Below are 121,896 nucleotides of genomic sequence, written 5' to 3' on the forward strand. Positions count from 1 at the left end.
AATCATCTTGTACGCTGTACAACGTAATTCCGCTGTAATCAGGCCACAACAAACAAAGTATAGCTCTGTAAAAATGTTATGTCAAAATCAAAATGGTCAAACGTATCACAGTTTTCGTAAACAAATGTTTGATAGTTCCTTCGTGGAAACATTTGAGTTCTGCGTTGATCAAAGATAGCCTGTCAAGAAATATGAAGTAATCGTCCATGTGTTATATCACACTAAACATTTCTGACAAAGAGTACTAGAAATTAATTAAAGGAATAAACTATTAATTTACAAGAATTTTTTTCTGCGTAGTAAGAGTAATGATAAGTGTCTGTTTAATGCTAGAAAGTGTTTCGTAATAATGCTTGAATTCGTTCACTAACACACACACACACACACACACACACACACACACACACACACATATATATATATATGGGCGGCGGTTACCGCCAAAATTAGTAAATATACAATCCATTCATAAACAAGTCAGTCAGTGCACTGCATTTCAACGCCGTCTAGTCTAAAACTCCATCCCGTCCAATATATTTGCATTCAACGCATTGTATTTTGAAACCATTTAATACAAAACTTCATTCCATCCATTTAAACATGGAACGATGCATTGAAAAACTTGTTGCGATGCACCGTACTATGAAATTATCCAACAAAACATGATACCATGCAGCTCAATGTGAAGCCGTTTAACCCAACATGAGTACGTGCAGTGTAAAATGAAATGGTTTATTACAACTTGACGCCGTCTAATGCATATTGAAACCGCTTTCCATGTTTAAATGGATGGAATGAAGTTTTGTATTAAATGGTTTTAAAATACAATGCGTTGAATCCAAATGGATTGGACGGGGTGGAGTTTTAGACTAGACGACGTTGAAATGCACTGACTGACTTGTTTATGAATGGATTGTATATTTACTAATTTTGGCGGTTACCGCCGCCCATACTAATATATATACATACTATATATATATATATATATAGTATGTAGTCAATTGTTTTGAATTTAGTTATCTCCCTTATTGCAAAATATCCTAATGCAGTGTATCATTGAGATCCAGTTAACCATTGGAGAGAGAAAATACAACAGCTTCTCTGGTCTCAATCAATTAAAAAGAGTAAAATGTCACTGCCGACTTTTGGGACATTATAAGAAAGATTTGAGTGTATATGCAATTGTTGAACCAGTACGAATGTGTAGTACAATTTGGGTATGTACATAAAACAGCATCGAAACTAATATTATTGGATTAGTGGACTTGTTTTGTAATGTGCGCGCTCGTTTTTACTGCTGGGCGCTTTGTTGTTATTGATCTGGTATATCGTGGTGGTGATCAGTTCGAATAGATTCATGCATTAGAATATGTTAAAATCAACGCATAAATGTTTTAATGTGATATATCTTGTTGAATGCTATGGCGTAGGATACAGTATTGGTGCTAACCATTTTATTCAATGCAATGCTTCTTTGCAATAAAGTGGCACATACAGTAATAAAGACTGAAAAAACACTTATTTTAATAGATATTAAGAGGTTTGAAATGAGAGACATTTCACAGATGTTATGGTAGTCGAAATGCAAAAATAAAATATACCTTTATATGAGTTTAGATTTAAGACATCCAATACGGTTGGTGACAACACATTAGCGAGATACTTCTTCTGAACAGGTGCAGGTGTTCAAATTTGGAGAAGGGGTAAGATGTTCTTTTTATTACAACATTTTTATTATTATTTACTGTTTCAATGTTGCTTCAGAAACTGATTTCTCCAGAGAAGAAATCTATATGTTTTGTTCATGATACACAACTACTTATTAACCAAGCCATTAGACTACTATCAAAAGAAAAAAAGAAGACTTTCGTAAATCCTATTTTCTTATTACATTGAACAAACGTTTCATATTTAAATCGGTTTACATTTTACATCGAAGTTAAACAGTTTGGCTGCACAGTAGTCTAGCTATAGTGAAGTTAAATGTTTACCAATTACTTCAAAATCTTGAAAGTAATACCGTCATCATAGTGCATATTATGACTGTTTTCATCCTGTGTTATAGCGTGTACGACGTGAGTTATATCAATGCTCAAATATCTTTATGCCTTTAGATGTTCAGATGTTATTTTTTATTGCATATTTTGAAAATATATTGTATTCACTATAATCTTAGTGCATATAAACAATCGTACACTCTTTTATAAAAAGAAGGTATCCCATCAGAGAAAATGCGAAAATGGCATAACGATTCTTTAGCAGAATCATACAATACCGTCATACAAAATCATTCCCCGAAAGCTCGCGCTATTACCGGCAATGCCTTCAAACATGTCAACACCGATAGTCAAAACATATTTCAGAGAAGTACATTCATCGAGACTAAATATACATTTTAACATACTTTATTTCACCTGATACATGTATTTATATAATTACAGCAAAAGTATACATTGATACTAAATCAATGTTCTCCTAACATTAGTTAAAGATCATTCCCTTGAAATGTTAACCACCTGTATAAAAAAATATTAAATAAATATGTTGACATGTATTACAAAAGATAAAAAGGTAAGGGCAGATTTTCAGGAAGCACAGAACACCACAAACACAACCATAGAGCCATACAATGCAAAGTAAGCTCACAACAAAAAGAAGCTTTAACTGAAAAATATTGTAGACGGGTTGCTTCAAAAATCCAACTACAAGTACATTTAGTCATATGTTAAATAAAAAATGAAAGAAATGAACCAAAGCGTGACGCAAAAGAGCGGTTGTTAAGCTCAACCCGTGGGGTCACGACCACGCCTTCTCATATGACACTAGTACTTGTTTTTCCAGGAATCGGCCTCGAGAGCGGTTCAAGTAAGTTTTAAGCTTTTATCACAGTCGAGCTAAGATAAATTAGTATAAAATAAACTGGAAAAAAAAAACACCGTAAGGACAGAACAGCTAGTTCAATGCTGATGCATTATGCTGATATTGCTATCTATTCGTTCCCTAGAAATTAAGTCAAAGGCAGGGTTCATCCTTTATTATCCAGTATAGAAAAATGAAATTTCTTATCAATGTAGAATAAAAATGAAGGAACGTTTAAAGAAAGAAAAAATACTGCTACGCTCGCAAAACATTAGATTTCATAAAAACTACGGTTAAAGTGAAAAATAAATAAAAAATATAACATTTCTGACGACATTGACTTGTTTTATATCGTTCAGAATACATGTACGTTACATTTTACTATAAAGGCAACTTCTGTTCAGTTTACGTTTCCTGTAATAAGGTTTGTTAAATTCAGTAACTTGGGGTACTAACATGTCCTAGCATTTACTGTTGGCTTTATTGAGCGGGGGATCGTTTTAAACTTCGTTGTTCTCTCACTTAGGTTTGCGAATGAAAAGTATTCAGTAAACTATGTATACAAAACGCGTACTGAATGGTAGTTTTCAGCTGCAGATGACAATTGTTTTCACGCGTATGTTCTTCTGTGATATATACACGAAGCATGTTGACCTCAGCTGGTATCAAATTCACTACTGTTGTTATCTTAGTGTCTGCAAGGTTCTTCATTTAATTTACTAGATAAGTTTATAACTTAATTAAAACAATTGTTATATTTCACAATGAATATGTTGCATAACAATATGAAATACATTTGTTTTTAAATATAAATGGAAAAGTTAATGTATTTTTTGTTTTATTGAATAAGCATACATGTACCATATCTTTCACGCTTAAAGAGAAACTGTAATACTCGTACTTCAAAACAAAATTTGCAGCATGGTGTGTTTTAGATAAATGGGCGTGCTGACATATTGGAGGGAAAGCCTAAAGTTTCTGGAAAGTGTATTTCACTACACAAAATTTACACGGAAACATGTTTTTGACATCAAATAAAAAAACAGCTTATTTCTGTTGCATGTTGAAATATCAAAGCAGTGGGATTTCACAAAAAATATGTTACGCCAAGAAATAAAAAAATAGTGTTCTGTCTACGAGCCTTTTGGGAATCATTAGTTTTTCAGCGCTTGCTTGAATCATTACTGGTGAACAATTGCCATAACTCGGATGTTTTATGTTTGTATTGCATTTTTATTTGCTAACGATGTGCTGCTACGAATCTAAATTGTTTGATCCCAAACGCTTAACTAATTTATCGTTTAAAGAAAGAAATTAATTCTGCGAGAGTCGGGAATTGACCGTAGTACATATTTTGATACATATATTAGTGCACTTCAGAGCATGCGCTTGGGAACATTTTAGCAAGTTTATTCACATACCGATAGAACACAGTCGTATACATATCGTCGTTTTAAAACTTTAATGCTTAATATAATGATTTTAACATAATTTCAATAGAACAAATAACAGTCTTGTGAAGTCTTTATTTACCTAATTTAACTTAAGCAGGGTAATTCCATGCATACTTTTCTCATCTCACAAGTTGTACATTGTCGGGAATATTAGAGAAAATACCTGTTGCAGATATCCTAAAAGGCTGAAAAAAATCGAATGTAATACGAACAATTAAAAAGCAAGATGTCTGTTCCTGTTTTGATTTCGAAATCAGACATGTTGCATGGCACGTTGCTTTTGTAACAATTTAAATTTAAAAATCCATCGTTTTATTTAATATATTGCTGTCATATGCAGAAAAGATATAATGTGAATAAACTTTTACTATATTTCAAAATATATGTTGTAGCCTGTATTAAATATGCTACATGTAATCAAATAAGAAACAAAGTAGTTATTCATAACTAAAAAGAAGACAAAATTCCTGTATCAAATAAAATTAATCACAATGTCACAAGGAACCATATTTCATGTTCACATTTCCTACATAGTTTGCTAAAATCAAACTACATTCGCCTGTATGGATAGCTACTCCAAATAAACTGTTTTAGCCCGAAACGTGTATATGTCTACTTCCGTTTTGCAAGTTTTGCTTCGTACATTGATTGCCAGGTATTCTTACTAAGATATTTCTTTAGTTAGAAGAACTGTCGGCAAACTTTGTTTCTAAATATTAAAATTTAGAAAAAAAAAGTATCTAATATATAATGCTGCATATCCGCACACTACGGAATCCTGTTGGGGCAATTTATAATGTCGCCGTCGCGTTTGTGGGGTCGACACACGAAAACGCGAAGTGTCATAGCGACATTACGAAGTGACACCCGACAATCGCAAACGACGGCGACAATCCCAAATGACAATGTCGCGATATCCACTTTGAAATGTCGCCTTACAAAAGCACGATATTTCGCGATGTCACTTCGCGTTGTCGAGCGTCATATCGCATTGTCGCTATGTCACTTCGTAATGTCGCGATGTCACTTCGCGTTCTCGTGTGTCGACCCTGCAAACGCGACGGCGACATTATCAAACGACATGCGAAAATCACAAACGACGCTCGACAACGCGAAGAGACATTTTCCAAATGTCGTATCGTATGTCGCGTGTCGCGGGTTTGGGTCAGGGTCGACGCGCGACAATTCCAAACGATACACGACACGCGAAGTGACACTAGACAATACGAAGCGACATTTTTATAATGTCGTATCGCATTGTCATGCGTCGACCGGTGTTCACTTGAATAAATACCGGCTAATCTTGGTCGCATTTTTTCGAAAAATTCATCAATTTCATTTTATTATTAAAAGCGTTAAAAGTAAGGTATCAAAGTGAAATCTCATTTAATAAGTAGTATTGCCTAATCGAATATTAAAAACAATGTTCTTCCCCGACGGGCACGCCGTCGGGAACATTTGCTGAACTTTGTCATTTTTGGCTTAAAATATTAGCAGTAAAATAAGGAAAAAGTGCTTATAAAATATTTATTTTGGGTAAATAACTGCAAATAAAAACTTGATTTGATAGAAAATGACAAACTCTGAATGTTTGTGACAGAAAAGACAACATCTGTTCGTCCGTCTGTACGTAATTAAAGATAAAAGCTGTATTTCCGTACTTTTCCGTACGGAAAATGTCCGTGTTTTTCATTAATTTCAAATAATTGTAGAATGTTCCAAACACAAGATATTTTAATGAAATAACTTTTGTAAATTAAATTCAAACATTGTCTAAACGGATATGTAACTAGTATAATTTTCCCGCCGTCGGTTTCGTCGGAGGACCGTCTCAAAATGTATCAGTTTTCGTGAAAATATGCATACTATGTACATATATTAAATAGAGGGGTGGTCCTTGTCTGAGAAGCCATATCTTCATAACCTGATGTCCGATTTTAATAAATGATACCTTGTTGCAAAGGACAAGTCAGTACCTAGAGAAAAGAGGCCACGTCAGGTTCGAACCCGGTCGGCTAGGGGTCAAGGTCATAGGTCAAATTCCGGTAATATTCTCAAAATATGAACTTGTCAGAGCAGTCAAGACGGTCCTGAAAATCCAAGCACTACCTTCGCTGAGTCCAATGACACCATTGGAGCAATTCTCACGGCTCCCCGGGTCGGGTCAGCTTAGTCTTAGCCAGCACCCTACCGCATATAACAAGTTTGATAATTTTCTGATACCTGTCCTATTTTTTAAATTATTATTATTGTAATCTATACTGAATTTCAGTTGATGATGACACTTTGTTAGATTTTGACCCTTGTTCGAGTCTCTACACATCAGGTACCTACATATACTATATACATATGAATATGTTCGTAGATGACTTGGCTTTACATTTAAGCTACTTACAAGTCCATATGATGCCATCAGAGCTCAGGACAGGTATCAGAAAATGATTTAACTTGTTATATGCGGTAGGGTGCTGGCCAAGACTAAGCTGACTCGACCCGGGGAACTGTGAGAATTGCTCCAATGGTGTCATTGGACTCAGTGAAGGTAGTGCTTGGGTTTTCAGGACCGTCTTGACTGCTCTGACAAGTTCAAATTTTGAGAATATTACCGGAATTTGACCTATGACATCGCGATATATCGTGCTTTTGAAAGGCGACATTTCAAAGTAGATATCGCGACATTGTCGTTTGGGATTGTCGCCGTCGATTGCGATTGTCGGGTGTCACTTCGTAATGTCGCTCTGTCACTTCGTGTTATCGTGTGTCGACCCCACAAACGCGACGACGACATTATAAATGGCCCCAACAGGATTCCGTAGTACACCCTAAAGTAGCAATCATGATAATACATGTTCCTGCCTTGAATAAACACATAAGTTTGTTAATGATACTCAAACACGTCTGTTTAGTACGGAATCCTGTTGGGACAATTCCAAACGATACACGACATGCGAAGTGAAATTCGACAATACGAAGCGACATTTTCATAATGTCGTATCGCATGTCGCCCGTCTACCGGTGAAAGTGTAAGATTTAGCCACTTCACCGTGTAACGGTGCAACCAACTATTTCAATTTTCTTACCCGCAGGCGACGCCATGCTATAGATCTACGTAAATTACGTCAGCGGTGAAGTGGCTAAATTTTACCTTTTCACTGGTAGAGGGGCGACATGCGATACGACATTATAAAAATGTCGCTTCGTATTGTCGAGTGTCACTTCGCGTGTCGTGTATCGTTTGGAATTGTCGCGCGTCGACCCTCACCCAAACCTGCGACACGCGACATACGAAACGACATTTGGAAAATGATGATTCGCGTTGTCGAGCGTCGTTTGTGATTATCGCATGTCGTTTGATAATGTCGCCGCCGCGTTTGCAGGGTCGACACACGAGAACGCGAAGTGACATAGCGACAATGCGATATGACGCTCGACAACGCGAAGTGACATCGCGATATATCGTGCTTTTGAAAGGCGTCATTTCAAAGTGGATATCGCGACATTGTCGTTTGTTTTGGATTGTCGCCGTCGTTTGCGATTGTCGGATGTCACTTCATAAATGTCGCAATGTCACTTCGCGTTGTCGTGTGTCGACCCCACAAACGCGACGGCGACATTATAAATGGCCCCAACAGGATTCCGTAGTTTAGAGTTACTTGCATCATACCTGAACCAACATTTATTATCCCGAAAACATTTGTGGTAAAACATAAACAATAAAACGAGTAAACAACTGTTTATACAACATGTCAAACATAGATCCCATCAATTCTTTATCATGTCGTATTTTTATTACCTACATTGATATGTACCGTGCTAAATAATACCCCAATGTGACAGCCATATGATTAAGGTATTGGGTAACAGAAATGATTTCTTTCAAAGAGTACTGAATATAGAAAGAATTACCATGACAAACAAGACTAAAAGGTCCATACTTTCATTGAAATAAGTAACGTATGTTACAGACTTCAGCTGTGTAATCGTTTATAAAAAATATGTTAACAATGTTAGATATACTGTGACATATGGCACATGTAACAAATTCACATCAGAAATAATGTTCAATATCGAACAAACAAGGTCTTTACTTGGATTTTCATCTGATTTACCACAGTTCCGAGTTTAGATGCAAAGAAATTAACTATTCAAAGATCCGAACTATAAATCATAGTTAAAAAGTCAATATACTACAAGAATGTCACTAGTTTTATTCTACAATGCTTGTCATTATAATTATGCTGAACTACATTCTGCGGCATCTTAATGTATAATTTACAGGTCCGCGCTCGTCAAACCGCTTACTTACAAACAAGTCTAGTAGTTTTATAATAACTGCAGCCTGATGGACATATATATACATATATCCATCCGCTATGTTTTATAGTGGAACAGGAGTAAATCATTAAGTAAAGACTTCGCATTTCCGGTATTTACCGTCTACTGATAATTCGGCCCGCCCACTTAGCTCAATAGGAAGAGCGCATACCTACGGATCGAGTGGTTGTGAATTCGATCCCCGAGCAAGCGTATGTTTTCCGTGACGATTTGATAATAGGCATTGTATCTGAAATCATTTGTCCTCCTTCTCTGATCCATATGAATTAGTTTTCAGATACTTGTAATAAATAAGTTGGGTTTTACGGCGAATCGACACAAAAAAAGGTCATATATCGCCGAATCAGATACTTGTGTATAACAGATAAGCACTGGTATAGAATCCAGGAACACTGGTTGGGTAAACGGCCCGTCGTTACATAACTGAAATACTGTTGAAAAACGGCGCTAACGCCAACACATCTGCTTACAATATGAGCATATTATTGAAAATCCACAAGAATCATACGTTTATCTACGATTCCTATAATTGAACTACATGATAGCGCTAAATTTGGACTCGTAACTGCAAAGACCTCGTCATTTTAAACAAGCAATGTTTTTCCAAATTTCTAGCCTTACTCTAACGACATTCCCATATTAAAATATGAATGCTGTCAAAGTTAAGTTGGCTGGCCAGAACCATTTCAAAGCCGCCCCTGATGGAAGGGTAAACAGTCGTATTCCATAGGATGATGGTGACAGGAAAAAACTGTTCTGATAGAGTGTTTACTTGCATGAATCTAGCATATTTGCATGAATCTAGCAGTAGCTTCTGATGGTCTTGGCCCCTGGAAGTGATGGTTCAATGGTTACGTCAAAACTGGTGCTCCTTAATGCTGAATAACATGGTTGTCCTTAAGGTGTTTGGATATGCTTGTAGGGTATTATAGTGTATCCCACTTAGTTCGCGCAGCATATTGGTAACACTGCTGGTCCTGGCTGGCAAGATTGATCTTCGCGAATCGGGCAGCTTTCCGTTGGACCACCTCAACTTGGATGATGTAGCTTTTTTAAAGTAAGAGGACCAGTCGAAGAAAACACGCTCTACAAAAGGACGGATGTTAAATTAATTATGAATGATGCTTTCTTTTGTACGATCGGATCATACATGTATTTTCGAGAGTAATAAATACCAGTTCTCTCTTTCAATGAATTTGCATAAAAACAGATTGCGTTGATAAAAAAAAAAATGTCTTGAAGTAGACTATATTTTGGGAAACACATTCGGATCTAGCTGTTATTTATCCAAATAAGTAAATAAGTCTATAAAAGTGATGTCTTATTGACTTTACGTTCCCGAGTAGAACCATTATTTCGGATTAAACATTGACTTTCCGCATACAAAATGACGTTTGAAAGCTAAATCATTAAATTTTGAGGTATACCACTACCAGGTTTACAACAGAAAGTAATGTCAGATGTGATTTAACTCTTTATGTACCTCTACAATAGATTCTTTATCGACGACATTGCATTATATTTAACAAATATAAATGCAGCAAAATCTCTTTATCTTTGTAAAAATCATGACATAACTTTTAATTTATTGATATACGGATGTATTTTGTCTTCAAGTATCCCAAAAGGAAATGATTTTTCTTGTTGGGGAAACAGTTAAGCGCAGATAGTTTTCCATGTCTTATTATCAAAATTTATCTGACAATATAATCATTCATAAAAGAAATTTATTTGTTATAAATACGCACAATTAGATTCTAATGAACTAAAATATGTTTAGAACGATGCGCAGTTCTGTGATTCTTCTATATGGATAAACAGTCTTCATATAAATCTTAGAATAATTAGATCCATAATTCAGCAAAAGTTGATTCGTTTTTACAAAATGTACCTTTACATTGTACGATCTATTTATTGCATCATGTTGCTGTGCTTCTGTTATGGACGTATTTAAGACAAAAAGGGGTGCATGAATTAAACAAATAAAAAGAAAAAGTCTGAAGTGGTTTGATTTGAACTAAGAACTTAAATTTCCAGTTACAGACACAGTTCAGTCATCAGTTGGTGGTGTTCCTGGGTCGTACGGTGACAGGAAAAGTATGAACATTTTATGCCCTCGATGAAAGCACAAGACTAAGTCGTCTTGTAAAAGTAATACACATGTTAATAATTAATATGGAGGCGATTATTACAACAGATGGATGTAAAAGTTTACACACAGGGTCTCATTGAACTCCTGGAATACGAAAATTATCAGCCAAGTCTGAACCCAGTAAATAAAGTATCATGCAACATAACAGATGTATTTTGCTCGCCAGTTATTACAACGGACATAGATATATTAAAAGCATACAGTCCCGTCAGCACTAGCCCAATTTACACGGAACGGCTTTTAAAACGTTAACCTAAACTAACTCTGAATAACTCCAGTTTGAAGAAGACATTTTATTAACATTCTTTTAAGGACGTAGCACTTTAAGACACACAATTACCTAAATTTCACAAAGCAGAAACGCATAAGCATGTGTTTGCATTCGGTAGGAGAACCCCACCGTGAAGATAAAATTCACATAATGAAAAAAATCGTTAAGATGAGTCTATGACCTGATACGCGGAGAATATTATAAAAATCGTATTCTCAAAATAGTTTCTTACAACGGTTGATGCCTATTAAACAGTTTTAAAATCGATACAGCATATATTGAAGCCTATCAAAGTTTATCACAAAGTTCTCAAACCTGTTTCGTTATCAGTTTTGAGAATGAGACTAAAATGACAGGAATTAAAAAAAAAATTACAAAATATATAGTTTCGTTAAATAAATTGCTCTGTTAAATTATAAATATTGTTTCATTTCATTACCTTTCATAGACAGACTTGAACAAACCGAGTCCACTGTTTTTGTATAGTTGCGTTCCGTGCTTTCAAAGGATCTTTACACATATTTTATATGCTATTGTGTGCCGGCTGTAAATCGTCTCCACGTACTTGGACGCGGTGTTATTATATTGTTGACACTTTGGGATCATAGACAACATTCAATTTTAACATATGATTTCACTTAAGCGGTTGCTGGGAGCGGAGGTGTCGAGGAGTGTTGCACATTTGAATACCTCATGAACAGACTCATTCAAACCACGATAAAGTTTGCTTGATTGTGTTCAAAAGATCTCCTTACATATGATATATACATATAATAAATGTGTACAAAAGCTAGGAGACAAATAACTCATTCGTCTCATAGACACAATCACCCATTTGAATGATGTATTCGATATGTCTATGTGTGTTGTTAAATCTCACGGTTCGTGAGTCTTGATTTTGAAAATTGCCGCCATTACGAGGGTCCTGCAAAAAGTTCTGTCATTGGGTTCTGATTTCTTAAGTGCAACGTTATAACAAAATTATTTTATTACTAACCTTCAAAGTATTCCCCCTTTACCGAAACACATTTTTGTAACCTTTTTACCCAATTGCGAAAAGCAGATAGTCATTTTTTGGTATATATTTCCTCAAACAGATAAATGGCGCTGCCAAAGGAACTTCTGGACTTTTATATATTTCCAGAAAGCATTTTCTTAAGCCTGACCATCATTTGCTTGGACGTTTCTTAATGTAAAGCTTTTTCACTTTCTTCGGTAAAGATTTCTTGAAGAATCGTTCAGTGACTGTCAGGAGTCCATCTTATACACGACAACGCCTCCTCTCACAAGTGCGATGTTGGTAAGTCTTTTTAGCTTCTGAAAAGGTGGAAATTGTAAACAATTGTAAACCATTCGCCTTATTCACCTGACCTACGTCCCTGTGACTTTTTATATTTCCAAGGTTTAAGAAAATGCCTTCTGGAATGAATAGAAGTTGAGAAGTTTTCTTGGTAGCGCCATTTATCCGTGTCTCAAACAAATACCAAACGAATACTATTTATCTGCTTTGCGCGACTGGATACGAAGCGGAATACCTTGAAGGTTAGTAATAAAAATAATTTTGATGAAACGTAGCTCTTATGAAATCAGAACCAAATGACAGAACTTTTTGCATGAACCTCGTACACATAATAACTTTTTAAAGGATTGTTATCCCCATAACTACAATTCAATTGTCAAAAAGTAGAAGAAAATTGGGATGTAAAAATATATGTGCCATTCGATTTTTTGTCGTATCGGGCATCCTGTGGAATTGCCACTTTTTCTACCTCGTTATCACAGCAGCCAGCGCGTTGTTTGTGTCGCGTGGCGGCCGTAAAATGTCATCCAGTACATTAAATCAAAGATGTTATATTTCGCACTTTTCAGATCGTCCAGCACGACTTTTATGTTGTAGTATAGGTAATGTTTAGTTTTGCAGCTTTTGAAAATTTGGTGGTTCCAATACTTTTCTTTAATATGCTGGCTCCATAACCTCGTGTATTCTTTCTTCGTTTAGTTTCTCGTTTACGGCAAGCCATTTTTTACCGTGAACAATACGCCGCTTCTCATGCAATAACACACCAATGTATCATTTAAGGTTCCATGTCCCTCACCGTACGAACACATCTGGGGATGTCTCTAAATTGTTTTTGTTACTTGTGACATGCGTAAATGTTGAGTTTTGCTCCACTTGTGGCTAGAAGGCGTGGATGGTATCATGCATTTCTACTACAGTCAATGAACAGGCTCAACCAAACCGAGCCTGCAAAATTTTCATTTTTTCCTGTTGAGCGACCTGTGGAGTTTCCACTTTTTCCATTTAATGGTGTTAGAACTTTCTTTGAATAAGACTGTGGACTTTATTCAAGAAATGTAAAGGTATTTGCGTGTTTTGAAAGGTCTTAAATGTAGTTTGACTCCTACAAAAAATGACGGAGATAGTGAAATATTTCTTGCACTTTGCATAGTCGAGTACTTAAAAGTTAAGCTCTTGGTGCTCTGACTTCAGACAAAATGTTGGGTACATCGATGTCATTATACTTTAGATTGACCTTTTCATGCTTTACTTTATACGATCTGGTATTTTGTCACTTATGTTAGAGCCTTTTTCAGCGGGGAGTGATTTTATTTACACTTGAAAATAGGGTTAGTGCGAGGTTGACATGCCGTAAACGCGTATAAATCCCTAGTTTATTTCATAAACGTTACTGACCGTTCCAGTGCGGTGTCCCTATTTTCAACCTGTTTACTTCCGTCTCGTATTTTGTATTGCATATGTTGTCTTACTTGTTGTTAGCGTTCTTGTTGTTAGCGTTTCTTTCCTCTTTCTCCTCAATACACCATCGCCCCCTCCCGACCCTTCCCCTTGCATATGCGCTCTCTTGAATTGCACCCGCTCTCCTTTTACTATGAGTAAGTTAGCGTGTCCATCATAATTTTGGCCGCCGGTCGTTCTTAGGCGGTGTCGGACTGGTGTTATTTTCCTGCTGATGTGTGTGAGTGGTTTTATGTGTCTGGGTGTGTGTGTGTTTCTTGGGTGGTGCCCCACAGTGTTGTTTTTTCTTACTTGTCTGTTTGTTTATAAGTGATGTTAGTTTGTATGTGTTTTTGTCTTTAGTAAGTCTGCGCTGCTGTGTTTTACAGTGTAGCGAGACTGTGTTTAAGGAACCTGGCTTTCTCCACACTTCGGTTCATTTCTTTAACTTTTTTTTTGTATTTTGCAAATAATTAAAATGTATTTTTGAAACAACAAGTCTAAAATATTTTCCCGATACTACATCTTTTTGTTGGGCCTACATTGCGATGCATGGCTCTATATATGTCTGTGTTTGGGGTGCTTTGTGCTTTCGGAAAATCTGCCTTTACCATTCAAAGGTCTTTAATGCAGGGCAGACAGAGAGATAGAATTATTTGTTAATTTGGTGCCAAATATTTCTGCGCATCGATTAGAAATCATAATTATACCAGTAGAAACATTATCATGAACACCGTACTGATACAGGAAAACATTTATATTGCAAAGACAATAATTATGAAAACAGCACATTAACTTGAATACGTTTCGTAGCGACCTTAGTAGAAACAAGCACGATTAATAAATAGAAATATAAACGTGCTGCCTAAACATAGTCACAACTTTTCATTTTACTCGTTGAACCTTTATATGTGTTTTTCTTTAAGATGATGAGTGCCACTTTAGAGAAAAAAATTATAAAAATATACGAGCACTATCCACATGAAGTGAACGTTTCAGTTATTTACTCGAAAGTCCCATGAATAATATAATATATAAGCATACAAATAAAAGTTCTAATATGTACACATGCATTTCTAGGGATAATGTCTCGTCACTTATTGCTGCTGACCTGTTTGTTTGCTGGGAGTTGTTATGCTGGTAACAGTACATCGGCTTTGTCACGTATACCGGATACACTACAGAAGTTGTGTCCTGGCATTAACATTTGCCATGAGAACCAGACATATCCAGCACCAGAATTCACATTTTTTACAGGATATAGGTCTTGCTGTTCTGGTAAGTTAGCAAAGATACAGATCTTGCTTTATCTTTGTAATCATACCGTTTGAACATTGAACAATTTATTCACAAGTACGTGTTGGCGCAATGTTGTTTAATGTTTATTTTATTATGTTTATATTTCATACAACGATGTAAATTTAATAACATATAGTTAGGGCAATTATTTGGTTTGGTAACCGATTTACAATACCCTTGCTACTTTCATTCTGAATCTGTCCATTTCATTACATCTTCCTTTCTCATTATCTGTCCTGCCAGGTATCTGACCATGTCATTCGGCCTTCCTGTCAAAATATCTGACCATTCCAAATGGTCTTCCTTTCTCGATTCTGTTCATTTATTTTGCATTCCTGTCTCGGTGTCTGACCATTCAAAGTTGTTTTTCGTTCTGGTATCCAAGCAGTTCATTTGCCTTCATGTTTCTGTATCTGACCACTCCATGTAATCTTACTTTCTAGGTTCCTTTCTCGCTTTTCATTCCATCTTACATTCTTTTCTGGATATGTTGACGATTTAATTTTGCATTTCTTTCTCGGTATTTAACCATTCGATGTCCCTTCCTTTCTCGGTACCTGGCCGTGTCATGTTACTTTACTTTCTCGGACCATTTCATGTTGTTTCGTTTCTGGTTATCTGAAAGTTCCATGCAACATTCATTCCCGTTATCTGGACATTCGATGTTGCATTCCTTTCTCGGTATCTGGCCATTCCGTGTAGCTTTCCTTTCTCGGGATCTTATCATTACATTTTGCACATCTTTCTCCGTATCTTAACAATTCATTTTTCTCTTTCGTCTCAATATATGAATATTACATGTTGCTTTCCCCAGCTGCTATCTGACCTTTCCATTCTCCCTCTCTACCTAGCTGACCATTCCATTTTCGCATCTTTTCCAAGTTTCTGACGTTCCATGTTGCCTTCTTTTCTAGGAATATGTTTACTTCATGTTGCCTCCCTGTCATTCCACATCCCACCTTTTGAGTATCAGACCGTTCTATGGTGCCTTCCTTTCTCGGTGTGTAACCATGTAATATTGTAGGTGGGGACCATAAACGTTTACCATGCACACGGTTGCCATGGAAACAGTGAAATCATATATAGTTCAAAAGAGCTTTTATATGGGAACATTTCTTTTTTGAAAGAGTTGGTCCTAGTCTATGAACAAAAGTCTAGGGGCTAGGGATGCTTGATAGACGTTTCTGGTCCCTATACTTATTCCCGGAATCTGACCGTTTATTGCTGTCATTCAATATTTACTTTCGATACCGGTATATGACCATTTAATGCTGTCATTCAATATTTACTTTCTTTACCGGTATATGACCATTTAATGCCATTCAATATTTTCATTTTATCCCGGTATCTGATCATTTAATGCTGTCATTTCATATTACCATCGTTTCTAGGTATCCCATCGTTTCTAGGTATCTGATCATTTTCTGTTGCCATTTAATATTAACATTCATTTCCCAGTTTACCATGTATTTTTCTTTACATGGTATGGTATCGGACAATTCGCTGTTGTAGTTTTTTCTTAGTATGTGACCATTTCATTTTGCCATCGTTTCTCGGTATCTGACCATTCTAGTTGCCTTCTTCTCTTGAAATCTGACCATGTCATATTGCCTTCCTTTATTGTTATCTGACTATTCCATGCTGTTGTGCTTTCTAGGTATCTTATCAATACATATTGCCTTCCATTCTCGGTATCAGGCCCTTCCAAATTTCTTTTTTTCTCGGTACCCGTAAATATTATTTTGCCTTCCTTTCTCCGGATATGACCACTCCATTTCACCTTCCATTCTTGGTACCCAGCCAATTCATGTTACCTTCATTTCTCGATATCTTATTATAACATGTTGCTTTCCCTCCTCGCTCTCTGACCATTCAGAAGAGTCCCTATTGTAAACATTCATTCCCTTCGATACACGCTGTGTGGTAATATATGCAATAGGGCACCGCCTAAATCGGAAAAGAGTCTGACTTCAATTTTCCCGAATCACAAACAAACGTACCTTTATGAACAATGTCCTTTTCTTCTACAAGTGTACACATCAATGAAAGATACTATTTGTTTGTTTTACGATGCACATATTCCCATATATTTTAGTGGTTAGGTTGTTTGACATGACATAAAAGCAACTCGTCGGTCCTTCCTTTGTTTATGATTTGCGAAACGTTGCGTTTCGACAAGTTGTGTAAACGCTTACTGACACAAGGAATAACGTCTTCTTCCAAAACAAATCAGAAGCTAAACGCTCAGTGCACGTGCCGGAAGGACACATTTTTATTTGATAGTATAATTTCATTGGGTGTCTCGTGTGTTACCGTAACGAGATCGGTCCCTTTTTTCGTCGCAAATCGATTAGATTGATTCTCTAAATCTTGTTTTCTCCCAATATCTAGAGCTGGACCTGGAGTCCGGCGACTATTGGAATATGGTAAAGATTTCTCATATGGCATATCGAAGTAGATTTGGGAGAAGATATGTCCTTGCAAATATCAGAAACATATCACATACATAAAATGTTTGTTTGGAAAAAAAACTGTAAATTACATAATAAGTTTTTCTTAAATACAGCCATTTGAAGTGAAAGAATATCATTATTCAAACAGATTGGTGACAATGTAAAACATCTTCTCTCTCCTCACACATATACACGCACGCACAAACTTACACACAAGGGCACAAGTCCGTCACAGGTAAGGTATAATGTCCAGAAACGAAGCCTTATCATATTTGTCTGTTTGGAATACGGTAAAGATGCTTCAAATGATCTGACGTAATTTGATGTGGGATGTACATCAGGAAAGTATTAAATATGGCTAAATGGAAAATTACTGCATACAGAACACTGAAGGGAGACTGAATCCTTCTCTTAATTGTATCTTGTTTTTATAAGACAGGAATCATTTTTCTTAAATATATGCAAGCTCAATAATATAACAAAATAGATCAATAGCTGCTGGAGCAAATGGTGTTGTTGCCGAAATAGAAAAACTGGAAATTCCACAGCTCGCGCAACACGACAAAAATGAAAATGTTGCAGGCTCGGTTTGATTTAGCCTGTTAACGGAGGGTAGTGGAATGCATACTGCCGTCCACGCCCTCTAGCCACGGGTTGAGCAGAGCTCAACATTTACACATGCTACAAGTACAAAAACAATTTAGAGACATCTTTAGATGTGTTCATATGGTGGTGCACATGGGACCTTCAATGATACACTTGCGTGTAATTCCATGAAATGCAGCATATGGTCCAAAGTTAAAATAATTGGGTTGTCCGTAACAAAAAAAAAAAAAAAAAAAAATGGGCAGAACTAAACAAACTGGGATTTAGAAAGGGGATCTGAGGTTATGAAGCCTGCATATCTGTCAGAATAATTTGTATATCTAATATATTGATAACGTAACACATAAGCACAGATAGTGCTTGACTCCCTTTTCATGTTGTCATTGCTATAATTATTGTTGAATTGCTGTAATTAATAGAATTTGGGACATTTGTCGCTGATTTGGGTTCATTATATAGATAGCTGGATCCCAGCATCACACAATATGTCATATACAAAAGTTAATGGGAACCAGATATTTGACAGAGCAAGTACTCGTTGTAAAACGTTATGTTTAAATTTGGACCAATCAGAAACAAGTTCTAAAAATAGCACGTCTGCTGGGGTATAAATAGGTAGATGAATGATAGAGAGCTCATTCGGTATCCAGCGGTTGAAGAAGACACATCGAGGATTCAACTAATAATTTATCCCAGTACCTTGATAAGGAAGTTATTGCAACTACACTGTCAGGGCGGATAAATTATTAAAAGGAAAAAAATAGAAGTTCGTAGACTAAAGAAGAGTAGCAGAATTTCGATAAGGTTTCGAGCTATAGGGCCAGCGCATAGGAATTTTACCTTAAAGGTAATTGAATGCTATAGACGATAGCATATATAGGCTGAGCATCGAGAAGCTGAGACAGAGACCCAGAGTTTGGAAATCTACTGAGATAGTAGGAGAGTTCCAGCTTATAGACGGTTCAGCATTATTGGCGAAGTACAGCCAAGGCATCGGGGATAATACCTATATGGTAGTTGAATGCTACATATGATAGCATATAGGCGCTGAGCATCCAGGAGTCAGGGCAATTATATAGAGTTTGAGAGGACAGAGGCCGAGCATCTATGCAATAGGACTCGTATGTTGTTGATTCAAAGACATTGTCTGACGGGAACTTCAACAAAAAGACTAGTCAAGTATAGAGTCTCCAGCCTATAGGAGTTTGAGCTAATCATTTTTAATTAAAGATTGTTAGTTTGAAACATTTAGTGATTTGCCTGATCCCTGAAATTGTCTAGCTCATAATAAGAAATCATTTACGAATCATTGGTACACGAATCATTTAGGCAAGGTAGCCAGAGGAAAATTCTATATATGAGATATTTGGTCTCACCAGCTCTACGTTTTAACAAAGGACAATCTACATCGTTTGTCAGCTAGTCTAAGACATAGTCACCTTAGCGATTGGACCCAAACCATTGTTCAAGATACTAAAGGCGTAGGCACTTCCCTGGGTCATATAACCAGTATCCTGACAATTTGGGGGCTCGTCCGGGATCTACATCCAAGGAGGTACAGAGACTAGTGGGTTTAACGTTCTTTTGGTGTACCAAAAACAGCTGTGACTGAGGGTAGCCTGAGCTATATATATTTTAGTTCCAGCATTAGTTCAAACGTAAGATTTTAAGATGGACTACGATAGATGGGTGGCGATGGGAGAACGATTGGGCTTTTCTGGTTCCGAGCTTAGTGATTATGTGGATAGAAAAGAAAAGGAGTATACTGAACGTGAGGAACGTATGTTGAGACGGGAAGACGAGAGACACAGACGAGATGAAGAAAGGCGGCATCATGAGGATGAACAACGGAGGTTTGAGGCTCAAGAAGCTGAGAAGAAACGATTGTTTGAGATTGAACGTTTGAGGGAAGAACGAGCTTTGAAGGAACAGGAGTTGGAAATGCTTAAAATAAAGTCTGATGCCGGAGCTCTGGGAGATGATAAAGGTGCTGAACACCATAATAGTAAGACACTGCGGCCGAGACTCCCAAAGTTCGAAGAAAGTAAAGATGATATGGATGCATACCTCGAGCGATTTGAACGGTTTGCAAAAAGCCAGGGATGGAAAGAAGAGACATGGGCTGTGAGCCTCAGCTCATTACTTACAGGAAAAGGCCTGGACGTATACACAAGCATGCCTCCAGACCATGCCAATGACTACCCAGCATTGAAGAAAGCAGTGCTGAAACGTTATCAGTTGACAGAGGAAGGTTTTAGATTGAAGTTCAGGGAATGCAAGCCAGAGCGTGGAGAAACTGTTTTTCAGTTTATGGCAAGGCTGGACAGGTATTTCAGTCGATGGACAGAAATGGCAGAAGTTGACAATACGTTTGAAATGCTGAAAGACCTTATGATCAGAGAACAGTTCATCCAAACATGTTCCACAGACCTTGCTTTGTTCTTAAAGGAAAGAGTTGCAAAATCGAGAGCTGAGATCACGCAGTTAGCAGAACAGTACATTGAAGCGCATGGTGGTACTATAACCTCAAACAGGGTTTTGAAAAATAATTCCTCATCCAATAGGCCACCACAACGTCTAAGTATGACACCTCATCTCAGCCCCAACAAAGAGAAAGGCCAGCTTTAAAAAACCTGTATGTTTTGTATGCCACAAGGAAGGTCATATAGCTAGAGAATGCAGAGACCTATCCAAGAGAAAAATAAGCGGTGCTGCTTTAGCTAATAGGGGATCCTATGAGGAAAGACAGAGAAATAGGCATGGAACGCAATATTCTACACCTATAGATTGGAGAAAGGAAGGCCAAGGCCAGAAAGACAGACAGTATGAAGACAGGAAAGTGTCAGCTTCATGCATAGCTGTGTCATTAGATGACAGAAAGGTAAAAGACAACATAGAAGATGGATGGCTTAAGTTAGGAGATGGACAATCTGTTTCGGTCATAGCAAGCACCTGTACCATTGATTCAACAACCGGTGAAAGAAACTTGGTGTTGAAGACAGGATATATAGGGGATAAAGAAGTTCAAGTTTTGAGAGATACAGGTTGTGAGTTGGCAGCTGTTAGGAAAGATTTCGTATCAGAGAATCAAATGTTAGATAAGAAGTATCTTATGGTTGCAATTGATGGACGAACAAGGATAGTTCCTTCAGCAAAGATACAAGTTGACACACCATATTATACAGGAGAAGTTGAAGTCATGGTTTTGACAACTTTGATCTGCGATTTAGTTATTGGAAATATCAAAGGGGCTTCTGATAGACCAGACATTAACTGGATTAGTAGGGATGGAAAGCAGTCTCCATCAAAAGAAAATATTGTTGCAGCTGTGGTAACGAGAGCACAGGCTGAGAAAGAAAAACAGTCAATAAAACCTTTGAAGGTCACAGAACCTAAACAGGATGAACTTAATGTCGAACGTTTAAAAAAAGCTCAGAAGGAGGACAATAACTTAGGAAAGCTGTGGACGTATGCCTCTGATAAGAAGAAAATGAAGACAAAGAGTGGTTATACATTTATGTACGAAGTCAAGAAGGATGTATTGTATAGAACCTTCGAAGAAAAGAGAGGCAGTATTATCAAAAAGATAAAGCAAATTGTAGTTCCAACTCATTTCAGAAAGAGAGTTATGTCTTTAGCTCATGAATCAATAGTTGGAGGACACCTATCAATAAGAAAGACAGTTGATAGGATACAAACAAGTTTTTACTGGCCCGGGTTAACTAGTGATGTCACAAGGTTTTGTAGGTCGTGTGATATATGTCAGAAAATGATTCCAAAAGGAAAAGTTAGAAAGGTTCCATTGGGAGATATGCCAATAATGGAGACACCATTTCATCGGGTGGCTGTGGATTTAATAGGACCTATTGCTCCTGTTTCAGAAAAAGGAAATCGGTATATTCTTACCGTGGTCGACTATGCCACAAGATATCCTGAGGCAGTTGCATTACCTAGGATTGAGACAGAACGGGTAGCTGAGGCTCTGCTAGATATATTTTCTAGAGTAGGATTTCCATCCGAAATTTGAGTGACAGAGGAAGTCAGTTTACCTCACAGCTGATGGAAGAAGTTTGTAGGCTGATCAGTCTGAAACAAATGTTCACAACTCCGTATAACCCAAAGTGCAATGGCTTTTGTGAGCGTATGAATGGTATTTTAAAGAGTATGTTGAAAAAGATGTGTCAAGAAAAACCAAAAGACTGGGATAGATATTTGTCAGCCGTATTGTTTGCATATCGAGAGGTTCCACAGGCAAGTACAGGATTCTCACCATTTGAACTTCTCTATGGCAGGACAGTCAGAGGACCTATGCAAGTACTTAAAGAACTTTGGACTGAAGCTGAAACACCAGAAACGAGAAACACATATGAGTATGTATTAGACTTACGGAATAGGCTGGAGGAAACATGTAAGATAGCTAGAGAAAGTCTTCATTCAGCACAAGAAACGTACAAACACCATTACGACAAGAGTGCCAGAAACAGAAATTTAAAAGTCGGGGATAAAGTGCTGTTACTTTTACCAACTAACCACAATAAGTTGATGCTTCAGTGGAAAGGACCTTATGAAGTAGTTGATGCGGTCAACAAAATGGATTTTAAAGTAAAAGTCGGTGACAAGATAGGACTTTACCATATCAATTTACTCAAAAAGTACGAAGAAAGACAAGATATTTTTGCAGGAAGTGTCGCCGTGATCGAGGCCGATGTTAGCACAGAGACTGGAGTAGTTGATGACGAAAATTTGCTCGACCTGGTCAGAATAGGAGGGTCAGAAACATATGAAAATGTACAAATTAATCCTCATTTGTCTGAAAGCCAAATTACTGAAATTAAGTCGCTTATAAAACAATATCAAGACATTTTTACAGAAAGTCCTGGAACGACGAATCTTGTAGAACATAAGGTCGAACTCACAACCACAGAACCTGTTAGAGTCAAACAATACCCCATACCATATGCGAAACGTAATGAGGTTAACCAAGAGGTTCAACACATGTTAAACGCTGGAATTATTGAACCTGCCACCTCTGCATACAACTCCCCTATCGTTATGGTGAAAAAGAAAGATAATACAAACAGATTTTGTATTGATTTTAGGCGGCTGAATTCTATAACTAAATTTGATACGGAGCCTATGGGAAATGATGAAGATATTCGGTCAAAACTTCATGGAGATAAATTTTTCACAAAATTAGACCTCAGCAAAGGTTACTGGCAGATTCCTGTCGAGAAGCAATCTAGGCACTTGACAGCCTTCACAACATCTGAGGGAAGTTTCCAGTTCCGAAAAATGCCATTTGGTATGATAAATTCTGGTGCTACATTTAATAAAATGATGCGAAAATTATTGATAGGATGCAAACATGCTGACAATTACGTGGACGATATTTTAGGTCACACCATAACGTGGGACACACATGTCTCAATGTTACAAAATATTTTTAAGAGGGTTAGAGATGCAAAGCTTACACTAGAACCATCAAAGTGTTTCATAGGATATGATAATATTTCATTCACTGGGCATAAGGTCGGAAATGATCAGCTAGAGATGGAAGATGATAAATTAGAGCGTATAAAGAATGCAGAAGAACCTAAGACTAAGAGACAAGTACGGAGTTTCCTTGGCCTAACTGGTTATTATAGAAAATTTATAGCATCATACTCCGAAGTTGCAGCACCACTGACTGACTTAATCAAGAAAGGGAAACCTAATACTGTAGTATGGGAAGAACAACATGCCAAAGCTTTTCTTACGTTGAAAACCTTGCTTACACAAGCACCTATTTTACGGTTACCAGACTTTTCACGACCTTTTATATTACAGTGTGATGCTTCAGATACTGGGGTTGGAGCAGCACTTCTTCAGAGGTATGAAGATGGACAATTTCCCATAGCATATGCCAGTAAGAAATTGCTCCAAAGAGAAAGGAACTATTCGGTAATTGAAAGGGAATGTTTGTCAATAGTTTTTGGTGTTAAGAAATTTCAGAAGTATTTGTACGGCAGTGAGTTCATCCTACAGACTGATCATGCCCCATTGAGTTACATACAGAAATGTAAAGTAGAAAGCTCAAGAATTATGAGATGGGCATTGTTTTTGCAGTGTTACAGATTCAAGATAGAATCTATCAAAGGAACAGAAAATGTATGTGCTGATTATTTAAGCAGACAATAATGGGTTATATACGTTAGGTGTAACAGATCTTTAAAAAAAAAAAAAACAATCAAGAAATAGTAAAAAGAAAAAGAGATGTGTTTACAAATTATTCTTCATGTTTATGAAAAACTGGAAGTATTTTCTTGAGAAGGGGGCTATTTGTCAGAATAATTTGTATATCTAATATATTGATAACGTAACACATAAGCACAGATAGTGCTTGACTCCCTTTTCATGTTGTCATTGCTATAATTATTGTTGAATTGCTGTAATTAATAGAATTTGGGACATTTGTCGCTGATTTGGGTTCATTATATAGATAGCTGGATCCCAGCATCACACAATATGTCATATACAAAAGTTAATGGGAACCAGATATTTGACAGAGCAAGTACTCGTTGTAAAACGTTATGTTTAAATTTGGACCAATCAGAAACAAGTTCTAAAAATAGCACGTCTGCTGGGGTATAAATAGGTAGATGAATGATAGAGAGCTCATTCGGTATCCAGCGGTTGAAGAAGACACATCGAGGATTCAACTAATAATTTATCCCAGTACCTTGATAAGGAAGTTATTGCAACTACACTGTCAGGGCGGATAAATTATTAAAAGGAAAAAAATAGAAGTTCGTAGACTAAAGAAGAGTAGCAGAATTTCGATAAGGTTTCGAGCTATAGGGCCAGCGCATAGGAATTTTACCTTAAAGGTAATTGAATGCTATAGACGATAGCATATATAGGCTGAGCATCGAGAAGCTGAGACAGAGACCCAGAGTTTGGAAATCTACTGAGATAGTAGGAGAGTTCCAGCTTATAGACGGTTCAGCATTATTGGCGAAGTACAGCCAAGGCATCGGGGATAATACCTATATGGTAGTTGAATGCTACATATGATAGCATATAGGCGCTGAGCATCCAGGAGTCAGGGCAATTATATAGAGTTTGAGAGGACAGAGGCCGAGCATCTATGCGATAGGACTCGTATGTTGTTGATTCCAAGACATGGTCTGACGGGAACTTCAACAAAAAGACTAGTCAAGTATAGAGTCTCCAGCCTATAGGAGTTTGAGCTAATCATTTTTAATTAAAGATTGTTAGTTTGAAACATTTAGTGATTTGCCTGATCCCTGAAATTGTCTAGCTCATAATAAGAAATCATTTACGAATCATTGGTACACGAATCATTTAGGCAAGGTAGCCAGAGGAAAATTCTATATATGAGATATTTGGTCTCACCAGCTCTACGTTTTAACAAAGGACAATCTACATCGTTTGTCAGCTAGTCTAAGACATAGTCACCTTAGCGATTGGACCCAAACCATTGTTCAAGATACTAAAGGCGTAGGCACTTCCCTGGGTCATATAACCAGTATCCTGACAATATCACAGAAACTGCCAAAAGCAGGCACGATATCTAAGGGGTAATTGTACAATATGAAAACGGGAGTATTGGAACCACCCAGGCCGAAATGCAAAGCTAAACGGTACCAATAAAACTACATTAGTGCTGAACGATCTAAAAAGATCGAAATATAAAAATCTGCTATATATACCCTTTGACTGAGCTAAAATTCATTTCCTTAGTAAAAGCGATGCTGATAATCAGTGATTCACTTCCTGTAAGCTCAGAATCAGCTATATTTCTGTTGTCTATAAATAAGTTAGCATTAAAGTCTAAACATATCCAATACAATTTTAAGAACAACTGTTCTAAGGGCGTCTGTGAAGCAGTGGTTAGCAGGTTGGACTACAATGTCAGCTGTCCGGGTTCGATTCCTGCTCGCAGCTGATATAACGACAGGTGTTCAGTGCTGGGTGATTAACTTAAATTTGTACTGGTATTTCCAGCAGTATCGGCCTAGACTGGATGCTGGGGAGGTAAATATGACACCTGTCGTGGGCTGTCCACAATAAATAAGAAACTACCCGTTTTCGGTAATGTTTTGGGATATTACAAACAGGGTATTTTCTCATGTACAATGACTTTAGTTGCTCTATCGTCATTTCTTTTATTTGGCAGCTCAAATATTGGACAAACTTTTCACGTAGATATATTTATTTACTACAGATTCGCACTGGTTTAAATATGCATATATACTCTGCTATCATGTCTCACAAAAAAGCAGTGACATTTTAGTATGTTTAACTGATTCGGACCAGAGAAGCTATATATTTTCCCTCTGAATGTTAACTGGATCTCGTGGATACAGTTATTCTTATTGAGAGAGTGTGCATTAAGGGATATAATTAAATTCAGAACATACGTGAGATCCGCGAGGATACAAGTTCGCATTATGAATTATTATAAGTAGAGAGAATTTATACAACTAATCACTACCACAATCTATTACGAGCAAGCCCGTTATTTGTTGGCACAACACTTCAATTGCTCCAGCAGCCAGTTCAAAAAGGACTGGACTTGTGTCTTGCGCAAAACAATAGGTTTCATTGAGGCAAATATTTCTGCCAAATGTAATATGACTGCTTCATGCATGTCGAAGTTACCACTTGGACTAAATCTGACATGAGCATTGATCCCAAAGCGTAATCTAGACTTTGAGATAGGGATAGAGATTTTTTCGCGCGATACTTATACTCGTATTGAAGCAACTATTTCTGCCAGCTATACAAAATTACTCTTTGAATGTCAAAAGTATTATCCGGACAAAATCGAATGACGCGTGCACTAACGTATGTGTTTTGACAACCATTTCGGGCTAAATGCAAGCGGGCTAAACGAAAACTACTGTGACATTGTTTTATTAATTGGTATGTTTCAGTACATATTAAGTTAAAACGTAATCACCTATAAGTACTATTTTCTCAATGAAACATGGTCTTTTATTTCTATTTATATAGAATGTTCGTGCAGTTCTGATTGCAACGAAAATGAAAATTGTTGCTTTCCGCACAAACCAAAAGATGGCGGACGACTAAAAGTTTCGCAGATAAAATACACTTGTCTTTATCCTGTAACACCTCAACCGCCGGATCGAGATAGACAACTTTACCAGTCTTACAGTATGATATCGTCCATTCCAGAAAAGGATCACGGAGAAAGCACATTCGTACCCAATATATCTTGTGGTGAAGAAAATATAGCTCCTTGGGGCAGTCTGTATCCTGTTTATTCTGCGGAATACAAACTACTATACAAGAATATGGCATGTGCAGCAGCAAATGGTGTGACTGATGGCATGCTTTGGGATGTTGTTCTTAACTGTGACGACTACTTTCACGGAATTACATTAGATGTTAGCAACTTTGTTCTGGGACTAGACTCCAACTTTATTCCCGACGAATGTGAAGTTGATTTCGTATACCAGGGTAACATTGAAGACATTAAATCTCTGAAATGCTATACAGATCTCGTTACAACATGTCTCGACACCCGCTTTAAGATCCCTGAGGAAGTTTATGCTTCAGAAGAGGACATAGTCGAGATGTGTACAAGTGGGCTTGTGTCGCCATTTAAAGGTGCTATGGAAACATTTGCCAACGTGTTTTGCTATATATGTAACAGTCATTATTTTCGGAAAGAGATGGCTTGTCTAAACATTGACTATGACGCGGAAAGAGGACTTAAAAGCCGTGGTTTCCTCGCGCTCCTTGATAGGAATTTTATAAGTAAAGGTCGAAAGGAAACCATCAGAGAGGCAGGAGAACTTCCAGTAGCATGCAGCATCAATGATGTATGTTTATCATTAAATCTATACATCAATCTTCTTAAGTTGATAATAAATAAATTTGATAATAAATAAAAAGCACATAGTACAATATCAGTTTTCATCAGCACCTTAAGTATGAAATCAGGACTCTTGACTTTAAAACTTGCTCTAATCTTGCATTCACATATTTTCTGTCACTCACAGAAAATTTTAGCGGTAGAAAAACACTGAAAATACGGTAACTTGAATTTTAAAACATTAAAAGTTGATACTGATGAATCCGGACCATAGAGACCGAGACTAGACTAACACTTATCATGCCGGACATGATTGAGTCTGCTTTTGCGACCAGTGTAGATCATGATCAGGCTGCACGTCCATGCAGTCTGATCAGGATCTGTGCTGTACGCCATTCAGTCAGTATCTTTTTGGTAAGCACAGTCAAATGAACTGTCCAAATTGAAAAAATGAACAAGTTCATTAGAGAAATTTAGCAGGGTAAGGGCTAACGACATCAACGTCTGACTGGCTATCAAGAGGATGACTATTGACAAGTTAGTAGTCTTAGACTAGGACTTGACTCCAAACGCAATATATACACCTGAAGAATAGTGTTCTGTCAAAGACAGAGACGACCCTTCATGTTTTGTCGGGATGAGCATGTTTTTGTTGGTCAAACTTATAATAAATTCAAATATCAACGTCAAATTCTGGATATGTTTCAAAGCTTTATTACATTAATTGAGTGTTCTGTGCTTACAGTGCTCATACATTCCAATAAGGAAATATATATTGTGGCTCTAAGACAGTGAAATTGTCATCAGATCTGCACAAGAAATCTCCAAATCACCAGCAAGATTCAATTTAATTTTGTCCCCAGTACCAGTGTCAGTAGTAATAGCAGTCACACCATTATAATTTTGTGTAGTTCCGAAGTAAACATAATCTTCCCTAGAAGATACATATTCAGTTTCAATTGTATTACCTTTACAAAACGAAGCAATTATTTGCAGTTTGAAATTGGTCTGAATGTATATGAGAAAACATAGTGCATATGGTAAACTATATGGAATATACAGGAAATAGGATATATAAAGAATATGTAGACGAATTTACATCGCTATTGGTTGCCCTGATGTTTGACCAGATGTTTTGATTTTAATGCGCATGCGCTCTTAACGTGTGGCAACAAGGTCGCTCTACAATAAGTTAATCAACATAAAATCATCATCTTACCAATTGTTTTCCCGCAATAAGGAACATTTTGATCACATTTGTTTGTACAAAATGCATTGATTAAAGATGGAAATGTTATTAATCATATCTTACCCGAGAAGTCGACTTCGTTTTCGTCAGAAAAGAACAAGCATTAGCAAGTCTAGATCCACTCACAAAACAAAAATAAAACATGTTCCTTACATTTGAAAATGTCGTTTTTTTTCTTTCAAAGGGGGTTTTCTTCACACTTCAAATAGCTGTTATATATATTTTTCTCCTACATCTACTATAAATTGTCAGCGTCTTTAAGTAATATACGGGAAATTTTTATGTAAATATTATGCAGTTGGCATGATTGAACTTAGGTCTCCTTTCTGATCATGACCATAACATTGGACTTGTTTGTAAATTCGAGGATGTCAACTAATTAGGCTGGATCATAAAAGTTACTAAAGCATAACAGATGTCTTTTATATGACATACTTTCATACACTTCGGTCATCAATACGGAATTAGTACGGTCATCAATACCGAATTAGTACGCACTCGGATTAATATATCAAGCGGTGGAGCTGTTTTGTAAATACAAAATAGGCTTATCACACGATATCAAAAAAAAAATATCTAAACAAATATCCTTTCTTTTTAATCAAGGATGTAATCTAGGACTAAAACTACAGTAAGAATTTACTTACATATTTAAGGAAAATATTTACCTTTGTCCTGCAGTAAAATACTAACTCATATTGATCAAATAGATTGAAATGTGATATAACCTTAACGTAGTTTTTATTATGCGGCCATGTATTTTGCCCTACGTAGAGTACGCATGCGCGAAATGTAATTTTCGTTGCTAAGGATCTCGCAAAGTATAAATCTATCTATAGGGAGGATTTTTTATTATTTTCGAAATGACCCATTATCAAATACATCCAACATAAATAGTTATAAAACAGTAAAGGCGGCATATTACTATACAAGCTGTCTCTCGAGCTTTGTTCATACCAGATTTATTATTCCAATTCTTGTTAAAGTGATTATTTCATTATTATCACAGGATACACTCTTAACTTCCAAATATTAAAAGATGATAACACTTGAAATGTTATAACATAAACCTAAATTACTCTGGTTTAGATGTCATACTGCTTTCTTTAATTTGTATTAAAATCAGTTTAGCAAAACGAACGCCTTCCCGTTTAAAGTTGGTGTGAGTTCCTATCACTAGTTTTCTCTTTGATTAAATTATAGAAAACGACAAACAATTCGTTAATCTAATTTTGATACAGAATATCAACAATACACTTATTTCATGCGTTACAATCTGGCAAAAAGAACCCGGACCGCGTTACAGCTCTCAACTTTTGAACTTGAACTGAAATACAGTCTTTTGGCCTCCACAGTGGTCCAAGCACAAAAAGTATATACTAGCCTATATTATTTCAAATTTCAAAATGCGATACGTCTGTCAGGATACGAGTTATATGACCAGGGAAATGCCTATGTTATCAGTATCTTGAACAATGAAATTGGTCCAATCGCTAAGCTGAGTCGAATATAGAATGTCCTTTGTTAAAACGTATAACTGGTGAGATCAAATATCTCATACATAAAATTTCCTCTGGCTACCTTGCTTAAATGATTCGTGTACCAATGATTCGTAAGTGATTTCAGTTATGAGCTAAATAATATCAGGGATCAGGCAAATCACTAAATGTTTCAGACTAACAATCTTCAATTAATAATAGCTCAAACTCCTATAGGCTGGAGACTCTATACTTGACTGGTCTTTTTGTTGAAGTTCCCGTCAGACCATGTCTTTAAATCAACAACATACGACTCCTCGGGCATAGATGCTCGGCCTCTGTCCTCTTAATTGAAGTTGCATCTCTATATGATTGCCCTATTCCTGGATGCTCAGCGCCTATATGCTATCACATGTAGCATTCAACTACCATTTAGGTATATCCCCAATGCATTGGCTGTACTTCGCCAATAACGCTGGACCGTCTATAAGCTTGAACTCTCCTACTGTCTCAGTAGATTAGCAAACTCTGAGTCTCTGTCTCAGCATTCCGATGCTTAGCCTATATTTGCTACCATCTATAGCATTCAGCTACCATTAAGGTAAAACTCCTATGCAATGGCCCTATAGCTCGGAACTTTCTTGAAATTCTGCAGCTCTTCTTTAGTCTTTTTAATAATTTATCCGCCCTGATAGGGTAGTTGCAATAACTTCCTTATCAAGGTACTGGGTTAAATTAATAGTAGAATCCTCGATGTGTCTTCTTCTATCGCTGGATATAGAATGATCTCTCTGTCATCCATCTACCTATTTATACCTTACCAGACGTGATTGGTGCTATAGAACTTGTTTCTGATTGGTCCAAATATATACATATTATTTTATAACGAGTACTTGCTGTAACAAATATCTGGTTCACTTTAACTATTGTAAATGACATAATGTGTGATGCTTGGATCCAGCTATCGACATAATGAACCCAAATCAGCCAGAAATAACCCAAATCGTATTATAAACTGCAATTCAACAATAATTGTAGCAATGATAACATAAAAAAGGAAGCAATCACTATCTATGCTTATGTATTACGTTATCAATATATGAGAATAACTTTTACAAAGTTGTATATATAATTTTCCAACCAATGTTATCAAATTTCTACCATTGAATACGCTTTAGGGAAGGACCTACCAGCAAATCGGTTTATATAAACAATAATCGCACATGTCTCGACGGCAACTTTGTTGGCCATCTAATACATGTTTGTCTGTAAAACAATATTTTAACTATAACATATAACTGAATATGTCTCGTTCTAATGTCAAATGGATGGTAAATAATTACTTGCTAAGTCCCTAAAGATTTTTGCATATATTTTTTACATGATAAAGACGTCGCATAAAAATAACGCCACTGCATAAACTTGGTATTACAACTAGACTAGACTATGTGTAATGAAGCTTTGACATTGACGCCCTTTTAAATACAGATTATCGAATCGACTTGATTTATAATAGGTAAAGAAAGAAGAATTTTGACAGTTTAGCAGGAAAAGCTAACATGTGGTATAAAGAATATATCATCCGTGGCTCTTTATATTGAATTTATAAAAAGACCGTTGACTAAAATTAATTTTGTTCAACTCGATTAATTTGTTCAATATGTAATAGCCTCTGTACAGAATGCATAAAGAACAGGATTTTATAGAATATGTAAGGAACAGGATTTAGTTCCTTTATATATATCTTATATGCTGATCAGGAAAAAATGGAGAACTTTAAAAAGAGATCTATATATTGTGAGAAGTATTTATTTCTATTTTAGAAGGAAAATTGTAGACCAGTCCATTGTCCTTCAGGTCAGCAACGTGCTCGATCCGGCGAGTGTACATATCCGCACAAACTTTGGTATGACCAAGACTACACAGTATGCATCAACCTCACAACGGACACGGCCATCAATGTAACAGATGTTTTTAAGATACAACCAGGTTCCAAGAACGAGTACTTGCCTCCTATCATATCGCCGTGGCCTAAGAACTGGTTTATTTTTGCAATATTTACTCATTACGACGTATGGAACAAAGGTTACAAATGTGCATCTTTCCAATTCATACTTAAGAGAAAATTATCAGCATCAGTACAGCCGAAACATCTCGTGCAAACTGTTAAGAAGATGGCCGCTCGAGACTGGTCCATGCAACATGGAAATTCATCAATAGTTTTCAAGTCACACATTTCACATTTGTCGTACTCAGCCTTAGAATTTGTAGAACGTGATGCAGATAGTAAGTTCTTCTTTGGAAATAATTCAAAAACAATAAGTAGAATGGTATACATTAGAGGTCGATATGCAGAGAACAAATATTACATCACAAAACTTTACTTCTGTAAACAAGTCCAACTGAATCCGCATGAAGTTATTCTAAGTTCGTACAAGAGAATGCTTTTTAACAGAATTACGAAACGCCACCTATCTGACGGTGAATTTGCACTCATATGGAGTAATTTGTACGAAGACGTATGTGCACGAATATGTATTGAAGACTCAGAAATGTACGAGATGGTCAACCACTCTGGTACAGATAGTTTTACTGAAATCTATTGTGTTCGACTCTTTGCTGTAGCCTTACTTTCGTTTGTTGTGTAATTAACGGACATAAACATATGCCATGGACACCTGCAAGGCAGGTACCACATTTGCAGGTCTTGTAATGTAATTTCTTGCATAAACTAAAGTAAAGTTAATCTACGATTAAAATGATACCTCATATTTTTATACTTACTGATACCATGCGTTTAAAACGGCTAAGATAAGTACCTAACAAATTAGCGTAATATGCTATGTAAACCAGGTTCTAGCCGTTCCTTGACCTATAATGCGGTATATAACGCTTACTTGCCTAGCAGAGAAAGAGTATATCTTATATTACTTTGTAAAGTTACTTAAGTAAAGTTTTCGACATGTAGGTGCCCGCAAAGTCCGATACTACTCTTGCCTTATAGAGCAGATATTTAATTGTACCTATATAATTAGTGATTTCAACAAAGTTAGGGTGTTCGATTCGGTCTTGTAATCTTCGTCTAAGTATGAATAACAATGGACAACTGAAGTGAGGTCTTGCACGGAAGGAGATGACAAATATAGATTTTTTCTACTCATACTGAATAAGAGAAAGATACTGACTTCGAATACAAAAACTCTCAAACAGAAAAGATGGTAAAGCAAGTATGATACATTTGTCATTTTTAGCCTTCGATTTAGCGTAACCGGGACGTGATATTAAACTATTTTATTGGAAGAACAATAAAGCAGTATATAGAAGCATAAGATATAGTATTTAGTTGTCAACAAACACTACATCTGTGATCAGTTTGAACCATACTACATTTGTGGCCAGTTTGAACCACACTACATCTGTGACGAGTTTGAACCACACTTATTATGTGACCAAATTGAACCATACTACTCATTCGACTAGTTTGAAACTTACTACGTCTGTGACAAATTTGAACAACATCATATAAGTTTCTTATTTTATGTCACACTACGTATGTGACCAAGTTGAAACACCTTAAATTTGTTGGCAATTTGAAACACACTACATCTGTGACCAATTTGAACGACACTGAGGCTGTGACAAATTTGAACTACACTCGTTGTGTAAACAATTTGAAACCACACTAAATTTATGACGAATTTTAACAACACTCCTTTTTTAAAACAATTTAAACCACACTAAATCTATGACCAATTTGAACACACTCATTTTCTGACCAATTTGAACCTTACTAAATATATGACCAATTTGAACAACGATCATTTTCTGACCAATCCGAACCACACTAAATTTATGACCAGTTTAAACTACACTCATTTTCTGACCAGTTCGAACCTCTCTGAATCTATGACTGATTTAAACCATACTTAATCTATATTCCGTTTGAACCACACTAAATCTATGACCAATTTGAACCACACTTATTTTCTGACCAATTTGAACCAGTAAATTTCTCTTGGCTTCACTTTCGGAAGATGGTTATGTGTAAGTGCAAACATTTTTACTTCATTTCATGTACACACTTCAGGTCGAACATTCAAATGACCTTTTTCCAAATACTAAAATACTGAAAAATAATTTAATGTCTCTTTGTAGCGACTAAATATGTTACAAAATAGTAGTGTTGTAAAAGAACCACTTGTATTTGAATTATTTTGTATCTTTAAAGCTGTACATTGTTATTGTTCTTTGTATAGGCTTAAATAAAGAAATAAACTAAACAAGGCCGAATATTCATTTAACGGTTTGAAAGGATAAGTGGATATCATTGATGAATCACTTTATGTTAAGGACCGACTTTGACATTTGAGATGCAATATACTATAATTAAAAAATGGTTTATGACAAGTAAAGAGCGAATCATTACACCTAAATGGTGAATCTTGACATCTTCAGGCTGATCCACGAAAACCGAAGGAAGAACATTACAACGATAAACCGAAAGCTTAAGGATACATCGTGACTATTAAAATACAAATTCCTGATTTAAGGTTTAGATGTATATCACAAAACCACAGACATTGTTGGTAAACGAACAACATCTTTACAAACAATCTTCATGTCCAATGCATGTTTCTGCACTGTCCTGCGGCGTTGGATAGTTAAAATATTCTCACAAAGTTGTCCCCTTTAAAAAGAATGCCATTTGTATCGAAATTAAAGTAAACAATCGTTTAAAACGATGTTTAACCTAGTTTTGCGAAGTTTAAGTACTTTGAAATCATTGCAAATGCATCAAAACGAACAACTGTAACAGTTTTTTAAACATGGTTTGTTTTTAAAGACGTTGAACTGTCCATAAATTTGACCCCTTCTTGCAGTCCCTTTCCGGAATTAGATAGATATATGAGCATATTGACAATCGTTTTGTTGAATCATTTACATGTTCAACTTTCACGTAAAACAACCCTTACTTTCTATGATTTGGTGATGTTTGAATTTTTTTCAAAACCTGGAACTAAACGTTAAGAACGATTCGCGACAAATACAAATTACACAGTGGTTTGCAGGTTGAAACAAAAAGTTTGTGATCTGGTTTCCCGGTCGCGGTTGATATCCCGAATAATCAAGATTGGTATTATTTACTTAAATTGCTATTCAGAGCATTATCTGCCTAGAATGGATGCCAGGGAGATAACTATGACATATTTATGGACTCTTCTTGAAAAAGATGCCCCTTCTATTCCAGGTGTGAACGAAAAGAACACAAAGGTAGATGATGATGGTGTAAATATATCCAATATACAAATAGAACTTAATCAAAGTAATTAGAAACTTCCGAATGTAATGACGAAAGATGATGGATTTTTAAGAACTCTGATCAAAGACATGATCCAGCAATTGGAAACTGAGCTTCTCAAATCTATAGATAACAAAATAGAAATCATAGAAAGTAACTTATTGGATAAAGAACAAGAGAACGACAAACTAAGAACTAACAATGGACATCTTGATAAAACAATAGAGCGTCAAAAGGAAGATAACGAAGGCTTTTGTCATACCATTGAAAGAAATAATGACAAGGTATGGAATTTCGTCGTCTAACCGTGCTTATTTTTTAATCATGACTATACAATGACCAATCATGACAACTAAAGCATTACACATGACCAATATGGGAAAATTCATAATTATTAAAGGATGAAAAATGAAGGACATCACGGGCAAATACTTTCATTTAAACAAATCATGACATTTAAAGACATTTATAGGTTGAATCATAACTATTTAAATCCGAATCGTGACAAATTAATGACAATTTGATGCTTTAAGGACTGATCATGACAATTTACGATCGAACGAATGAAAGCATTTTAAGGATTAATCAAGATACTTATAGCACAATTCATGATCATTCATTGACATATAAATAAAAAAAGCCGAGAAAGATGAAGACTGTTAAATGCCTCTGTTTAGTTGTATAACGGCGGGTGGTTAAGGTTCATTCTATCGGGAAAAGAGTGGGTCTAAATGAATTAGATTTGTAGTTTTGTTGCTAAACAAAACACATAAAAAAGTACATGTATATACCTATGGATTTGCCTTCTAATGAAGTATACGAACAGATACTCAAACTACGACTACGACTACGACTCTTTTATAAGTCGTACGATGACGAGTTTGATAACAAAATTGGTCATGTTTTTTTAAAGTGCATGCGTAGTCCATTTAAAATGTACTAATATACTGACAGGACATTATCTAGTTCCTGCCACCCTTTAAATTACACCACTGATTTTTTTAAAGGCTGACAATTTACGTTTAAAAATATACTTTAGAATTCTTCAAACGATTTGTTTTCACCGTCCTTCGTTGACATGACGGAATACATTTTAGTTGTTAAATATAACATTGCAGAATAAATTGTGTCCAATTCCCGCCAAATATTATAAAAGATAGTTCTTACTACCGTTTACTTTAAGGGAGAGTTCTTTGTCTCGAAGATCATTCTCGACAGATGTTATAGATAGAGCCAATAGCACTATTCCAATGATACAGTCAAAAAGTATTTCAAGAATATTTAACAGCTTTTTTTGCAAAGTATTCTACTACCTCAAATGAAATCTAAATCATGTGCTTCATTGAAATATCTTACTTTTTTCAAACGGTCTAATTAGTTTAATAAAAGCGTTATCGTTCAAAACTTCGTAAAAATTTCTTACTTCCAAGAATATAACGTCTTTTGACTACCAGGCTAGTCATTGGCAACCTTCAGTGAGGCAGAACTGATAATTACTGCACAAAATAAATATCGCAGCCATTTCAACAATTCAAACCTGATGGAGCTCTATTACATCAAATGAATGTTATCATTCCAATAACGGCCTTCATTTAGGGGTGTTAGCATGCCTTCAACTTAAGCTTGACTACAGACCAACAGCAAATGGTACATTTTATATCTGCTGAAGTCGTTGATAAACTTAAATGTTGTACAACTTGGCTAGACTCCTCGACCAAGTTATATGATGAAGTGCCTTTCTGCACATATTGCGCACAATTTAGTACACCTTACGATTTCCTAGAGTCAGTTGGACAGCTTCTTCACATGAAATATATTCTACATCGTAAATAGCGTTACGGATACGCGTGGTTAAATGAAGCAATTTGGGCACTCGACAGCGACCTAAAAGGCCATAAAAATTAAAGGACATGCCCGGCTCCAGAAATAGTTGATGGGTGGAGGCACCAGCGAGACACATAGCTCCGAGCGTGAGTTAGTACAGGAGGGGTTCCCTACGTTCATGTTAGCGGAGGGTGGCCTCTCCTGCATTTTTAAGTAACAGTTTAAAGATACGGGAGGGGGTATTCCCATCATTTAAGGAGGGTGTTTCCCCTGGAAAGTTTTGAAATATCGATATGAAATAGTGGCTTGTGGTGCATTTTTAGGAAAAACTTAGAGGTACAGGAGGGATTACTCCACTCATTTTAGGAGGTCAGGGTTCCCCTACTGGAAAATTTTGAAATATAGGTATGAAATGGTGACTTCTGGCGCATTTTTGTCTGAAGTATGAGGTACGGGAGGCGGTACTCCAGTCATAATTTAATTTTGTCTTTTGACAGTTCCTGTGATACGGAGGCTCCATAACCTCAGATCCCCTTCCTAAAATCCAGTTCGTTTAGTTCTGCCCATTGTTTTCTCGTTTGGGGCAAACCCATTATTTTATCTGGGGACCAAACGCCGCTCTTCATGGAATTACACGCCTCAACACGTGTATCATTGAAGGTTCCATGTTCACCGCCGTTTTAATACATCTGCGGATGTCTCTAAATTGCTTTTTGTACTTTTAGCATGTGTAAATGTTGACTTCTGCTTAAACCGGGGACTAGAGGGCGTGGACGCATTTCCACTACCGTCCATGAACAGGCTCAATCAAACCGAGCCTGCAACCTTTTCGTTTCTGTCGTGTTGAGCGACCTGTGAAATTTCCACTTTTCTCTATTTTATTTGAAATATAGAGACATGTAGGAAACTACAATGTAATTGTCATAGTCGTTAAAGAAGGTCCATAACTCCTGAAAAAATAATCGATCATAAAATTCCGAAGAACATGCACTTGTCCACTTCATGTTGTTGATGTATACCAAGTCAATTCAGTTGGATGGAAATTGTAGGACTTGAGTTCACGATGTGGTGAATAATTCTGAGGTCCAAAAGGACAAAAACTCCAGAAAATATAATTTGAAATAACAGTTCCGATACAATGCCCATTTCCCGTCCATGTTGATAATGTAAACAGAGTTTTATATCAATTTGATGGCAAATGTATGGGTTAAGTTCTTCGGCACCGGGGACATAAAAGGAGATTTTTATATATCAACACCATCCAATTTCAAATGTTTTCATAACCTAGTAAGCTGGTTTCACTAATCTAGTTTAAAGGGAGCTTCTGTACATAACACTTTTCTTTGAGCTAGAAGTCCGAGTCATACATTTTACATTTCATCTTGTTCTGATGAATATTTGTGCCACGTTATGTGAGCTGCAATACATTCATAAAATGTTACAGACAGAAAACGTTTAATTTTTGACTTCTTATTGTGACCTTGACCTTCGCATCAAAAGTACATGATAAAAGCAATAACACATTTTATGAACACATCATTAAAATGTTTCTGTAAAACAAGTACGAAAGACTTATACTGTATAAACGTAAATATGGAAGAAGTTACTCAGATACAGAGTGTTACAAACTTTCTAATATACGATTCTTGTATTTCTTAGTCTATATACAACTTTATGTCTGGCACAACAAAGACTGATCACATTCTCTAAAATAGGTTTTCAACAAGACTAGATTATTAAGTTATAATTTGTATGTAGATGCTCAGAGAATTGACAAGAAAAATATTTTATTGTGCCAGCAGATAATTAATCAAAATGCACGCTTCTAAACTTCCATATGCATTATGTCATTAACAATTGTGATAATTCTAAGTAGTTTGCAAATTAATTTAAAGCAGGTTCTTCATGTATTGACAAATAATTCCTTTTCCTAATTTTTGATATTTCTTCTCTGATTCTCCCAATTTGTGTCTGGAAATATAATTGCATATTTTGTATTTCCCATGTTGTCTTGTTAAATTTTTATGAAGAATTATGCTTAAACTAAGAAAATTGAAAAATAAATATTTTGTTATTGCAGTATTTACTGGACACATATTTTCCAGAAGAGTACATCTTTCTTAACTTTCATATGCATTATGCCATTAACGATTGTGAGACTGCAATGTATAATAAGCATAATGCATATACAGGTTCTTCATGCATGATGCATATTCTTTCTCCCTTATCCTTGATATGTATTTTCTCTGATTGTACATTCTGTATGATCCATCAAACAGTTCAGCTTTTGCTGATCAGTGCTTCAAATATTTGTGACCCTTTGGATGAGCATCTGAAAGGAGAAATTTAAGTCATTTTACACTAATATAAATTTTACAGATTCGTTTGTTCATTAAAACCACAAAGTTTAAAATACAAGCAATATGATACCAAGCAAATGCCATTTTTTAAACATTACTATTAGGGGTCCAATACCTTAAGTGGTAAAACAGTACCCCACACAAGTAACAAAGACTAAGACCTATGAATTTTAACAGATGATATATATTTGTCTACGTGTCTTCATACTTCTTCATTTTCAACTAACACTATGCACATAATCACTTTATGCTATGCTGATGATGTATATTAACTTTCGTTTGAATTGTTTGAAACGTACAAGTTTATTTGTGATATTTTAAAGTAAAGGGAATAACGCAAGAAAAAGTAGCCTGAAATGGAAGTCTTGCAATATGTACATGCCTACTTCATGTTGATAATTTTATATCGACTTACATTTCCATTGTTACACTTTATGAAAACTGCTGGAGGAGAGGAGTACATTAGAGGTACAAATATAATTGTTATATTTTAAAAAGGGGCATAACACCCCTAAAATAGCTAAAGACCCCGACATTGATGGTAATGATTATAAATTATCCTGTACCTTTTTAAAGTTTACTGTTCAAGGTCTAGCCATAGCTCCATAAGGGTGCATTGTGGGCTTTTATTCACCTTATCAACTGAAATAAAAGACCAAAATGCAAGTTTATAAATACATGTACATAAACCTTACTTTCACAATAATCTGTATTTACTTTTTAAAATTCAATTGCTGACACGGTATATTAAAAGCAATTTTGAGAAATACATAAATTTAAAATGAATTATTATAGTTTGTTTAATAAATGATAGATGCCACATTTATTTTCAAAACACTGACAAGTATCTTTATAGAAATATGTATACATATGGTAAAGTAAGTCTTCTTCTTGGTAATTATAGCTTTCATGCTCCTATTATTTCCTTGGATCAATTTACATCTTCATCTGTAATACGTACAGTATAAAAAACTATGAGTATAAAGACATTTTCTCTATGAAATCTTGACAAAACGGAATGTATTTATTTTAAAACTACTCATGTCGCTTCATTTCTTCAATTAAACAAGTTTAATCTGTAGGTCTGCAACACATGGATCAGCTGATCAAGGTACAAATGAAGTTAAAAAATTCATGCCAGCCATGAAAAATAATCATTATACCTTTTATTGAATAAATCTGGTGATATATATGTTATTGTCATTCAACTTCTATTTCTTGATATTTCAGTGCATGACCATGCTTCATTCAGACCCTTCAGCTATGCAGAGGTATCCTTTCTTTGGCTTACTAACAGACATAGTTTCTTTTCCATACAGAAATATTGTATATAAAATATTGACATTTACCTTTCCGTACTATTGGTCGCCATCAAGCATTCCTTGCTGAATAAGAAATATGCGCACAGGTTCCAACAGTTTACAAATCTAAACCATTATCTTCATGGTGCATGTTTTCGTTTATCTGAAACAAACGCAAAAAAAACAAAGACAAATATCAAACAGGGAATGCCGCGTACCAAAATCGCAGCCTCCCCAAAACGAAACCTACAGCACGCAGACGTGCACACCACAAACACACAGTAATGTAATACCATTCTGTGAAAAGTGGCGTTCGGGTAGAACAGTCATCAGTTTCAATTCGTTAAGTGAAATTGTTAAGCGACAGTTAAACATAACCTAGTAAAACAGCGCTGGAGGTCACAGAATACAATAGGACGGGATAACTAGCATGGACCCGAATGTCAGTGAACACAGAACCTTCAACGCGGTATAAAATACTGCTCATCTTGACAGAGGCTGAGAGTTTAGAACGAATAACAATCCCTGAAGGATGAAAATATAACAACATTGATTGAATGTACGGGGAGACTTTTTACGGCCGCCACACGGCACAAACAACACAGTTGTGCGCATAAAAACAAAGAAGACGAATAAAATACACGATAATTAACGTTACTTAAGCACTCTTAATGGCTTCTTTTTATAAATAGCTGACCAGCTGATTCAGCCTCACGGCCAATCATGCATGTTTTATGCAAAGGATTTCTGGCCCTCTTCTTCCTTAGAAAAGAGATTTACTGCTTTTTCAAATTATGTCTGTTTGAATGAATAAATTGTATATTTCCTTAACAAAAAAAGTACATCAACGATGTTTTGCTATGACAATGACCCATTTTGATCTATTTACTATCTATGAAACAATGCGTCAATTCTGCATCTAATGATAAACTCTGGTGACAGTGATACACGCATATGTTCTTCACCCAGGACATACGTTTAAATGGTTATGACTGGGTAAATCGTTTCCAAGTCTTGAAATACAGACCACTGATATTAACCTTCTTTTGAACTCGTTGCAAAATAATTCATGTATATATTCTTTCACTTATCGTCGTTCTTACCAGAGCAACTCGACCTGTAAAAATATGTCAACAAATGGGAGGCCTTTTGAGGGTCATTTATTTCAAACCTAGATAAAAATTGTAATTGAAGGGACAGAGATAAACGAAACTGAGATTGTAGCAGTTAAAACATTAAATTATATGAAATATAATAAAATTGCTGCTGTTTAACAAAGGACTTCGGACACTATCATATGTTTCTAGCCTACATTTTGAATGCAAAATTCTCATTAAGTATTTAAACAATATCCAAATCGTTTCGAATCACATATAAACAAATGTCTTAATAAACATATTTTATCAGAAACTGGTTTGTATCCGTTCTTATCAAGATGTTTGCTTTATTTAATCTAGGCCAGAGTATATATTTTTTTTAAATAAAATGTTTAGTTTCCGGTAAAATATGATGTCATCACTTTACGGAAGTTTCAAATATATGAATTCCAATTGAAAAAAGTGACAAATCTGTTTACTGAAGGAAAGAACGACATTTTTGCAAACAACCTGCACTTGATTTAAACTTACTTTAATTTTTTTATCTGTACACTGTTCATAATGTAAAGTTATTGATGCATTACATGTGTAAATAGGAATGCTACAGATATACATGTATAAGTGACCGGTCAGTTTTATTACATTGGGCACTTGGTTATTCAAGTACATGTACATTTCTGTATAGCTCTGTTATAAGTGATGGCAGATATTTTTGTTTGTTTGTTGTTTTTTTTTCAACAGTATTTCAATTATGTAATGGCGGGGAATTAACATAACCAGTGTTTCTTGATTCTGTACCAGTACAAACCTGTTCTCCGCAAGTAACTGCCAACTTTCCCACAAGAATCAGAGGTGGAGGACGAATGATTTCAGACACAATGTCTTTTATCAAATTGTTACGGAGAACATTTGCCTCGCCCAGGGCTCGAACTCACGACCCCGTAGATCTGTACTCTCCCTATCGAGCTAAGCGGGCGGGTTGATGGCAGATATGTGTGTGCTGTATAACTTTAATACTAAGAAAAGACAGTCTTGTTATCAAGGCGTAAGGTTCTCGCGGTGGAACAGACAATATTTGGCTAAAACATGTATTAAAAATGTATCCGAAATTATAGTTCTTTGACGAGCTTGCCTAAGGAAGCTGTATCGAAAAAAGTGGACGCAGCATGAGTCTGACTGTAACCCCACTAAAGATAATGTAGTGCAAATCAGGGCTGAAGTTGTAGGCAACACGATTTTGTAGGGCTAAAGTAGAAGCAGGCCGTTTCCACCTGAAGCTCGGCTGGACCTTTTAGTTCGTTTTCGAGTCTAGCCGTATTTGTATATGCCATTTGCATGGAAAGCGACTTTACACATCACTTTCATGGCATCACACTGAATGTGAAACAGTCACTGATATGACCCTACCAAGAAGCTACTGTTCTTGACCTATACATTACAGGCATATCAATAGCAAGCGTTTTTTTCTGTTGGATAGACTATAGTCAGGATCAGATTAACTGCTGTACACATATTGCCTCTTTGTTGTGGTGTTTAGGCCTAGTCCGCAACATGGAACAATCAACAGTTCAGTTTTCACAAAATGAATGCACGTGACATTTAGTATGTGTCTAAAAGAAATAAATATAAACGCACAGAAAAAGATACAAAACATAAAGAAATGAAAAATATATAAAAAAATAAAAAAGAAATAAAAAAAAGAACTAATAAAATAACTTGAAAACATATAACTTCCTCATCGCTAGTGGCATGCGCGTCGCGAAGAAGTCATGCAAGATTGTCCGGTGTGTTGCTATTATTGTACTGCACACACTTGCCAATCTACTGCAAAAAACAACCAGGATAAGTCAAATTCAATGAAAATTCAACCCAACTAATAATAATGATTTCACAGTATTTGCTTTTCTCACTACCATACATGTATGCATAACTTATCTATTTACACGCTTTGAAAACATTTGTATGTTATTTAAGTTAGAAACAGATGTAAACATATGTGACTATCAAATTATTCAAAATGAATATAAAAAGTATTGGTTAGTTTACATTTGGGAACACCCTGTAGTTTTATATTTTTTTTAAAAGTACTGTCCTCGCCCCCCGCACCCCCCCCCCCGCCCACCCCCGCCCAACCTTGCATCAACACATGAGTTACAGAAAATGTGTATAATTGATATCTACATATGCTGGCCAAGTATGGTTTTGATGCACGGGTGGAACAATGTTGTATAAAGAAAAATAGCTTTTAAAAATATGTATTTAACAGGGTACGTAATTCTATTTAGAGCATACATCACCGTTCTACGAAACAAATATAAAAAGAATCTCCATACTTGGATTCAGTGTTGTTATATTTTCTGGTCCTTTGGAATCAGGGAGTCGTTCAACATATGTGTAATAGAGTTCCGTTTAAGCCGATGCTAGGGGGCGTGAGAAGTGTTGCACATTTCATTACCTGTCATGAACAGACTCAAATCAAATCGAGTCTGCTATTATTAGTCTTGGTTGCATTCTTTGCTTCCAAAGGCTATTTTTACAGATTTTATTAGTTTAATTCATTGAAGAAAATGTCTACATACGCGTAATTGTTTAACATTCATTTTCATGGGAGCATTTTTAGAGGGTGTTGTTTTTTCGAACAGATTATGTTTACTATATATATAAATAACATCTCAATATTTTTTTCTATTTTTGGTAAGAAGATACGTTATACTAACTGGTTATATATGGTTATCATATCATTAAAATGCTCTGCTAAAGTACTGAAAAATGAGGTCTGCAGGCTTATTTAAAGAAGGAACTGAATTAATATAATGTAACCTAAATAGTATTGGTCAAGAACGCAGGAAACTATTTATTGCTGCGGCGGCCCGGTGTAACGGTCAGTTTTTTCCCCAGTCCCCCCAACCCCCCAACCTAGTCAATCCCCCCTCCCCCACCCCCAATTGCAACTGGTTACTCTTGATCATTCTTATTGGGGGGAAAACTAACTTGTCAATTCTTTCCCATCTCGTCATTTTTCTTAGCTAGTCAATTATTTCCCCTGTTAGTGAATTGGAACTGGTTATTCTTGGTTATTCTTAACTAGCCTGGTTTTTATTTCCGACAGTCGGTTTTCATTTAAATTTCATATAAAATAAGAAATTTTTTCATATTTTACGTAAATTAAAGAAATGACTTTAAATGAACTTATTTTAATTTCTGTTATATTTTTTTAATTGATGGCCTTTTTCCTGTTTCCATTTCTTCTAAGGTAAGGAAATTACTGCTGGTCAGTTCTTTTCCCACCTAGCCAGTACTTGACCGGTAAGGTGGGGGAAGAAATTGACCAGTCAGTTCCTTCCCCTCTAGCCAGTACTTGACCTGTCGGGTGGGGAGAATAAATTGACCGGTAAGTTCTTTCCCACCCTAGCCAGTACTTGACCTGTCGGGTGGGAATGAATTTGACCAGTCAGTTCTTTCCCCCCTAGCCGGTACTTGACCTATAAGGAGGGAGAAAAAATTGACCAGTCAGTTCTTTCCCCCCTAGCCAGTACTTGACCTGTCAGGTGGCGGAAGAAATTAACCGGTCAGTTCTTTCCCCCCAGCCAGTACTTGTTCTGTTAGGTGGGCGAAGAAATTCACTGGTCAGTTCTTTCCCCCCTAGCTAGTACTTGACCTATAAGGAGGGAGAAAAAATTGACAAGTCAGTTCTTTCCCCCTAGCCAGTACTTGACCTTTAGGGTGGGGAAATGAAATTGACCAGTCAGTTCTTTCCCCCTAGCCAGTACTTGCTCTGTTAGGTGGGGGGAAGAAATTTACCAGTCAGTTCTTCCCACCCCCAGCCAGAACGTGACCTATAAGGAGGGAGAAAAAATTGACCAGTCAGTTCTTTCCCCCCTAGCCAGTACTTGACCTGTCAGGTAGGGGAAGAAATTGACCGGTCAGTTCTTTCTCCCTAGCCAGTACTTGACCTGTCGGGTGGGGAAATCAAATTGACCAGTCAGTTCTTCGCCTTAGCCAGTACTTGCTCCGTTAGGTGGGGTGGGGGGTGAAGAAATTGACCAGTCAGTTATTTCCCCCCTAACCAGTACTTGCTCTGTTAGGTGAGGGAAGAAATTGACCAGTCAGTTCTTTCCCCCCCTAGCCAGTACTTGACTTGTCGGATGGGGAAATGAATTTGACCAAACAGTTCTTTCCCCCTAGCCTGTACTTGCTCTGTTAGGTGGGGAAAACATTGACCAGTCAGTTCTTTCCCCCCTAGCCAGTACTTCATCTGTCGGGTGGGGAGAAGAAATTGACTGATCAGTTATTTCCCCCTATCATATACTTGAACTGTCAGTTAGGGGAAGAAATTGACAAATTAGTCCTTTCCCCTCCTAAGCCGGTACTTGCTCTGTTAGGTGGGGGAAGAAATTGACTGGTCAGTTCTTTCCCCCTAGCTCGTACTTGACCTGTTTGCGGGGGGGGGGGGGGGAGAAGAAATTGACAGCTCAGTTCTTTCCCCCCTAGCGAGTACTTGATCTGTCGGATGGGGTAATGAAATTGACCATTCAGTTCTTTCCCCCTTAGCCAGTACTTGACCTGTCAGGTTGGGAAATGAAATTGACCAGTCAGTTCTTTCCCCCTAGCCAGTACTTGCTCTGTTAGGTGGGGGGAAGAAATTGACCAGTCAGTTCTTTCCCCCCAGCCAGTACGTGACCTATAAGGAGGGAGAAAAAATTGACCAGTCAGTTCTTTCCCCCCTAGCCAGTACTTGACCTGTCAGGTAGGGGAAGAAATTGACCGGTCAGTTCTTTCTCCCTTGCCAGTACTTGACCTGTCGGTTGGGGAAATGAAATTGACCAGTCAGTTCTTCGCCTTAGCCAGTACTTGCTCCGTTAGTTGAGGGGGTGAAGAAATTGACCAGTCAGTTATTTCCCCCCTAGCCAGTACATGCTCTGTTAGGTGGGGGAAGAAATTGACCGGTCAGTTCTTTCCCCCCTAGCCAGTATTTGACTTGTTGGATGGGGAAATTCATTACCCCAACCGACAGGTCAAGTACTGGCTAGGGGCAAAGAACTGACCGGTTAATATCTTCCCCCACCTGACAGGTCAAGTACTGGCTGGGGGTGGGGGGGGGAGAACTGACCAGTCAATTTCTTCCTCCACCTAACAGAGCAAGAACTGGCTAGGGGGGAAAGAACTGACACCTAACAGAGCAAGCAAGTACTGGCTAGGGAGAAGGAACTGACCAGTCAATTTCTTCGCCCACATAACAGAGCAAGTACAGGCTAGAAGGGAAAGGACTGGCTTGTCAATTTCTTCCCCCACCTAACAGAGCAAGTACCGTCTTAATAGGGGAAAGGACTAATTTGTCAATTTCTTCCCCTACCTGACAGGTCAGTATTTGATAGGGGGAAAGAACTGACCGGTCAATTTCTTCTTCCCACCCGACAGGTGAAGTACTGGCTAGGGAGGAAAGAACTGACTGGTCAATGTCTTCCCCCACCTAACAGAGCAAGTACTGGCTAGGGGCAAAGGACTGTTTGGTCAAATTCATTTCCCCATCCGACAAGTCCCTTCTAGCCTGTACTTGCTCTGTTAGGTGGGTGAAGAAATTGACTGGTCAGTTCTTTCTCCCTAGCCAGTACTTGCTCTGTTGGGGGGGGGGGGGGGAGAAGAAATTGACTGGTCAGTTCTTTCTCCCCTAGCCAGTACTTGCTCTGTTAAGTGGAGGAAGAAATTGACTGGTCAGTTCTCTCCCCCCGCAGCCAGTACTTGACCTGTCAGGTGGGGGAAGATATTAACTGGTCAGTTCTTTCCCCCTAGCCAGTTTGACCGGTCGGTTGGGGAAATGAATTTGACCAGTCAGTTCTTTCACAACCCCCACCCCCCAAACCACTACTTGACCTGTCAGGTTGGGGAAGAAACTGACCAGTCAGTTCTTTCCCCCTAGCCAGTACTTGCTTTGTCAGGTGGGGGAAGAAATTAACCGGTCAGTTCTTTCCCCCTAGCCAGTACTTGACCTATCAGGAGGGGGAAGAAATTAGCCGGTCCGTTCTTTCTCCCCTAGCCAGTACTTGACCTGTCAGGTGTGGGAAGTTCAAGTACTGGCTAGGGGGAAAGAACTGAATGGTCAATTTCTTCCCCCACATGGCAGATCAAGTACTGGCTATGGGGGAAAGAACTGACCAGTCAATTTCTTCCCCCACCTTACAGGTCAAGTATATGCTAGGGGGGAAAGAACTGACCAGTCAATTTCTTCTCCCCACCGACAGGTCAAGTACTGGCTAGGGGGGAAAAGCAGACCAGTCAATTTCTTTTCCTACCTAACATACCAAGTAATGGCTATGAGGCAAAGAACTGACCAGTCAATTTCTTCGCCAATCTAACAGAGCAAGTACTGGCTAGGTGGGAAAGAACTGACTGGTCAATTTCATTTTCCCACCCGACAGGTCAAATACTGGCTAGAAGGAAAAGAACTGACTGGTCAATTTCATTTCCCCACCCGACAGATCAAGTACTCGCTAGGGGGAAAAGAACTGACCAGTCAATTTCTTCCCCACCTGACAAGTGAATTACTGGCTAGGGGGAAAGAACTGACTGGTCAATTTCATTTCCCCACCCGACAGATCAAGTACTCACTAGGGGGGAAAGAACTGAGCGGTCAATTCCTTCTCCTCACCCCACAGGTCAAGTACGAGCTAGGGGGAAAAGAACTGACCAGTCAATGTCTTCACCCACCTGACAGGTCAAGTACTGGCTACGGGGGAAAGAACTGACTAGTCCATTTCTTCCCCCAACTGACAGGTCAAGTATATGCTAGGGGGGAAAGAACTGACTTGTCAATTTCTTCTCTCCTAAAATAGTACGTTTATCAAGACAAGAACGTGAAACAACAGCTTTCTGCTGCATAAATTGTTCTGCCCTGTCTACGTGTCACTTAGCAAGGTAATGGTTTCTTTGTTTTATTGAATTTCTTCCCGATGTCAAATATCCCACCCGTTTTTTTTATTCCCTTTTGTTAATGACATGCATTTCTGCCTGTAAAAAAGCAACACGTCGAAATCAATTGTAAGGAACCTTTTATTAGATCACAATTAAGAAACATTCCGTACATTGAGAAAAGCCTTAACACATACTTGCTATATACAAAGCGGGACAGCGAGATAGAAATAAGGCGGTGACAAACACTTCAAATAATCGTCTAGAAAGCATGTTGGTATGAACACCTGGTGCCAGTAGAAATATTATCAGAAGCGCCATATTGATAAAACGGCAAAACATTCGTATTGAAAGAACAGTAAGAAAAACAGTACATAAACCAGAAAATTGAAAAATAATTGTTGTTGCAGTTCCTACTAGACACATAATTTCTAGAAGAGTACAACTTTTATACGCATTATGTCATTAATAATTGTGAAATTTCAATGTATTTTTCAAATCAATCTAAGGCGGGTTCTTCATAAATGATGCATATTTTTCTTTCTCCCTAATCCTTGATATTTCTTTTTCTCTGGTTCTCTAAATTTGTGTCTGTAAATTTGATTGTACATTCTGTATGATCTATCAAACTATTCAGTTTTTTACCAATGCTTCAAACACTTGTTGCTGTTTGGATAAGCATCTGAAAGGAGAAAATTTAGTCATTTTTATATTAGTATAAATCTTACAGGTTTCGTTGTTCATTAAAACCACAAATTTTTGAATAAAAAAGGTAAAATGTTATATCTTAGAATTATAACAATACCAGTCTGGGTTTTTATTAACCATATCTTATTGTAACTGAATAAAAGACCAACATACACATTTATATATACATAAATCTTTCTCTTACAATTAGCTGTATTTTCTCTTTAAAATCCAATTGCTGACACGGTATATTAGAAACAAACTTGAGAATAACATAAATCTAAAATTAATTATTATTGTTTGTTCATTAATGCTAAATGTCACATTAATTTTCAAAACACTGACATCTACCTTCATAAAAATGATGTATACATATGCCAAAGTACGTCTTCTTCTTGGTAATTATAGCAATTATGGTCCCATTATTTCCTTGGATCAATTTACATCTTCATCTGAAATAATAACAGTACCTATCTTTTAAGATATAAATATATATAAAAAAAGTTGTTTAATTTCAGATTTTATATCCGTAAATGTATTCCTATTTTATACTACAGTTTGACAAATTTTTGTCTCATACCATATTGATAAACAAAGAAACTGCAAGCAGAACATGTAAGATAGATTATTTACTTTGTTACCGTTGAAATTATAATATATATAGGGAGAGAGTTTCTAAAAACGCTATTAGCTTCCTATTCAATCTTCTATGTTGATATATGTAACATTGTAACAACTGCAATTATGATGAATACATATTGTTTAAACTAAGTACAGTACATACAACTATGAGTATAAGGAAATTAACTTTACCTTAGGAATTTCTATGGAATCTTGACAAATCTGAATATATGTATTTAAAATTAAAATTACTCATGTCGCTTCACTTCTTTAATTAAACAAGTTTGTTCTGTAGGTCTACAGCACCTGGATAAGTTGATGTACAAATGTAGTTGAAAAATTCGTGTATGCCATGAAAACAAAAAGAATTATACCATTTATGAAATAAATCTTGTGTAATATATGTTATTATCATTCAACTTTTAATTGTTGATATTTTAGTGTATGACCATGCTTCATTCAGCTATGCAGAGGTATCCTTTCTTTGGCTTACTAACAGACATCGTTTATTTTTCATACAGAAATATTGTATATAAAATATTGCCATTTACCTTTCTGTACTGTTGGTCGCCATCATGCATTCCTTGCTGAATAAGAAATGGGCGCGCCGAGCACAGGTTCCAACAGTTTAGAAATCTAAACCGTTATTTCCATGGTGCAGATTTTCATTCATCTGAAACAACCACAAGACGAATAAAATACACTGTAGTTAACGTTACTTAAGCAATGGCTTTTTTATTCATAGCTGACCAGCCGATTCAGCGTCACGACTAATCATATATAATTTATGCAGAGGTTTTCCGGCCCTCTTCTTCCTTAGAAAAGAGATTAACTGCTTTTCAAATTCATTGTCAGTTTGAATGAATAAACTATGCATGTCCTAAACAAAAAGTACATCGAATATTTTGCTATGACAATGACCCATTCTGATCGATTTACAATCTATGAAACAATGCGTCAACTCTGCATCTAATGATAAATTCTGGTGACAGTGATACACGCATATGTTCTCCACGCAGGACATACTTTTAAATGGTTATGACTGGGTAAATCGTTTACAAGTGACGTTTTATTAAAAGAGGTTACTGTTTTGAGACATACCGCATGTTTAGTGTTCAACCCGTTTACAGTTGGACACTACGCTTTCCTCTTTGATTGTTTCTGACGGAAGAGGGGGAGGACTCTAAGATAAGCAATTTTTAAATCCTACCCGGACAGAACTGTTTTGATATCTGTCTTCTGGCCTGTTTCGTCGGGCCCTTAAGAGTGTTTCTCTTGTTGCTCTGTTTTCTGAAAAGGCATTGAGTACATACGTTTTTGGTTCTAAAGGTTAGCTTTTTATGTATTTATACACGAGCATTTTTTGTGTTTTACATGCCAAGCCTTTTTGTTTTCATTACGTGTGTTAGACATTCACCTGGAGGGGATTACTTTTATTTACACTGTCCCGTGTCTTTGGAACATGGTGGGGGGTAAGAGTGAGGTTTGGTGCGCACCATAAACCGGTTTAAGCTCCCCAGTGATGTTTTTGCCACTGACCGTTCCAAGGCGGTGCCCCACTGTGTTCCTTTGTTTGTTCGTTTTGTCCTTATGTGTTGGCTTTGTGTGTGCGCGTGTAGGTGTGTGTGTGTTTGTGGTGTATTGGCCTTGTGTGTGTGTGTGTGTGTGTGTGTGTATGTGTGTATGTGTGTGTGTGCGGGTGGTGTGCACGTCTGCGTGCTGTAGGTTTCGTTTTGGGGAGGCTGCGTTTTTGGTACGTGGCATTCCCTGTTTGATATTTGTCTTTGTTTTTTTTAAAAAACAGACGACTGATTATCAACCTTGCTTTGAACTCGTTGCAAAATATTTGATTTATATATTGTAGCGTGCACGGCCTAGCTCAGTATATAAAATATAGTATAAATTTTCTTATGGGCTTCCTTGCCGACTGATTGAAACAAATGATTTTTAAAATGATTGATAATGTGTAAAATAATTAATGTCAATTTAACTGATGACGAGCACACAAAATTCGTAGATAGGATCTTGCAGTATGGCGATTCACAACAAACAATGCCTGAGGTGAATACCATACATTAAGATTTTACCTAAATACCACCAGATGTCGAGTTCCTGTCGTCATGGAACTTAAACAAAACGCAATATTTTGAGTAAGAACTCAGACTATGATAGGAGGTCAAGAAGCTAATAGTATTTGGTAATGTATTATATTATTTATTTTTTAGCGATGTTATTCAGTCGGTAGCTTGGCAGATTCTGATCATTTCGTGACGCCAAATTTTGTAGCGTGCACAGCCTAGCTCAGTATATAAAATATAGTATAAATTTTGCTATGGGCTTCCTTGCCGACTGATTGAAACAAATGATTTTTAAAATGATTGGTAATGTGTAAAATAATTATTGTGAATCAATCTAGCTCAATTTAACTGATTACGAGCACTCAGAATTCGTGGATGGGATTTTGCAGTATGGCGATTACAAACAATGCCTGAGGTGAATACCATACATTAAGATTTTACCTAAATACCACCAGATGTCGAGTTCCTATCGTCATGGAACTTAAACAAAACGCAATGTTTTGAGTAAGAACTCAGACTATGACAAGAGGTCAAGAACCTAATAGTATTTGGTAATATATTATATTATTTATTTTTCAGCGATGTTATTCAGTTGGAAGCTTGGCAGATTCTGATCACTTCGTGACGCTGCCCTGGTACTTATAAGCTTTTACCCAACTGTAATTAATGAGCGCTCAATGATTATGACAAAATCATGCTCCTTAGTACAATGATCATCAAAGTGCGTAATTTGACATTTCTTTGTATTTTTTCCATAATTAACGCCTTAATATGTTGGATTTATCGTAGTAGTAGATAGAACTTTCTCTCTTCTATGTATTCATGAAAGATTAATGTTTACTTTATTAAGGCTGCTGAATTATGACGGCTCATCGGTAGATCGAAAACGTGGTGCGAATATTTTAGGTACGAATCTTAAGGTATGTGACAACTAAATCAAATCAACATAGGTATCTCGCCACAATATAAACTTCGCTACCAGAGCAACTCGACCTGTCAAAAAATGTCAACAAATGGGAGGCCTTTTGACAGCACAGTCAGGTAAACATCCGAAGAAAATAGTCCAAATTTGTTCCACTTACTTCCATATTCGAAACTGCCGTGAATCATATTCATATGCATAATGTATCGCAAGTAGTTTAAGCATACATTTCACCTGCTTTAACTGTTTTTAGCAAGGATCTCGCCAGAGACACTTGCTTAAGTTAGGCTAAATCCGAAGACACTCGATAAAAGCCTTTAGATTTGAACGGCCAAATTCCAATGAAGGAAGTAGTCCTTGGTTAACAAAAAGAAAGAACCTGTAAGCATTTGCGATATCAGATGGAAAATGGATTTGAAGTGATATTACTTATACAATAGAAATCACCCAAGAGAAATTCGCCGTTAAAATTTTGCTATTACAGATTTTAAAAAAAATGTCTTCCTACGCGAAAGCGACCTTCAACGAATGAAATCATGCTTATCACGCGTGAACTGTATGGGACAATGCTTATCGATTAATCAAATGGAATTAGACGCTTCCACTTGAATTATCTGCGCTTATCAGTTGTGTATTGTTTAAACCTTCATAGTTGTAGGTTTAACCTGTTATGTTTGTTAATTGACAACATGCAAGTCGAATTCATTGCTTAAGAGGATTAGGACAATTATTTTCTATGAGCATTCAATACCAACGTTTATATTGTGCTACATTTCTCTTATGGAAAGCCTGCCTATTTTTAGATCAGCATTCGCGCAGCGGATCATGGTATTGATACAGAAATCTGTTAGACTGTGTTACTTCCCTTGTCTTACGGACTTAATTTATTTACGGCTGAAATAGGAGTCTAAGAAATATGTATGCATGTAATTGGTTTGTCAATTGGCAGGGGCCAGTTTCGCATTTGACCCGGGTTTTTGTTAATAAAATAGGTAGATGTACTTTAAAGGCCTTTATATTCAACTGGTTATTAATGGTGTTTATAGAACTAAGGATTCCTGCGTACATGTAATTATTTTGTAAAACACATGAATAAATGCTTGAAGCGAATTTCCTAGCTCCGTGTAGGCGGCCGGGTTACCTGAGGTAACTGAAGTCAGAAAAATAGAAACAGTCATCCATCCATCCGGATTCAGCTCAAATATGCGGAAAAGTAAACGGGTATGAGACACTTTTCTTCCAACCATTATTTTTGGCGGATCACATGCTTTAAATATATATATATATGATTTAGGTCAGTCATTTGCCGATTATGCGGTACAGGTCGCTCAAGGTGTGTATTTTTGGTTATTTTTGCCTCAAAGTTTAGTGTCCTGAAACCGGAGTTTTACTCGTTTTTGTCATAGAAACAACAGAATCGGCAGGCTGAAAATATCACATGATGAAGTGTTAATATGTACAAAACATCCGTTCAACACTTTCCGGGAATTTCTCAAAATTGTAATTTTAATGATTTTTTTCGCACTGGTATCAACCATAGAGCTATAAAAATAGAAAAAAATATTTTATACTTCTTTGTATCAACGCAGATTCATGGAATTTTGAAATTTACTGTCCTTTGGCCCAATAACATAAGGCAGATCAGTGGAACAGACTACAAATGGAATAAATTGCAATTCCGACAAAAACATTTATAATCTTGCCCCTAGTGATAGAATAAATACCAAAGTAGAGTTATTGTTTTGAAATGATTATACAATTAGCCAATATTAATGATATATATATATATATATATATATATATATATATATATATATATATATATATATAGACATCATGGACTAAGGTGAGATATTGATATCTCATTCAGCTGCACTTGGCTCTGCGGAGCCCATCTCTGTTACTCACTCTGATGACGTACACTTGGCCATTGACCTGTTTATGTGAGAAAGTTGTCACGAGTCGTGACTCATACTCTACTTGTTCATACTGAAATTCTGTTAAAATCTGGCATGAAACCAACAAAACAAAGAGTGTTTTTGAATGTATCTGACTTTAATGGTGGTACTTAATAGGCTGGTATTACTGAGTGTACACATTTGTCCAACTTCAATGAGCCCTTTGCCGTCAGCACTTTCAGTGTTTTGATTTAAGTGAAGTGCCGAAGTTATGTACTCCATAGGGCCATGTGCTTAGGCCTGATCACATTACTACGCAAACACACATTTTATTTTGTCAATTACTTTGTGACAGCAACTGTTTCTAAAAAAAAAAAAAGGATTGACACATCTGACTTTTATGTGTATTGCCCTGATAATGAGATTATGGATTTTTGTCGTAAATACACATGTTTATGCCCAATCAATAATAGCATGAAAACGTCTGTATGACAAAAGGAGAAAATGAAATTTTATTTGAAATGCTCGACACTAACAAGCCTTTTCATCAAATTTATTTAAAAATTGATTGCTCGCAGGAAGTAGATATTTTATTCGGGTAAGTTTTGGTCACAATTTTAGACAGAATACTGCTTGCGTGTAGTAGCTGTCGATCTTGAAAAAACAAAACCTCATGAAAAAGTTTTTTTTTTTGTGTCTTTTATCCGGATTTTCAGGTAAAAGTTGACATTTATTTCTTCAAGATATATACTTCAAAAGAGAGCTTAATCATTTTCAAGGGGCCTTTCATTCATCAAAAAGTGTAACTCTTCTGGATATTTCGCAAATGGTTGTAAAGACAAGCACTAAAATGTCTATTGGCTATAGAATGTACCTTAAGTACTTTAAGAAATATAATAAACCCTTTAATTTGGCACAATTAACAATTATTTCTTACATACATGGAGAATAGCCATAATACATACTTGATACAAAGTAGGACACAGAGGAAGAAATGTTGCAAGAAATAACACTTCGAAGCATCTCCAAGAAAGCATATTAGTAAGAATATGTAATGCAGTAGCAACATAATCGTAAACGGCGTATTGATAACTTGACATAACAAAGTCAGTATGAAAAAACAATCAGCAAACGTTCAGCAACTACACCAGTCCTGCAGGTTATCAAATATTCAACGATAAATCTATTTTATATATCAATACGACACTAGTAGTATTACATAATTATTATATACCACTTTGTTGTTGTTGTTGTTTTGCCTTTCCAAGAGCTACATGATATCAGAAGTTACCTATATGCTGTAGATTTGAAGTCAGCGAACTTAACAATGAAGCCAATGATGTCCCTGGGATTATTTCTTACTTAATTACAAGTGTGATTAGAGGCAAGCCATACCCACGTGGATTGACAAATAATAATTTCTAATAACTTGATTCTAGCCATTAGTTTCATTTCAGTGCTGAGAAGTAAAGGTAACATGTTGATTGCTTGTTATGAAACTTCCGATTATTGATGACCCTGTCAAATCATTAATTATATCAAATCATTGTTTTATTTATCAAAATAAGTACTTTGAGCAGAATGAATGTGAGTATTGCATCATTATTATTATACCCGTTAGAATTAAACAGAAGTATAAAAGTATGTATTTTCATTGTATTTAATGTTTTTTAGGGAAGCATTATTTCATTTAAATTCCTGAGCGTAAGAAGCAATTCAGTTCAAAAGCATATAAATAATGCAAATAAATTTTGAATGTGAACGATTTATGAGTTATTTCTGGTTTTTCAGATGTTACACCTTCTTCGACTGATACTGTATTTGAAATAAATGAAAATCAGCTTATATGCTGTATAACGTAATTCTGCTGCAATCAAGCCACAATAAACAAAGTATTTTCCTGTAAAAATGTTATATCAAAATTAAAACGGTGAAACATATCACAGCTTTCGTAAACACATTTTTGATATTTCCTTCGTGTAAACATTTGAGTTCGGCGTTGATCAAAGATAGCTTGTCAAGAAATATTAAAGTGGAATTATGCGCAATTTTCAAGTAAAATTTCAGCTGAAATAGATGTGTGTGTAAAAAGGGCGGAGGAAATTATAGTTTTTAACCCAGTATACTAAACTCTTCCTGTTATCAGTACGAAATAATAAATTTCCAAATTTTCATATTTTGACTGGGGCTGTCTATATAAGAGAAGTCAAACTGCACGCAGGAGTTGCTTCCATTCAACTTCAGAAATCTCTACCTATATGTAAGGGAGGTCACTGCACAGAAGATTGAAGAAAATAACTATTGTTTCATTAGTCGGATTTATTTATTTCTAAAGCTTCAACTTCAAACACTTATGCGTCGTTATCGTTAATTTAATACATTTAAATGTACAGTGAGCAAATATTGCTTTTATAAAACATTCACCAAAACACACTATGTGCAGTTAGATGCGCATAAAAAATTATCCATGTGTTACAAGAATTTCTTCTACTTGGTTAGAGGTATGATAAGTGTCTGTTTAATGCTAGAACGTGCCTCGTAATGATGCCCTAACACACATTTGCTATTTTCTTGTTGTGAACTTGTGTATGTATTTACATATATATATTTATGGGCCGTTCCATGAGAAAACCTTTATAAGTGGCATGCTATAGTTATTGCATAATAAATAGTCCAAAGTACAGGAAAATCATTGTTTTTCTTTATGAATATGTTTTCATCTTAATTTTGATTTTTTGCCACTAATTCAGATTTTTTCATTGAACGGCCCATATCAGGGTTTCAGAAATCCCATGTCCGGAGCCCGGGGGCTACCAGAAAATTCTGTCGGGCTATTAAATGTTTTCAGAGCGTGCCCGCCGGGCTACCTTGAAACTCCATATCGCGTCGTCCGGAAATCAATAATTTAGTCTTCAAACATAAATTTAATAGTTGTCTTTAATCCCCTTGTTTATCGAGTGATACACGCTCGAGGCTTTAATTTTCTTACCACCTACTATCACAATTTGCAACTAATTAACCTTTAATCGTACCCGCAGGCAAATGTTTACACATACATGTGCACGCGAGATTTTAGACTGATCCAATAACGTCAAAGTCGCTGATCGGTATTGTTCACAACAATATGCAAACCAATCTTAAAATTACGTCATTTTACCGCCACCTGCCAAAGTGTACTTTCGATTTCGCTGACCTCAATATTTATTGAGTGATCAGAAAGAAGACATTTGATTTTGAGGCAGTTTAGTGCTTAAAGAGTGATTTGGGTATATAATATTTGCCATATATATAATAATATATATTAAATATAATATCTCATGTATGGGAAAGTCAACTGTTCTGAATTTTATGTAGGGATAATACACTTATAATATATACTTATTGATAACACACCTGCAGAAGCCCGCGGGAATGTTTGCGACCGAGACCGAAGGTCGAGGCCACGAACATATCCCAAGGGCTTCTGCAGACGTTACTACACAAAACAAATGTGTATTGCTAATCTTGCATAAAAAATATTATACGACGACATTTTTAATTACCATTCTGTTGTTCTTGGAAACAGTAAACATGTTTTAAATATCCATAACTAGGGCCCAGAAATCAACAACACTACCAAAAACACGTACTGATCGATGGTTTTAAAACGATTTTTACCTCTCGTTGTTACAAACATGACAATGATTGTTCATATAACTTAAAAATTGGTAAATCGGAGCACACTTTCAATAATAATAACTTTACATTAGAATTATTTTGAGTACGAACACATCTCGATGATTACGAACGTAGTGACAAGCTTTCAAACTTTTATGCTACAAGAAGACTTTTTATGAGAGAAACAAGACGCAGATACCAGATGTCAGTCTTCGCAAAAATACATATACGTCCCTAGGAAAGCATTTCAAAAATAAAAATCATGTTTTAACTGCACGTGAGTTGCCTTGTTTACACATGATTTTTCTCCCGTTAATATATGGGCGGCTCATTTAAAAAGTAGTTTTTATGCAAGAATGAGAAAACAGCTTCTCTTGTCCTAATCAGTTAAAAAGTCTAAGATGACACTGCAGCTTTGTGAGACATGAAAAGAGAGATTTGGGTATATAAGCAATTGTTAAACCAGTACGAATGTATAGTACAATTCGGGTATGTATATAAAACAGCATCAAAACTAATATACTTGTTTTGTAACGTCTACGCTCCTTTGTACTTCTAGGCGCTTTGCCATTATTGGTCTGGTATATGTGGTGGTGATCAGTTCGTATGGATTCTCTACATAAATATACATACGTATGTATATACTTATATATATATAGGCAATACAGTATGGTAAAATTAACGCATTAATGTTTTAATGTGAAATATCTTGTTGAATTCTATGACGTAGGACACTGTATTGGTGCTAACCATTTTATTCAATGTAATGTTATTTTGCAATAGAGTGTCATATACAGTAATAAAGACTGAAAAAAAACATTTATTTTAATAGATATTAAAACGTTTGAAATTAGAGATATTTCACAAATATTATGGTAGTCGAAATTCAAAAATAAGCAACATTTATATTAAGTTAGATTAAAAGCAGCCAAAACTGTTGGTGTTATAAAAAGGAGAACACATTCGTCATTTTATTTCGATAGCGGGATTCCACTTCTGAAAACCGTTAAAGGAGCAGGTATGCAAATTATGAGAAGGGTTAAGATGTTTTTATTACAATATTCTTATTATTATTTAGTGTTTAAATGCTGCTTCAGAAACTGATTTCTCCAGAGGAAAAATCTAATTTTGTTTTGTTTTACTGTTCATGATACACAACAACATTGTCACCTAGCAATATGATTAGAATACTATCAGAAGAAAAACCTGAAGGCTTTCGTAAATCTTATATTCTTAAAAGATTGAACAAACTTTTCATATTTAAATGAGTTTGAATCTTATACATCGAAGTTAAACAGTTTCGCTGCACAGTATCCTAGCTACAGTGGAGTTAAATGTTTACCAATTACTTCAAAAGGTTGAAAGTAATACCGAAATCATTTTACGGCTGTTTTCCGTGATCTTAGAACCCTGTTTTAAACGCTATATAGCTTCTATGGCGTGATTTATATCAATGCTCAAATATGTTTATGCCTTTAGATGTTCAGATATGATATTTGTATGGTATATGGTTATTGTGAAAATATGTTGCATTTACTAGCATCTTAATGAATTTAAACAATAGTACTCTCTTTTCTACAAAGGAGGAATCCCATCAAAAATGCAAAAATGGCTTAGCAATTCTTTGTCAGAAAAAATCATACAATACTATCATATAAAATCATTCCTCAAAAGTTTGAGCTATTACCAGCAATGTCTGTAAATATGACAACTCCCGCAATCAAAAATATTTCGAATAAGTAAACTCATCGAGACTAAATATACATTAACTGAAACACTCTTCATTCACAAACTTAATTGAGAGAACTACTAGCATAAGAAGTCTTACCTGTGCAAAGTTCGTTCAATGCATTTGAATCTAATTTTATAAATTGTTTGCCTATTTTGATATCATAACTTTATCTAAACATACATTAATAAAATACAAATGTACCTTGAAATCAGTTTCAAATAATTTTAGTATTTAAATCATAAGTATTATAGTTTTATTCATATTTATGCTGTTTTATTCTGTTATGCAATGTAGAAATCTACAAAAATCGCTGGTAAAAGTTAATTTGAATTCTAAATGTTTGATTTAATATTAGCGAAAACAGATTCGTTTGGATGGCGTATATCACTCAAGGAAATTACAGTCTATAAATCTCTCAAGGTTTTCTACGAGTAGTACATGTATTTATTTTTAATATCTATAAAGTTTATAAACTCACAGGGGTTTTGGAAGGTATTATTAATTTGAAAACAGACCAGCAAGACTGATCATGGAGCTTTTACTACAAAAGGGTACAAAAAGCCTTACCCTTCAGCAATTTCCAACAAGGGTCACAGCTAAGATAGCCCTTATAGCAAAATGCGCGGCTGCAATTTTACACTATTCCCTGCTTGAAAGGAATGTCTCAAGGAAATTAAAAAAAAATTGTTTAAATTTTATAACCATTTTGAACGGCTAAGTATATATAACCATCTGTCACAATAGATATTATTCACCTGAAACAGATGCTTGTGGAGACAGTAAGGGCTTTTTCACTTAACATCACTTCCCGTGAAGTGACGCAAGGATCCTAGTCAAAACTAATTTTGCATAGTTCAATAATATGTTTCAAAAAATTGTTAGTTAGCATTTTTTATAGTGAAAATATCAAATGTTTGTCTTGTAACAAGCTTGAAAACTAAAATTGATACATTAGTACTCCTTTAATTGTTTAGATTTAAACATAATAAAAAATTACTATACAGTAGAAGCTCCCTAATCCGAACCTCTCTAATCCGAAAACCTTTCTAAACTGAACGAATTATTTGGTCCCATTTTTTTTTTATTCATTCTCTATTGTAAAAATACCCTTGTAATCCGAAACCTCTCTACTATGAAAACCGAACAAACTTTTGCGATTTTTATATCTAATTACATTAAAATCCACCTTTCTAATCCGAACCTTAGTCAATGTATCTGATGTAAATCTTGCTCACTTTTGACATTTTTCAGTCTGTTTACAATTTTAGATGTAACAATTTATAAAGATGTCAACATCAATAGGCCCAAACACTGGTAATCAAAAGTCATGTCATTGTAAGAGTTTTGCTTTGTGGATCCATGAAATAAGCACAGATGTGACAGAAGCAAGTTCAGATAGTTTGTTTGAACAGAAATTTGTAAGAATAGACATACGTGCAATAAGTACTGTCAACGTATAGATCCTTATTAATCTGTACTTTCCTCAAAATCTTTTGTGCGATTTGTTCATTTAAACACTGAAAGTGGTACTAAGTTACATTTTCTGGGAATGTAGGAGTGGTGAAAAATTTACAAGTGATATTGAGAAGTTGAATTAAGATGAAATCTACATTACACTAATTTAAAGCAATCTACATGCTGCTTATAATTAATTTTGATAATTTTTATTAGTCTGTACACAAAAAGATAAATTAACACTTCATGTGTGACAAAGAGTATAATGTTTCATTCTAAAATAGAAACCTTTCTAATCCGAAAACACCTCTAATCCGAACGTTTTTTCTGGTCCGAGCATGTTCGGATTAGACAGGTTCCACTGTAATATATATCACTATATTTTTGTTTATATAGGTTTATAACTTTATTAGAAACAATTGTTATATTTCACAATGAATATGTTGCGCAACAATATGAAATGCATTTTTAAAATATAATAGGGTTATTATTATAGTAGCTCGATCTGGGATGCTGTATTCGGCTCGAGTGGATTTTTGCCAGATCGGATCTCACGAGGCGCGCGAGCGCCGAGTGTGATCAGACCTTGCAAAATCCGCGACAGCCGAATACAAAGTCCCCTCATGGGTGGTAAACACGCAATCCAATTCCCGCTTGGAATACGCTTAAAATGGGTTGCGCGACGTCCAGTGCTGGAGTTGCGCATCAAAATATACACTATGGAGGTAGGTAGGGTTTTGTTTTTGTAAATAATGACACATTTAAGATGTGTGAATTTCCTGCTTAATAATTTAAGAATCAGTTCTGTTATCACGAAAACTCTGCTGGATCGAACTGTCAAAAAAGTATGGAATCATGAAATATACCAATTTTCTAACTCTTGTGTCTTCTTTCTGGAAATGTGACGCTTCTAATGATCAAACACGTGTAAAACAGTCACGAAATATTACATGTACTTGAATAAAATGTTGTTTTGGGGGAAAAGATTGGCAAAAAATAACCGGGAGTGGGGTTGCGCCCCGGGAATGCAGTTGCTCGTATACATTATATAATCAAATAATTCTTTTTACATCTCAAGTTTTTTACAATGTCCTTGTTTCCTTCTTATATTATTTTTATTTTTTTAGTTTTTGGCAAAAAACTCCTTTGTAGCCAGTGTCCTTATAACAGCAGTTTACGGTCAACTACACATAAAGATAATCCATTTGAATGTTTTTGCAAAAATATACTATCAACGCAGACACTAAGTATTTGCTATTGAGGTTAAAACAATGTAACATTTGCCTCAAGGAATTTTACTTCAAAAGGTCTTAATCGACATTAGAGCAGGAAACCTGATGTTGACTTTTTGGGGTTAGCGTAGTTTTCAACTGTGTTTCGATTATGTTTGGGTGGGCAGTTAACCTAGTCAGAGATTCAGTATCCGTAGTAACCTGTTTTCCGTATGTGCCAACTTCTCCACATGAACCAGAGTTAAAGGACAAATGATTTCAGAGTCAGTGTCTTTTATCATAGCAGAGACCATAAGCCTCACCCGAGGATCGAACTCATAACCATGCTCTCCCTGTTTTTTAGCTATTTTGTATACGTGCGACCTCTGTACAACAGATTCTTTTTCGACGAAAATGCATTATATTGAAGCGAAATCTCTTTTATGTCATAACTTTTAATTTATTAATATACGGATGTATTTTTGACTTTAGTTATCCAAACACTATTTGATTTTTCTTGGAGGAAATGGTTAAGAGCAGATAGTTTTCCTTGTCTCATTATCAGAGTTTATCTATGTAATCATTTATAATAGAATTTTATCTTTTATGAATATGCACATCTAGATTCTAATGAACTAAAATAAATTGAGAAAGTGAGTGCAGTTCTTAGGTTTTTCTATAAGGATAAACAGCCTTCATATAAATCTTAGAATTATTTTAAAAATCCATAATTCAGTAAAAGTGGATTCGTATTTACAAATTCGTACATTTACATTTTTCAGTTCTAGCATCCTGTGGCTTTGCATCTATATGGACGTATTTAAGGCTAGAAGAGAGTGGATGAATTAAAGAATAAAAATCTAAACCGGTTTGATTTGTTGTTACATTGTTGCTATATTTTCTGGTCCTTTTGGATCATGGAGTCCATTCAACATATGTGTAACAGAGTTCCGCTTAAGCCGGTGAAAGGGGGCTTGAGAGTTGTTGTTGCACATTTTATTACCTCTCATGAACAGACTCAATTAAACCAAGTCTGCTATTATTCTTCTTGGTTGCATTCTGTGCTTCTAAAGGATCTTTTTACAGATTTCTTTTGTCTTAAAACACATTTCAGGTCTAATACCCCTTTTTGCCTAATGGATGCATCACATGGCTGACTTGTTCTGTATGGCGGCTGTAAAACGTCTTCACATACCTGGACTCAGTGTTATTATATTTCTTACCCTTTGCGATCATAGACAACATTCAATTTCAACGTAATATGATTCTACTTAAGCGGGTGCCGGGAGTGGGGGTGTTGGGGGGGGGGGGGGGGGGGTGGTAGGTTGTGGAAAGTCGAGGTGTGTTGCATATTTGAATACCTCTCATGAACAGACTCAATCAAACCGCGCGTGTTGTAAAATCACGGCTCGTGAGTCTTTATTTTGAAAAATGTCGCCATTAAAGATCTTTATCTCTGAATTGAATAGTACTTTTCCGGTCCGGCAGATGTAAGGAGAGAGATTTTCATCATTTCTATCCTCACATATCGCATTAATGCATCGCTGATAGTAAAACATGATCTTCTTGCTATATCATCTGGTTTATGTTGACGCTTGAATGATTTGAAAATTAAACGAAATTGGTCTAAAAATCAAGGATAAATATCAAACAGGGAATGCCATGTTCCAAAAACGCAGCCTCCCCAAAACGAAACTCACAGCACGCAGATGTGTACACTACCACTCGCATACAAAGCAAGCACACGAGGACAAAACGAACAAATAAAGGAACACAATGGAAAACGCTCTTGATATGAAACATTTGGCACAACCTCAAAATCTGTGTTTTGGTGTAGTATCTATAAATTTTCCTAGTTCAAAAGTGAAATTCTCGACCCTATCTGTCAGCCTAGTGTGAAAATAAATACTTATTCAAGCCAAATTTCGACTGACCACTTGGCATCAGCATCCCCGCGACTGTCCGTGTAGTGATGTACTTATTAAACTACGATAAAATTGTTACGAAAGAGGATTCAGATCCGGAAGACAATGCATGTGTTAACAGCTCAGTCAGTCCGAGACCACTTGAGTTTTAAACAGATACATTTTATAACGTCGGTGTATAATTTTACTTATACAGAGAAGTGCTGTTACTCATTTTCTGATTGGTCGAGTGAGGCAGAAGTGGCAACGTGCCCTGCCCTAAGACACACCACAGTGGAATTTGATGATTTTGTGTCATTTCTGAGCATCGGTTAGAAAAGATAAAAGATTAGGGTAGATTTCCCGGAAGCATATAACATCCTAAACATAATTATGCCAGTAGAAACATTATCATGAACACAGTATTAATACAACTGCAAAACATTTGTATTGCCATTAACCTGAATACAGTAGAAGTTCAGCAATAACATTCGCAAATATTCCTATGTATAAATATAAATGTATTTTATATAGCACTATTATACCACCAAGAACGTAGTTCATATGCATATATACTTTAGAAAGAATTTTTAAAAATTGCGATTGTTTAATATTTTTATTTGAGAAACAAACATGTACATTTAATGTTTGTTATATACACTGGACCATATTGTAAACACAACAAGTAATATATATATAGTTATTAACCTAGTGTAGTACAAAGAGTACCATTTGATTCTTATGAACTGACTCTCATTATAATTTTTTAAAGATTGAATGAAATGTACCCCCTAATAACTGGTAGCTTATCCTATTTATAAAGTGTTTAGTTGCGACCTCAGTAGATTAATTACGATTAAAAAATAAACATAGAAACGTGCTGCCTAGACATAGGCACAACTCTTCTAAACTTTTCGTTTTGTTAATCGAACCTTTTAAATGTCTTAAAGATAATGAATGCCATTGTACAGAAACGGAATATTGGAAATTATTTCATCATATTCACGTAAAATTCTTGCAGTAGTTGGTGGTAAGGTTTAGACCCTTATTTTCGTAGTTGTTTGTCAACTGTCGTTTAAGATTTAATTAGTCAATTGAAATTTATTTCAACCATAACAAAATATAATACCTAATGGATTACTCTGTACATGTAGGAAAGTGAGTAAGTAAATGAGTGAAGAAAAAACTTGCTAAAAGTATATGATTGGTAAATAAGAGATAATGTGTACACAATAATATGTTTTTATCCATTTTTCCATTAGTTTATTTTACATAAAGAACTATACATTTGATATCAATCTCGCTTTACGTTTCACTATTGCTCACAGTTTATGGGCAATTTATTACTATGATGACCTTTCCTTGCCCTTTAAAACATGTTTTCATAAATAGCAAATAAAAGGGACAACAAGTTTGGATTATTTATTATTACATAAATTTAACAATGGACATTTACAAAGTTACGGCGACCATATTCCAGGTCATCTTGACACTTTTAACCCGCTATGCCATTCTAAGAAAATGACTTTCTCAAAGAACATATTTTGGAGTTATGTTTCTTAATTTATTCACCTCTACTCAATTTTGAAGTTTCAAAATACACATGATTTGTTAGTATGTTTAGGATACAGACGTGTATAAAAGGGAGCTATCTAAAAGTGGCAGGGTGAAGTTATTTTGTTGTAACTGTCCTCCCCACTAGTAATACATATATCATACGTGAGTGACAAGTGTTTCAGAGGAATTGCTTTCTGTAAATATTCACGGATAGTAAACATATCACAATTGGATCTAACTCGCTACTTTGAAATTGCAAGTATTTTGTTCCTCTTTCTAAGCTTTTAAATTTCTGTAACATTGTATATTACTTTAGATATCTCTATGTTTTTATTCAGCACCTTCTATGATATTTTGCCCTTAATACTTTACACAACTTCATTAAATGCTATTAAAATAAACTTTTTATAAAAACGAACAGTTTTCTGAAGCATTCACTTGACTAACGGAAAATAAATCATACCTGTGTCTTTTTTTTCGGCGACGCCGTCTAAATTCGTTTTCGTTACCTATGCCACGTGACTTCAGTTAGCAAATCAAACTACTTGATAACGCATTATAGATAATTTATCAAAATGGAAGATTTATGCAACACTCTGCCTGATTGGACGAGAGTGTCAATTTCTTTCACTCTGTTGATTGTGCTACGCTGAGTGAAATGTAGACAAAGCGTTTACCCTAAACGACGCTGTTCACAGTTTTAAAGCTAACTTTGGCTCAGTATATTTAGCAAGAATATTGATATATCTCAAAATGATAAGTAAGTTTAATAAATATGATAAAACCTGTTCAAATACCAACATATATCAAATTAAAGAAAGAGCTGAATACGGTCTGCGTATCACATGAATAAGGGTGTGATAAGAGTCTATTATGTAGAGAAGTGCTTTTTGAAAGATTTTCCTTGTTACAATTGTCGTCTGTATATGAAAAGGTTTCTTGCTTTTGTGACTTATTCAGATTGCATATTAAAATGAGTACTTGTTTGCTTTGATATATTTGTTATAAATTATTTAACTGATTTATTATATATGAATATCTGTCTTTAGTATGGTATGCAAATATAGAACTCAGTTGAAATCTGTTTTATTATATATATGCTATATAATGACTGAATCTCATTACACTGAAATGAAGGTACGCTGCATACAGTTTATCTATGTGATATAACTACGGTCAAACTTTGCTTATGAAACAGAAATATTGAAATAATTACAATTGTATGTTTTGCTTGACCTTCACTTTTTTATAGGTGTGACGTCATTCTCCAAAGATTCATGAATAGCGAATATGCATTTGTTAAAGTGGGATCAGTTGGCCTATTTTAGAAATAAATAAAAGTAATAAATAAAAAAATCCTTTAATTGTTTTTTTCTCATGTATTCTAATCAAGCTTGATTTGTAGCATCTTTATTAGACCCGCAGCCAACTTTGTTCAGCTGGGACATTTAACCCCTTTTAGGGGCTGCTAGAGCTAAAACTAGAAATGCCTTTATACAGCGTCTCATGAACAGCTTGGTGGATCTTTGTCATACTTGGTCTGGAGCATCATTATAAGGTCATCTTCCAAATTTATTTATATAGGAACTTGGGCCCTATTAGGGACCACTATAGCTAAAAGTAGGTATGCCTTTCTTCGCATTAACCACTAAAATGTAATGGATTTTTATCAAACTCGATGTGTAACAATATCGTAAGGTCTCTTGCTGTTTTGTTACAAATGGGGATAGGGACCAATTTAGCTAAAAATATAAACACGTTTAATGACCTCTTCTCATGAACCGCTTCATGAATCTTCATCAAACTACTGCTGTAATTATTCGTCTAAGGATAAACGAAACAAAATTGCAACCCTACGAAACCTTTGCGAAAAATTAAAAGAGAACCATTTAAATTGTTAAAGTGCGGTGTTTAGTTTTGCAAAATGTTAGATGAAAGATGAATATTAGATGAAAAATTCATAAACTTCTTTCCTTATTACAATTCGCCGACCATCATTTTTAAAGATATTTCTTGTTCGCACTACATCAGTTATATTCTGTCGTTCAAGCATATGGTTTTAACATACTGTTTAAGTAACTTACGTTTCAACGCTAATGAAAATGTACACAGAGTTATTATGTTATTCTAGTAAATAGAATGAAAATAAAATGGTTGTTTTGTTGTGCAATTTGAAATAGTTTTGTCACAAAAGAAGACCTGTTATGCCAGAAAGTCAATGCAAATGCTCTTTCTATGAGATTTTCAGTGCTAGTATGAATTATTATCATACTTAATGTGTTTATGTTTGTGCTATCGACATTCCTCTCCGATTCTAAAAACTCGTTAAGATGCATGATTTCAAATGCTATTTTAATTAACCCGTTCTGAAATTGTAACTGACAAGAAATGAATTCCGAAAGACCCATTGATTGGCCGCAATACAATTAGATATAAATAAATTAGTAAAAGAAAAGATGAAAATTGCAGCGTAAAATTGCCAAACACATTCAGAGCATGCACCAGACAACATTTTGATGTACATAATCAAAAACGCACTGTTGATAATATGACAAAAAACGTGTATCTTATGACTGAAACAAATAATAGTGTAATAATGTAATTTCCCCAGAACTTTAATTATGCATAATTTATTTAAAGACGTTCGCTACAGTTTCTGTATATGAGATGGTTGACATATCTACCAACAACAGAATGTCTTCAAACTTTGGATATTGAAGGACAATCATCTAAGAAAGAAAGACATGCAGTCAAAGTCATAGGTCACCAGTGTTGAAAAAGAGTTATCTGCCCTTGAAAACGACGAATTAATAAAAACATATAAATGACATGTAAATCTTAAAATAACTCAAAGTTTTCTTGTAGTTTTTGATGAAATTAAAATCCATGGTATAGGTGAAGTAGTACGAACACATTTTTATTTACTTCAAAAATAAATGGTTCTACACCATCAAACACGCCGCATCATTTACATGTACAAACAGTTCCGTATTCATCATTCCTACTTAGGTAAATATTAGACGACAAGTAGACAGTTTGGGGAACGATATTCTACGTGACTAACTGAACCAGGAATTGTTACATAAACTAGATTCATGCTACATATCCTTACGCGCTGCAGGATATTACTGTAGTCATAGATGACGCGTTTTTCTATTTTGAATAAACACATAAACTTGTTTATAACATTGAAATAAATTTCTGTCTAGCTTTGCCTGTGTTTGTCATCCAGCGATAATTTTATCACACCTGAACCAAAGTTTTTGTCCCATAGATATTTGTTGTAACAAATAAACTATAAAACAAGTAAATAATTGTTTATATAAAACGTAAAATATAGTGTTCAGGCTTCTCCATGGTGTCGTAGCTTTCTTGAGCCTCTTTATTACGCGTTTCTGTCCTGATACAATATTTATCAATATCACATAATTTTTGTGTAATTTTAGAATTTTGCAAAATAATGACACAGGCAAAGATGTGATTGAAATGATTTCTGTCAAAGAAAGCTGTACATTTCTAAACGGTTCGCATTGATAATTCAACTATTTCATTTGCAAAATATTTAAATAAAACAAAACATACACTTCTTTTACATATTGTCGAATGCAGTTTGCTGATTATTTATGCAAAGCGTATCTGGGACAGACTTTGAACATCAGTTGTATTGTATAAGTAAATGTATATTTACGCCAAGTATCTCCTGTCAGTTCTTGTACTTACTGTCATAGAAAACAAATGTAAAACAATATTATATCGTAAATATGTCACATGTCGGGTCAGAAAGTAAAGTAATTTTAAGTAGCGTTGAGATATTCTTCACATTTTATTGTAAGCATTGTTCTGTATCCTTAGTATGACAGTCCATAACAGAAACTGAACTTACATAAATCAAGATAAATGTATTTTGTAACAATCCCCATTTCTTGATTTTCTACACAAGTTAAAAAGTAGGAAATCCTACGCCTTACTCAAACGGCAATATTCCACTGTAACTCTTGTCAGTAAAAGAAAACAAAAAATAAGAATTACATGTACCGTGAAAGCTGGCGAATATAAGTAAAAAAGAAAGGTCATCTGCAGTGTGCATTCGATTTTCTGTAAATGTGATTCTCTTCTTATTCATTTCAGATGTTAAAAGATTTGAAGTGTCATTTTTTATCAATTTTGAACAATCCGCCGGAAATTTACGTCCGCAAAGAGAAATGACGCCACGGTGTTTTCAAAGAGAACAACAATAGATAGTTCAGTTTCAGTTTTATTTGTAGCGTTTTGGTACGTACACACTTGATGACATCCGCCAAATATGTGCATGTTTTTTGTGGGTTCCTTTATAGCGCGATGCTATGACGTTTCACGCTATGACGTAATAATTGTGAATCGTTGCATAATAACATTCAATTTTCAGTCTTCCATGCTTAATAGGAAGAACAAACCGGCTCGTGTTTGAATCTGTGATAAACAACGGTTGACGTCCGTACCGGTAACAGGGCTTTATGACGTCAATCATGACGTCAAAGTTCAACATGACGTCCGGTCCATTACTACTCGTAAAAATGAGGTCCATCATGATTCCAATCAAAATATTCCAATGAGCATGTAAGAATGAAAACAATCAATGCCTTCTTGTGGTTTATCATCTAATTTACTACGATTCAGCATTCAGATTTTTAGATATATAAACACTCGGGCTAGCGCCCTTCTTGTTTAATTCCTACACATCTGAATTATCATCAATCAGGCAACGAACCACTCGAAGGCCTTGTTTATTTGATAATATTTCAAAATGTTAATATATCTATAGAACAGATATTCTGAACAAACTAGGAACTGTTCTTAACAGCAAAACAATTCTAGCAAAAAAGCTAGAATAAGAATTTATCTTGCCTCCTACAAGTTTCTTGCATTTCTATTGGTCAATAGACGTCACGTGGAGACAGGATATATTCCATATCCTGCTAGTATATTTCAGATATGAATTTTGATTAAAACAAAATGGCTGCCACACTTCTGGCGTAATTGAATAAGTCAGATTATTTATTAGCTCCAGCGATAGTATCGTTTCCGAGAGTAAATTTAGTGTTTTCTTGCCGATTTCATTCTACCTAAGTTGAGGCTCAAGAAGTTTGACAAAGTTAACCGTAAAAGCGGAATAACTCTGTATGGGATACACGGAAGTTGAAATCTCGTTTTGGATGTTAAACAGTTAAATCATCATGAAATAAAGGAATTGACGTATTTGTTACTCAGCTGTTTGTTGTAGGATCATTTAATCTACGTGCAAGATAAATGATTTAACAGGAAACGGGATGAAAGCCGAAGTATCAAAACATTTATGACATTGTGAAATCCGGTAACTTTCGAAGCAATCTGACTAAAGTACTTGATCTTCTAAACGAAGATCTGAGAACGACCCATTCACATTCGTCTTCTGTATATTTTGGATTTCCAATATTGCTATATTTATTTTCGCAAATCTATTTTTGTTTGAACCAATCAGACAACTTGTTCGAATGTCAAAGTGTAAGAAAAATTTACAGTTAATCCAGGGCTCGAACCCGGCACCTCTCGTTTACAAAGCAAGTGCCCTACCAACTGAGCTAATCGGATATCTGACATCTTTTGACATAAAAATTGTTGATATCAAAACCCAAGGCTTTTTAAAGCTTGCAGGATGTTGTAAGGTAGCTTTTGATTGGCTAGTGGAAGGGTTGTCAGAACGAGGCCATCAATAGCTCGTTGTCAGATCCTATGCGTAGCGTAATAGGAGATGTACTTTAGTCAGATTGCTTTCGAAGGGATGGAACAAGAAGTTTTTAGTGTTTCTGATCTAAACCAGTTCATAACCTGTGTAAATGAGCTTTTGTGTTTTGTGATTTAACCGAAAACACAGGTCATTGTGCATTTTATGGCTGATGTAAATCAACTATAAACAAAACGTGATGACCAAACAAATGATTGTAGGATCCCAAACAAAAAAATAGGCCCAATAAACACTGTCAATAAACGCCACTAAAACCACGATCCGCAAGCAAGTTGTTCTAATTTCACATGCAAATGAGCTAATGGGTCGCTAATTAACATAAATGTGTCATTTAACAACACGCTAATGGAGCGCACAATAGATCGCTCAATGGAACGCATAATAGATCGTATAATGGATCGCATAATAGATCGTATAATGGATCGCTTAATGGATTGCATAATGGATCGCTTAACGGAATGCATATATAATAGATTGCTTAATAGATCGCTCATTTGAATGCGTTTCATCAAACTGATACATTCCAAACTACAGGCTGTATCTAATTGAAACCATGCATTCAGTTTTGGCAAAACGTTTATGTGACTGGGTGTAGCCTGGATTTGCAGAGATATGCAGTAACTGCATGTTGAAAAGGCCTTTCTGTTAAAATTATTCAAATATTTATTTGTTACAATAATGTTAACTATACTGAATATATAATATACAAATTTAGCAATCTTTCAACATTTTCATGATAATTTGGATGCAGTTTTATACAAATCATTTGATAAATCATGCAGCTAACAGAAATTCCATCTTTGTGAAATATGGATAGACAAAGTTGTTTAATTTATTAACTAGTTTCCATAAGAGTAAGTATACAGGTCATTTGAATCAGCATTTCAAAAACTATAACGTTATATTAAATAAATCTTTGAATTCTAAGATACACTTATTTTATTGAAATCTATAAAGAATCACAATTAATGTAAACATGCATTTATTTTATACTGAATTGTAAGTACATGTATTAAGAAAATACCTTTAATTGTAAATCATAGAAAATAAATGAAATAACAACCACCATTTTCTCTTCGATAAATCCATATCCTAGCTGTCCATTCTTTACATTTATTATCTACAAAATGCACTAATTTCTGTCCCTCTATATTATACCTTAGATGAGATTACATAACATAACCATAGCAACTAGGAGATCTGCTGTAATGTTACATTGGATGGATTGAAACCATATGTTTCCTGATAAAAGAGGAGAGGCTCTGTAAAGGTAACAACTCGCTTCAAAGTCGCGATCCATGTAATGGAACATGTTCCGTTAGCGATCCATTGCAACCATTTCTTGATTGTTTCAATGGATCACTAATGGAACGCACTAACAAACACCAAAAAAAGCGGTTTTGATAGTGTTTATAAGGTGTTTTTATAGTGTTTATTAGGGAAATTTTTGTTTGGGATTCCAGTCTGCACAGTAAGTAGCTTTGTTAATTTACAAAATGTGTTGATTATAGCATATGAGTAAAGGGTAGTCGGCAAGATAAAATCGTTACACTGCTTGTTGGTGACAGGATACGGGATATACGCTGTCTCGAAAATCCATATCAGGCTCGAGCTTCGCTTCGCTCTCGCCTGATATGGATTTCCTCGACAGCGTATATCCCGTATCCTGTCACCAACAAGCAGTGTAACTAATAATACTTTTTACTACAACCCTCAATACTTAGCTCGAGTATAGAACGTGCACTATTGTGCTGAAGATGTTGCTAACTAACTTGAATGCAGCAAAAAGTTCCGGTTTATGTTTATAATGTCAGACAATAATATCTTCAATGGTCGTGTATACACATGATTTGCTTGCTTATTTTGAAGCTATTAAAAACCCTTTTCGGAGCATCAATTCAGTTAAAACAAAGTTTATATAGCTTGCCTTTATTATCATCACCATAATAATCATTTATAAAGAAAACTTATTTATATCTGTTATGGATACATATACTGAGATTGCAATGAATAACATAATCTGCAACGCAGTTGTGTTTCAAATATGATAAAGTTAAATATATTTCAGGTTAACTCTTGATGTGCTCAGTTTATATTAGACTTCAATAAAAATGGATCTGTATTCATAAATTCTTCACGTGTACAGTGTTAAATGCTGCTATTTTTCTTGCATCATTTGTTTATGTGACTTTTGATATTCTCAGTTTTGTTTTGTATACACACGTTCACATATTTCTTGACAGAACAAAATGCGAGAACCAGTAGTTTCGAAAATTTCAAGTACTCCGGTCGCTTAATTGCGTTGATTTATTATTATACCAGATTTATATAGCGCCCTTTTTATAAGGCACTTTACATAGCTCAAACGCAGCCACACAGGGCGCGAAATTCATCCTCTGCCAGTACAGACACAGAGCGATCTGACCAGAGGGACAGAGTGAGATAAAGCCCACAGAACGGATAGAGAGAAATCCATTTTAGATACAGTCCTGTCCGGCTAACTTAGCCTAGATCTTTGCGAATAGGCAGTCTGGTTCTTTAACGTGCCCAGTGTATAGCACCGATACTCGCGAAGCCGTCTTTCCTGGGAAGAACCAGTACAGGCCTCTTAGTTAGGTGGGAGACACTTAAGAGCATCTCAGAAATTTCCAGTGCTTGGACCGGGATTTGAACCCCGGACCTCTGGATTGACAGTCAAGCGTGTTACCACTAGACCACCGGCCCACCATAATACACTGATTTGTTGTTTTTTCTTTCCCTCGTTAGGATTGTTAGGTGTACAGTGGTCTGTATGTCACATTTTCATTGCGTATATAGTTAACGCATGCTTGTGTTTATATGTATGTACACTGCTCCATTGAATTATTTCGATAAAATATGCATATACGAGCATCTTTACGTTAGCTAAAGTGAATTAGCATTGATATAAATCTATTCTTCATATTTAAATGTACCTTCGGATTGTTGAAATCTACAGCTAGATTAACCTTATTAATTTACTGAATAAGTACCTTTTTATGTATACTTCGTAATTTTCTGTAGATTACTGAAATCAACATCTGAGGATATTCAAATTGTTGCATGAATAAATAAAAGATTTCGCTCGTGAAATATGTGTTTTATTTATCATACCACGATAAAAAACATATTCATGCAAAAAAATAAGTTGAATTTTCTTGTTTATTATATACAAAAATGATTATTAACGTCGTTTGTTTACATTTAGAACGAGCGACAACAACAATACATTTTCCATACAGCGGAAATTTAATCTTACGAAAAACGTTACCTTTACAGATCCGCGAAGATATTAAATATGAAAGTGTAGTTGTACGATTTCCGTACAACACGCAGTTCCCGGTAATTTCAACATTTCTTTATGGTTGTATTTTATTTTCTGGCATTTCAAACGATCTCCCGAGTAATGTCCGTTTGAGGAAGGTGCAATGCCGCGTTCTCGTACATATTCCGGTTAGAATGTACCATTGGCGGGTTCCGATTATTGTAAATTCTATATTTCGTCTTGAAATATCCGTATACATTTCTACCACTTCAAATGATACCAAAGTCACTGCCCAAGAATACTAAAACAGTTCCTGAAAACCAGTAAAAAATATAGAAAATATGTCTCGCTGCAGTAAAAATATAGAAAAATATGTTTCACTGCAGTGAAAAATAAATACAACAAAAATTAGATTATATTTCATCAATATTTCCCAATATTTCATTAGATTGTAAACAATAAAAGCTAGATTGTATTCTTACTGAATCATTATAAAAATGCTGGAAAACAAAATAAATGTTTTTTGCAGTACTTCAACCATTAAAATAGTTATCAGATGAATAAATACTTATCAGTTTGTTTGAAAAGCTTTACTATTCTAACAAGGCGTTCTAACATGGCATTCTAACATGGCAGTCAACTTCTTAGCATTAGAGTTCTCATTTACATCGTCAACTATGTTCGTGTTTAAGGTTAGCATTATTCCGGCTAATATGACATTAATATCAACGTTCATTCATGTGTGTGTGTTGTTTTTTTTTCAGTAGATAACTGAAATATATTTGTAGATTCTATGCTTTTGATGTCACTAAAACAGAACGTTTATCATGACAATAACGAGAAACAACTAGTTTCTGCATCACAAATTGTACTACTATAACAGCAAAGTGGCATTCTGTCTACGAGTCACTTATCAACGTTTTTATTGAATTTCTAACTGATGTCAAATATCCCACTCGCTGTTTATATATATATATATGTATTCCCATATTAATGAGCAAGACATCGAAATCAAATGAAAGGAACCTTTTATCAGATTAAACTTAAGAAAAAAACTCCGTGCATTGAGAATAGCCATAACACATACTTGGTATATACAAAGTGGGTCAGAAAGAAAGAAAAATGAGGTGATTTTGTGCCAAACACTTTAAAAAAACGTCTAGAAAGGTCGTTGGTATGAACATCTAATGCCAGTAGAAATATTATCGAAATAATATGGCAAAACATTCGTATTGCAAAAACAATATGAAAAACAGTACAAAAACCTTTATACAGCAGGCATGCAGCAGCAAAACCACCATATTATCGTGAATTCAAAGATATCCAAAGATATCTAAAAATTCCTCTGGTTAACATATCATACGGCACTAGTTATGTTATATAACTATCATATACATTTTATACATTTCATTAAAACTAATACATTTTATTAGAATTTATATGTGCTGTGAAAGAAGGCATAACTTCTTCATAAGAACTGTTTTAGTTTGTATAAAGTACTGGAAAAGCACACCAAACCAGCGTGCAATTAATGTCACAGAAACAGTGAAGTACCTCATTAAAGGACTAATTGTGGAATTCGAACGAACTCAGATATGAAAAAAGCTTTTAAAATGCTTCTGATTATGATTCCCATTAAATCAGGTATAAACGAGCTATTTTAAAGATTGAGAATTATTATCAATTTGAGAAAAAATATACGACCTCACATGCGCTTACCCTTCACTGTGGACATATTTTCGCAGCTGGAACATGTGTCTCCTTAAAACGAATTACTTATAAATGCCATAATTTGATTTAAAAAGTCATATAGCTAAAGTAAGGTGTTGCAGAGGCCTAACCTTTTAGTTAACTGTCTTCATATAACAATACATGAAACCCGCAATAAAGGGATGCCTCTGAAAAACTCTTCTTGTCTGGATACAGATCCAGATAGAGAAAAGTGGAAACTTCACAGGTCGCTAAACACGACGAAAACGAAAATGTTGCAGGCTCGGTTTGATTGAGCCTGTTCATGGACGGTAGTGGAAAAGCATGCTACCGTCCACGCCCTGTAGCCCCGAGTTGAGCAGAACTCAATGAACCTTCAATGATACACGTGTTGAGGCGTGTAAATCCATGAATAGCGGCGTTTGGTCCCCAGATAAAGTAAAGGGTTTCATCAAGACAAATATTTTGATCAAATTTCATGAAGATCGGGTGAAAAATTCAGTCCATGTTGCTTACACAAGGTTTTTCTTTGATTTGACCAAGTGACCTAGTGTTTGATCCAATGTGACCTATATTCATACTTGACCTAGATTTGATCGAGATAATTATTTTGACTAAATTTCATGAAGCCCAATTGTAAAATACAGCCACAACGTTTTTCTTTCATTTTCCTAGCGACCTAGTTTTTGACCCCAGATAACCCATGTTCGAACTTGACCAAGATTTCATCAAGGCAATCACTCTGATCAAATTTAATGAATATCCAGTGTAAAATGCAACCCCATTTACGTACTAAAGGTTTTTCTTTTATTTGACCAGGTGACCTGAGGTGGTTCTTTTTAACCCAGATGACCCATATTTGAACTAGACTGCATCCGCTCAAACATTCTGGTCAAATTTCATGAAGATCCAGTGTAAAATGCCGTCTCCATTGCCCTTGTATCATATGATGTGGGTGGTGATGTGGTACAAAAATTTAAAGTTTGAATCAAATCAGTTTGGTAAAAAAAAGAGAGTAAAAGTTCATAAAAACTTTAACCTGAACTGGGTCATGTTAGCTTAAAAACTAGGTCATCAGATCAAATCAAAGGAAAAGTTTGTTAACAACCTAGAGGCCGTATTTATGACTCTATTTTCGTGAAACTTGGTTTTGATATTTAACTTGATGATTCCTAGGCCTTTTCAAAATTGGATCATATTAAGTCAAAAACTAGGTCATCCGGTCAGATCAAATGTAATGCTTGTAAACACTTTTGAGGCCGCATATATGACCCTATCATCATGAAATTTGGTCAGAATGTTTATCTTGATGATTTCTAGGCCTAATTTTAAACTGGGTCATGTTGGGCCAATAACGAGGTCACACACTCAATCAAAGGGAAAGCTTGTTAACACTCTATGGGCAATATTTATGACCATACCTTCGTGAAACTTGGTAAAAATGTTTTTTATCGATGATTCTCGTGCCAAGTTAGACACTGGGTGATGTGGAGTCAAAAACTAGGTCACCACTCAGATCAAAGGAAACGCTTGTTCACACTGTAGAGGCCACACCTATGACTCTATCTTCATGAAATTTGGTCAGAATGTTTATCTTGATGATTCAAAGGCCAAGTTTAACAGGTGAGCGATATATGGTCATCATGACCGTCTTGTTTACTAAATATTCGTTGACTTTGATCAGAATGTTTGTCTTGGTAAAATCTAGGTCGTTTGAATACGGGTCATCTGGGGTTAGAAACAACGTCACCCGGTCAAAAAAAGAAGATAAGAAATACTCTGTGTGTATGCAATAGGAGCTGCATTTTTCACTGAATATTCATGAAATTCGATCAGAATGATATTGTTGAAAACATCTAGGTCAGGTTTGAATATAGGTCATCTGTCGTTAAAATCTAGGTCACCTAGTCAAATCTGACAAAAAACGTTGTGTAAGCAACTGGGGCTGCGTTTTCTAACTGGATATTCGTGGAATTGAACAGATTGTTTGTCTTGATCAAATCTAGGTCAAGTTTAAATGTAGGTCGTATGGGGTCAAGAGTTGATCACTCTGTCAACTTGGTGTGTGCAATAGGGGCTGCATTTTTATCTGATATGCATGAAAACTGGTCAGAATGTTTGTCTCCATGAAATCTCGAATTTATTTATCTGGGTTACGTCGGTTCAAAAACTAGGTCATCATGTCAAATAAAGCTTGTTTACACTCTAGGGCCACATTTTTATTTAATCTTCATTGAACTTGGCCAGAATGTTTGTTTTCACAAAGTCTTAAGAGGATTTTGAATTTGGGTTACGTGGGTTCAAACACTAGGTTACTAGGTCAAATCAAAGGAAAGGCTTATCTACACTATAGGTGTCATTCTTTTGCTCCAATCTTTACAAATCTTTGTTAGAATATTTGTCTCTATGAAATCTTGTAATGAGTTGTAATTTGGGTCTTGTGGGTCAAAAACTAGGTCACTAGGCCAAATCTTGTTAATACACTAAGGTACACATCTGTGCTCCAATGTTCATGAAACTTAGGCAGAATGTTTATTTCATGAAAAACTTGGACGAATTTGAAAAGGATGTTTACACTGTTAGGGCGTGTTTCTCAGGCGAGCGACCTAAGGCCATCTTTGCCTTCTTGTGAATGATTTATTTCTCACTGGTATCGACACAGATTTGTGAAATTTTCAAATTTACTGTCCCTTGCCCCCATTTTCGTAATATTGTCAATAGAATTTGATGTCTTATAAAGTTATCAGTTATTTTGTGATGCTATGACTTGTATATTGTGTGACATGTTATGTATAAATCAAAACAAATAAAATTAGTATGTAGACACGGCAAACACTTCTTAAGGAGATACGGGATATGCAAGATATATAGTAGTAAACTCAGCATACACTGTAGATTGAGGTACTTTTCCTAGTATAAGCAGGTATGCATAACATACATTTTTGTGGAAGATACATGGTATGCATTGCATACCTTTTCGTAGTGTAAGCAGGGTGTGCATAGTATACCTTTTTGGTAGATATATGGTATGCATTGCATACCTTTTAGTAGTGTAAGCAGGGTATGCATAGCATACCTTTTTGTGGTAGATACATGGTATGCATGGCATACATTTTCGTAGTATAAACAAGGTACCTTTTCGAAGAAGAATCAGGGTATGCATAGCATACCTTTCCGTAGTAGATACAGGTTATACATTGTATACACTGTAATAAATATAAAACTGTGATGAACACATGGAAATGCAGCTTATATGTAGACCTGTATCCAGACAAGAAGAGTTTTTCAGAGGCATCCCATTATTGCGGGTTTCATGTATTGTTATAAGAAGACAGTTAACTAAAAGGTTAGGCCTCTGCAACACCTTACTTCAGCAATATGACTATTTAAATCAAATTATGGTTATGATCCGGTAACCTTTCTTCAAGTCCGTCCCGTTACTTTGGACCACAGCATTTAACAAGGACGACTGAAAAATCCATTAGTAATTCGTTTTAAGGAGACACATGTTTCAGCTGCAAAAATGTGTCCACTGTGAAGGGTTTACACGTGTGAGGTTGGACATTTTTCCTCAAATTGATAATAATTCTCAATCTGTAAAATAGCTCGTTTATTATGGTTGAATATATCGATTTGATTGTCATTAATAGTTAAAGCAGAATTTCAATTAGTTATCAAAATGTCTTGTACAATATAATATCCAGATGTGATTCTGACTGGGACAAAGCAAGTATTCTCAAAGGATAAAAGGAGAAAATACAATAATTTGTAAGATCGTCATTTCGTTTAGACGCCTTTTATTATATATTCTAAATCACTGTTTCTTAAACTGGCTTATGATGTTCTAGATTCGCTATAAGCAAAGCTAATAGACTAATTAAAGTTCCAAGTACGCATTGTAATAAAAGACAACAGAACTGTAAATGTAGGGATAACTCATGTTTTTTCGTAATAAAACATCTGCAGAATCCCGAGGGATTGGCTGGTACCCGAGCCCGGTAGGGTTCTGAAGATGTTATAACACGAAAAGAACATGCGCTAACGCTATTCTAGCATAAAACGCGTAAAAACCTAGTAAATGATTTTATTGTCCCTCAGCGTCATTAAATTTCCATGAAATGCGAGGTAAAGTCTACGTTGGTTTTTTCACGTTGACGTCATTTCCTTTTTAATTATTCGTTTTGGGGCCGTAATACATTTACGCTTTGCCACGGAACGCGCTTATATAAAAAGTTGTATTTAGACAAAAGGGTAAAAATATATGTTTTCGCAAATCTGTTGATGTACAAGCCTAGGCGTTTTGTCTATATAGAACAAACACAGAATAAAGTATAATACAGTTAGAATGATAATGCACAAAAAATGAACAAAATTTAAAATATAGCAGCAATTTCTTTTACTTATTTTCGTTCGTGATTTTCAACGAAACTCTTTAGGCTGTACAGCAAATGGTTCATTGTAGACACCGTCTACAAACTGGCATAATCATCGACCTTTGCTAGGTAGTTACATGCCCTCTTTACATGACAAATAGTGCTCGAGATAAGGGGCAAATGCCATTATAACCACTCGGGCTCAGATGTCCCAAATAGTAAATGCACATAATTCAATGTAGGGATAATACACGTTTTTTGTGTATTAACGTCTGCAGAAGCCCGCGGGATTGTTTGTGACCGAGACCGAAGGTCGAGGTCACAAACATATCCCAAGGGCTTCTGCAGGCGTTAATACACAAAACAAACGTGTATTGTCGCTATTCTTGCATAAAAAACCTTACACGACGACTAAATGCATTGTTTTCATATGTGATGACTTGACGATTCCGGTTCATTTTTTATTTACCATTCTTGTTGTTCTTGGAAACTGTAAACATGTTTTAAATATCCATAACCGGGGCACACATAACAACAACACTACTAAAAGCGTGATTTGAAGGTTTTTGAGCATCTTATTTTTATTTTTAGTTATTACAAACGTTACATTACACATAATTTTGCAATTACTAAAAAAGTTGATAAACAGGAACAAAATTAATTTAAGAATAACAACTTTACATTCGAATTATTTTGAGTACGAACAAACAGAGTACGGATGAGTACGAAGCTAGTGACTAGCTTTCGAGGTTTATTATATGAATTCTGCGAACAATCAGGTAAAAACAAACCGACTGATACTAACAAAAATCATTGATATAATACCTAAAACCGGGCAATAGCACAAGTTACACGCGATACTTATTTATTCACAGTTATTTTCAATAACTGAACAGACGCTTTGTAAAGGCAGTAAACTCTAAGAAAAGCTAGTGCGTACATTGATGGGGGCAGTACGTTTGGGGTTGGAAACTGATACAGCTAAACATACTATGGATTACATTGTATCTATAGTGCTACAAGAAGAGGTTATTATGGAAGAAACAAGATGCAGATGCCAAATATCAGTCTGCGCAGAAATACATACATACGTCCCTGGCAAAGCATTTCAAAAATAAAAATCATGTATTAACAGCACATGAATTGCCTTGTTTGCACACGATTTTCACCCGTTTATACATGAGCGGATCCAGTGAAAAAAGTAGTTTTTATGCAAGAATGCACATTTATTATACCACTCGTCATACACCATGCTTACTCGCTCTAATTTTAAATCATTTCTACATGATAGCGTTTGGAATTGTAAAATATTGGACCAGATCTCAGGACTATACATCATAAATATAATTCTTTATTATATAATTATATACATTTTGTAAAATGAAACGGCTTGTATTTCAGAAGTAAATATGAACAGGCAGGATTGTACGTTACCGGACGACTTTCATTAATATGCATGACCTGACACAGTTCTTTAAATAACACACATAAAAACATTTCAAAGTTCCATTTTAACATCCTTAAACGTTGAAGATTTCGGTCAGTATCAAAACAACAAACAAAAAAATGTATCATTATAACAGTAGCTAGATCTTGGATTTTTTATTCGGCTCTCGTGCATATTGCAAGGTCGGATTTTGCGCGCCTCGTGGGATCCGATCTGGCAAAAATCCACTCGAGCCAAATACAATATCCCAGATTGAGCTACTATTATGATAACCCTATTTTCTTGTCCCTATAAAGCACTGTTATCGACTGCGATTTATTTAAAGGTAAAGAGTACTGTCAGAGAAACTATATTTGTCTGTTATGAAACAAGCTTTCAATTGACATTACATCGATCTCCGGAAACAGACAAACAAGTTTGTTTGACAACTACTCCGTGTCCTTAGTGGTGAATTTGTGTTAATATTCCCTCTACATGCGTATATAATATGTTTTGTTTTAATAATTATTAACACAGGCATTGTCATATATCGTGTCCTTACTTACATTAAGTTCCTAAATTACATTATATGTCCCACATAAACTTACCTACGGTCTAATAAATCTAAGCTGTCAAATATATTTCAAAGACTATTATGTTATCATTACTGATTTTGATACTATTGCAACAAAATACAAGAACCCTGATATAGTTATTATGCGAATGCAGCTGCTGACGATCGGAAGATTGCAAACGAAATTGAAAATGATGCATCTCTTATCAGATGATTCTATTTTCATCACAGAAAAAAATGCAACGTTGCAATGTATTCACATCATTTGCTTGGCATTTCAGGATTCGGTACTTTTATTTAATAGATAGAAATATATCTTAAGATCTGTTGGCATATTGAGGGGATTAAAACATTAAATGTTTGAGTAATATCCATTTAAATGAATTAAATTCATTTTGAGTAAAAACCATTTGTTGTTTATGAATATCACATATTTGTATTGCGATGACAAACATTCCGAAAAGTAAGAAAGACATCGGCCTTAAAAACTGCGTTCTAATAAAAACAAAACAGAACAGAACTAAACAACACTTTGTTCAAAGGAATACAGACAACAAAAGTAAAAAAGTATTTTGCAATATCATGATCATGTATTGGTGTTGTTTTTATATAGACCTTTCAGATTTGTCAAAAAATGCGGCCACTAGAGCTAATAAAATCAACAACGCCTCCTGGAATGTTGGGTCGATTCTGAATTAATTTCACATAATAAGTTCCTATTTGGCATAAAAAATGGTCACTAGAGCTAAAACAAGAAATATTATCATCCACCATTTCACTCTAAAGCACTGGTACGAGGTTTTAAATAGTTGCACAGACATATTTCATTGGTGACCTGATGCATTTTTGTTTGTGTGTTTAACGTCGCACCGACCGAACGGTCATGTGGCGACTTTCCGTTTTGATGGTGGAGGAAGACACCCAGATGCCCTTCCGCGCATATTTTTTCACTGGTGGACACCTGGGTAAAACCACCGATCTTCCATGAGCTATCTTCAATGATGGCTTCCACACATGAAAAAATCAACGCCCAATATGAGACTTGAACCCACATCGGTCAGGGGCAAGTGATTCAAATTCAGCGACCCTAACCACTCGGCCACGGAGGCCCCGACATGATACAACATTTGTTTAAATCCGTCGTGATTAATCAAAAATAAATTAGCTGACATCGGCGGATTAAGCTTTTCTCTATGTAGCTTTGTAATAATAACTCTAAAAATCTCCTCTTCTAATTTGAAGTCATTTGATGTTTCTTGTTATACTTGTTTAACATGTCAAACTCTGGCGATCATTACAAAACCATCATGACCCTCTTGATTTACTACATCTATGTAGTTTTTAAAATATTTATTATGCTCATAACTATAAATACAGCATAGAGAGTTTTGATATTTGATGTGGTTACGTGCTTGGAACGTGAATCTTCTTGTTTGACATTTATATATATACATAATACAATGTGCGGTAGGAAAAAGATGCCGGTAACGGTAATAAGGTCTGACATAATATGACACCACTATGCAATTGAAGATATAAATTTGTCTTTGTCTGTCCATCCATCCATAGTCGGCAGAGAAACTTTGCGTTATACATATCGCCAAAAGTATTGACCGACCGTCATGAACTTGTAAAGGAATGGTATTCAACATTTGGAGTTGAACGCCGGAAGGTTTAGCTCAGTTGAACATATAGTCCTCAAAATGAGCTGTAGTGGTAGCACTTAGTCCGTCGTCTGTCTTAGTCCTCGTCCGTCGTTCACAATTTCACTGTTGACAGTCCAGAGGCTACAATTACAGCCGTATTGTATGAAACTTAGTCAGAATGTTTGTGTTAACAAAATCTCGTCAGAGTTTGAAACTGAGTCTAATGCCTATTAGATATATGTCATGGTGTCATCGTTTGCAAGCTACTTCAATCTTTTTGTAAGGACATGTAAACAAATCAGGAATATAGACTTCAATAAGAAACTTTTAGCATTATGTGTAGTCAAACATTTTGCGTCTAGTAACCATATCATATCGACATACTGAAGGAGCATCGTAACTTTCAGGAAAATCTGTTCATTAAACAAAATGAAGACGGAAATATGTTTTTGGCATCAAAGCAGAAAAAGTAATAATTCCTGATGTAAGTTGAGATATTGAACCAGCCTGTTGTCAGAAAAAATGATATGATACGCCCGAAGATCAAAGAAGTGTTGCAAGTCTTTCGGGATCCTTTAGCTTATCGGCGACATATTGAATTACTACTGATGAAAAATAATTATTCCTGTGGTGTTTCATGTTCATATTGCGGTTTTATGTGCTAACGATACAAACTCCAAAATGTTTTACATCATCGTTAATCTAAGTTTCCCTTTGTGACATTGCAACTGACAAGAAATGAATTCCTTGAAAGTCAATGATTGGCAATTAAACACTTTTACACAAATAAATATGTTTAGAATAGTTTGCAATGTAGTGTTCAAATGACAAACACTTAAGAGTCAGCATTAAAACTACTTTGGCATAATCCGTAATACCATACAAAACAAACAATACCTTCATTGTTTACGCAAACGTTTTGAAATGGAAAATAATTTAGGGCTTTGACATTATTTCAATAGGACAAATAGCTGTCTGGAAAAGGTCTTTATTCACCTTAAGCAAGCTTATATTTCACAATCAATATATCACTTTTATATTAAAACATTCGATTGCGCTTTCAAAGTTAATATATTTCTGTATAAAATATATTTGATTGACTAGTGTAAGATCGAAATATTTTTGAACAATTTTCAGATGCAATATTTACAACGAATGAAAATTTGCCAACAAAACAAAACATTATAAAACATTTCATTTCATCTTGGCGCGCGCACCAACACGCCAAAACGAGATCTTTGTAAATGGCGCACTCGCGAACGCAACCATTTAACGTTTCATTCTGTCGCGTCGTATTTTTCATTATACAGTGTTGTTTATTTGGCGCGCGCGCCAAAAAAAACCCCACAAAGTTTCCAAATGTTGGCGCGCGAGCCAAGATGACACAACGAAATGTATCATAAAAGCCGAGCGAACGCCAACGCGACATAACAAATGTCTTTAATCAGCTACCTTACTTTATTGATGTATGTTCTTGAAATACCTTCCAACTATTTATAATTCATGTTCTTTCGCGTTCAAGTGTAGCTCCGTTACAGTAACAATTATTAGACTGAAAATTGTTTGGAACAAGTTACAAATATAATCTATCGTTAGGTTTCAATAAGCTTCTGAAACACATGAAATTAATTGAAATGCTTAATTTGGCTGTACCTGGATACAATGTGTGTATTTCTTCGGCTTATATTCAATGTAATGGTAAATGCCACATACTAAGCGGAGAGGCTTTTCCCATATGGGAAAATTAGACCCATCGATTTTGCAAAGACGTGTGCAAAGAAGGAGCCCTTTACTTTATTTAAATTCATGGAAAAAGTATTATAGGTATTTTTGCTTTGCAAACGATGTGATATTATTCAATGCATTGTCTTTCTTATGAATATTTTATTTTAAAAATGAATTTAAAAGAAAATGGTCTTTTTTGCGTATACTTTATGTCTGTCTATCTACAATTAGAAATATAGTAAAATATGGATAATTTGCTGAAATTTCTTCTCTTTAACAAAGAATACATAGATTCTTATGTGTGCTTAAAGACCTTTGCAAACGACTTAGTAATCTATATTTATTTAGCTATTGTTTCATACAAATTTCAGTTTTCTAGGTGAAGAAGAAAATGGTCTTTTTTTAAGCATTTTGCAGATGAGTATAGGTTTTATTTCCTTATCGGAAAGACTCGAACATTCCCGTATGTTTCCGTCAATTCTTGCGGAATTTAAGCTCCTTAACGGTAAAGACTGATATCTTCTCACCCGCTAAACAGAACACATGAACGGATTTATAAACTAGTGGACGCTCCATAATATGATTTGTTTACAGCAAATAGTCAATTTTAAACAGCTTGAGGATCGAAGTTCAAAATTTAAAAAAGAAACGTTGAAATTTTAGGCGGCATATTTTGGTCAAGTTAGAAGTAGAAAATCAAAATTCAAATTTTGAAAGGATGATGTTGAATTTCGCTTACATTGAATTTCGCACAGACTAGGAAATCGAAATTAAAATAAAAAGATTTCGTCGAATTTCGAGGCAGAATTGAAATTAGATCCAGCAGGATGACTGAAATTCAAATATTTTGAGGGAAGCGGTCGTCCAGTGAATAATGTGTCGGCCGCTCAACCCCAGGGGTCATGGGTTCGAGCATCCGTGAAAGGAATCACGACCATGACTTCTCATATGACACCAGTACTGGGTTTTCCCGGAAGCTGGTTGTTTAAAAGATAGTTTCACATTCAATACCAGTTTTAAATTCGATTGCTTTGAAAATTCGAGCATGCTTGAAATATAATACCGAGAATAATCTATTTAGATCTTTAACAAGGAGCTGTGTTCAATAAACGCTTGATGCCCCCGGTGGCATCCTTGTCGATACAAAGCAACCTAAGTCCAAAACGAGGTCAAGTTCAATGTCATGGTCAAACTGAGGTCAGGTGATGTCTGAAGATGGGGAATGGTCACAGGTTACAATCTACATTAGTATCAAGTCATTCTAGTAAGGGGTATTGATGCTAGACGAAACGGTCCCATTTGGTTTACCTCGTACGGATGGACGGACGGACGGACGAACGAACGAACGGATGAACAGGACAATCACTATATGCCTCCCGCATCAGTAGATGTCGGGGGCATAAAAACTTGAATTTCGATATATCCGACCTTGCACGATGTTTAATCTTTGAATCTTGAGCAGATCGCAGTTTCAGTATTATACTGAAATTCAGCTTTTCAAAATTTGAAATATGATTTTCGAGATGGCTCGGCACTAATTGCTTGCTCGATATTTGACTTTTTTCATTTCAATATCAATCTTGGAACAGACTGTTCATTCAATACGAGATCGAAATTTGACTTTTGGAATATTATAAATTTCGATTATTGAGCTGGTCCGAAATTAGAACCTATTTTGCAATTTGACGTTTTTCAATCTTAGCTTAGGATCAAAATTCGATAAGTTATGAAGTTGAATTTCGATCTTCGAGCTGTCATAAAATTCTAAGCTAGTTGGACACCGCTCACGACATAATAATAAATGTGCAGTTAATTGATTACATAAAAAAACTACTTAAAATCTTTATTTCATAATCATGTACATCAAAGAAAGTGTTATAAAAGCGAGTTTTCATCTGATTGTAAGAAAGTAGAAATTACTTTCGGAAAGTCATTGTTTGGTTTTATAATAATGTGTTTGTTGAGAATACCGTTATCAATGGTATTCTGATTAAACCACCAACAGCCATTCAGGTTTCTATTTTCTATTCTATCTTTGCAATCACTGTAAATTAGACTTAACAATATCCCTAAATCCATATGATCAAAAGTATAAATGTAACGGTACATTGGCGAAGAAGGGTTAGACATCGGCCTGAAATACGGAGTAGGCCGAAAACTAGCGAACAGTCTCGACAGCCGATTTACCTGGCCAAACGTATTATCGGTTTTTGTGGTGATTTTCACGATGGGTCTAATTTTCCCATATGCGAATCAAATTTGATTAAAGTATTATTAATTGTACTGTGGAAAAGGACCGGAAAATTCATAACTTCATACATAGTCAACAGGTTCTAGAAACAAGACTGCATCAAAAACGAGTAACGTTATAATATAAATGATATGTGCACCACCCTTAATTCAAATCTTTATTTTGATTTTGAACACATTTCATTTATTTCAATAATTAAGACACCGCATCCTGTCAATTAATTCAAAACCACTGAACAAACAACTATGCTTCGCAGTTACCTTTCCCTCACAAAACAACTTGAGACACTTTCCGAGAATGATATTCTCAGCATCTGACTGAGATGTTTCATTATTTTGGATAATTATTTTATGAAACAGCTGCTACATTATCAAATATGTAACGCTGTTTGTGTAGTTACATCCTGTAAGAGATTATTTTCCTATCTTGATTATATTTTATGACATTTGAACATACTTTATACTAGTTTTGTCTGGGTTTGTCATTTAAAAATAGTTTAATCATACCTGAACCAAAGTTTATTATTACATAGACTTTCTATTATTACATAAACTTTGGGATGAAAAAGCGTCAAATATAGACTTCAGCCTTCTTCTTGGTGTCATATTATATTATATATTTTAGAGGAACTGCGCAGGTTTTATTTAATTCGAACAATAAGGCAATATTTAAACAGTTAAATGCACGTTCAAGAATGGTACATATAACAAACTGTATGCAGATAATTCTGTATCAGACTTTCATTACTTCAGAAATAATTCATAGCTATAGACAGTTTTGTAGACTTTTGCTTTTGTGCTTTCTTCGTTATCATCGAAAACAACTTTTTGCAAAATGTATGCAGAGCAAACTAACTTTTATAATGTATTCTAACACGACCAACAAATAACCTACATACATGTAGAGTAAAATCTATCTCGGGTTATTCTGCTATATACCACTCGCGTGCTATGACGTCATCCAATCCAGGTGCGTTGCACGGTCATAAAAAGTAGTTACCATTTTTCCTAACACTGTTGATACTAGTATGTCGTGTTAGAATCGAAATAATAAGTTCCCAAGTGTAATTTATCGTAGAATAACCCGAGGTTTTGTTCTTATGCGAAACAATATATCACTCAGGCCTACGGCGTTCGTGATATATTCTTACGTATAAGAACTCAAAACTCGGGTTATTCTACGATAAACCACGTTTGGAAACTTATTATTTCTTAAATAACAAGATCATACATTTCAACTTTTTGTCCGATACACGTGTTTTCGCTTTAGGTTATCTTTGAATTTAAAGATTACCTTATTCGCAGAAATAATTTCCGTTTACCCGAAACACCGACAATTCTCCCGGTCTCAAACTCTGTCTGCTAAAATAAACATTTACAAAGGAATCTTATTTATTTATTATGGATTCTATATAATCAAATAATTTGGGAAAGCTTTTGTTTCATCCATTCAAGTGTGATAAGGAGAAACATATTTCACTTAGAATATTAGATTTGGTCAAATTAGTTCAGTAAAGTGGATTCGTATTTGCAAGTACTTACAAAATCTTTCTGGTTTGCTAATTTCCCTATTGTTTAGTGTCTGCATGGTTAAGAGTAACACCGGCACAATTTAGGTCATATGGTGACTTTGCTAGCTTGTTCAAGGTGGATGAAAACCCCAGTGGCCCCTCCGTAACTATATTGCATAACATGCGATAGAACAGCCGACCTTTCGTTACCCCACCTGCATGAAGAATTCTACAAATTTCGAACCCACATCGAGTGAGGGGTAAGTGCTTTGAAGTGAATGACTTTAACCACTAGGCCATGGTGGCCCTGGTTTGTTTTCTTATTGCATCATTTCCACTTGCATATAGAAAACTGCAATGTTATCTAATATTAACATTAACTTATTTTACATTTTATTTTTACAAGAGACTCAAATATGCGTCAGTGAGTTTGTTTGTTTGAAAGGCTTCATTAATACCATTCTAACATGACTAATAAACTAAGCTTCTCACATCATCAACATTTTTCATGTTTCTATGCAATTTTAATCGTTCCGAATGATGTGATATTAATGTTTATGCCATGCTGTCAGTAGACGACCGAATTATACTGATAGATTATGTTCTTATCAATTCACTAAAATGTTTTAACAAGAACAAGAAACAACTGCTGACTGCAGCAGACAACAGTGCCCGCCCGCTTAGCTCAGTAGGTAGAGCGTCGGTCTACGGATCGCGGGGTCGTGAGTTCGATCCTCGGGCGGGGCGTATGTTCTCCGTGACTATTTGATAAACGACATTGTGTCTGAAATCATCAGTCCTCCACCTCTGATTCATGTGGGGAAGTTGGCAGTTACTTGCGGAGAATAGGTTTGTACTGGTACAGAATCCAGGAACACTGGTTAGGTTAACTGCCCGCCGTTACATGACTGAAATACTGTTGAAAAACGGCGTTAAACCCAAAACAAACAAAACAAACAAAAGCAGCAGACAACATGTTTAACTATGACATTACAGCAAAGTAGCATTCTGTCTACTAGTCTCGATGAATCAATAGTTATTACGCCCAATCTCTTTACATTTTATTGCCTTGTTGTTAATGACAGTCATACTTTTCCACCTATTAAGAACTTTTGAGCAGTAAATACGGGCAATTAATTTAATTTACCCTTTATTTTAGCACAGTTAACAATGATTCATTACATTAGGTATAGCCATAACACATATTTGATATACGGTAGGACACAGAGGAAGATTTAGTGCCAAAAGCTTCGAAGCATCTCCAAGAAACCATACTAGTAACAACAGTTGATGCCAGTAGAAACATAATCGTAAATGGCATATTGGTAAATTGGCATAGCAAAGACAAAATAAACATATTCAGAAAACGTTTAGTAACAACATCCGCAGGTTATCAAATATTCAACGATAAATCTATTTTATATATCAATACGACACTAGTTATGTTACATAATTATCATGTACCACTTTGATTATTTTTACCTTTTCAAAAATTACATTATATCAGAACTTACCAATGCGGAAGAAGATTATACATTTTTTCTTTTTTTTAAATTTTGTACACGGTGATCTGACACAAAGCTTTATACGTCAATATTAATATATAACGTTATATAATTAACAAACTAAGAAATGTATATGTTTCGAATTCTTGAATTTCGTTCAGTCGAAAGTATAAATTTTATCACGTTGGTCAGTTGACGATGTAATTAAAATCTGAAGAAATGAGTGTGACATTCTTTTTATTATTACTATTATTACAGTTATTAATTTTGAGCATCATTGTTATCAATATTGTAATTGCTGTTATTCTTGTTATTTATTTTAAAGGTATACTAGACCCAAATTTCATTTTAGAAAATATTAATAATTACTACAAATAGCTTAAAACGAGATTAACAAGTTTAGATGAATTGACAATACTATATATTAGGCTTAAAATAGTACACACGTTCCTTTATGTTTGTCAGAAAATACATGATACTGGTATGTTAAGTACATGTATTAATTCACCAAATATATCTTCCAATGTACAGAAACTTAAAGATCTTGCTATGTGTAAATTTAAACAAGATTGGTTAACAAAAATAAATCATAATACTTGTCCTAGAAATGGTGGTAACAAACTTCGTACTTATTGCACTTTCAAATCAGAATATGTTGTAGAAAAAATACTGTTCAATGATTTTACCGCCTTCACATAGATCAGCATTTTGTAAATTTAGACTAGGTGTTGCACCTCTCAGAATAGAAACTGGGCGCTATGAAGGTCTCAGATTTGATGACAGAATTTGTCCTTTCTGTAATGATGTCGAAACTGAAATACATGTGATGATGCAATGTGAGGTATATAGTGATTTAAGAAATGCCTTGTTCAGCAATGCTTGTGGTATTGATGAAAATTTATGTCACTCACTGATAATGATAAAATTAAGTTTATATTTTCCAACCATGATGTTATAAGGGTTAGTGCCAAAACCTGCTTTAATATACTTAATAGGAGAATGTGTTTTCTTTGTAAATAATGTCCATTGTATTTTAATTATAGTACATATGTACATTATTTTTATCAGATCTGATCTGAGGTGATACTTAGTTTCTTAACACCATTTTTTCCCCTATCGCATTAGTGCATAACTTCCTTTTCAGTGTCTTAGTTCTAGAATCTTTTTATGGCAGAATTTAGTCTTGATTAGCAGTTATAGTCTGCATTTTATCATGTAGATATTAATACTCAATGATATTGTTGTAATGTATAATATGATTGAGATTATGCAGTCTCTTGTAAGGTGCCATTGATTTGTTAAACTGTTTTAATGTTTGATTTGATGTCTATTACAACTCTTTTAAGATTGGACATACATGTATTTTATTGAATGGATTTCATGTATTATATGTAAGCATGTGATGGAATAGACAATAAACTTTTATAAACCGTTATATCTGAAGAGCTAATCACAGTATAATTGTCTACTACCACTAAGAAATAGAAGTTCTTTTTATAAATCGACTACACTTTCATGAGGTGTTATTATGAATGTAGCTCTACAAACATAATTTATAGATTTAGTAATGTTAGATTTATTTGATAAGGATTTTATACATATTAAGTAAATATTCAAGGATAAAACATTTTTGTGAAGGTAAGTTGGGCACTGGATATATTTATTAAGTAAAAACTTATATACAGATTTGTTCCACATTAGTATTCAAGCTCTGCCAGTTATTAACTAGAGCAAATACAGGAAATGGCAAGCTAGAAGTTCTGTCAAGGAGTACACAGCAAATACCTTTAATCACATGTTATATATGCCAGTAGCATTTAGACAAATGAGTACACATTGATTTTTCTCTCCTGAAAACTGGAATATGATGTACTGGATTTGCTATTAGAAAAGCAAATAGATTTACTAAATTCCTCAATGGAGACAAAAAGCTGGAAATTTTCCTTAAGAGATTATAAAGAGAACTTGGTAGGATAAAAATGTTTTGCTCACTTTTGCAATACCAACCTTGACTGACGTGCTTCTCTCCTACTAGTACAACATAGAATGAAATAAAATAGTGTAAGAACGATAAAGCAATAAGATCGAAAACAATGTGTGTTGCTTGTCGAATCAATAAATTCGGCAATTCTGAATCACAACAAATATATGTTTTGTGGAAGATACATTATCTTCAATAGCGGACAAAGGTGGGTGATATAAATATATTATCAGATAATTCTATTTTTTATAACTGAAAACATGCAACGTTGCAATTTACCCGTATCAATTAAAGTATTACGTATACGTAATAACCGTTTTACTGATGACTAAAATTCATTTTGAATAAATATCAAAATCACATAGTGATGTGCATGATGATTGGATGGACGTTGGCACCGTTATACAATTCAAAATAATGCTGTTGTTTTTACACAATCACTTAAAGGTAGTAATGTGTAGCTTAGATTCAGCAATTGTTACATATATTAAAGATATATATAAACAATATTTCTTATTCAAGCTGATCAGTTGATGTAACTTTAATACGCAATCCTCTTTGTCCGCTCGCACCAGCTGCTGTGATCTTCTTCCACCATCAAATGACCTATAATTATGGCGATGTGACGTTAAATCCAGCTATATGAACGTGTGTTGGGGAAGAGGTGTGTGTGTGTGTGTGTGTGTGTGTGTGTGTGTGTGTGTGTGTGTGTGTGTGTGTGTGTGTGTGTGTGTTCGGGTTTAACGTCTTTCTCAACAATTTTTCAGTCATATGAATGACGGTGTCTACTTGTAGCAGTGAGCACAATGCCCAACTTTATAGTGCTGACTCACTGGAATATCACGCCGTAGACACATGACATGATAACCCACCCAGTCACATTATACTGACACCGGGCTGACCAGTCCTAGTACTATCCTCTAAATGCTGAGCGCCAAGCGAGGAAGCTACTAGTACCATTTTTACGTCTTTGGTATGACGCGGCCAGGGATCGAACCCACGATCTCCCGCACTCGAAGCGGACGTTCTACCACTAGACTACCGAGGCGGTATGGGGAAGAGGTAGAAGGGTGGAAGTAAGACCGCAAACATTAAAAAGCACAAATAACATGCAAATTATGTTTTCCTATTTCTAAAATTAAACTGAAAACATAAAAAGATGTAAAGTTTGCAAAGCGTTAATTCTTGCTATATATTTCTTCGCTGAATGAAATAATTCCTGCTGTATATGACTTCCCTTAACCTGCTGAAACTAAACCATAAACTCCAAGATGGGATCATTGACGAACCACATTTTATCATAATATTTTTAAATCACATTTTATTCGTGTCAAAATAATGATGCCAAAAGTTGAAAACCAAGTCTATTAGTCCTTCGAAGGCGGTTAAATCAGACTTTGGTCGACTAATGAATGTGTTTAAAACTTGATTAAGCTGTTCATGGGAGGTTGTGAAATGTTCCACATCCTTGAGTTATTGTACGTGTAAATATTTCAAACATTCAAAAAGTATATTACAGGGTAGGTCAATGACTCAAGAAAGATTTCATATTGTGAATCAGTCCGTGGGAAAATCACGGCCTAAGCGATAGTTAGTACCACTAGTCATTTTCACAGTACCCACGTTTTATGGACTTCTAAGAGAAAGAAATGCCTAAAATGCTTGAACATGTCTCTTTTATGAAAGTAAAATAAGTGCACAATTTGACTAACCAATGGCATTCATAAAACTCATTAACCTTTCTATACAATACCAATTATTTTATAGACGCAGCTGGTAAGGGAAATTTAAATGATTATAATAACCGAAATATTCCGCTGTAAAATTATAATGTGTGTTGTTTATACCCAGATCTTGAGTTTTTTATCATTACAATGGCAAGATTTGTGAATCTAATAAGAAAATGATGTAAAATATGAAAAGGTTTTTATTCTATATACCTTGGAGTCATCACGTTATGAACTATATCAAACTAGACTTAAATAGAAGCAGGCATGGCAAAATATTAAAGACTATTTTATGAAACACATATTGATAGTTAAATGAGTTCAGGGGCAATGTAGGCTCTTCTTAAAGGAGTTCATCACAATATTTTGTGCGCAGCTCAATCGCGCAGCAAGCGATATCCTTTGTAAAGTTCAGAATTCGCTGCCGAAAGTGCATAATTGTCGGATATGCAGCGCACTCGCGCAAAATATATCGTATGTACTGACAATATAGGTTGTGCATCCATATTTTACCTTTAAAAGTGATGGTGTTTTACTGGAGGAGTAGTTGTAGGAAGTGCTCGAATCGAATACATTGTGGACAGCCAATTTGAAAGTAAACTATTTCGTCCAGTAATGATGCAGCCGACTCCAAGTCAAATAAAATTCCAGAAAATCTTAACGTAGATATATCTCCTTCAAGTTCAAATGTGACTTCCTAAAAACGTTGTTATACTTTTTGTGCCCCATCCCGCATTTCACGTAGTAAGACCAGAGTTATGGCCCTTGATAGTCAAATTATACATAAAGGGTCTAAACATTTGTGTCGCATGTACCTCAAAATTATGTGCGCCAAGAGTCATGAAACCACACAAGAATTAAATTCAGCATGCCAAGTTGTGCACCAGTGCTTTTATTTGAGGTTTCACTCAATAAAAACAGATTTATGTCCCTTGACGTAGTCAAATATATACGTAAATGGGATGTGAAAGCTTGTATAGCACGTATCTCAAAAAGTATTTGACCTAGAGGCATGCAACCTTAAAGGAGCATTATTCCGCATGTGAGTAAGAATATTGGTTAAGGAACTGATAATAACATTGTGCAATTTGTTTTGTAAGAAAAAAAAAATTCATAATTTTTAGGTGGGTGGGGTAATGAAAAAATACTTTTGTGGGTGGAGTGAATATTTTTTAATTTTTCTTGAAAACAAGCACGGGTTGATATTATTTTTTTGGTTTAGATTTTTTTGTCTTAGTTCTAGCTTACACAATATAAAATATGGAAAAATTCTGTCCGCTAGATTTTTCATATCATTAAGAAATACTTCGTGTTTTTCTCAGTTTCAGATACTTTCGACATCTGTCAAGAGTAATTTTTCTGAGTTAATATATCTATATGTTGACATTTTATGCATAGTTATAGTGGTGTTATTAATTCGGATGCATAAACAGTAATATCAGAGTGAAACTTCGAATAAATAATTGTTTGCAGTAGTTTTATAATGACATGTATGTACTGTTTCTTCAGACAAAAATACCGATTTGGTGTTCTTAATAAACTTTGAATATTGAAAAAAAAAGCACGGGTACCTATTATTTTTATTTTTTATTTTAACTTGTCATACATCAATCTATAAATATGCAAAGGTACAAAAAATTCTGTCCGCTAGAAATAATTGTGAAAAACATCTTTAAATGCATTTCTTAGTTATATCATATTAAGAAAACAACTTTGTCCAGTCACTTTTAAGCTACATGTTCTCAACTTGAAAGCCACGAAGAGTTATCTGCTAGTAGCATAACAAATGAGAAAGCTAAACAGTCGGGCTTGTAAATTTGTGTATCATTAAAACTGATATTGTGCATTGTGTATTAAAAAGAGCGAAAAAATTATATTAGTACAGTTAGACGAAAACAGTTCCATATTACAGATTTGCATGGTATTAAAATGGTTACGGAATGCCACTTGCTATAATGTTATAAAAAGTTCATATCATCAGAATTAGGACCGATTGTGACCAAGTTAAAAATTCTTAAAGTTTAAGTGTTGTATGGTGATCATGCTACAATACACATGGGACACGCGTTTCTATTTTATGTCAATATCAGTTTTAAGTTAGCAAACTAAAACCTTCTCAAACCTGTATTATAAGACCGTTCTTAAACATAGAATACTTGTAGACACAACGCAATACATCCTACCTATAGTTGTTGACATATATAGTTTGCGTTTTTACTTCAAGAAGTAATTCAAGAAAATGTATAATAAAGTGCAAAGGAGAAATAATTTTATGTATGCATAGTATGTTTTATTCTCGGAGACATGTCTTCTTACTAAGTTTACAGTCATAAACTGTTTGTCTTGGGCCATTTCGATTTGCCCTTGTCTGTACGTTTGTTCGTCCGTCCGAACTTGTGTCATGCATATCTCTAAAGGTATTTGAACCAGAATAATAAAATCACACATGATTGTCATTGAGCATGTGGTGTTGTGCTTTTGGTGTTTTAATTCGGATTTCACACAGCCAGAGCAGAGTTATGACCCTTGCCTTAACCAAAATATGCATAAAAAGCGCCTAAACGTTTGTGTCGCATGTATCTAAAGCGTATTTGACCTTAGTTTGTGAAACAATATAGGAATATTATTCAGCATGTGAAGTAATGCACGTGGCGTTTTGCTTGAGTTTTATTATTTATAGCTTTTTATTCTGAATCTGACCACGACATGCTTCAGAATTAATAATGAAGGAGTTCTGTATTTAGGCCCTTTAAAGAATAAATTACGGATACGTTTGTCTTTGATAATATCAAAATTACAAGTGATGACATGGCCTGCATCTGAATAGCAAATTTTTGAGTTTTTACAATCACAATAAGTCTATGTACATCTAGGTCTGAAACAATTTTATAGTAATAGAATAAAATGTTTCTTACTGGTGTTTTATATATATAACAGACAATCGGAACTTCAGAGTTTCTGAAATATTTAGGCACAGAATCAATGACACCTTTATCCCGAAATACACTAGGTAAATCGATGAAATCAATACCTTTATTCATAAAACATATCTTAAGGAAATGTCTGTCATGGTCAGATCGATTGTCAGTACGTGGACGGAGAATGTGTTGTGTGTAACTTTGAAAAAGATATGATACAGTGTTAACAGGAGTATTATTCAGCATGTGAAGTGGTGCACTTGAGGTTTTGTTTGGGATTTATATCGGTCAGACCAGAGTTATGGCCCTGAATATAGTAAAAAATATGCATAAAGGACATACAAGTTTGTATAGCATGTATCTAGAAAAGTATTTGACTTAGAGTCATACTACATCAGAGGATTTTTATATAGCATGTGAGCATGTGGTGATTTGTATGGGTTCTAACTCATCTAGACCAAAGTTATGATCCTTGACTTTGTGATAAAACACATAGAGTGCTTTAATGCTGTTGCTGCATACATATTAGAAAATAGTTCACCTAAAGTCGTGAAATCGTGTACAGTGGCAGGAAGTAGTAACACAAGCGTCTAGTGTTAGATCTAAATCACCTATGCGGGCAAGCTCTTTGGTGACTGCATTGCTCCGCTTTTTTATGTCTTGTGTCAATACAACTTGTGCAAATTGTCTTTCCTGCTTTGTTCGGAAATGAAAATACCGTTGCTGCAATTAGAGCATATGTAGGCATTCTCTCTTTTCGGGCAATGATGTGGTTAGGATCAGACTGACGTGATACTTCCCAAGCTTTGTCAAGGTTTTGTAGAAGTCCTGCATCCCGATGTAAGATTTTGTGTCACCATCTGTTGAAAACTAACGTTCAACGAATCCCTCAAACGAAAGAGCAATGGCGATGTTGACCCTGAATGTAGCATTACAAAATAGAGTTGTACATTCAGCACGTTCACCAGGGCAGTCGAATTCAACTATTTAATTTTTAAATGCAGTTCTGTCCATCAGTTTGTTCTCTTTGTCCATTGCAAAAATGTACTTTATAGTTTTCAAGGCCATAGAAAAAGCCTGTAATGAGCTCTGGCTATGTTGTATTCTGACTCCGTGCGTGACCTGTTGAACGTACAAACTAGCGATAAGTCGATCTGGTGATGGTCATTGTTCTCTGGTGTGTTCTCAATAAAGAGAAATAACAAAATAAAGTGTATATACGTTTAATGATACGGTCTATTTCAAAATTTATAATTGAATCACAAATATAAAACAGTCATCGGAACCATTCTGCATGTTTTCTTTAAGTCTTTTCCTCGGTCATGTTATCCTCGTCCGGTTTCACAATAACGTTTTTGTCTGCGTATGGAGATTGCTTTCAGTAGGAAACCATTCGTCTAATTGTGTGGACAAACATTCCACCCGGGAAGACCCACAGGTGTATCCCTGATAGCCACAGCAAGGTTGGTATTAATGGCTTGCATTCTTTCTTTCTGTAGGGGAGTTTGTCCAATGTTCGGAGGTCAGCAGGAATCAGTATCATCAGTGTTAACCCTGTACAGATAATATACATGTACAATAATCTTTGTCGAGTTTTGTCGGATTAGAAGTTTGTTAACATTCTGGTTTACTCAGATTTTATCTTGCGGCGAAAACTGGTCCCAAATGTGTACAGTATGCTAGTATCTTGTCTTCGTAAGTGTTCTATTCTTATTCACTGTAACACATTCAAAATTTAATCGTGACCTTTTACTTTTAGCCTGTTTGCGTTGCGGCAAGTGATTCTGCCTTTGCGGCGGACATGCAGGCTGATCAGTTCGCTATTCAGTCAGTAAATTTTCAGTAAATATCCTTTCGAATAATAAATGATGCTGTCCAAATTGAATGATGGACCAATCCATTTTAAAAATTAAGCTTGTTAAAGGTTAAAGGCGCATTCAAATGAGATTTGTTAGATGGCCACTAGGCTTCATATCGTGCATTTTGTTGTGTATTTATATGAGAGACAAACACTACATTGTTTTACTTATAGCCTTTAATATATATAACGTATAAACTCAACGAGAAATAATCGTTAACTACGCACTATATGGGTAACATTATTACAATATACCTGCTGTAGCACTTTAGCTACGCCCTACAGGTGTGGTTTCATGTGTCATTCATGTGTTACATGTTACAGTGGTATCTTATCCAGATCTGCAGTGCCACTGATTTTGTCGCTGTTGGTTAAAAGGTTAACGAGGGTAGGGTAGCATTAACCAGTGGTAGTTTAAGGTATAGTATATATGCAATAATGAAAAATGCTAGAATTACAGCTATAAGCAACCGTAAAATATAACTGCGGTAATAATGGTAGTGAGTACGAAGAAGAAGAATTTTATTTAAAGAGGAATTTACGTGTAATTTACCTTTTGTGCTTGGTACAATGTATGTTTGTTTAAGGTATTATTGACAATATTCCTGTTGCCATAAGCAACATCCTGAATTCTATAAATCTCAAAGCAGTTTGTAACAAACAGTTTCAGACTATGTTGATATAATTAGCAACTATATAATTATCTTGACCAAGCTTATTATATAATCTAGCTGGAATTCGCGTTGAATGTCATTTGTAAACACAGGACATTGGGGTAAGTTGTCAGTTTTTTTCCGTCAATTCTTATCGCGTTTCTTATATTTATTTTACTGCGCTTTCAAAACAGTATATTTTCAGATTTTCATCATTGCTATTCAAAACGTCCAGAACGTATTTCATGTGGAACTTGTAATATGCAGTTCGATTACGTGAGTTCTGGCAAATTGTTATTTAACATAAGACATTCGCCATGTTTCCTGTCAGCTGAATGCTAAAAAAGACTTATATCATTAGTGTTAGAACTTATAAAAGTGTTTTATTGGCTTTTTATAGTCTTCCTTAAAATAAAGTCATTTTAAGGGCACCACTGTCTTAGCAGAAGTAGGACGGGGAAAAATATACTGTCAAGTGCACGAGTAGCTTTTAATTTTTTTTTTTTTTTTTTTTTTAAATTGCTTTAAGTATGATGTTCGTTAAACCTCGATGTGAATCTTTTCTTTTCAAAAAGACTTAAAAATTGATCTGCAATGACATAGATTTCAAGAAAACGGAAAAGTAATAGACAAAGCCAAATCAAGAAATGTAAGACTAGTAAACATAACTTTGTAAGCCACAACAAAGTTTATGTACACGGAGAAACATTTACCATTTCGAAGTCATCGTTAAATTACTTTGCATTTTAATGTTTTGTCTAATATTTAATATTAACATGGAATATCAATGTATATGTGTTTCTTTCTTGGTTAGCTAAAATATATTTGCGGAACTGTTTATGACATTTGATGGAAATGTCGCAATTTTTCATTTACAAATTATTATTACAAATTTGTATAGCAGGCGGTCGACGTAACAAGGCTAAGCCTTTTTAAAGTTGGTCGCTACGTTTTCCTCTTTGATTGTGTCAAACGACTCCATGATACGCAGTTACTGAAGCCCACTAGCACTTATTATATTTGATATTTGTCTTCTGGTCTGTCTCGTCTTGACCTTGAAGGCGTTTCCCTTGTTACTTTGCTATCTGCAAAGACATTGAGTGCTTGCGTATACGCGGCATAAGGTTTTTGTTTGCATTTGTATACAAACCGCGCATTTTGTCATTATTGCTCCATACTTGGCACGTGGCTATTCCTAGTCGACCTTTATCGTTGTTGTATAAATATACGAGCACTATTCATAGCTGTCTACACACTCATTAAGATATAAACATGAAGTGAATGTTTAAGTTATTCACTCTAAAACCCCCAAAATAATTTTATACGCATTGAAATAAAACTTCTGTTTTCCAGGGATAATGTCTCGTCACTTATTGCTGCTGACCTGTATGTTTGCTGGGAGATGTTTTGCTGGTAACAGTACATCGGTTTTGTCACGTATACCGGATACACTACAGAGGTTGTGTCCCGGCATTAACATTTGTCCTGAGAACCAGACATATCCAGCACCAGAATACACATTTTTTTCAGGATATGTGTCATGCTGTTCTGGTAAGTTAGCAAAGATACAGCTTAACAACTTATTCACAAGAACGTGTTGGTGCAATGTTGTTTAATTTTTAACGAATTGTGTTTATGTTTCATACAACGATGTAAATTTAATAATATATAGTTAGGGCAATTATTTGGTTGGATCATGTTAACCGATACCCTTGTCATTTTTACTCTGAATCTGTCCTTTTCATAATATCTTCCTTTCTCGTTATCTGCATTGCCAGGTATCTGACCATGCCCTGTTGTCTTCCTCTCAAAGTATCTGACCATTCCAAATATCTTCCTTTCTCGGTTCTGTTCATTTATTTTGTATTCCTCTCTCGGTGTCTGACCACTGCAAGTTGTCTGTCGTTCTGGTATCCGAGCAGTTTATGTTGACTTCATGTTTCGGTATCTGACGCCATGCTATCTTCCTTTCTAGGTATCATCTAGGTACCAGTTCATATTGCCTTCCTTCCTCGCTTTCAGACCATTCCATGTTACTTTCTGTTCTGGGTATGTTGATGATTTAATTTTGCATTCATTTTTTTGGTATTTAACCATTCAGTGTCGCCTTCCTTTCTCTGACCGTTTCATGTTACTTTACTTTCGCTATCCATTTCATGTAGTTTTCGTTTATGGTTTAAAAGATCAATGCTGCATTCTTACAGTTGTGTTGGTTACCTGTTACGGGAAGAGTGGAACAAATCACTCTAAATCATGTTTTAAAATACATTCAGATTCTACCCCTTCTTTCATGAATATTTTACTCGAGCCAGTCCTATACATAGTCCTAACATTAGGTTTAATAAAGGGTCATGCTTCAGTATTCCTAAAGTCAAAGGATTTGGTGAAAAGCCATTCTCCTACAATGGTTGTTTTTTGTGAAATAAAAGCCACATGATGTTAAGAATTCTGAAAGCATGCAGCAATTCAAGGTTTTAGTAAAAAAAAAAGATTCCACTTTTACATAGCTTGTAGTTACATTTGGCATTTGTATTTATACAGTGATTCCTTTACTGTGATACTAATTTTAAACTGCTGATAATTTGCTCAAGTTACCACCATTACTACAAAGTTGTTGTGTTCAATTTGGAAAGGACAACCATATAGATTATAATCAATCATATCTTGGTCAGTTTTGGTGATAAACAATACAAATGGTACAAAAATGGAGCTGAGACATTGGCCTTTTATTACCAATATTTTATGTTAATTAACTAATTTGCATATTCATGAAAATTAATGAGAATTTTACAAAATTACAAACTTAGTGAGAAATAACATTTTCTAATCTTTAAATACATAATAATGATATCATTGATTTGTTTAAACTTTAAAATATTAATTCTAACATTTTTTCTTATCTTATGTAAACATTCATTACACATTCAATGTTCCTTTTGATTTTGAAACCTATCAGTTTAGTTATACTGCTATCAGTTTCTTAATTACGAGGGGCGTTCAATAAGTAATGATACTCCGTGTGTATTTCCGTTACCGGTGGTTATTTTTGAATGCGGTTTACAGCATATTATAGGGCAATTTATTGGGAACAAAAGCCGTATGAATGATAAAAATCGGTAGATTCAAAGTAAAAATATAATCATTTGAATGAGGTGTACTCAGGTATACTGGACCATAGCAAAAATAATAATAACTTAGGTTTGTCCTGGAAATCCAGGGACTCAGAATAATAGAATAACTTGTAAAATCACAAAATTCTATCTTTTTGCTACGAGGTACAGCAATTTGTGATGAATTTGAGTTTGTTTTTAACTACTTATTGCGTTTTTCATTTTACAACACAACTAAAACATCTAAACTCGAGGTTGATTCCATCTGGTAGGAGTCTCGAGGGTGATTAATCTTAAAATAAGAACTTGTTTCGCATTCGAGAATTAAGAAATTAGTACCAACTTAACATACAAGAATTTTCTTAACGATGAACATCACACCAGACAAAATTGGAGAGGCTTATTGTACTCAACTTATCATTTTTCGATTAAAAATATACATACTCCATTTAATACTGTTATGAATCATTTTATTTTAGTTTTCAAATGTTTATGTAAAGATGATGATTTGTTTAACTGTTTAAACTAAAAACTACAGTTCTTGTTGTTGAATAGTAGAATCAAGGAATTGCATATTACATATTGCATATTACAATCTCAATATTTTGGACTTAAAATGGTCCAGTATACCTGAGTACACCTAGCGCAAATGATTATATTTTTACTTTGAATCTACCGATTTTTAACATGTTTCAAATAAATTGCTCTATAATGTGCTGAAAACCGCATTTAAAGATAACAACTGGTTACGGAACTACACACGGAGTATCATTATTTGTTAAACGCACCTCGTATGTTGTTCTTTTATTTGAAGGTTTCAGCATTGTTGTCAATGACTACGTTTTACATCAAACATGTATTGTACGTACATCCTGTTTATATATTATTCCCTGCACACACCCATACACTGGTATAGGGACACGATTTGGGGGCAGTCTTCATGGAACATTTGTTTTCCTAATGCATATTTTGTTTTCCTAATGCATATTTATCATTATTTTGTGTGTTCATAAAATCTATGCAGTCATTTATGTTAGAAGTAAAGCATTTTGTTTCTTTTGAATTTCTGAAATACATGCATTATAGTGAGATATTTGTGCACTTATTGATAAAATATTCACTGTTGAAAAGCAGCAGTGAACAAAAACTAAAAACAAGATGAAATACCAGTAGTTCAAGTAATCTTTATTTTTAAAGTAATGAATTTGCAAAAAGCTATCAAAACGTGGTAGAAAACCAAGATATTAGAAAAACATGTCAAGTTGATGGATGTAAAATGAAGAAACATGTAATTTTGTAACCTTTAGAAATATCGTTACATATCCTAAATATCAACTGAAATTGATCCCCATGCGTGATCTAGACTTTGAGATAGGGATAGAGATTTTTGCAAACTATAAAAAAAATACTCTATGAATGTCCTGACAAATGCGGGTGACGCATGCACTAACGTATGTATTTTGACAACCATTTCGAGCTCAACGCAAGCGGGCTAAACGAAACCTACTGTGGCATTGTTTTATTAATTGGTATGTTTTAGTACATGATAAAATAAAGTTAAAACCTAATCACTTATAAGTACTTTTTTCTCAATGAAACATAGACTTTATCTCTATTTAAATAGAATGTTCGTGCAGTTCTGATTGCAACGAAAATGGAAACTGTTGCTTTCCGCACATACCAAAAGATGACGGAAGACTGAAAGTTTCGCACACTTGTCTTTTCCCTGTAACACCTCAGCCGCCGAAACAAGATAGACAACTTTACCAGTCTTACAGTATGATATCGTCGATTCCAGAAAAGGATCACGGAGATAGCACAACCGTACCCAATACATCTTGTGGTGAAGAAAATGTAGCTCATTGGGGCAGTCTGTATCCTGTTTATTCTGCAGAATACAAACTACTATACAAGAATATGGCATGTGCAGCAGCAAATGGTGTGACTGATGGAATGCTTTGGGATGCCGTACTTAACTGTGACGACTACTTTCACGGAATTAAATTAGACGTTAGCAACTTTGTTCTGGGACTAGACTCCAACTATATTCCCGACGAATGTGTAGTTAATTTCGTATACCGGGGCAACATTGAAGACATTAAATCTCTGAAATGCTATACAGATGTTATTACAACATGTCTCGACTCCCACTTTAAGATCCCTGATGAAGCTTATGCTTCAGAAGAGGACATAATCGAGATGTGTACAAGCGGACTAGTGTCACCATTCAAAAGTGATTTTAAAATATTTGCCAACGTGTTCTGCTTTATATGTAACAATCATTATTTTCGGAAAGAGATGGAGTGTCCAGACATTGACTATAATGCCGGAAGAGGACCTAAAAGCCGTGGTCTCCAAGCTCTCCTTGATGGCAACTTTATGACTAAAGGTTGGAAGGAAAGCACCAGAGAGACAGGAGTATTTCCAGTAGCTTGCAGCGTCAATGATGTATGTTTATCATTTAGTCTATATTATCGTTTAGTTTTAAGTTGACAATAAATAAAAAGCACATAGTACAATATCCGTATTCATCAACACCTTAAATATGAAATCATAATTCTAACTTTAAAACTCCTTCTAATCTTGCATTTACATCTTTTCTGTCACTCACAGAATTTTAGCGGTATAAAAACGTTTTAAATATTACGGTAGATCTAACTTGAATTTTAAAACATTAGAAGTTGATGCTGATGAATCTGAACTCTAGAGTTTCGGGATTAGACTAATCCTCATCATGTTGGACATGATTGAGTCTGCCTTTGTGACCAGTGTATATGATAACCAGCCTGCACATTCGTGCAGTCTGATCATGATCTGCATTGTTCATCATTCAGTCAGTATCTCTTTGGTAAGAACCCTCTTGTCAGAGTTATTGTCCAAATTGAAAGATGAACAAGGTCGGTATAGGAATTTAGCCGGGTAAAGTCTGATAAAATCAGCGTCTGATAGCTGTCGTCTTGAGGCTGACTATTAGCAAGTTAGCAGTCTAGGACTTCACTCCTCCAAACGCAGTATATACTAATGAAGAATAGTGTCTTGTCTAACAAAAAAATGACCATACAGGTTCTGAAGTCAGAATTAGTGGCTTTTTATTTATCATACTTATGAAAAATATAAGCATCCACGTCTATTTCCGAAAATGGTTCAAAGCTTACTTACATTAATTGAGCGTTCTGTGATAATAGTATTTATGCTTATGCAATAATCAAATATATTTTGGTTCTAAGACGGTGAACTTTTATCAAATATGCACAAGAAATATCCAAAGTCCCAGCATAATTTGATTCAATAATGACATTTGTATTCGGAAAACAATGGATCATTTTAATGTGTCTTGTAGTGACGGGTAGTCTTATTTCAAAGCTATGGGACATTATAATATCTTATGGGACCAATAATTTTACTGTCAGAGAAACGTTCTATTTAAATCTAAAAGTGGATTTTATAATTTTTTTTTTTTTGCAAATGGAAACTGTTATAGGTAGAATATTCCCCCAGTGCCAGTGTCAGTAGTAATAGCAGAGACATTATTATAATTTTGATGCGATTCCGTTGTAAACATTATGTTCCCTAGAAGACATATATCCCTTTACATTTTGAGTCAGTTTAAATGGTATAACTTTTATGACACGAGGCAATTGTTTGCAGTTTAATTTGGCTGAATATATATGAGATAACATTGTGGTCTTGGCAAAATTTATTTAGATTACATACGGAATAGGATATATAAAGAATATGTAGACGGATTTACATCGCAATTGGTTTCCCGGATGTTTTGATTGTATTGCGCATGGGTTCTCAACGTGTGGCAAACCGACCGCTCTTCAATAAATAAAGAAACATTTTGATTATCCAACTAGTTGTACAGAATGTTTTGATTTAAGATAGATATGTTATCAATCATATCTTACCCGAGAAGCCGGATTTATTTTTATTTTCAAAAGGGAAGAACACTCATTTCCAAGTCTAGATCCACTCATAAAATAAAGACTTGTTCCTAACATTTGATATAATCAAGTACTTAAACTACAATTGGAATTTATTTACTTACTTTAGGAAAATACCTTATGTATATCTAATGATTTAATTTTCCTTTTTGTGTGGCCTAGCAAGGCACAGCTCGGTTTACTTTCTGTTCTGAAAAAGTCCTTATTTCATAGTTTTACACAGTATTTTATATAGACTTTTATCTTTTTTATAATCAAAGAAACGGTTAAAATGTGTACATGCATTTAGTTGAATACAGATGTCCATATAAACTGATATCTACCTGGTAACCAGCACCCTACCCACTTCGGTACACGGAGACGCTATTAGACATTATCAGATTATCATCCATTAAGAAGAGATTTAAAATAAATAGTTTCAACTTATATGGTGTTTACGCTGCATATTTTGCAAATTCAATATATTATTCATAGTGTTTTCAATTTAGGACCAGACATTGGAAGCTATTATACCACTAAATTTATCAAGTGTTCTCTGGAACAATCTGTGAAGCTAAAATGGATGTTTTGGACTTCTGTTGATAATATTCTTAACTGCTAACAGAATTGCAAAGTGTATAAACCTTTGTGACTTGACAAGTTTATTTTACTGTGATGAATAGACCAGGAATGTGATTACATTCAGCCAGCTTACAGTCTATGATAATTTTGTTACAAGCTATCAACATGTTCAGAAGAAAGAGTAAAATGCATATGTTTATGATTCAAAAAGTAGCTATAGTGTTGCTGTTTATTTGTTGTTATGTGGTGATATACATCCGTACCCTGGTCCCAAGGCTAATTTACCAGGAGAATCTACAATATTCACTTATATACTGTACAAGAAAAATATAATATGTTGATCGCTCGAGATAAGATGTTGATCGCTCAAGATAATATGTTGATCGCTCAAGATAAGATGTTGATCGCTCAAGATAATATGTTGATCGCTCGAGATAAGATGTTGATCGCTCAAGATAAGAGATAATATGTTGATCACTCGAGATAATATGTTGATCGCTCAAGATAAGATGTCGTGCGCACGAAATAAGATGTTGATCGCGCGAGATAAGATGTTGATCGCTCAAGATAATATGTTATCGCTCAAGATAAGATGTCGTGCGCACGAAATAAGATGTTGATCGTTCGAGATAAGATGTTGATCGCTCAAGATAATATGTTGATCGCTCGTGATAAGATGTTGATCGCCCGAGATAATACGTTGATCGCTCAAGATAATATGTTGATCGCTCGAGATAAGATGTTGATCGCTCAAGATAATATGTTGATCGCTCAAAATACTATGTTGATCGCTGAAGATGATATGTTGATCGCTCAAGATAAGATGTCGTGCGCACGAGATAAGATGTTGATCGCTCAAGATACTATGTTGATCGCTCAAAATAAGATGTCGTACGCACGAGATAAGATGATGACCGCTCAAGATAAGATGTCGTGCGCACGAGATAATTTAATCTTAAAAAAATTTGCCTAAACATACCACCGTGCTAAATCAAGGGGCAGGACGTGAAGTGGTTGCACACTTGGTTCAAGCGAGCGAAATGGTTGCAAACTTACAAAATGGCGGATATTTTCTGAAATCATCGCTTGTTCACCTGTTTTTTTATCAGGTAAGTGGGTTTCTATAGTATTTTGAACTCTATGGATATGTGCATGCATCAGTTCTATGTCTACGTCACACTCGGTTTTGCGTTTCAGCGTTGTAGATTTCGAATTTTCGAAGTTACTGAAGTTATAAAATGGTCATGTTCATGTTTTGATATTTGAATTGCGTCGTTTCTTGCCGTTTTTTACATTCTATTGATCAAACTAGCCTGTTTTGGGGTCCTTAAACGAGACAAAACAGCTAATCGTGAAGAATTCTACAAATGTTTGGCTCTGCATGTTTTAGGGAAAGTGCTATACCGAAATAAATCTTATTCAAGCTCTTTTTTGTTGCAAACTTGTACTTCAAGCAATTTCTGTTGCAAACTTTTTCTGAAAAAATAGTGTCCAACTAGCAGAGAATGTTTATTGTGCAACTCGTGTACATTTCTTTTCTGTTTAGGGTCGTACATTTTTTAGCATCAAATGGCCCTTTGATATTTTAATATAACTTTTGATAAAAAAGCCTTATCATGTTTTCATGAAAACTGGTAGGATTAGGGTTAGTGCTCCTACATAACTTTAACATCTTCCCTGTTTATAGATTCAGCTGTCTAGATTGCAAGCAGAAATAAAACTAAACTGTCGGAGATATTGTCTATAGGTACATTTTGTCTTTTGGATGTTGTCCAGCTATACACACTATACAGACAACGACTTTAACGTGCACTTGTTTTCTTTCAGATCTTTCCAGGTCTAGATACTATGAACATCAGACGCTATTATGACCCGAGAGAATGAACAGGAATCTTCATTAGTTGAACAAACTACGCTAACACGTACATCAGAAATAACTGTTAGGTAAGTGTTACTGGTATCAAAGACAATTTGTAAAAATTTGTAAGCCTATTCTTATTTCCTATTCCTATTCTGAACCAACAATTTTAGCAACCTAAAGTCAGATACATTTTGCGTAATATTATAGTAAACACAAGCAATGTTGGTTACCAACCAGTAATGAAAAGTAAATTAATTGCAGTGCCATAATACAGAAGACATATAAATATTGCTACAAAAATGAATGGCAAGGACAAACATTGAAATGCTGTTTACTTGCAAACTTTATTTTAATTGTTAGAAACAAAACAAAAGCGTTAAGTGCAACAGTGTATAATGTTGTATGTTCAGTTCTTTATATTATATTAATTTTGCATTACATTGCAATATACTACGCAAATACCAGTGTTACTTTTTATTGCATAGATCACGAGTTTAACCGAAGGAAAGGAAGCGTACCAAAGTATGGAACATTAAGAAAATTGAATGATATACCAAGAGATGTTCGACCAGTTAAGTCACATTACAGAGTTTACGAGTCCACTAAGACTATATTTTGAGCAACAGTTACGCTGTATACAGAGGATTGAAATTGATAAACTATAACAAGAAAATGTTCGGCTGCGATTAAATCAGTCTTTTCTGAAAATCAACAAAAATAATTATGATGTTTTTCTGTTGATTGCCACCACAAATTTAAATGCCAACTCTACTGTCCCCAATTTTGCCGTAATAAAGTTGCTTGTGTCCAAGATTACATCTTTTTGAATACCGTGCATCTGGGGTTTTGCCTTTTCCGAAGTTGTATGTGGTATTTCTTCTTTCTGTTTAAAACCATTCAATTTTCCAATCAGAAACTTTAAACGACAAAATTAAGCACGTGATAAAATGATGGGAACTACATTCATGTTTCAGCAGATGTTACACTGTAACATAGAGGAGTTAAACATTTTATCTCAGTTTTACTCTCATTGTACAGCGTCCATGTGTTTTAGTGTTAGTATCGAATTATTTATTGTTTTGATACACAGTAGTATGTCTCATAAGATATTCAAAACGACGATTTATGTTTCAGAAATAAAAAATGAACTATGCCGCATGTACGTAAAGGGGTATATTACATGTAGCTTACCACCAACACTCAATAGCCTTGTTTCGTATTATGATCATGTTATATCGACTCATGATTGCGCAGGTGGATAAACAACTACTATAACTTCTAATGAGTTCAAAACATTTTACATCATAATCATATCTTAAGACTGAGATATATTATTTTTGTACATTTAATCTAGAAATGAAACATAACGTATGCATATATGTCATTATGTTATTACACCACTGTTGTATATAAATGTGTTGTTGTTTTCTATCAAAACTACATGTGTAATATTTTACGAAAAACAGTTTTTATGAACAAATCATGTATCCTGGTACAGTGCATTCGCGATGCTACGAATCGCACTTTAACGAAATACCGGTATACTACGAAAAGGTGTTGTGGTCCCGGATGCATTCCTTCTTATTTCTATTTTACAAAGTCGCGGTTTTACGAAAATGCAATTTTACGAAAACTGCGCTCCTACGAATGTATTGTTATGCCCTTAAAGCATGTTTTCAACTGGTTTAAGTTGCGATTTTACGAATACCTGTATCGTCTAAATTTTCACACCTTCCATAACGGCGTGAAAACGATTTAGAGTGGAAAGTGTCACTATCATTTAGCTGGGCATAAACAGTAATCAAAGTGTGAAACCTTAGTAATTAAATTCGAAACACATACGCTGTACACTATAACACAAGTTAGTTGTTAATTTTTTCTCCTGTAACTATCAGATCTGATGGCATACCAGTCACACTTACTTCGATATCTATACGTCTAAAACAATCACTGCATAAAGAAAGTAAAAAAATATTTTAGTCCTGATCGTCTGTATATTGTCGTTTTATTATCCCGAACAATTCGGTAAAGGGTAGCTGAGGGTATCAGAATATGCAGTTGCGATTTTTTGTACTCGTGCAACAATGTACCCTATATATGTTTTATGCACAGTGAATAAAAAATGAAGAAAAAAAACCCGTTTTCCATTCCAGATACCATCTGAGTTCAGATTCGAATACGATTTGTAGTTAACCTAGATGTATATATAAAATTGGTATACATGTACTCCGATACGAAAATCACATGTTTAAATATCACGGTTTACGACGTGTAGATATTAAGGTGCTGTACAGCGAAAATTCCTATGCTACGCTCGAACGAAAATGCGATATTACGAAAAAAACGGCCGGTCCCTTGGCTTTTCGTAGTATCGCGATTGTAGTTTGTTGTTTCACGTGACGACAAATGACGTTGAAGCACAAACCGTGTACGGAATTTCTTTTCACAAATACCACATTCCAGAGGAGAATTCCCATCGCTGTCTCAGTCTTGCATTTTTGCCTGAAAAAAAAATTGAACAAGGAAATACAATACTGTAGATTTAAGATCGATTGAAATTAAAACACAAGTTTGCTATATATTAGTTCGATTATAATATTTCTATTATGTAAACTATCTTTAACAAATTTTCTGTCAATTATAAATACAGGTCAATGGAGATGGGAACTTAGAATTGGGACTAAGAATTGAAACGAGAACTTGCCAATTTACACGGTTTGCATTAAGTAATTTCTTGGGCAAGATACACACAAGGCTAGTGCACACCATAGCAAAACATTGACCATATTATTTCACTGATCTTCCAAACTCACAAAAAGCTAAACATAAGTCTCTGTTTTGTGCCCAAACGTCGTTATACGTGATTAGAAGTAGAATTATGAAATTTCGCCTATCTGCTGCAACTTTGAGAAAATTTATGATTTGCCTCTTCGACCAGTTGCACAATAAACATTCTCTGAGAGTTGGACACTTTTTTTCCAGAAAAAGTTTGCAACAGAAATTGCTTGAAGTACAAGTTTGCAACAAAAACTAGCTTGAACAAGATTTATTTCGGTATAGCACTATCCCTAAAACATGCAGAGCCAAACGTTTATAGAGTTCTTCACAACTAGTTTTTTTGTCTCGTTTAAGGGCCCCAAAACAGGCTAGTTTGATCGATAGAATGTAAAAACGGCAAGAAACGACGCAATTCAAATATCAAAACATGAACATGACCATTTTATAACTTCAATAACTTCGAGAATTCGAAATCTACGATGCTGCAACGCAAAACCGAGTGTGATGCAGACATAGAACTGATGCATGCACATATCCATAGAGTTCAAAATACTATAGAAACCCACTTACCTGATAAAAAACAAGTGAACACGCGATGATTTCAGAAAATATCCGCCATTTTGTAAGTTTGCAACCATTTCGCTCGCTTGAACCAAGTGTGCAACCACTTCACGTCCTGCCCCTTGTAAATGAGACTTTTTAAAAACTCTATTGTTGATAATGAAAATGATTCTAAGTCTTTATGGAATACACTCAAGGAATTAGTTATGCCATCTAAAAAAGGTAAAAGTTCCTCTGGAAATATTGGGTTGAATATTGATGGCGACATTGTTATTGATAAGCTTAATGTTGCAAACCATTTAAATACTTTTTGTACCCCCGACAACAAAGTTGTAAGGGGGGTATACTGGTTTCAGGTTGTCTGTCTGTCTGTCCGTCTGGTCGTCTGTCCGTAGACGCAATCTTGTGCGCACCATCTCTCCTTATCCCCTTGACAGAATTTAATGGAACTTCACAAAAGTGATCAGTACCAACAGTAGTTGTGCATGGGGCATGTTAGGTTCTTTTAGAAAAAAGATTTGCAGAGTTATGGGACTTTGTTTTTTTTGTTACTATACTATATAAATAGACACAATCTTGTGCGCACCATCTCTCCTCATCCCCTTGACACAATTTAATGAAACTTCACACAAGTGATCAGTACCAACAGTAGTTGTGCATGGGGCATGTTAGGTTCTTTTAGAAAAAAAATGTGCAGAGTTATGGAACTTTGTTTTTTTTGTTACTATACTATATACATAGACACAATCTTGTGCGCACCATCTCTCCTCATCCCCTTGACACAATTTAATGAAACTTCGCACAAGTGATCAGTAACAACAGTAGTTGTGCATGGGGCATGTTAGGTTCTTTCAGAAAAAAAAATTGCAGAGTTATGGGACTTTGTTTTTTTTGTTACTATACTATATACATAGACACAATCTTGTGCGCACCATCTCTCCTCATTCCCTTGACACAATTTAATGAAACTTCACACAACTGATCAGTAACAACAGTAGTTGTGCATGGGGCATGTTAGGTTCTTTCAGCGACAAAAATTGCAGAGTTATGGGACTTTGTTTCTTGTTAACATACTATGTACATACAGTCTGCATATGCAATCTTGTGCGTGCCTAATCTACCAAACCCTTGCACACAATTTAATGAAACTTCACACAAGTGATCAGTACCAACCCTAGTTGTGCATGGTGTATGTTACATTCTTTTAGATAAATATTCTGCATAGTTATGGGACTTTGTTTTTTGTTACTATACTGTATACATACAGTCTATATACATACAGTCCACATAATTATGCAGTCTTGTGTGTGTCAAATTGCAATGTACTGTGTCAGTGCATGCGGGGGGTACATTCATCACCTTTAGTGATAGCTCTAGTTTACAACTGGTGCATCAAATCTTGTCAGTAAATTACCAAAATCATTGGGACAGTTTGGTAAAGCTTTTGTTGCTAATTTCTATTTCAAAAAAGTTGTTGTCCACAATAGTTGTCCCTTTTCCATTGTTACAGAAAACAAGGTATTGAAATACTTGAAAAAGCTAGTGCTAGTAAGGCCACAGGTCTTGATGGTGTTTCACCACGTTTTGTCAAAGATGGGGCATCTATTATTACTTGTCAACTTACACGTGTTATTAATTTGTCTATAATACAAGGAGTTGTGCCAGATGATTTGAAAGCTGCACGTGTTGTTCCTTTATATAAAAACTGAAGTAGGAAACTACAGACCTATATCAATTTCATGTATCATTTCTAAAATATTTGAAAGAATTGTAGATTTTATATGACAAACTTTAAAAATATTTGAGTAAACATAATTTGGTTTACGAGTTTCAATCAGGTTTTAGAAGTTCTTGTTCAACGGATACATGTTTAAATCATCTGTCTGGCTATATAAGATTTAATTTAGAGAAAGTTAATTATGCTGGCATGTTGGCATGATTCTGCTTTATTTGCAAAATGCGTTTGATACAGTTGACCATGCTGTCCTTTCAGACAAACTAAAAATGTTAGGTTTTAGTCCGGATGTTATCATATCTATCTGGTCGACAACAACGTATAGACATATCTGGCATTCTTTCGTCATCTGCGCAAATATCACATGTGGTGTGTCTCAAGACTCCATACTTGGGCCGCTGCTGTTTTTAATTTACGTAACTAACATGGCGGGTAAATAGCAAACTTTTATGGTATGCAGATGATTCTGCCATTTTAGTGTCTGGCAAATGTAAAATAGAAATTGAGCGTTTGTTAACCCAGGATCTTGAACGAGTTAGTAACTGGTTAGTTGACAACAAATTGTCATTGCACCTAGGAAAAACAGAATCAATTTTATTTGGCTCAAAGCCAAGGTTAAAAAAAAGAGTGCTAATCTTCATATAGTATATAATGGTACGGTGATTAAGCACACAAACTTTTTTAAATATTTGGGTGCTATAGTGGATCATGCTTGAGTTATGAGACCATGGTCACATTAATCATAAAAAAGCAAATGCAAGACTTAGGTTTCTGTAGCGAAAGCAAAAGTTTTTATCATTGTACACAAAGAAAATGTTAGTCATGTCTTTGATCGGATGTCAATTTGACTGTGTCTGCTCTGTATCGTACTATGGCAATTCTCAGAGTCTGAAGTATAGGCTCCAGGTTACTCAAAACAAGATCATTCGGTTTGTCCTTAGACTTGATCAAAGAATTCATATTGACACAGAACACTTCTTACAGTTGGGCTGGTTACCTGTCACAAGAAGAGTGGAAAAAAAACTCTAAATCACGTTTTTAAAATACATTCAGGTTCTGTCACTTCTTACATGAATGAGTATTTTACTCAAGCCTGTTCTTTACATAGTCAAATTACCAGGTTTAGTAAAGGGTCATGCTTCTGCATTTCTAAAGTCAACGGATTTGGAAAAAAGTCATTCAGTTATAATGGTTGTTTTTTGTGGAATAATTTTCCACATAATGTTAAAAGTTCTGCAAACATGTAACAGTTCAAGGTTTCAGTTAAAATCATCTTCTACATAGCTTGTAGTTACATTTGTCTTTTCTAATTATACTGTGATTTATTTACTGTGATACATTTTTAAACTGCTGAAAACTTGCTCAAGATACCACCATTTATTACAAAGTTGTTGTACCTTGCTAGGACATGTCATCTTTCATCAAGGACCACAGTGGAAATAAAACGTTTCACATTCACCTTTCTTGGTCATACTGGGTATATGAATACATGTCCCGGTACGTTCTTTTTTCTGCAGTTATTGGTATTTTTTATTGGTAATGATTCTTAATTGTCTTTCAATATGTTTTAATTCTTAGTCATATGTGATATTTGAAATTTGTTTGAATTTGTACTATACTATACCATGTGTTTTATATACTGAAATAAATCGATATTCTTAATTTTACTGAAAATGTACCGTGCGCAATAGTCAGTAACCTTCAGTTAATAGAATAATCTCTCTCTCTCTCTCTCTCTCTCTCTCTCTCTCTCTCTTTCTCTCTTCAATTTAACCGCTGGGGTCACCGCCACCATCAGTTTGATATTGCAAGATAAAAGCTTTAAAATCCAAATAATAAACAGAATTTTCAAAAATTAACAGTTTAAGATGATAATTGTCTATTTGAATACAACAATAATTGATCCCCATTTTTTGGGTATTATTGGATACAAAATCAAAGGAGAGATTGCGTCCGTGTGTGTTACATTTAGCATGGGGGAAGGCGGGGGTGTAGGGTGGGAGAGGATACATCAATTTGTATAAATCTGTAACCCTGTCGATAATCTTTAGTTTTTAATTTTTAAAAACTCTTACTTCAATTTCTCTTTATTAAACTTTTAAGGTTATTAGATTTGACGTTGACGTCATTTTAATTAAATACAGTTGGTCAAATTGCCTTGATTTATAATAGGTAAAGAAAGAAGAACTTTTGATGTTTTAGCAGAAACCCCTTTGCAAATAAGTGACTGATCTTAATTTGATGGGTCATCCCAGGTATTAAGATCATAACTTTATTCTGTTTAATAAATCAATAAAGTACACTTGTACTACTCTTACGCGTATTAATTAGCATAATAATATATCTGTTTTAAGATGTTTATAATATTCTAATCAAAGCATTATAATCTATATTAGCTATTGTATACTGTATTTTATTGCATTAGTTTTATATAATGTTTTATGATTTATTGCCTGAAAAAAAAATGAACTAAATTGGATACGATTTATCAATTCCATGTGTAATAGCCTCTATACAGAATACATAGGGAACAGGAATTTTATAGAATATGTAGGGAACAGGGTTTATTTCTTTTATACATGTACTAGGCAGATCGGAAAAAATGGAGAAATTGAAATGTAAAAAGAGATGTTTATATTGTTAAAAGTATGTTTTTCTATTTTAGAAGGGAAGTTGTAGACCAGTCCATTGCCCATCAGGTCAGCAACGTGCTCGATCCGGCGAGTGCATGTATCCGCACAAACTTTGGTATGACCAAGACTACATAGTGTGCATCAACCTCACAACGGACACGACCATCAATGTAACAGATGTTTTTAAGATACAACCGGGTTCCAAGAGGGAGTACTTGCCTCCATTTATATCGCCATGGCCAAAGGATTGGTTTATTTTTGCAATATTTTCTCATAACGACATATGGACCAAATTTTGCAAATGTGCATCTTTCCAGTTCCTACTTAAGAGAAAATTATCAGCATCAGTACAGCCGAAACATCTCGTGCAAACTGTAAATAAATTTGCCGCACGGGACTGGTCTCTGCAAAATCGAAATTCATCACTCGTTTTCAAGTCACACATTTCGCATTTGTCGTACTCGGCTAAAGACTTTGCAGTACTTGACGCCAATAGTATGTTTTTCTTCGGGAATAATTCTAAAACAACTTATAGAGTGTTATACGTCAGAGGTCGACATGGACTGAACAAATTTCACATTACAAAACTTTACTTCTGTAACCAAGTCGAACTGAATCCACATGAAATTATTCTTAGTCCATACAACAGTATGCTGTTTAACAAAATTACGAAGCGCCACCTATATGATGGAGAATTTGCACTCGTATGGAGTAATGCGTACGAAGACGTGTGTGCACGGATATGTATTGAAGACTCAGAAATGTACGAAATTTCCAACCACTCTGGCATAAATAGTTTTTCCGAAAACTATTACGTCCGACTCATTTTTCTTACATTTGTTTGTTGTGTAGTTAACGGATTATAACATATGTCATGGACACGTGCAAACAGGTACCTCATAAGCAGATTTGTAAAGTATTTTCTTGCATAAAGTAAAGTTAATCTACAATTACAGTGATACCTGATATTTGGATACTACTTGGTATCATGCATTTTAAACGGCTTAGATAAAGTAGCCAAATCTTTTATGTAAATCAGGTTCTAGTCTTTCCTTGACTTCTGCGCTGTATAACGCTTACTTGCCTAGCAGAGAAAGAGTATATCTTGTAATTCTTCGTGACGATGTCATTAAAGATTTTGACTTGCAGGTGTCCGCGAAGCACGATACGACACTTACCTTAAAGCAGATAGTTTCATTTAGATGGCTGTGACTTTCGTTTAAGTATATATAACAATGGACAGCTGAAGTAACATATTGTACGTAGGCGACCAATATGAATCTTTTCCATTCATATTGAATAAGAGAATGATATTTTATTGAAATCCAAAAACACTCATACAGAAAACATTTAAAAGATTGTTAAGCAAGTGTTATACTTTTGCCATTTTTATCCTTAGATTTAGCACAACGGAGACGTGACATTAAACTGTTTTTGAAGAACAATAAAACAAAATACAAAAGCATATAACCAAATTAAATGTACGAACAATTTGGAACACACATTTTCTATGACCAAGGTGAACCATACATCTATTACCAATATGGACCAAACTAAACCAATTCACGGATGGTAATGTGCAATTCAATTCCCGCTGAGAATATGCTTAAACGGGTTGCGCGACATCCGGTGCTGGTGTTGCGCATCAGTATATACAAAATTGACATAGGTGGGATTTTGTTATTGTAAATAATCTACGACTGTTTTCGAAAAAAAAGCAAAATGCTATTCGAAACAAAACAAAATAAAGATCATATGTGTGAAATGACAACTTCTAGATTTAAGAATCAACCCTGTGATCACGAAAAGTCTGCAGACTCGAAATATCAAAGAAGTATGAAATCATAAAAATACAGATTTTCTAACTCTTATGCCTTCTTTTCTACAATGTGACACTTCCCAAGATAAATACGTGTAAACCAGTCATGAATATTACGTACACTTGACTAAAATAATGCTTTTGGGGGGAAATATTGGCAAATAAATAATCGGGAAAGCGGTTGCGGCCCGGGAATGGAATCGCGCGTATACATTATATATTCAAATGTACTTTTTACATCTCAGTCGTTTTTACAATGTCCTGGTTTCAGACTCATGTGATTTTTATTTATGTAGGTTTTGACAAGAAAACTCCTTTGTAGCTAGTGTCTTGAGCTGAAAGTACATATAAAGATCATCCATTGGAATGTTTGTAAAACGATACAGTCAACGCAGACACTAAGTATTTGCTGTTCATATTGAGATTATACACGCGTACCTTTTGGCGATGTATTTGATTTCGAATGTTCTTAATCGGCATTAGAGCGGGATAGCATGATGTTGGATTTTTAGATTTAGCACGGTTTTCAACGGTGTTTCAGTTTAATTCTGATGGGCAGTTAACCTAGCCAGATATTCGGTACACTTAGTGACCTGTTTTCCGTATAAGCCGACTTCACCGCATGAACCAGAGTTGGAGAGAAATGATTTTAGACTCTTTTTATCATAGAATAGACCATACGCCTCATTCGAGGATCGAACTTACAACTCCCCGATACGGACATCTGCTCTCTCCTTAATTATT

General features: G+C 35.2%; 1 protein-coding gene and 1 long non-coding RNA gene across 3 annotated transcripts; one reads left to right on the forward strand and one right to left on the reverse strand.

Moving 5' to 3' along the window:
• Nucleotides 1-49,738: 49,738 nt before the first annotated feature.
• Nucleotides 49,739-74,205, reverse strand: LOC123535405 (uncharacterized). 2 transcript variants are annotated; one of them, XR_006683213.2, is made up of 4 exons: nt 74,071-74,205; nt 51,384-51,505; nt 50,563-50,663; nt 49,739-50,206 (listed from the first exon to the last, which is right to left on the reverse strand). It is a non-coding gene; the product is annotated as an uncharacterized LOC123535405 (long non-coding RNA). The 2 variants fall into 2 exon arrangements; XR_006683212.2 differs by having other exon boundaries at nt 74,032-74,153.
• A 67-nt stretch (nt 74,206-74,272) lies between these two features.
• LOC123535201 (uncharacterized) lies at nt 74,273-121,382 on the forward strand. The gene is made up of 4 exons (XM_045317763.2): nt 74,273-74,478; nt 103,501-103,698; nt 106,882-107,705; nt 119,366-121,382. The coding sequence occupies exons 2-4, from the start codon at nt 103,506-103,508 to the stop codon at nt 120,197-120,199; spliced, it is 1,851 nt and encodes a 616-aa protein (XP_045173698.2). The 5' UTR covers nt 74,273-74,478; nt 103,501-103,505; the 3' UTR covers nt 120,200-121,382.
• Nucleotides 121,383-121,896: the final 514 nt, after the last annotated feature.

The sequence above is a fragment of the Mercenaria mercenaria genome, chromosome 12 (assembly GCF_021730395.1).
Source record: "Mercenaria mercenaria strain notata chromosome 12, MADL_Memer_1, whole genome shotgun sequence".
NCBI classification, from domain to species: Eukaryota; Metazoa; Mollusca; class Bivalvia; order Venerida; family Veneridae; genus Mercenaria; species Mercenaria mercenaria.

Bases quoted from the DNA above. Each gene is read 5' to 3' on its own strand.
- LOC123535201 (XM_045317763.2), top strand. From the start codon at position 103,506: ATGTCTCGTCACTTATTGCTGCTGACCTGTATGTTTGCTGGGAGATGT. The intron at 103,699-106,881 runs GTAAGTTAGCAA...CTATTTAAATAG, and splicing joins ATATGTGTCATGCTGTTCTG to AATGTTCGTGCAGTTCTGAT. The intron at 107,706-119,365 runs GTATGTTTATCA...TTTCTATTTTAG, and splicing joins TAGCTTGCAGCGTCAATGAT to AAGGGAAGTTGTAGACCAGT.